This window comes from Ranitomeya imitator, chromosome 3 (assembly GCF_032444005.1).
Source record: "Ranitomeya imitator isolate aRanImi1 chromosome 3, aRanImi1.pri, whole genome shotgun sequence".
Taxonomy (NCBI): Eukaryota; Metazoa; Chordata; class Amphibia; order Anura; family Dendrobatidae; genus Ranitomeya; species Ranitomeya imitator.
Genome location: NC_091284.1, coordinates 43,935,227 through 44,062,046, shown reverse-complemented (window position 1 = coordinate 44,062,046; position 126,820 = coordinate 43,935,227). Strand labels below are relative to the sequence as shown.

Below are 126,820 nucleotides of genomic sequence, written 5' to 3'. Positions count from 1 at the left end.
TCTTCCATTTTCTTACTATTGCACCAACAGTTGTCTCCTTCTCACCCAGCGTCTTACTTATGGTTTGTAGCCCATTCCAGCTTTGTGCAGGTCTATGATCTTGTCCCTGAAGCTCTTTGGTCTTGCCCATGTTGTAGAGGTTAGAGTCTGACTGATTAATTGAGTCTGTGGACAGGAGTCTTTTATAAAGGCGACTATGTAACACAGCTGTCTTTAATGCAGGTAATGAGTTGATTAGAAGCGTCTGACTAGTCTGTAGGAGCCAGAACTCTTAATGGTTGGTAGGGGATCAAATACTTATTTCTCACTGCAAAATGTAAATAAATTTATATAATGTATACAATATGATTTTCTGGATTTTTTTTTTTTTTTATATTCTATCTCTCAATGTTAAAATTAACCTGCCCTTAAAATTATAGACTGTTCATGTCTTTGTCTGTGGGCAAACTTACAAAATCAGCAAGGGATCAAATAATTTTCACTGTACATAACCACTGTGGTACAGAGAAATCATAGGGCTCCAAAAAAGAAACCAAAACAAACTGCTTGACACCATTGAGATATTTGCCCAATGTACAATTTTATTTTACGTTTTTTTAATTAAAATGAATAGATTAAAGCGAATTTGCTCTCGTTCCAGATTAATTTTTGCAATAAACCAGAAGGATCTCGCCCTAGCTGCACTCTGTAGGCTGGCGCAGAAATGTGTTGCGAGGGACAATGCACCTTGAGGATTTTGCGCTGAAAATCTAAACAGGGTTGCTCTTAAGGGGGGTATCTGACGTTGAAAACTTTTTTTTTTTGTTTGGAGCAAATCTTTTCCAATTGCAGGTATCCTTGCCCTATGTCTCCCCCTTGGCTGTAGCGCACACCGCTCTGGCTGCAGATCTGGGGGTGACTGCACCATTGAAGCACGGTTTCTCCGATGTCACGCCATGATAGTCACTTGACCTCCGTAGCCAATCACAGGCTTCAGCGGTCCTGTGACATCTGGAGAGTGCAGTCATCATTTCCTAAGCCGCCTGCTCTGCATCCACAGAGATGACGGAAGGCGAGTATGCCGCCATTTGTTGATTTGAAAATGCCCGTACCTAAAAAGTTGTGGTGTAAGATGGCGTGATGCCTCCTGGAAGAGGCGCTATGTGTAGACTTGTGTGTGCAGGCAGCCTCCATGTCGCTCCCTTCATCACCCAATCTCTCTTCTGTACAATCTGATCACTCACATAGCAGCTCCAATTACTGTCCTGTTACAGTTGGTTTTCAGAATCTCTGCACTCACTGAAAGAAAAATGTTGTCTTTATTAAAAATGAAAAGTCTTTCTCTATGTATCTGCCAGTTTATTATCTTCTCATACACTATATATAGAAAAGAGACAAAATTGACTCTGACCTGAATCGGACGTCGACTCCAGCTTTACAGCTGGCCGCGATATTCAACCCACAGGAAAAATAGCCACGCTATGGGGCAACATGGGGCGATTTCTGACCAGGAGATTTCCATTGCAAGTGGATAAAGATTTTGCCTGATTTTTTTTTTTTTTTTTTTTAAAGCTTCTATGGAGGCTGCCATATTGAGGATAAACTGTTCCTTCCTATATGGACAATATGAAGTGGTGTGGGGATACAGCCAGCTGTTCGCAGAGCCTACAGAACACTGCTGTAGTGGGATAGGTTCTCATCCGCAGCACATTTCTGGACAGACCCTTTAAAGCAGTGTTTCTCAACCCCAGTCCTCAAGAGCCACCAACAGGTCATGTTTTCAGGATTTCCTTAGCATTGGGTAAGTGATGGAATTAATGCTTGAGCACCACTGCAATACTAAGAATATCTCAAAAACATGACCTGTTGGTGGCTCTTGAGGACTGGAGTTGAGAAGCACTGCTTTAACCCCTTAGTGACAGATCCAATTTGGTACTTGATGACCGGGCCAATTTTTACAATTCTGACCACTGTCACTTTATGAGGTTATAACTCTGGAACGCTTTCACAGATCCCGCTGATTCAGAGATTGTTTTTTTCGTGACATATTGTACTTCATGTTAGTGCTAACATTTCTTCAATATTACTTGCGATTATTTATGAAAAAAACTGAAATATGGCGAAAATGTTAAAAATGTTGCAATTTTCAAACTTTGTATTTTTATGCCCTTAAATCAGAGAGATACAGTACAGACCAAAAGGTTGGACACACCTTCTCATTTAAAGATTTTTCTGCATGTTCATGACTATGAAAATTGTACATTCACACTGAAGGCATCAAAACTATGAATTAACACATCTGGAATTATATACTTAACAAAAAAGTGTGAAACTACTGAAAATATGTCTTATATTCTAGGTTCTTCAAAGTAGCCACCTTTTGCTTTGATGACTGCTTTGCACACTCTTGACATTCTCTTGAGGTGGTCACCGGGAATGGTTTTCACTTCACAGCTGTGCCCTGACAGGTTTAATAAGTGGGATTTCTTGCCTTATAAATGGGGTTTGGACTATCAGTTGTGTTGAGCAGAAGTCTGGTGGATACACAGCTGATAGTCCTACTGAATAGACTGTTAGAATTTGTATTATGGCAAGAAAAAAGCAGCTAAGTAAAAAATAAACGAGTCAGTCCAAAAAATTGGGAAAACTTTGAAAGTGTCCCCAAGTGCAGTGGCAAAAACCACCAAACACTACAAAGAAACGGTCTCATATGAGGACCACCAAAGGAAAGGAAGACCAAGAGTCACCTCTGCTTCTGAGGATAAGTTTATCCGAGTCACCAGCCTCAGAAATCGCAGGTTAACAGCAGCTCAGATTAGAGATCAGGTCAATGCCACACAGAGTTCTAGCAGCAGACACATCTTTACAACTGTTAAGAGGAGACTTTGTGCAGCAAGCCTTCATGGTAAAATAGCTGCTAGGAAACCACTGCTAAGGACAGGCAACAAGCAGAAGAGACTTGTTTGGGCTAAAGAACACAAGGAATGGACATTAGACCAGTGGAAATCTGTGCTTTGGTCTGAGGAGTCCAAATTTGAGATCTTTGGTTCCAACCACCGTGTCTTTGTGCAATGCAGAAAAGGTGAACGGATGGACTCTACATGCCTGGTTCCCACCGTGAAGCATGGAGGAGGAGGTGTGATGGTGTGGGGGTGCTTTGCTGGTGACACTGTTGGGGATTTATTTAAAATTGAAGGCATACTGAACCAGCATGGCTACCACAGCATCTTGCAGTGGCATGCTATTCCATCCGGTTTGCGTTTAGTTGGACCATCAGTTATTTTTCAACAGGACAATGACCCTAAACACACTCCAGGCTGTGTAAGGGCTATTTGACCAAGAAGGAGAGTGATGGGGTGCTACACCAGATGATCTGGCCTCCACAGTCACCAGACCTGAACCCAATCGAGATGGTTTGGGGTGAGCTGGACCGCAGAGTGACGGCAAAAGGGCCAACAAGTGCTAAGCATCTCTGGGAACTCCTTCAAGATTGTTAGAAAACCATTTCCGGTGACTACCTCTTGAAGCTCATCAAGAGAATGCCAAGCGTGCAAAGCAGTCATCAAAGCAAAAGGTGGCTACTTTGAAGAACCTAGAATATAAGACATAATTTCAGTTGTTTCACACTTTTTTGTTAAGTATATAATTCCACATGTGTTAATTCATAGTTTTGATGCCTTCAGTGTGAATGTACAATTTTCATAGTCATGAAAAAACAGAAAAATCTTTAAATTAGGTGTGTCCAAACTTTTGGTCTGTACTGTATGTTACAAAAAATAGTTAATAAATAATATTTCCCACATGTCTACTTTACATCAGCACAATTTTGGAAACAATTTTTTTTTGTTAGGGAGTTATAAGGGTTAAAAGTTGACCAGCAATTTCTCATTTTTACAACACCATTTTTTTAGGGACCACATCACATTTGAGGGGTCTGTATGATAGAAAATAACCAAGTTTGACACCATTCTAAAAACTGCACCCCTCAAGGTGCTCAAAACCACATTCAAGAAGTTTATTAACCCTTTACGTGCTTCACAGGAACTGAAACAATGTGGAAGGAAAAAATGAACATTTAACTTTTTTTTGCAAACATTTTACTTCAGAACCATTTTTTTTTCTTTCACAAGTGTAAAAACAGAAATGTAACCGTACATGTTGTGCAATTTCTCCTGAGTACGCCGATACCTCATATGTGGGGGTAAACCACTGTTTGGGCGCACTGCAGAGCTTGGAAGAGGAGTGCCGCTTTAATTTTTCAATTTAGAATTGGCTGGAATTGAGATGGGACGCCATGTCGCGTTTGGAGAGCCACTGATGTGCCTAAACAGTGGAAACCCCCCACAAGTGACCCCATTTTGGAAACTAGACCCCTTAAGGAACTTATCTAGATGTGTGGTGAGCCCTTTAAACCCCCAAGTGCTTCACATAAATTTATAAAGTAGAGCCGTGAAAATAAAAAATACTTTTTTTTTTCCCTCAAAAATGATTTTTTAGCCTGCAATTTTTTATTTTCTCAAGGATAACAGGAGACATTGGACCCCAAAATCTGTTGACCAGTTTGTCCTGAGTATGCTGATACCCCATATGTGGGGGAGCACTGTTTGGGCACCCATCCGGGCTCGGAAGGGAAGGAGCGCCGCTTGGAATGCAGACTTTGATGGGATGGTCTGCGGGCGTCATGTTGCATTTGCAGAGCCCCTGATGTACCTAAACAGTAGAAACCCCCCACAAGTGACCCCATTTTGCAGACTAGACCTCCCAAAGAGCTTATCTAGATGTATGGTTTAGTACAGTAAAATTGAGTGCAGCCATTGATCTATTTGCTATTTAAGTCTTTTTTTCTTATGCACCAGTTCAGACTAGATTGCTGTTCAGTCAGTTTTCCTATATTTACTATGTACAATTTTTTCTGACTTGAACGCCCCGCCCTTCACTGTGCTGTGATTTTAATTACATCCAAACACAGTTGGTTCCGACCTTCCTATAAATGCAGGCTTTACCATGTTATTAGTCATAGGTAAGTGTTCACACTAGGCAGACAGGTCAGGGACCCATCCGATCTGAGATTACCTTGACGTTTGGTGGATGGGCTCACAATTTTTGGCCAAATCTAGTGCTAAGCATCTCATGTGTTTTTTCATAGATTTCACAAGCCATTATGCTATTCACATTTCATGTATCGCACATTTCCTTGCTTTAGTACAGTAAAATTGAGTGCAGCCATTGATCTATTTGCTATGTCTTTTTTGGTTATGCACCAGTTCAGACTAGATTGCTGTTCAGTCAGTTTTCCTATATTTACTGTGAGCATTATGAACCCCCAACTGCTTCACAGAAGTTTATAATGTAGAGCCATGAAAATAAAAAAAATCATATTTTTTCCACAAAAATGATCTTTTCACTCCCAAATTTTTACTTTCACAAGGATAATAGGAGAAATTGGACCCCAAAATTTATTGTGCAATTTATGCTGAGTAGACGGATACCCCATATGTGGGAGGTAACCACTGTTTGGGCGCATGGCAGAGCTCGGAAGGGAAGGAGCACCGTTTTGGAATGCAGACTTTGATAGAATGGTCTACGGGCGTTATGTTACGTTTGCAGAGCCCCTGATGTACCTAAACAGTAGAAACCCCCCACAAGTGACCCCATTTTGGAAACTAGACCCCCCCATGGAACTTATCTAGTTATGTGGTGAGAACTTTGAATGCCCAAGTGCTTCACAGAAGTTTATAATGTAATGCAGAGTCGTGAAAATAAAATATTTTTTTTTCCACAAAAAAGTTTTTTTTAGCCCCCAAGTTTTTATTTTCACAAGGGTAACAGGAGAAAATGGACCCCAATAGTTGTTGTCCAATTTATCCCCAGTACGCTGATGCCCCATATGTGGGGGTAAACCACTGATTAGGCGCACGGCAGAGCTCAGAAGGGAGGGAGCACCATTTGACTTTTTGAGCACAAAATTGGCTGTCGTGTTTGGAGACCCCCTGATGTACCTAAACAGTGGAAACCCCCCAATTCTAACTCCAACCCTAACCCCAGCACACCCCTAACCCTAATCACAACCCGATCCATAATCCTAATCACAACCCTAACGATAATCACAACCCTAACCCCAAAACAACCCTAATCATAACCCTAATCAAAACCCTAAATCCCACACACCCCTAATCCTAATCTCAACCCTAACCTCAAACCTAACCCTAATCCCAATACACCCCTAATCCCAACCCTAACTTTAACCCTAATGCCAACCCCAACCCTAATCCAAACCATAACCCTAATCCCAACTCTAACCCTAACTTTAGCTGCAATCCTAGCCCTAACTTTAGCCCCAACCAAATTAGGTATAGTGAAATGTTTGGCCACCCCTAGGGTGCCCAAAACGCCTGTACTTCAACAGTTATTCTGTGCTGACACACTCTATTTAATTAATAAAAGCCTGGCTGTCAGAAAGTGCCACTAGGGGGAGCTCACTGCATACAGATTGTTCCAGCTCACATTGTGCAGGGGAAAAGGATGTGCTACCTCTAGTGATGGCTGCCGCTGCCTAGTACTTTGTGTCATTTGGTTTGTCTGGAATTTTGAATCTGATAAAAGTGGGGGGAAAAAAAACACATTTTAATTTGAGGCCCTCCGGCTGTCTAAATTCATCCCTGCAGGGAAATACTTCCCATAATGTAATTTATAAAATATATATATATGTTCACGATTTGTGATTACTTACATTCTAGCTTGGGCAGGGACAGTGATGTGGATTTTCTTCTGTGGCTTCTGGGTTTCCATTAAGATGTAACAATTGGTTTCTCCTGGCTGTGAAACTGTCAGTAACATGAATGTCAGAATTAGGGACCGGATAGAGATGATGGATAGGTTCAAAATCAACGGGTCTTTATGGAAAGTTTTATTCCCAGACTGTTCTGTGGGTCCACACAATGTTTTGTTAATGTTTTGTCAATCAACGTATTGTGTCCTGTGCGTAATATCACTGATTGTTCATTGCCATGTGTCCGATATGATGCTTTATTGCTGAGGGCAAGGAGCCATACCCAAGGAGGACCACGGAGCCACTAGTGTGGACTTTCTTCTTCAAAGTCAGATGCAGCCTATACAGAGGTTTTCCTAAAAGCCAGATGCCCATCAGACCCATATTTCTAAAAAGGCACTGGGGGTTCATTGCCACAGGAGACAGCGCCAGGTACCAAGAAGCCTCTACCACCACTCCCCCTTTCCTATGCTGCACCCTTTCCTATGCTGCACCCTTTCCTATGCTGCACCATACTTTCTAAATTATATGACCAGCTTTAGTCTTGCTAATAGAAGGCAAGAGCTTGAAATATTGACCCAATACCCTTATCATTGTCTGTTGATCGAATGAGACTGTTTAGGAGAAGGTGTCTTTTCTTTTTTCTAATTATGGGCAACCCCACCTTTTAAAGGGAATTTGTCACCAGGTTTTTGCTACTACATTTGAGAGCAACAATAAGGTAGGGGAAGAGACCTTCATCCCAGCGATGTGTCACTTACTGGGCTGCTTGCTGTAGTTCTGATAAAATCACTGTTTTATCTGCTGCAGCTCTCTGAATGCTGAGCTCTGTATAACTCCGCCCACACCACTGATTGGTAGATTTCTGCCTATGCACAGGGTATACAGAAAACTGCCAATCAGTGAAGGGGGCGTGGTCGGACTAGATGGCTGCTGCTGATTAAAACAGTGATTTTTATCAAAACTACAGCAAGCAGCACAGTAAGTAACAAACCGCTAGACTCATGATATCCTGGAAAAATAACCAGACTGCTACAAACAAGATAATGTTATAAAGCTGAATTATCCTCGATGATCCAGTAGAAGAGAACAGACTGCAATCTGCTCTCCAGTAACTGCTATTATTACAGATGACACTACCATCCGCCGGGCACCTGTGCCCCTGAAGTCTGTTCTAAAATAGTGCCAGGCTCAATCTATAATGAGCGCTAAATAAAGACCCTGATTGAAATGTGAACGAGCAGCCTGACGGCACTAATGTCATTTCCTTTGGCTTGTCTCAAGCTGTTGTCTGGAATAATATCGATGAGAAAAGTGAAAAACTAAATCTAAGAAAAGAATTATAAATATACTAAATGGAGAATGGTTGCCATTAAAGCCAATGGGAAGGATGCGAGTCAAGAAATGTATAAAATGGGCCCTTATTAGTGATGAGCGTATGTGCACGGATAAGGTGTTATCTAAGCATGCTCGAGTGCTAACAGTGTCTTCGGCGTGGTTGAATAATTTGGCTCTCCGCCGCTGCATATCCCGCCACTGTTCATCAGGAACAACACATGCAGGGGTTGTCTAACAAACAGGCAACCCCTGCATGTGTTGCGGCTGTCAAACAGCTAAGGGGACTTTATCATATTTTTTGCGCACGCCAAAGACGCTGTTAGCACATGAGCATGCTCTGATAAACCCTATCCGAACACGGTCGCTCATCACTAGCCCTTATTTATTCTAATTTTTCATGGAACGGTCACTTTTTAGCTTCTTCACGGTTTTTAAATTCTCAAGTTCTTAAAAGAAACTCGCAAGATGGAATGTAAGCATTTTTGTGCTTTTTCAGGCGGGTTATGGCGAGTACCTGACTGTAAAAGACAGAGTGTGCACACACTTAAAGCGTCTAAACTGAATGACCTGATTTTTTTGCTTGGGGAAGTTGCTCGTTTGCCTGCAGTGCCTCTAAAGGGGAAATATAGTATTACACTCAACGGTGAAGTAAATGATTGTCTATGTAATACATCAACGATCCGGGTCCTCCAGAGCATAACGACTTGTTACTAGACTTCCACTCTGGCTCATTATAGACCAAGATCCTGAGTTGTTAACCCTGTTTATGACGTCTATGCACCCCAATATGTCATGGTCAATGTCTGTTAAGATTATCCATAATCCCTTTTAAAAAGAAAATTAATATAAATGTTACCCATCGACATAAAACAGCCTTTGTAACATATTGGACAACTGTGTCTAATCACGCCGGGTTATGTCTGTACATTCAGTCCACTTACTTGGCTTCGGGGGAGTCTGTCCTAGACATATACAATAGAATGAGGAACAGAAACACTGAAAAGGCAGCGAGACCAATCCATACAGCAATAACAATTGAATCTGCAGATACAAGAAAACACAGAATTGAATTAGTTACATAATGCCATCCGGCTGGATTCAATTATAAGGCAGCTTCTATTGTTAATATTTCCAGAATTTTCGGTCTATACAGATGACATCCAGTGGGATTTGTGGATCCCCGAATGGAAAGAACCAGGTAAAGGGTTATTCTGGTGCAAAATAAGCAAAAAAGGAATAGCCACACAGTTTTAAATTAAAAAGTCACGTCTTTCCATATTATATTTACAGTTTGTATTTTTACTAGTGATGAGTGAATATACTCGTTACTCGAGATTTCCCGAGCACGCTCTGGTGTCCTTTGTGTATTTTTTAGTGCTCGGAGATTTAGTTTTTATTGCTGTAGCTGAATGATTTAGATCTGTTAGCCAGCATAAGTACAGGTCCTTCTCAAAAAATTAGCATATAGTGTTAAATTTCATTATTTACCATAATGTAATGATTACAATTAAACTTTCATATATTATAGATTCATTATCCACCAACTGAAATTTGTCAGGTCTTTTATTGTTTTAATACTGATGATTTTGGCATACAACTCCTGATAACCCAAAAAACCTGTCTCAATAAATTAGCATATCAAGAAAAGGTTCTCTAAACGACCTATTACCCTAATCTTCTGAATCAACTAATTAACTCTAAACACATTCAAAAGATACCTGAGGCTTTTATAAACTCCCTGCCTGGTTCATTACTCAAAACCCCCATCATGGGTAAGACTAGCGACCTGACAGATGTCAAGAAGGCCATCATTGACACCCTCAAGCAAGAGGGTAAGACCCAGAAAGAAATTTCTCAACAAATAGGCTGTTCCCAGAGTGCTGTATCAAGGCACCTCAATGGTAAGCCTGTTGAAAGGAAACAATGTGGCAGAAAACGCTGTACAACGAGAAGAGGAGACCGGACCCTGAGGAAGATGGTGGAGAAGGACCGATTCCAGACCTTGGGGAACCTGAGGAAGCAGTGGACTGAGTCTGGTGTGGAAACATCCAGAGCCACCGTGCACAGGCGTGTGCAGGAAATGGGCTACAGGTGCCGCATTCCCCAGGTAAAGCCACTTTTGAACCATAAACAGCGGCACAGGCGCCTGACCTGGGCTACAGAGAAGCAGCACTGGACTGTTGCTAAGTGGTCCCAAGTACTTTTTTCTGATGAAAGCAAATTTTGCATGTCATTCGGAAATCAAGGTGCCAGAGTCTGGAGGAAGACTGGGGAGAAGGAAATGCCAAAATGCCTGAAGTCCAGTGTCAAGTACCCACAGTCAGTGATGGTGTGGGGTGCCATGTCAGCTGCTGGTGTTGGTCCACTGTGTTTCATCAAGGGCAGGGTCAATGCAGCTAGCTATCAGGAGATTTTGGAGCACTTCATGCTTCCATCGGCTGAAATGCTTTATGGAGATGAAGATTTCATTTTTCAGCACGACCTGGCACCTGCTCACAGTGCCAAAACCACTGGTAAATGGTTTACTGACCATGGTATTACTGTGCTCAATTGGCCTGCCAACTCTCCTGACCTGAACCCCATAGAGAATCTGGGGGATATTGTGAAGAGAAAGTTGAGAGACGCAAGACCCAACACTCTGGATGAGCTTAAGGCCGCTATTGAAGCATCCTGGGCCTCCATAACATCTCAGCAGTGTCACAGGCTGATTGCCTCCATGCCACGCCGCATTGAAGCAGTCATTTCTGCCAAAGGATTCCCGACCAAGTATTGAGTGCATAACTGAACATTATTATTTGTTGGTTTTTTTGTTTGTTATTAAAAAACACTTTTATTTGATTGGATGGGTGAAATATGCTAATTTATTGAGACAGGTTTTTTGGGTTATCAGGAGTTGTATGCCAAAATCATCAGTATTAAAACAATAAAAGACCTGACAAATTTCAGTTGGTGGATAATGAATCTATAATATATGAAAGTTTAATTGTAATCATTACATTATGGTAAATAATGAAATTTAACACTATATGCTAATTTTTTGAGAAGGACCTGTACATGTGGGGATTCCCTAGCAACCCCCACATGTACTTATGCTGGCTAACTGATGTAAATCATTCAGCTGCGGCAATAAAAACTAAATTTCCAATCACTAAAAACTACTCGGAGGACACCTGAGCGTGCTCGGGAAATCTCGAGTAACGAGTATATTCGCTCATCACTAGTGTTGAGCATTCCGATACCGCAAGTATCGGAATTCCGATACCGAATTCCGATACTTCCCGCGTATCGGATACCGGAATCGGAAGTTCCCAGAATTCAAACTGCACGCAGCAGCCAATGAGGAATGAATGGAAGTGTGGGCACATCCTGCTTAGCATGGTGGGCATGTAAGTACTGGCAAGGCTGTGATTGGCTGCTGAAATGATGTCACTCTGCACTATAAAAAACGCTGCCGCCATTTTGCACTCACTCTGCTGTGATTTCAGTTAGGGACAGGACGCTGTGTTCTAACTGAGGGCCAGTTGAGATAGCTAATTGCTTTATTTTGCTTTCCCAAGGCTAATTTAGCAAAACGCTGTGTGTTGTTCACTGTTCACCTTGCTCTTGCCTTGCAGCGCTGTTTTAACAGCGTTCTGCAAGGTCTCTGTGTGTGTGTGTGTGTGTGTGTAGCTCACTCTGTAGTCTGTGTGCAGCCATATACCCGGTTGTATTCAGCTCAGGGGGGGTTCACACTGCCTCATACAGTTCTATCCATTGTCCTTTTTTGCTCATAGTGCAGCCTGCTGCACATTTTTTCTAAAATTTCCTATTAGTGTTTTTCCACCCGTCTCCAGCTAAATTGTGGAAAAACACTACATAGGATAACCTAGAGGGGGGGTTTTGGGCCTTGCAGCGCCGTTTACGGCTGTCTGCACGGTCTCCGTGTGAGCGCAGCTCGCCCTGTAGTCTGTGTGCAGCCACAGCCGGTTGTATTCAGCTCAGGGTAAGTCACTGCCTCATACCATGAAAAAACTTTTCCTTTTTTTCAAATAGTGCAGCCTGCTGAAAATTTTTCCAAAAATTTCCTATTAGTGTCTTTCCACCCGTCTCCAGCTAAATAGTGGAAAAACACTACATAGGATAACCTAGAGGAGGGTTTTTGGGCCTTGCAGCGCCATTTACGGCTGTCTGCACGGTCTCCGTGTGAGTTAAACTCGCTCTGTAGTCCGATCTGCAGAAAAAAAAAAAGTAAAGTTCACCAAACACCACTTAACACTTGTGTAGGCCGCATTTTATAAATAATAAAGTCTAGTCCACACTTTACAACATTAGTGTTTCTTACACCTGTTAGGAGGAGCATTTCAGGAATAAGCACACTAAGGCCTTAGTACTTTTCTGCTTATCTTTATATGTCAACCAAGATGAAGAGGGCAGGGAGTAAGGCACGTGGGCGCAGAGCAGGGAGAGGAGCAGGGAGAGGACGTGGTGATTCTGTGCCTGCTGCGGGCACCGGTGACTCATCATCACTCAGTTTCAGCAGGGAACAGTCCTTCATGCGCAGCTTTGTCGGAGAGCGCCGTGCACCTCTGCTGCGTGAAGATCAAATTGAAGCCGTTGTCGGATGGATGGCAGCTAACGCATCAGCATTGACTTCAATTAGTGCCACATCCTCTCAGGCACAGACCACTGGAGAGCAGCCATCTGTCTCTTCACCACCTGCCAAATTGGCCAGGCAGAGAGCCCAGGACAGGAGCCGTCTCTACTTCTGTTTTCTGAATCTCTTGGCTTGGAAACGGGGCCAGCCAAGCAGCATTGGAGAAATGGAAGAAGAGGCAGTGTGCAGTGATGCCCAACAGCTTTGTCTCTCTGACTCTGAAGAGGCGGGTGGGCCAGTGCCTGCGGTGACCACAGCGCAGTACGCATCTGATGATGAAACTCAGGTGCCGCTTTCTGGTGTGTACTGTGCTGCCGAGACTACCCAGGAGGAGCAGTTTGTGGCAGAGGGTAGTGGAGATGATGAGGTCGTTGACCCATCGTGGCGTGAGGAACAGGAAGGTGGTGGGAGCAGCTCTGAGGAAGAGATTCCCCTTACGGGCCAAAATGGGAGAGGGAGGGGGAAGACTGCGGAGCCTGTAGCCTCCACTTTGGCACCCGTTAGGAGCCTGTCTCTTTCAAAAGCCAAAAAGGGCGCTCCCAAGACTTGCAGTGCCTGGTCCTTTTTTGACACAGTTACAGATGACATTTGTTTTGTCAAATGCAAGCTGTGTCATCAGAAAGTCAAAAGAGGTAAAAGTGTCAGCAACCTCAATACCACAAATATGTGGAAATATGTGCGGACCAGGCACGCGGTGGAGTTACAAAAACACACTGAAGACGTAGGCCAACCAACAGCGGCAGCTACCACCTCTTCAGCTCGTGTTGCCTCTTCCTCCAGCTCACGCACAGCTGGTTTGGCTTCCTCCCAGGATCACCATGGAAGAACCTCTGGCACTGTTGTCCAGAGACCTAGTGTAATTCCACCCACAGCACCACATTCCCAGTCATCCTCACACTCCCAGTCTACTCTACAGCCATCGGTAGTACAGGCATGGGAGAAAAGGCAGGCATTCTCGGCAAACCACCCCCGAGCACAGGCTCTGAATGCAGGCATTGCCAAACTTCTGTCCCTGGAAATGCTCTCATTCAGGCTGGTGGAGACTGACAGCTTCCGTGACTTGATGGCATTGGCAGTCCCACAGTACAAGGTGCCCAGCCGCTTTTACTTCAGCAGGCAGGCTGTCCCTGCCCTGCACAAGCATGTGGAGGGACGCATAAAACACGCGCTACTGAACGCCGTCAGTAGCAAGGTCCACCTCACCACCGATGCGTGGACCAGTCAACATGGACAGGGGCAATACATTTCCCTCACTGCCCATTGGGTTAATGTTGTTGAGCCAGGTACAGATCGTGCGAGTGGCGCAGGACGTGTCCTGCCCACTCCAAGGATTGCAGGAATCCAGTCTGTACGCATTGACTCCTCATATACAAGTTCCTCAGAATCATCGCTGCAGGAGCCGTCACAGTCCACCTCCACATGGACCCATGAACGTTTACCTATGACCGACATGAGCACAGCCGTGGCCAAACGTCAACAGGCCGTCTTGAAACTAGTTTCATTGGGGAATCGAACCCACACAGCGCAGGAGCTCTGGAATGCCATCAAGCAGGAGAGCGATGTGTGGTTAGTGCCAGCGAATCTCCAGCCAGGCATGGTAGTGTGTGACAATGGCCGAAATCTGGTGGCAGCTTTGGCCATTGGCAACCTCACTCACATCCCATGTCTGGCACATGTGCTCAATTTGGTTGTGCAGAGTTTTCTGAGGGACTATCCGGATCTTGATGCACTGCTGCACAAGGTCCGCCTAGAGTGTGCTCACTTGCGGCGTTCCAGCTTGGCAAGATCCCGCATTGCTGCTCTGCAGCGCCGATTCCGCCTTCCGGAACACTGCATCATATGTGACCTACCTACCAGGTGGAATTCCACGTTACATATGTTGGAGCGGTTGTGTGAGCAGCAGCAAGCAGTAATGGAGTACCAGCTGCATCAGGCGCAAAAAAGTCGCAGTCAGCGCCGATCAGACTTCACAACCACAGAGTTGGCCACTATGAAGGACGTCTGCCAGGTTTTGCGTCCTTTCGATTATTCCACGCGGATGGCAAGTGCAGATGATGCACTAGTCAGCATGACTGTCCCCCTTATCTGCCTGCTTCAACAAACTTTGCAAGCGTTAAGGGATGATGTGGAAGAGGTGGAGGATGAGGAGTCACCTTTTCCATCAGCTTCTGGAGAGTCAGCGCCACGTGGTTCCTCACAAAGGGGTACGCAGGGGCCACTTTGTGAGGAGGACTGCGTACCCCTTTGTGAGGAGGAGGATGAGGAGGAGTCAATGGAGGAGGAAGAGCTCCGTCCAGAGGAGGGAGTGAGACAATTGTCCAGTGGTCAGTGTGTACAGCAAGGGTGGGGTGATGACGAGCGGGCAGAGATCATGTCTCAAGCAGGGGACAGCGTTTCTGGGCCAGTTGGCAGTCTGCAGCACATGGTGGATTTCATGCTGCAGTGCCTGAGAAACGACCGCCGCATCGACCACATTCTCAACATGCCTGATTATTGGGTGTTCACCCTCCTCGATCCTCGCTACCGTGACAATGTCCAAAACCTCATCCCGGCGTTGACACGGGAGCGTAAAATGCGGGAGTACCACGACACACTGGTGAATTCCATCATCTTCTCCAGTCCATCTGAGAGGAGTGCTGCTAGTGCTTTACAAAGCAGCTCAGTGCGTCGAGGCAGTGGGGGAGGCTCTGCACAAAGAGGGAGCAGAAGCAGTGCCTCTGCCCAAGGCAAGCCCAGTATGGCACAACTGTGGCAAACTTTTGTGTGCCCGCCCCAAATGTCTACACCATCACCGGCGGCTCCAGTCAGCAGGAGGCAACGGTCCCGTCAGATGGTGACAGACTACATGGCTTGCCCTCTTAGTGTACTCCCAGACGGCTCTTCCCCATTCAAGTTTTGGGTCTCTAAGCTGGATACATGGCCAGAGCTAAGCCAGTATGCATTGGAGGTGCTGGCTTGCCCTGCGGCTAGTGTCTTATCGGAACGTGTCTTTAGTGCCGCAGGTGGTGTACTAACAGACCGTCGCATGCGACTATCCTCCGATAACGTTGACCGGCTTACTTTCCTGAAAATGAACCAGGCCTGGATCTCGCAGGAATTTGCCACTCCTCTGCCTGATTAAGTAATTGGGTGTCATCCAGGTCTCCTGATGTGTTCATCTTTCTACCACCTGAACTGCTATTCCTGGGCTCCAACACCGCCAGTTGCAGCTCAGAAGTGCAGGCTGCACAGTCAAAACATACGACCCAGTGTTATTGGGTTTCAGTAACGTCAGCTGATCCCCAGCTGTGTAGCCGGCAATGTGTCCTGCGACCGCCACGCTGGCACAACAACCTAAATGTAAGGGAACCTGTCCCCCCCCTGGCGTTTGTTACTGAAAGAGCCATCTTGTGCAGCAGTAATGTTGCACAAGGAAAAGGTAGCACTTTTAGTTTAGCTCCTTGCACACGCAGAACTTAACACTTATAAAATGTGTTCACTGATACCGTTATACCGTCCCGGAGCTGGGACTTTCCTTCATAATGTGACACAGCACAGCCGTCATTCCTACCCCCTTGGTGCCATGCGCTGCCTCCTCAGTGGTGTTTTAAGCTGTCACGGAGCCTGCGCTGTTCTGTTATCCCTTGGCCATGGCCAATTTGCGCTGCCTGTCTTCTGACATAATTTGGTGTCAGGCTGGCTGCGCCTGTGCGCCCGCGCTGCCCGAGAACCCGCCTCGCAGTGTCTTCTGATTGAATCACACTGCGAGCCTGGGATCCATGGGCATGCGCAGTGCATATCTTCACCTCGGGCTCTCGCTCATCTCCCTCCGCCTTCTTTAGACTGTGCGCCGTCAGCTGATCCCTAATAGCATGCCACGGCCGTGACGCCGCACAGTCTGAAGAAGAGGGAAGGAGGGGAGTGAGAGGCGAAGATATGCACTGTGCATGCCCATGGATCCAAGGCCCGCAGTGGGATTACATTAGACGACACTGCGAGGTGAGATCTGGAGCAGCGTGGATGCACAGGCACTGACAGCCTGACACCAAATTATGTCAGAAGACAGGCAGCGCAAATTGGGCATGGCCAAGGGATAACAGACCAGCGCAGGCTCCGTGACAGCTTAAAACAACGCTGAGGAGGCAGCGCACGGCACCAAGGGGATAGGAATGACAGCTGTGCTGCGTCCCATTACGAAGGAAATTCCCACTTCCGGGACGGTTTTACGGTATAAGGGGACACATTTTTAGTGTTTACTTCTGTGTTTGCAAGGAGCATAATTAAAAGAGCAACCTTTTCCTTTTGCATCCTTAGTGCTGCACAAGATGGCTCTTTCAGCTACAAACGTCTTGGGGGGGGGGGGGGTTAAAGGTTCCCTTTCAACTTGCTCCAATCAGGCTTCGGCCTACACTCTGTTCCTCTGCTCCTCCTGCTGTCCCTGGGCTCTAACACCGCCAGTTGGTGCCTGGAAGTGCTGTCTGCACAGTCAACAGTCGCTCCTCTGTTATTGGGGTTCAGTAACGTCAGCTGATCCCCAGCTGTGTGTGCTGCAATACCTCCAATCTGCTCCTCCTTCTGTCCCTGGGCTCTAACACCGCCAGTTGGTGCCTGGAAGTGCTGTCTGCACAGTCAACAGTCGCTCCTCTGTTATTGGGGTTAAGTAACGTCAGCTGATCCCCAGCTGTGTGTGCGGCAATACCTCCAATCTGCTCCTCCTGCTGTCCCTGGGCTCTAACACCGCCAGTTTGTGCCTGGAAGTGCTGTCTGCACAGTCAACAGTCGCTCCTCTGTTATTGGGGTTCAGTAACGTCAGCTGATCCCCAGCTGTGTATCCGGCAACATGTCATGCGACCGCCATGCTGGCACAACAAAAATGTAAGGGAACCTGTCCCTCCCCCCCTAGACGTTTGTTACTGAAAGAGCCACCTTGTGCAGCACTAATACTGCACAAGGAAAAGGTCGCTCTTGAAATTATGCTCCTTGAAAGCGCTGAACTACACACTCATGTAATGTGTCCCCTCACACCGTCCAACCGTCCCGGAGGTGGAACTTTCCTTTGTAAAGTGACGCAGCACAGCCGTCATTCCTACCCCCTTGGCTCCGTGCGCTGCCTCCTTAGCGTTGTTTGATTCCGTCATGGACCCTGCACTGTTATGTTATTCCTTGGCCATGCACAATTTGCGCTGCCCGTCCTCTGACATCATTTGTTGTCGTCCTGGCTGCGCCTGTGCGTCCACGCTGCCCGAAATGCCACCTCGCAGTGTCGTCTAATGTGATCCCACAGTGGGCCTGGTATCCATGGCCATGCGCAGTGCATATACTAGCCTCTCACTCCCCTTCTTCACGCTTCTTCAGACTAGGCGGCGTCAGCTGATCCCTAATAGCATGCCACGGCCGTGACGCCGCACAGTCTGAAGAAGCAGGAAGGAGGTGAGTGAGAGGCGATGATATGCACTGCGCATGCCCGTGGATCCCTGGCCCGCAGTGGGATTACATTAGATGACACTGCGAGGTTGGATCTCGGGCAGCTTTGAAGCACAGGCACTGCCAGCCTGACACCTAAATGATGTCAGAAGACGGGCACCGCTAACTGTGCATGGCCAAGGGATAACATTACAGCGCGGGCTCCGTGACAGAACCAAACAACGTTGAGGAGGTGGCGCACGGCACCAAGGGGGTTGGAATGACGGCTGTGCTGTGTCACATTACAAAGGAAAGTCCCACTTCCGGGACGGTTTAACGGTGTGAGGGGACACATTATATGAGTGTGTACTTCAGCGTTTGCAAGGAGCATAATTTTCGGAGCCACCATTTTCCATGTGCAGTATTACTGCTGTACAAGATGGCTCTTTCAGCAACAAATGCCTGGGGGGGGGGTTAAAGGTTCCCTTTCAACTTGCTCCACTGCAGGCTTCGGCCTACACTCTGCTCCTCTTTGATTCCCTGGGTTTCAACACTGTCAGTTGCCAAAACACTAGCTGATGTGTCAGTGGGGTTCGGCACCGCCAGCTGTTCCCCTGCTGTGTAGTCGGCAACGTGTCCAGCACAAGTCACGCTGGCACAACAGAACAAAAGCTGCCACCAGTGCAGGCTTCGGCCTACACTCTGCTCCTCTCCTCCTCCTGCTGACCCTGGGCTCTAGCACCGCCAGTTTTTGCCCGGACGTGCTAGCTGCACAGAGAAAAACACCAGTCAATGTGTCAGTGGGGTTCAGCACCGCCAGCTGTTCCCTTGCTGTGTAGCTGGCAACGTGTCCTGCAAACGCCATGCAGGCACCTGAACTGAAATTAAAGGGAACCTGCCCCCACCCGCCCAGGTGTTTCTATGTATAACAGCCACCTTGTACAGCAGTACTACTGCATTTGTACAAGGTGGCTGACTTTTTCTCCTTGCCCACGTTGAATTTAACACGTACAAAATGTGTCTCATTACAGACCATTACAATGTCCCTGAGGTGTGACTTTCCTTTTTAATGACATGCAGCACCCCCCTTGGTAGCGCTGCCCGTCTTCTGACATCATTGGTTGGCTGCTTGTGCCTGTGCGTCCGCCCTGCCCGACACAACGCCCCTCGTTGTCTCATATATTTTGACTGCGAGGGTGTGATTGATGGGCACGAGCAGTGCATATCTTCGCCTGTCTTCACTCCCCTCCTTCCGCCTTCTTCAGACTGTGCGGCCTCATGGCTGTGGCAGGTGATAAGGGATCAGCTGAGGCCGCCCAGTCTGAAGCAGGTGTAAGGACATGTGTGAGCGGCGAACATATTTACTGCACAAGGCCATGAATCCCAGCCCCGCACTGTGACTTTATGAAAAGACACTGCGGGTCTGGGATTCATGGCCATCGTTAACCGTACCAGCCAACATGAAATGAGGTCATAAGACGGGCAGCGCTAACTGCCCATGGCCAAGGGCTAACAAGAGCGCAGACTCCTGTACAGCAAATAACAACGCTCCGGAGGCTGCGCCCAGCACCAAGGCGCTATTTTTGGATACCTGTGCTGCGTCTCCTTAAAAAGACAAGTCATGCCTCCAATACAGTTCTACTGTACAATCGGCAAAATTGTGTACGTCTTTAATTCTGCGTGTGCAATGAGCAAAATTTAAAGAGCAACCTTTCACTTGTGGAGCATTCTGCTGCACAAGGTGTGGCTCTTCAACATTGTAACACCTGAGGGTGGGTTAAAGGTTACCTTTGAAATTGGTTCAATTAGGCTTCGGCCTACACTCTGCTCCTCCTGCAGACCCTGGGCTCTAACTACGCCAGTTTTTGCCCGGACGTGCTAGCTGCACAGAGAAAAACACCAGCCAATGTGTTAGTGGGGTTCAGCACCGCCAGCTGTTCCCCTGCTGTGTAGTCGGCAACGTGTCCAGCACAAGCCACGCTGGCACAACAGACCAAAAGCTGCCACCAGTGCAGGCTTCGGCCTACACTCTGCTCCTCTCCTCCTCCTGCTGTCCCTGGGCTCTAACACCGCCAGTTTTTGCCCGGATGTGCTAGCTGCACAGAGAAAAACACCAGTCAATGTGTCAGTGGGGTTCAGCACAGCCAGCTGTTCCCCTGCTGTGTAGCCGGCAACGTGTCCTGCAAACGCCATGCAGGCACCTGAACTGAAATTAAAGGGAACCTGCCCCCCCCCAGGTGTTTCTATGTATAACAGCCACCTTGTACAGCAGTACTGCTGCATTTGTACAAGGTGGCTGACTTTTTCTCCTTGCCCACGTGGAACTCAACACGTACAAAATGTGTCTCATTAGAGACCATTACAGTGTCCCTGAGGTGTGACTTTCCTTTTTAATGACACGCAGCACCCCCCTTGGTAGCGCTGCCCGTCTTCTGACATCATTGGTTGGCTGCTTGTGCCTGTGCGTCCGCCCTGCCCGATACAACCCCCCTCGTTGTCTCATATATTTTGACTGCGAGGGTGTGATTGATGGGCATATGCAGTGCATATGTTCGCCTGTCTTCACTCATCTCCTTCCGCCTTCTTCAGACTGTGCGGCCTCATGGCCGTGGCATGCGATAAGGGATCAGCTGAGGCCACCCTGTCTGAAGCAGGTGTAAGGACATTTGTGAGCGGCGAACATATTTACTGCACAAGGCCATGAATCCCAGCCCCGCAGTGTGAATTATTGAAAACACACTGGGGGTCTGGGATTCATGGCCATCGATAACCGCACCGGCCAACATGAAATGAGGTCATAAGACAGGCAGCGCTAACTGGCCATGGCCAAGGGTAACAAGAGCGCAGACTCCTGTACAGCAAATAACAACGCTCAGGAGGCTGCGCCCAGCAACAAGGCGTTATATTTGGATACCTGTGCTGCGTCTCCTTAAAAAGACAAGTCACGCCTCCAATACAGTTCTACTGTACAATGGGCAAAATTGTGTACGTCTTTCATTCTGCGTGTGCAATGAGCAAAATTCAAAGAGCAACCTTTCACTTGTGGAGCATTACTGCTGCACACGGTGTGGCTCTTCTACTTTGTAACACCTGAGGGAGGGTTAAAGGTTACCTTTGAAATTGGTTCAATTAGGCATCGGCCTACACTCTGCTCCTCTCCTCCTCCTGCTGACCCTGGGCTCAAACACCGCCAGTTTCTGCCCGGACGTGCTAGCTGCACAGAGAAGAACACCAGCCAATGTGTTAGTGGGGTTCAGCACCGCCAGCTGTTCCCCTGCTGTGTAGCATCGTGTCCAGCACAAGCCACGCTGGCACAACAGACCAAAAGCTGCCACCAGTGTAGGCTTCGGCCTACACTCTGCTCCTCTCCTCCTTCTGCTGACCCTGGGCTCTAACACCGCCAGTTGGGGCCCGGAAGTGCTAGCTGCACAGAGAAAAACACCAGCCAATGTGTTAGTGGGGTTCAGCACCGCCAGCTGTTCCCTTGCTGTGTAGCCGGCAACGTGACCTGCAAACGCCACGCAGGCACCTGAACTGAAATTAAAGGGACCCTGGCCCCCCCCCCCCAGGTGTTTCTATGTATAACAGCCACCTTGTACAGCAGTACTGCTGCATTTGTACAAGGTGGCTGACTTTTTCTCCTTGCCCACGTTGAATTTAACACGTACAAAATGTGTCTCATTACAGACCATTACAATGTCCCTGAGGTGTGACTTTCCTTTTTAATGACATGCAGCACCCCCCTTGGTAGCGCTGCCCGTCTTCTCACATCATTGGTTGGCTGCTTGTGCCTGTGCGTCCGCCCTGCCCGACACAACGCCCATCGTTGTCTCATATATTTTGACTGCGAGGGTGTGATTGATGGGCACGAGCAGTGCATATCTTCGCCTGTCTTCACTCATCTCCTTCCGCCTTCAGACTGTGCGGCCTCATGGCCGCGGCATGCGATAAGGGATCAGCTGATGCCGCCCAGTCTGAAGCAGGTGTAAGGACATGAGTGAGCGGCGAATATATTTACTGCGCAAGGCCATGAATCCTAGCCCTGCAGTGTGACTTTATGAAAAGACACTGCGGGTCAGGGATTCATGGCCATCGCTAACCGCAGCGGCCAACATGAAATGAGGTCATAAGACGGGCAGCGCTAACTGGCCATGGCCAAGGGCTAAAAAGAGCGCAGACTCCTGTACAGCAAATAACAATGCTCAGGAGGCTGCGCCCAGCACCAAGGCGTTATTTTTGGACACCTGTGCTGCGTCACCTTAAAAAGACAAGTCACGCCTCCAATACAGTTCTACTGTACAATGGGCAAAATTGTGTACGTCTTTCATTCTGCGTGTGCAATGAGCAAAATTCAAAGAGAAACCTTTCACTTGTGGAGCATTACTGCTGCACAAGGTGTGGCTCTTCTACTTTGTAACACCTGAGGGTGGGTTAAAGTTTAACTTTGAAATTGGTTCAATTAGGCTTCGGCCTACACTCTGCTCCTCTCCTCCTCCTGCTTACCCTTTGCTCCAACACCGCTAGTTGGGGCTCTATGAAGACAATCTTGAATAGGCAACGCATCCGGGTTCCAGCACCGCCAGCTGGTTCCGGGCAGAGCCTTTGGCTTAGGTGCCTCCTCCTGGGTATCCAAGTTCCGCCAACGCCAGGTGGTCCTTGGTAGTGCTTTTAAGCGCGGGCACCTACAGCTTAGTAGCCGGGTTCCAGCACTGTCAGCTGGTCCTCGGTGCCATTGGCTCTTGCACACTGGGGCAACGCATCCGGGTTCCAGCACCGCCAGCTGGTTCTCGGCAGTGTTTTTGTCACGGGTACTCCCTCGTGCCCAGCCTGGTTCCAGCACCGTCAGCTGTTTCCGGGTAGTGTCAAGCTCACTGAGACGCCTATGCGTTGACCCGTCGTGTTGCGGTCGGGTTAGCCAACTCCAGGGTGCCTCCAGTTTAGGAGCTTCCTATGTGGGCTGCGTGAATTGGCAGTCAAGGCTGGTTCTGTAGTGCCAGTAGGCCAAGCTCCCCCTGTAGGACTGTTGGGGTTCGGTAACTGCGGCTGCCTCGCGGCCTAGCTGTTCTCTCCTCTCCTGTGGACCTTCTGGTCCACCACCTGGTTCCAGCACCGTCAGCTGGTTCTCGGCAGTGTCTTTTGCTCTTGTACCTTCTGCTCCCCATCCTGGTTCCATTAACGTCAGCTGGTTCCGGGCAGAGCCTTTGGCTTAGGTGCCTCCTTCTGGGTATCCAAGTTCCACCAACGTCAGGTGGTCCTTGGTAGTGCTTTCAGGCACGGGTACCTCCTGCTTAGTAACCGGGTTCCAGTAACGTCAGCTGGTCCTCGGTAGTTCCATTGGCTCTTGGACCTTCGGCTACCCATCCGGGTTCCAGTACCGTCAGCTGGTTCTCGGCAGTGTCTTTTGCTCTTGTACCTTCTGCTCCCCATCCTGGTTCCAGTAACGTCAGCTGGTTCCGGGCAGAGCCTTTGGCTTAGGTGCCTCCTTCTGGGTATCCGAGTTCTGCCAACGTCAGGCGGTCCTTGGTAGTGCTTTTTAGCACGGGTACCTCCTGCTTAGTAACCGGGTTCCAGTAACGTCAGCTGGTCCTCGGTAGTTCCATAGGCTCTTGATTCTTGAACCTTCGGGTAGCCATCCGAGTTCCAGTTCCATCAGCTGGTTCTTGGCATTTTCTCAGCCTTCTTGTACCTTCTGCTACATTTCCAAGTTGAAGACCCTAAAGACGACGACCCGGAAGACCACCCCTAAGATGACGACGACACCAGAGCCGACAACCAGTGAGATGACGACGACCCTGGAGATGACGACCCTGAAGACCACCCCGATGACGCCGACGACACCGGAGACAACGACAGCGGAGACGACGACGGCGGAGACGACGACCCTGGAGACGACTACCTTGGAGACGACGACATGGAAGACCGAGAAGCAGAAGAACAAGAGGCTGCAGAACAAAGAGCAGAAGAACATTAAGCATAACACTTAATATCAGAGCAAAAGATATTATCTAAATTATATGCAGAAGAAGACTAAGCAGTGTATGGGGGTGAGTCCGTTCCTCCTCGTGGTGCCCCTGGATAAAGCCTGATGCTGCAGGCCAAACTGAACGTGGACAAATGTTACTTTTGTGACAGGCAGAACGGAAGGTGTAATCTTCAAACTTCTATAGATAACAACTACGGCAATGCCTGTCACAAATGAGAATATGATGAAGAAGCAGAATAGGAAGAATAATAGTTGAATAAAATGAATATGAAAAATGTAATCCAAAAAAATTATAGGTAGAAGATGAAGAAGAAGATGAATAAGGTGAAGAAGAAGTTGATGTCAAAGATGCTGATGATGATGAAGATGAAAGTGTGGGAAAAGTAAAAAAAAAGAAGGGGAAGGGCGTGGAATAGTGAAACATCAATATCTGACAAAATTAAAAAAAATTTACATAGTCAATATCTTTGTCACTCCGAACGTCTTTAAAAAAAAAAAAATCATGCTATTCTATTTGATTGGGCTAAACCTCTATGCCTTTAATGTCTCCGCCACCTCCCCAAATACATCCTGCATTATTCGTAGTTGTTTTTCTTCATGTAGAATGAACCTACAAGGAAAGAAAGGGTTTATTTTAATTCCGATATTTTGGTCCCATTGACTTGCATTGGGATCGGGTATCGGTATCGGCGATATCCGATATTTTTTGAATATCGGCCGATCCAATCCGATACCGATATTTTCCGATATCGGAAGGTATCGCTCAACACTACTCATCACTAATTTTTACCTCTTAAATTGTATTTCCTGGATTTAGATATTGATGATTTGTCCTTAGGATAAGTCATCAATATGAAATTGCTGGGGTTCTGATAAGCTGTTTGAATGTCCCATGACGGCAGGAAATAAACCATGTATGGAACCACGACCCCCCACAGCGCCATATACTGTGTAGTGGTCGTACTGTTAGCGAATATTACATTACCTTCTATGGGATCTTAGCTGCAATGCCTGAGAAGGGCCATTGCACAGTGTATGGAGTTGTGATGTATAGATGTCATACTTTTTTTTTTTTGCCACTGTGGAATTCACAGCTGATTAATGAGGTTGCTGAGAGTAAGACAACTAAAATCTTATATCTATTACTTAAGTCGTGGAAACTCCTTTAATACATGTATGCTGTCGTGATTATATTGCCTTCATAATCATAAATGTAAAATGGTCTTGTGGTTAGGGAGAATCTGAATGTTCGGATGCAGTAGGAATAATATGACTTAATTGAACATTACTCTTGTAATAACTTAATAATCTGCAAAAATGCAAATTGAAAAAAAAGGGAACCGTCATGGGATGAAATATTAGGCCTTGTTATTGCTTTAATTTTTTTTTATTAGCCATTCATTATCAGTAGTGATGAGCGAGTGTACTCGTTGCTTGGATGGTCTCTGAGTATTTGTTAGTGTTCGGAGATTTAGTTTTCATCTCGGCAGCTGAATCTAATTAATTCATTAGATTCAGCTAATTTTTGCAGTAAGACTCTCTAGGTAAAAAAAAAACTACACAAAATAGCTTTTCCCAGGGTTATAGCAAGGATGCTTTTACAGTTTTTGCCTCCACATAAAAGTTCATCCAAAGCCCACTAAAGGCCCCGTCACACATAGCGACGCTGCAGCGATACCGACAACGATCCGGATCGCTGCAGCGTCGCTGTTTGGTCGCTGGAGAGCTGTCACACAGACAGCTCTCCAGCGACCAACGATCCCGAGGTCCCCGGTAACCAGGGTAAACATCAGGTTACTAAGCGCAGGGCCGCGCTTAGTAACCCGATGTTTACCCTGGTTACCATACTAAAAGTAAAAAAACAAACACTACATACTTACCTACCGCTGTCTGTCCTCCAGCGCTGTGCTCTGCACTCCTCCTGCACTGGCTGTGAGCGTCGGTCGGCCAGAAAGCAGAGCGGTGACGTCACCGCTCTGCTTTCCGGCCGCTGTGCTCACACAGACAGTACAGGAGGAGTGCAGAGCACAGCGCCGGGGGACAGACAGCGGTAGGTAAGTATGTACTGTTTGTTTTTTTTACTTTTAGGATGGTAACCAGGGTAAACATCGGGTTACTAAGCGCGGCCCTGCGCTTAGTAACCCGATGTTTACCCTGGTTACCAGCGAAGACATCGCTGAATCGGCGTCACACACGCCGATTCAGCGATGTCAGCGGGACCTCAACGATCAAAAAATGGCCCAGGCCATTCCGACACGACCAGCGATCTCACAGCAGGGGCCTGATCGCTGGTACGTGTCACACATAGCGAGATCGCTAATGAGATCGCTGTTGCGTCACAAAACTTGTGACTCAGCAGCGATCTCGCTAGCGATCTCGCTATGTGTGACGGGGCCTTTATCCACAGGGCACACAATGTAATCAATCTGAGTAGCTTTTCCACATGCATATGGTTGACAAAAACGGATCACTAAATTATTGGGGTTCAACAGCAAAAATTAAAGCAGCCAAGACCAGGTCAGTAGTGTCCTATATAGAATAAATGGCACAAATTATATGCAACCTATTGTGACCCCAAACCCCAGAGATACTAAAAAGGTTCCACTATAGCACTTTGCGGACCCTTGGCTGAGGCAACAATAGTGGAACTTTTATGACCTAGTCTGCATCGCAGATAAGTGCAGGCACTATTTGCCATTAAAACTAGCTCTGACTCATCTGCTAAACAGACAAGGCTCGTGCATGCCTAGATTTTTTAAACTTGGACCATCGGTACAGTAGTACGTTGACTTTTATTGCTGTCTGAAGCTGCAGATCTTCATTAGGAGTAGTGTGCCACACCTAGATATTATGCATCTGTCCAGGCAGGCATGGGCTAGTGCATCGCGGTCATTGCCACTCACCTCCTAATACGGAAGTGAGTAAATAAAGTTAATAAACCTTTTAAGACAAGTGCTGTACAGATCTGAAAGAGAATAAGGCTTCTGTGCACATGGAGGTTTTTGAGGCGGTTAAAAACGACAAATATTCTAGTCTAAATGGGTAGACAGTAGTGATCAGAGCCAGCTCCAGTTGCACCTGTTGGAACCAGCGGCCAGCCATGTAAACCCGCTCTATGGACCTGCGCCTTACCTAAGACTTATGGAGTTAAAGAAAATTACAGGATTAGAAAAATATGGCTGCTTTCTTTTAAAAACAGTGCTACGCGTCCATGGGATGTATGAGATCCGGCCACACATGGGCAGATGTATAACGGTTTTTCGCACGGCCCCTTTAACACCCCCCTAACCGACAAATGTAGGCAGTCTTGGGGAATAGTTTTCCTTTAGGATAATTCTGCCGGTTTCCTTGTAGTCCTCTATAAAAATAGAATTGTCATATCTCCATAAATTCCGCTCCGTTATACTCACATTTGTTGGCCTTCAGTTCACTTTCATCAAATGAAACGGGATCCAAGTAATCGTAGTAATATTCATATTCTGTGTGATTAGCCGCGTCGCCCACCCGACCGTCCATCACTGCATCGTTCCTATAGCCCCGTCTTTATTATAGACTGTCGTCCTGATCTCCGGTGGATGAGACTGGATTTGTCTTCGGTTTATGTCATCCCTATAAAAACTGTATTTTTTTAATAACTTCTGCCTTTTTTTTTGTTGCTCTTGACCGGTTGTTTGCTTCGCCTATTCCCTTACGCCAACCCTCCCCCCATTACTGATAAAAATCTTACGCAAACACACAGGGAACGGGTCAATGTTATATGGGAAATGAGAGAGTACACAGTGAACTCCGAGCAAGTACGTGCACGGGAATATGCCGATATCCACATGCTGCCGTCGTGTGGATGAAGGAAGTGGGCAGCAGATATTTTAATCCTGAAAGCGACAGATCGTCTGTGGTTTAAAAAAGATAATTTATGCAGAAGAGACAGGAATATTCAATAAGGGCAATATGGATACAGAGAATCTGCTGTTCTTGGAAATCCTAATCTCAGTCGCATCACAAACTCTTGAAAATTTTGAATGGGTACAATCCATGCAAATTAGCCACTAACTTCCCCCGCATATCCCCCATATATATATAATTGTCTAAGGGGTACTTCCGTCTATCTGCAACTTCAGTCACGGAAATTCCGCATCGCTGATTGGTCTCGCCAGCTGCCTGTCCTGGCTGCCGCAACCAATCAGCGACGGGCACAGTCCGGCCGAGAATTAGTCCCTCTCTACTTCCGTCCAGTCAGTTCCCGCCGCCCGCTCCATACTCCCCGCAGTTAGCGCTCACACAGGGTTAATGACAGCGTTAATGGACCGCGTTATGCCCCAGGTAACTCACTCCGTTAACGCTGCTATTAACCCTGTGTGACCAACTTTTTACTATTGATGCTGCCTATGCGGCATCAATAGTAAAAAGATCTAATGTTAAAAATAATTAAAAAAACAAAAAAACTGCTATTCTCACCTTCCATCGTCCGCCGAGGCGCGCGCGCGGCTGCCGCAAGCTTCTGTTCCCAGGGATACATTGCGAAATTACCCAGAAGACTTAGCGGTCTCGTGAGACCGCTAAGTCATCTGGGTAGAGACCGCCAAGTCATCTGGGTAATTTCGCAATGCATCCTATTTTTTATTTTAATTATTTTTTTAACAGGGATATGGTGCCCACACTGCTATATACTACGTGGGCTGTGTTATATACTGCGTGGCTGCTATATACTACATGGCCAGTGTTAGATACTGCGTGGGCTGTGCTATATATTATGTGGGCAGTGTTATATACTGCGTGGCTGCTATATACTACATGGCCAGTGTTAGATACTGCGTGGGCTGTGCTATATATTATGTGGGCAGTGTTATATACTGCGTGGCTGCTATATACTACATGGCCAGTGTTAGATACTGCGTGGGCTGTGCTATATATTATGTGGGCAGTGTTATATACTGCGTGGCTGCTATATACTACATGGCCAGTGTTAGATACTGCGTGGGCTGTGCTATATATTACGTGGGCAGTGTTATATACTGCGTGGCCTGTGTTATATAGTACGTGCCTGCTATATACTACGTGGGCAGTGTTATATACTACGTGGCCAATGTTATATGCTGCGTGGGCTGTGTTATATACTGTTTGGTACATGGCCTGTGCTGTATACTATGTAGCTGCTATATACATCTACTATATAATTGTCTAAGGGTCACTTCCGTCTGTCTTTCTGTCTGTCACGGATATTCATTGGCCGTGGCCTCTGTCTGTCATGGAATCCAAGTCGCTGATTGGTCTTGCCAGCTGCCTGTCATGGCTGCCGTGACCAATCAGCGACGGCCGATTAGTCCCTCCCTACTCCCCTGCCATCAGTGCCCGCTCCATACTCCCCGCAGTCACCGCTCACACAGGGTTAATGCCAGCGGTAACGGACTGCATTATGCCGTGGGTAACTCACTCCGTTACCGCCACTATTAACCCTGTGTGACCAAGTTTTTACTACTGATGCTGCCTATGCAGCGTCAATAGTAAAAACATCTAATGTAAAAAATAATTTAAAAAAATAAAAAATCATTATATACTCACCTTCCGCCGCCTTTCCCGCTCCTGGCTACGCTCCGGTGACCGCTCCATGCAAGCGGCAGGTTCCGGTGGTATGGGAGAAGGACCTGCCATGACGTCACGGTCATGTGACAGCGATGTCATCACAGGCCCTGCACGAGAAGGACTTGCCATGACGTCACAGTCGTGACCGCGACATCATCACAGGCCCTGCGCGAGAATGACCTGCCATGACATCACGGTCATGTGACTGCGACGTCATCACAGGGCCTGTGCGAGAAGGACCTGCCATGACGTCACGGTCATGTGACCGCGACGTCATCACAGGTCCTGCGCGAGAAAGACCTGCCATGACGTCACGGTCATGTGATCGAACTACAAGTGGCCCTCGGAAGGTGAGTATACGTTTATTTTTATTTTAACCTGTGACATACGAGGATGGGCAATATACTACGTGGCTCTGTGCTGTATACTACGTGACTGGGCAATATACTACGTGGCTGGGCAATATACTACGTGGCTCTGTGCTGTATACTACGTGACTGGGCAATATACTACGTCGCTGTGCAATATACTACGTGGCACTGTGCTGTATACTACGTCACTGGGCAATATACTACGTCACTGGGCAATATACTACGTCACTGGGCAATATACTATGTCACTGGGCAATATACTATGTGATTGCAATATACTACGTGGTTGGGCAATATACTACGTGGCTGGGCAATATACTACGTGGCTGTGCAATATACTACGTGGCACTGCAGTATACTACGTCACTGGGCAATACACTACGTCACTGGGCAATATACTACGTGTCTGGGCAATATACTACGTGGCTGGGCAATATACTACGTGACTTTGCAATATACTACATGACTTTGCAATATACTACGTGACTGGGCAATATACTACGTCGCTGGGCAATATACTACGTGGCTGGGCAATACACTACGTGGCTGGGCAATACACTACGTGGCTGGGCAATACACTACGTGGCTGGGCAATATACTACGTGGCTGGGCAATATACTACATGGCTGGGCAATACACTATGTGGCTGGGCAATATACTACGTGGACATACATATTCTAGAATACTCGATGCGTTAGAATCGGGCCACCATCTAGTACCTGTTATAAACCTCCCATGTAATACTCACACTCGGCAGTTCCCTCCTCATCCCCACTCCATAGACTTCAATAGGCAGCTATGATCTGATCCCCCATTGACCTTGCAGTCCTCTTGTTTTTCAGCAAGATAGATTTTAGTATTTCTGAATGTAAAGTTCGAGTGGCACCAGGGAAAAGAAGTGGTGGCTCCTAAGTGGAGGAAGAAGCAGATTTCTCTGATGAGATCTATTGCAAAGGGTTTTTTTTTCTAGCTGCTTGTACTATTGATTTATGCAAGGTTTGTTGAAATGACAGTGACCAGTTAAAGAAAAAAGTTTTAAGAGAACCTAACACCAGTTTTTCAGATTATAAACTAAAGCCACCGCTTTTGTAATTGATTCATCAATCTGTATATTTTGCTGAAAAACAAGAAGATTGATAGGTCAGTAAGGGATCAAATTATAGCTGAGGGAATGAGGAGGAAACTGCAGAGTGTGTGAGTGAGGCAGACACACACAGGCCATGCTGGTGCTTTCTATTAATTTATTTCACTGCAGTGATAGATTCACAGATACACTGCTCAGTACTGCTGTAAAATTTCCTTGCTGCTGCTTCAGAAAATGTGCTACATAGTCAGGGGAGCAGGAATCCCTCATGTCTGTGTGTGCTGGGTATGAGAAACATCATAACAGCTAGTCTCCATCTGAGAGCTCAAAGTCAAATGAAAATTAAAGAGAGAACCTGCAGAGGGGAAAACTTATGAAGTACAGAATAAAAGTTATATAAAGGCCAGAAAGTGTTATTTCTCATATATAAACAACCTCCCTGCCTAATTCTTTCAAACACTGTGTGCATGTGTACCTAGAAGTGATGCTGTTAGGAAGGCAAAGGGCGGTCACACCAAATATAGATGTCAGTAAGATCTTTAAATGAGAAGGTGTCCAAACTTTTGGTCTGTACTTATATACAGTACAGACCAAAAGTTTGGACACACCTCATTTAAAGATTTTTCTGTATTTTCATGACTATGAAAATTGTACATTCACACTGAAGGCATCAAAACTATGAATTAACACATGTGGAATTATATACTTAACAAAAAAGTGTGAAACAACTGAAATTATGTCTTATATTCTAGATTCTTCAAAGTAGCCACCTTTTGCTTTGATGACTGTTTTGCACACTAACCTTGTGTCAAAAAACAGCAGCTATGGGTTTTTAAGCAGCTGGCTAGCGCTCTGAAAATGGTGGAGGTGCACAAAGCAGGAGAAGACTATTAGAAGATAGCAAAGCATTTTCAAGTTGCCCTTTCCTCAGTTTGAAATTTAATTAAGAAATGGCAGTTAACAGGAACAGTGGAGGTCAAGATAAGGTCTAGCAGACCAAACAAAATTTCAGTGACAGCTGCTTGTAGGTTTACTAGATAAAATAGAACACCCGCTTGACTGCAAAAGACCTACAGAAAGATTTAGCAGACTCTGGAGTTGTACATTGTTCTACTGTTCAGAGACACCTGCAAAAATATCTCTTTCATGGAACAGTTTTGAGAAGAAATCCTCTCCTGCATCCTCACCATAAAATTCAGCATTAGAAGTATGCAAAGGAACATCAAAACAAGCTGTGGAATCACGAGCGTCAGTGTATGCTCTGTTTCACTAGCTGAAACCGCATGGACCATGGATCATCCCACCGAATATCCATTCTCCTTTCCTGACTCGCTGGGATGAGAGCAGCTGTTACTTGTTACCCTGTTTCCAGGGCTGACTACTCCACCTGTGACATGCACACAGAGAGGAGGTAACGACAAGCTTAGGAAGATGACAGTCCATTGATGTACAGGGCCAGTTGACCAGAGGGTCACAACCTGGCTTCCACAAACATATCCAGGGGGTTCAGGCAACCTGTGAGTCCAAATCCTGACTACCCCAAACATCCATGGATTTACGATAGTTAATGGAGCAGATCTGTATTCTTCCAGCCTGGGCTGTGGTCCCCTAAGCTGGCATCCTGTAGAATGACAAATCGGTATCCCTCATGATGGAGCCATGATTTCTTGGCTGCTGTCCTGTGGAGAGTCTCTGGTTCTTTGGATGTCTGAATGTCGTGGCTGAATATCTCTGTTTCATGTAAGAGGCATATAACCTCTTTTTATATGACTGTTCTTCATCCAGTATTCACAGGTAAAGGAGAAGAATGGTGATAAGACAAAATTGCATTGTTTAATTATGTAATCTATTTGCATAGTTTTCCTCTATTCTGCATGTTAATAAACTGGTTAACGTGGACAATGTGTAATCAACATATAATAATAATCTTTATTTTATACAGCGCTAACATATTCTGCAGCTCTTTATAGTTTTGCACACATTATCATCGTGGTCCCCGATGGGGCTCACAATCTAAATTCCCTATCAGTATGTCTTTTGAATGTGGGAGGAAACCGGAGAACCCGGAGGAAACCCACACAAACACGGGGAGAACATACAAACTCCTTGCAGATGTTGTCCTGGGTGGGATTAGAACCCAGGACTCCAGTGCTGCAATGCTAACCACTGAGCCACCGTGCTGCCCCATACATATCAGCAAACATCATTGTTCCATGACCCTATATCACTAGTCATCCAGGATAAGAGCACAATATGTTAAAACAAATTGTCAACTTACAAGTCAATATTACAGGTTTACATTAACAAAAGTCATTTTTCTTGACCAACCAGAAAGAAAAATAAATTTCTCTGCAGCTTGAAATATGCACTTGGTTTTCTTAAGCGTGGCATAAACCAAGGGTCAAGCACAAAATAAACACAGCCATCTGGGCAAAACAGCAAAGTAAAAGAAAACAGTAACTCTAGGTACAGTTTTTGTAGTAGCGGGGCAGCCCACTCAAGGTTCAGGCATAAATCACAGCACAAAACCACTTCTCTGGAGTGTTCCTTTCCAGACCCACAACACAACTGCCTTGGGAAGCCAAGTACTTAAGCCCCAGACCATGTGACTCTTCCATCATGTGACTGATCACATGATTGTGACATCACAGGTCCTGTCAGGACTCTGCAGGTGGAGATAAGGTGGACATTCTCCCACCCGCTCTATGAGTGTCCACATAAAACCAGCCTATAAATGCAACTTTAACTTAACCATCACAACTACTGTGCTGGAGGAAAATTCTCTGGTTTCACATCACTGACGCCATTAAGCGCAGTGACACATTTCTCCTTTCCATTACTTTACCAAGGACTTTGTCACAATATTTTTTTTTTTTGCCTAAAATAAAAATTTGTTAATTTTAGTCCTATTGGAGATCATTTAATCTTCAACTTGCTTATATATTCACAATAACCGTAATTTTGACCAGGGGGTGCCCAAACTTGTACATGCCACTCTCTATATATGTACATGTGTAATATATATATACAGCTCTGACAAAAATCTGATCACTGCAAAATTTTAAGTTTGTCTGATTTTTCTCTGTATAGGTATATTTTTGAGTAAAACGTAAATTGTTCTTTTATTCTATAAACTACTGACAACATGTCTCCGAAGTTCCAAGCAATAAATTTTGTATTTATTTTCTGAAAATGAGAAATGGTCAAAATAACAAAAATATGCATTGTTTTTTTCTAGCTTTACATGACTTGAGTCCTGCCTCTAGGAGCCTGCTACAAACTGTTCTTGCCGTGCACTTCACCCCAGCTGCCATTCCTTTTGTAGGTCAGTTGATGTCATTCTGCGGTTGCTGAGTGACATTCGAATTAGATGACGGCCATCCCAGTCAGTGGAGAGTCGTTTTCGCCCTCTGCCGGTCTATAACTTCGTTGTCCCCAATATCTGCAGCTTGAACTTGTTGTAATGGACTGCCGTCTTAGAAATGTTAAGGATGGAGGCAACATGACGCTCACTGTGTCCCTCTGCTAGTAAAGCCAGAATTGAGACTTTCTTTTCCTCACTCAAGACTTTTCTTTTTAACTCCTTTGGCATAGTTAAAAGTTATTTTTTCATTCCTATTACTTTTGGGATAATACTAGCACTTGTTTTGCCATCCAGCTTGTCCTATTGCAAGAGGATTGTGAACACCACAGCAGTGTTTTTATACTTTCCTTCGTTAAATAAGATTTGGTTCAGGTGATCACCTAATCAGAAGCACATTAAGTAGAATGAGGTGTAGTCTGGTTGGAATTCAACTGACCCTGGAATGGAAAGGCTGTCAGACGTGTAAAGATGGTGATTTTTATAAAACTCTGCAGTGGTCTCTTAATTTTTGCCAGAGCTGTATATCTTAATATATACTTACCTTCTAATGTCTTCACATCATGTTCCGTCCAGATGTGTCCGGATCCCAGAATTCCAAGCGGCGGAAGTTCACCGACTTCCATATTGGAACATCCAAGTGATGGGTGTCTCAATATGGAAACTGCCGGTGGTACCAGCCTCTTGCGCGGTACCACCAGCAGAACACCGTCGCCGTACGCACCACACACAAACACTATACGCCGTACGCACCACACACACTGTATACACCATATGGAGCCTCTTGCGCGGTACCATCAGCAGAACACCGTCGCCAGGATGAGCCGAACGATTCACTGAACGCTGCCATCTTTGTACAGGAGGAGCACATGCGCAGTTTTATTGTGACTGCCGCTATCTATCTGCACAAGGATGGCAGCGGTCTGAATTCCGCGCAGACGCAGTAACATAGTAACATAGTTAGTAAGGCCAAAAAAATACATTTGTCCATCCAGTTCAGCCTATATTCCATCATAATAAATACCCAGATTTGCGTCCTTCTACAGAACCTAATAATTGTATGATACAATATTGTTCTGCTCCAGGAAGACATCCAGGCCTCTCTTGAACCCCTCGACTGAGTTCGCCATCACCACCTCCTCAGGCAAGCAATTCCAGATTCTCACTGCCCTAACAGTAAAGAATCCTCTTCTATGTTGGTGGAAAAACCTTCTCTCCTCCAGACGCAAAGAATGCCCCCTTGTGCCCGTCACCTTCCTTGGTATAAACAGATCCTCAGCGAGATATTTGTATTGTCCCCTTATATACTTATACATGGTTATTAGATCGCCCCTCAGTCGTCTTTTTTCTAGACTAAATAATCCTAATTTCGCTAATCTATCTGGGTATTGTAGTTCTCCCATCCCCTTTATTAATTTTGTTGCCCTCCTTTGTACTCTCTCTAGTTCCATTATATCCTTCCTGAGCACCGGTGCCCAAAACTGGACACAGTACTCCATGTGCGGTCTAACTAGGGATTTGTACAGAGGCAGTATAATGCTCTCATCATGTGTATCCAGACCTCTTTTAATGCACCCCATGATCCTGTTTGCCTTGGCAGCTGCTGCCTGGCACTGGCTGCTCCAGGTAAGTTTATCATTAACTAGGATCCCCAAGTCCTTCTCCCTGTCAGATTTACCCAGTGGTTTCCCATTCAGTGTGTAATGGTGATATTGATTCCTTCTTCCCATGTGTATAACCTTACATTTATCATTGTTAAACCTCATCTGCCACCTTTCAGCCCAAGTTTCCAACTTATCCAGATCCATCTGTAGCAGAATACTATCTTCTCTTGTATTAACTGCTTTACATAGTTTTGTATCATCTGCAAATATCGATATTTTACTGTGTAAACCTTCTACCAGATCATTAATGAATATGTTGAAGAGAACAGGTCCCAATACTGACCCCTGCGGTACCCCACTGGTCACAGCGACCCAGTTAGAGACTATACCATTTATAACCACCCTCTGCTTTCTATCACTAAGCCAGTTACTAACCCATTTACACACATTTTCCCCCAGACCAAGCATTCTCATTTTGTGTACCAACCTCTTGTGCGGCACGGTATCAAACGCTTTGGAAAAATCGAGATATACCACGTCCAATGACTCACCGTGGTCCAGCCTATAGCTTACCTCTTCATAAAAACTGATTAGATTGGTTTGACAGGAGCGATTTCTCATAAACCCATGCTGATATGGAGTTAAACAGTTATTCTCATTGAGATAATCCAGAATAACATCCCTCAGAAACCCTTCAAATATTTTACCAACAATAGAGGTTAGACTTACTGGCCTATAATTTCCAGGTTCACTTTTAGAGCCCTTTTTGAATATTGGCACCACATTTGCTATGCGCCAGTCCTGCGGAACAGATCCTGTCGCTATAGAGTCCCTAAAAATAAGAAATAATGGTTTATCTATTACATTACTTAGTTCCCTTAGTACTCGTGGGTGTATGCCATCCGGACCCGGAGATTTATCTATTTTAATCTTATTTAGCCGATTTCGCACCTCTTCTTGGGTTAGATTGGTGACCCTTAATATAGGGTTTTCATTGTTTCTTGGGATTTCACCTAGCATTTCATTTTCCACCGTGAATACCGTGGAGAAGAAGGTGTTTAATATGTTAGCTTTTTCCTCGTCATCTACAACCATTCTTTCCTCACTATTTTTTAAGGGGCCTACATTTTCAGTTTTTATTCTTTTACTATTGATATAGTTGAAGAACAGTTTGGGATTAGTTTTACTCTCCTTAGCAATGTGCTTCTCTGTTTCCTTTTTGGCAGCTTTAATTAGTTTTTTAGATAAAGTATTTTTCTCCCTATAGTTTTTTAGAGCTTCAATGGTGCCATCCTGCTTTAGTAGTGCAAATGCTTTCTTTTTACTGTTAATTGCCTGTCTTACTTCTTTGTTTAGCCACATTGGGTTTTTCCTATTTCTAGGAAACTGTACAATATTGTGGTCGCTATTTCCTAGATGCCCGACCACCTGCAGATTTGTTATTCTGTCAGGTCTATTGGATAGTATTAGGTCTAAAAGTGCTGCTCCTCTGGTTGGATTCTGCACCAATTGTGAAAGATAATTTTTCTTGGTTATTAGCAGAAACCTGTTGCCTTTATGGGTTTCACAGGTTTCACTTTCCCAGTTAATATCCGGGTAGTTAAAGTCCCCCATAACCAGGACCTCATTATGGGTTGCAGCTTCATCTATCTGCTTTAGAAGTAGACTTTCCATGGTTTCTGTTATATTTGGGGGTTTGTAACAGACCCCAATGAGAATTTTGTTACCATTTTTCCCTCCATGAATTTCGACCCATATGGACTCGACATCCTCATTTCCTTCGCTAATATCCTCCCTTAAAGTGGACTTTAGACAAGACTTTACATAGAGACAAACCCCTCCTCCTCTCCGATTTTTACAATCCTTTCTAAACAGACTGTAACCCTGTAAGTTAACTGCCCAGTCATAGCTTTCATCTAACCATGTCTCGGTTATTCCCACTATGTCAAAGTTACCTGTAGATATTTCTGCTTCTAGTTCTTCCATCTTGTTTGTCAGGCTTCTGGCGTTTGCGAGCATGCAGTTTAGAGGATTTTGTTTTGTTCCAATCTCCTCGCTGTGGATTGTTTTAAAAATGTTCTTACCTCCCATCTGAGTATGTTTTCCTGAGTCTTCTTTGTTCAAGTCTAATGTTTTTCTTCCCGTCCCCTCTTCTTCTAGTTTAACGCCCTCCTGATGAGTGTAGCGAGTCTTCTGGCGAATGTGTGTTTCCCAGGTTTGTTGAGGTGTAGTCCGTCTCTGGCGAGGAGTCCATCGTACCAGTAATTCACACCGTGGTCCAGGAATCCGAATCCTTGTTGTCTGCACCATCGTCTTAGCCAGTTGTTTGCATCAAGGATCCTGTTCCATCTCCTGGTGCCATGCCCGTCTACTGGAAGGATAGAAGAAAAAACTACCTGTGCATCCAGTTCCTTTACTTTCTTCCCCAACTCTTCAAAGTCTTTGCAGATTGTTGGTAGGTCTTTCCTTGCCGTGTCATTGGTGCCAACATGTATCAGAAGAAATGGGTGGACGTCCTTGGAGCTGAAGAGCTTTGGTATCCTATCGGTCACATCCTTGATCATCGCACCTGGAAGGCAGCATACTTCTCTTGCAGTTATGTCCGGTCTGCAGATGGCTGCTTCTGTGCCTCTCAGTAGTGCGTCTCCCACCACCACCACTCTTCGTTGCTTCTTGGCTGTACTTTTTGCTGTCACTTGTTGCTGTGTGCCCTTTTCTTTTTTGCTTGCTGGTATTGCTTCATCCTTAGTGAATCATTCGGCTGATCACGGTGGCAGATGCGTGACGTGTCTACAGGCAGAGGAAGCCGGTCACATTAAAAGGGTTTTCCCACGAACGAAAGTTCATTTTAAAAATTGTCTGTGTCTGACCGTGTATGGAGCATACCACATCTCCTGGGCAGGGGAGGAAGCAAAAGACAATACTGACATTACAGCAGGGGATCACAGAGGATTCATTTTGTGAGGTAAAATATTTCACTGACTTTTTAAACAATATTTTACCTCACAAAATGTATCCTCTGCGATCTCCTGCTGTTATGTCAGTATTGTCTTTTGCTTCCTCCCCTGCCCAGAAGATGTGGTATGTTCTGTACACGGTCAAACACCGCCAATTTTTAAAACTAACTTTCGTTCGTGGGAAAACCCCTTTAAAAAGCAAATATCAACGCCAACATGGCTCCTCTTAAAAAAGTACGCCAATGACAATGAAAGGAAAGCAGCAAAGGCACAATGTCAAAGACAACAACGGGCAAATGAGACTCTTGAAGAGCAACAGCATCGCTGGGACAGAAACAATGCATATAAGCATAGGCGTCAAGCACATGAGTCCCCTGATGCAAAAGTCATTAGATTATCACAGGATGCCATTAGGCAACAACTGCGCCGCAAACAGAAATCTGCAGTCTTAACAGCATTACCATGCTCACAAGATGACCCATTGGAATCAGCACACCACACAACCAAGTCTACAACTTCAAAGTGTATGAGGTTAACTAAGAAGGCATTTTCCTAATGCAAGCTATGCAAAAAACGTGTGTATTCTACCCAGCGGTTTTTCTTGTCAACACATCGGGATTTGCAGCAGAATTTTCTGAACGTGCGGATATATCCAACATGGAAAATCTTGGTAACTTAGTTCTCTCACTTGGCACAAGCCTATTTTTTCTAGACAAATTTATATGTAGCAAAAATGTGGGGGGCTTCATAAATGTCGTGTTCGGCCAGGCATAATTATATCTGCCCCAATGGTGCATGGTGTCCACATGTGGATGAGTTTTTCCCATTTTTGTCAACAGTTGATTGTAAATGTGCCAGGACTGCCTACAAAAATTGGGACAGTCCCAACAAATTGGGGACTGCATACAAAAGACCTGATTGGGCTCACAACTCACTGCTTGGGCGCATTCAGATGTCTGTACAAATCGGTCTGAGATCAGGCCGTAATGCACAGGCTTGCCGCGGGTCTCCCGACTCGAGTGTGACAGTCTTATAGAAATATATAAAGCTGCCGCTCTCTGGTTGGGAGACCCATGGCCAGTCCATGCATTGCAGCCCGCTCTCAGACTGACGTCTGTACGGACGTCTGAATCCGCCCTTTGGGACATACTGGCAAGGACTGGTCATTAGTCCATATTAGGATGTGATATCTGTTGTCACCTTGCGGTGATTTTTTTTTTTTCATCCGATCATTGCTGAAGCGATGCAGCTTCCTGTGTTACGCTTCTTCAGCGTGATCCGGTTTGATGCCAGATCGAATTGGCTGGGAAAAGCCACAGACAGCTGCCTCATGGCCGCTCCAATCCTTCTGCTATGTTGGGTAGGAACCAAATGATGAATGAATATTTGTTTCTAAAATCCATTTCGTGTTAGAAACATTTTTTTTTTGGGATGCTTGAAAATGATGGACTACATAAAATCTGTCTGTTTCTACCAGGAACAGCACCACACTTGCACTCAGGTTGTGTGTGGTATTGCAGCTCTGTCCTATTTCATTCAATGGAGTTGAGCTGGTGTCTTCTTATGTGGTCGAGCAGCCAAGGGCCCAGTTGTGACCGCCATCTCTGCACCCCATTATAGCAACACCCATATGTGTCCTTATAGACCAGACTGAACTTCTTAACGTGGTCTCTTACTCTGTGACTTTACCACTTAGTGTTTTGATAGTATCAAATCATCCAACTTGGACCTTCCTTCAATAGCCAGAGTCTCTGGAGGACCCAGCATTTCCAAGGATGAATTTATCCTACACTGTGTAATGCGCCATTTCATCCGTGGTGGCGCTATAGGGAAATTAAACACTTGTTGGCAAACTCTTCTCCAGCTGATCGTCGAAACTCCAAGAAAAGTGATACCTTATGATGAGTTATTACCCATGGACCTGTCTGACAAATAGAGATTGTGTAACCTGGAAGACCCCTTTCAGTCTGAAAGACTCCCTAATAAATATTTAGAATAAAAACATCATGAATATATTTTCCCTGGATTCATTAGCACCATTGCTTTTTACATAAGTTTTACTCTTGTAACCCCTTTAATAAGAGCATAAGAAAAAAAAAATCAAGATTCCCACCAGCACAATTTCTGCAGTTACAGTTATGTGCAGCAGGGGGCGCTGGTGTGTTAAATGAATACTGTGCATTCTAATATGGAGGATTTTTGCGTTTGCTGGTGGATAACATTATGCAATTTGATGTTTTTTTTCCACCCCTTGTGACTAAATGCACAAAATGAATAGTCTGATTTTTTTTTTCTTTAAAAAAAAAAAAAAATCAATTTAGTGACAGTATATATAGGGGCATAGATAGAAATCATGGGGTCTAAGGCTCCCCTTAAGCAAAGGAATAGCGGAGAAGGCAGCGTCATGGTGCATAGGCACAGTCACAGAAGGACGAAACTCCCAACTTTGAAATACAGTTTAGAAGATGTATTGCAGCACTTACACAGTGATCGTGCCTCTACTGAAGCCCTTTAGTATTCTCACCCACTGCGATCCCCATTTCATGGCTCCCATAGCATATGATGGCCACAAAAATGTCACCCCCCCCCCTGCACACACACACAATATAATTCCATTTCCACCACCCTGCACAATTTACCTCAATGTTGCTCCTCACACACACACCGTATGATAGCACCCACAGCTCCCTATTTTCAGTATAATGGGCCCTACACAGTATGGTTCTCCCACACCTCTTGACACACAGTATGATGCCCCCCACAGCACCCCTCACAGTATGATGCCCTTGCACAGTTTAATGCCACCACAGCACCCTACACAGTGTGGTGCGCCCACATCCCCCCACTCAGTATGATGGTTACCGCAGTCTTAAAGTAGGATGTCCCCACAGCCACCCACACAGTGTGATCGACCCCCAGCATGTTATGATGGCCCCACATCCTATTAACACAGTATAATGGACCCAACACCTCTCCACACAGTATAATGACCCCACAGCCCCTTACACAGTATGATATCTCCACAGCCACCTACACACTATGGTGTCCCCACAGATACCCACAAAGTATGATGGTCCCCACACAGTATGATGTCCTCACAGCTCCCCAAACAGTATGATGTCTTCACATCCCTCCATACAGTATGATGTCCCCCGACTCACTACACAGTATGATGTCCCCACATATGATATCCTCACAGCTCCTGGGGTACTCGTATCGGGTCCGGTACTCAAAGGGGATGTCACAGTGGCTGTGACCCGGTCTGTGGGAAGGTCTTTTAAGGATTTAATAAAGTTTGTATTTGTGACGCCACCTGTGGTATTCGGTCAGTGGCGACCGATGCTGCTTAAAGGGGTCCTCTGGGGTGATGTTATGGCAGCTAGATGGTATAACTTCCCACAGGTGAAGTTGAATCTCAAGGGCTTCCAAGGTGTATGGCAAGGGTGGTGAATGCTGATAAGAAATGGAGGACACAAGGTTGTAACGTCTTTACCTGGTTTACTGATGGTAGCAGGCCACAGTCCTGGGTACCAGGAACAGGTGATGATTTGGTCCGACCGGCCTGAAAGCAAAGGTAGATCCCTCTCCCAGGTGAGGTTTGTAAGCCTTTCCTACTCACGCTTGTTTGCGAGGTCCCTGCTGCCTGTAGCTTACTGGCAAAGTCCTCTCTCTCCTGTCCTGAGACAGTTACCTGTATGATGGACAGTGTGAGCCTCTTTATAGGGTCTCTATCATGACCCGGGCTCATAGAGTACTGCTTCACCTCCAGGTGTGGTGTGGGCAAATCACATACAGTTCTATGCCCTCCGGTTCTGCTGTGTGACCTGGAGTACAACACAACCTCAGGTTCCCGGTTCCTGTGCTTTGGCTCTGAGGGCGCCCGGTCACAGTTCCCCTCTGAGCCCATTTCCTCCTTCTGTGCTCCTTTCCTCTAATGCTTCACTATCATTCAACCCCTCGGGTTATATTCCTTTCCCAGAGCTGCAGCTCAGACCTGGCTGCACGGCTCCGTGCTCTCTCTGCTCTCCCTCCTCTCTGTCTGCTCCAGACTAAACTAACTCCTCCTCCAGATCAGAATACTTAAAGCTAGGGAAGCTCCCCTGAATCCGGGTTCAGAGCTCCCCCTTCTGGCCTGGATTCAGAATGTGTTGAATGTAGGTGCTTACCTGGTAAAGAAAAGCATGATATCGCCCTTCCCGAAAGGAATGCAACATGACTGTAACAACCGGTTACCTGGGGTGTTACACTCCCTACACAGTACGATGTCCCCCACATACTATGATACCCACACAGCTGCAGACACAATATGATATCCCTACAGTTACCCACAGTGTTTGATGTCCCCTCAGCTCCACATATTATGATTCGTTCACAGCCCTCTATACAATATGATTCCCCCACAATGTTCCACATAGCTTGATGCCACCATAGCTCACCCCTCACAGTATGATGGCATAAAAAAATACTCCTCTAACCCCATTCCCCTGATGTGATGTTCATCTGTGCAATGTGTGTTCTCAGGCTTCGAGTAGCAGGAGCAATCAAATGATGTCTTCAGGCCTGCTGTACTGAGACACAAAGGCTGAATGGTGCATCCTTATGATAGAGATACAGTTGAAATCCAGGTGCGGAGTGGGGCAGTGCCACTAGGGCCCATGGCCACCAGGCAGCCATAGCCACTAGGCATCAGGGCCCGATAGCACTAGGCATCAGGGCCCCATAGCAGCAGCGTTGTCTGCCACTATTAGTAGTACACCATTTAGTATAAAGGTTGGTAGGAGGATTCCAGGTGTAGTCTCAGGGCATCTAGAGAATCGATTGTTAGGCTTAAAGGACAAGTAAAACACATTTTCTGGCATCACCTAGACATCATTTAGGTGGTCTGATCTATGGTTTGTATTTATTTAGGCGTCTCAGCAGAGGACTATATTTCTATAGATGGCCCAGGGTCTATATTTTTATTTGGAGGGAAAGGTTTGATATTTATTTAGGGGTCCTGATCCAAGGACTAACGATTTGTTTAGGGAGGGTCTTGTCTGGGGTCTATATTCATTTTGGGGAGCCTAGGATGGGGTCTGTATTTGTGTAGAGGATCTGGTCTTAGGTCAGCGGCAGATTATATTGAGACTTTGGAGGGGCCCAAGAACTGATTGCCCCCATTATGATCAAATTTGTCTTCATTAGCTCAGTGATGGGCAGGTAGCTGCTGCCTGCACTTCCTCTACTGCACTGATGGTGGCGCAATGATGTCATCATGCCACCTACAACAATCAGAAGATGTCGACTATAAGAAGGGAAGCAGGATCAGAGGTGTATCTAGGGGTCTGGCACCCGGGGCAAGAATTCATTTTGGCGCCCCTCCCAACAAGAATATATGCGATTTTCACACTTAGTCATGTACCGATGAGCTCCTCTCCCTAATGCTCTCAATAATCAGTGAAAAACTGAGAGAAGCTGAAGAGAAACTCGTTGTCACAGGACCATAAGTATGGAAGTTGCATATGAGTGAAGTGTCCATGTGACGACTACCAGAACCTGCAGAGCTAAATCCTGACATTGCAGGCTTCTGAATTCTCACAACTAATGCATTGCACACTTTTAGGATTCTCCCATGCCGGTGGACAGTCATGTCAGCACAAGCATGCGATTTGTATACCTCTGGCCACATACCGACTAGACGTGCCCGGCCTCGCTCAGTTCATTTTCATTGAGTGAGGCCACACATGTCACCTGACAGCGTGCAGGGCGCACTGTGAGAATTCGGAAGTCTGCAGTCACAAAGAATAACTGCAGACTCATTACAAACCTGGATATCCCCTTTAAAGCTCCTAACATAAATAAAAACATGAGAGTTAGTTAGTATCACACATAACATTTACATCCAGGTACCTTATAGATGACGTCGTCTCTGGAGTCATTCTCTTCACACTGACCTCTCCTTTCCATACCGGCCCCCTCTTCACACTGTCCTCTCACACTGTGTCCCCCCTATAGGGCCAAGTATTTATACTGTACTCTTTCATCACACACCCCCTCCTTGGTATACTGTCCCCTCCTGGCTGTGCCCTCACACTGTCCCTCCATGCTACACCCCCACTATTCAGTTTCTATTCTGTGCCCACTCACTTTTGTCCCCCCATACTGTCTCCTCACACTATTCCCCTCTCTCCTCATACTGTCTCCTCTCACATCCCCCTGTTCACCATACTGTCTCCTCACCTATTTACCACCTCACTTTCTAGACTACCTGCTCACCTAACTCCCCATACTTTTTTTTACATTTTTTACATTTTTTGCATCACTCCTCATACTGTGCCCTCATTCTCCCATATTGTTTCCTCATACATGCCCCCATTCCCTCATACTGTTTCCTCATACATGCCCCCCATTCCCCCATACTGTTTCCTCATACATGCCCCCATTCCCCTATTGTTTCCTCGTACATGCCCCCCATTCCCCCTTTTCCTCATACATGCCCCTAATTCCCCCATACTGTTTCCTCAAACATGCCCCCAATTCCCCCATACTGTTTCCTCATACATGCCCCCCATTCCCCCATACTGTTTCCTCATACATGCCCCCATTCCCCAATTATGTTTCTTTGTACATGCCCTCATTCCCCAATACTGTTTCCTCATACATGCCCCCAATTCCCCCATATTGTTTCCTCATACATGCCCCCCATTCCCCTGTACTGTTTCCTCATATATGCCCCCATCTCCCCTTTTGCTCTTCATTTTGTGTCCTAAAATCTCCCCCACACATTATATCCCCCATCCCCATTCCAAATCTCACCCCACACATAATAAATTCCCCATCCCCAAATTCTCCCCACACATAATAAATCCCCCTATCCCCACTCAAATTGTCCACACACATATTATTGTCCTCTACCCCACCCCATCATTGCTCTCTTCACCACCTCCATCATTGCCTTCTCCATCATGCCTATCATTGCCCATTTCACCACCTCCAGCATTTCCTCCCCCCAATCCCATCATTGCCCTTTCCACCACATCCATCGTTTCCTCCTCCCCCACCATCCCCATCCGTGCCCATTCCACCACTTCCATCATTTCCTCCTCCACCACCATCGCCATCATTGCTCTCTCCCCGTCAGCCCCATCATTGCCCTCTCCTCCCCCACATCCACATCATTGCCCTCTCCCCGTCAGCCCCATCATTGCCCTCTCCTCCCCCACCATCCCCATCATTGCCCTCTGCCCGTCAGCCCCATAATTGCCCTCACCTCCCTCTATACACACACACACACACACACACACACACCATTTACTTCTCTGCACATTCCCCTGCAGCGCGCCACACACAAACACACACACAGCACCTCTATATATATAGACACACACCCCTCTCACCTCTCCTCATGCTCTGCCGCAGCATTTCCATCGCCTTCCTCTTCCGGCCGCTGAATGATGATGTCATCCAGTGGCGCGTCTGTGTGAGAGGAAGCGCGGGCAGGAAGACAGATCGCTGCAGCTCCGCTGCTATTTTCTCTTGTAGGCAGTGGAGCTGCAGGGATTTCTCCCTGCCTGCCACAGCCACCCTGCAGGGGCCCCCTCCAAAGCCGGGCCCCGGTGCGGTATGTCCGCACATGTTGGGAGCCGACGTGCTGCATCTTCTTTGTGCCGGCTGTCAGCTTGACATTCGGCACAGAGAACAGCTGACTCCCAGACCGGGGGCGACAGAATGTAGCCGCTGGGGGAGACACTGCGGTCCACCACATTAGGCGACCCAACAGCGCCCCCCTGCCAGCACCGCCCGGGGCACATGCCCCGGCTGCCCCCCCTAGATACGCCACTGCCTTTACTTACATGCAAAAGTCTGCTGCTAGCTTCAGAAGCGGAAGCTGTTCAGGGGGGGAACAGAGGGAAAGTGGGTAGAATAATTTTTTTAATGCATTAAGGAACAGTGGCAGAACTGGGGACATACCGTATTTTTCGCTTTCTAAGATGCACTTTTTTCCCCTAAACTTGGGGGGAAAATGGGGGTGCATCTTAGAAAGCGAACATGCCTTACCGTCACGTGGGTGTAGGCTGCAGGCTGGGATGAGGCGGTGTCCGGGTATCTGGCAGTTTGCTGAGATCTCATCTCTCGAGATCTTGATCCCGAGATCACCATTTGCGCACGTGCCGCCCCCTGCAGTGGCCATATTCCCGGAGACCAGCGCACATGGAGCTGTGGAACTGCCGGGGCTCTGATCTGTCGCAAAATGTCGGCTGAGCCCTGGCAGCTCCAGATAACCACCAGCACCGCTGGGCACTGGAGACACCCGCAGCACTGGCCAGCAACCACCGGGCACCCAGAGACACTAGACCTCTGCAGCAGCACAAGACCCCAGCAGCAGCGTGCCGCACATCGGAGCCCCCTCTCATCCCTGCCTGCGGCCTGCAGCATCACCCCACTCCTGCCTTCTCCAGAAGCGACCCTGGGACCCCGCTTCACTGCAGCCACCACCCCCAGTAAGCAATAAGATGCAAGGATTATAAGAAGCACCACCATTTTATTAAAAAATATTTTTTCATATTTTTCTCCTCAAAATAATCCGAAAAATACGGTATATACCAGAATTCGAGTCATATATACCAATATGGGCTCAGATGGGGGACTTACAGTACAGACCAAAAGTTTGGACACACCTTCTCATTTAAAGATTTTTCTGTATTTTCATGACTATTAAAATTGTACATTCACACTGAAGGCATCAAAACTATGAATTAACACATGTGGAATTATATACTTAACAAAAAAGTGTGAAACAATTAAAATAATGTCATATATTCTAGGTTCTTCAAAGTAGCCTTTTGCTTTGATGACTGCTTTGCACACTCTTGGCATTCTCTTGATGAGCTTCAAGAGGTAGTCACCGGGAATGGTTTTCACTTCACACGTGTGCCCTGTCAAGTTTAATAAGTGGGATTTCTTGCCTTACAAATTGAGTTGGGACCATCAGTTGTGTTGTGCAGAAGTCTGGTGGATACACAGTAGATAGTCCTACTGAATAGACTGTTAGAATTTGTATTATAGCAAGAAAAAAGCAGCTAAGTAAAGAAAATCGAGTGGCCATCATTACTTTAAGAAATGAAGGTCAGTCAGTCTGAAAAATTGGGAAAACTTTGAAAGTGTCTCCAAGTGCAGTGGCAAAAACCATCAGACAACCCCAGGAAAGGAAGACCAAGAGTCACCTCTGCTTCTGAGGATACGTTTATCCGAGTCACCAGCCTCAGAAATCGCAGATTAACAGCAGCTCAGATTAGAGACCAGGTCAATGCCACAAAGAGTTCTAGCAGCAGACACATCTCTACAACAACTGTTAAGAGGAGACTTTGTGCAGCAGGCCTTCCTGGTAAAATAGCTGCTAGGAAACCACTGCTATGGACAGAAGAGACTTGTTTGGGCTAAGGAACCCAAGGACTAGACATTAGACCAGTGGAAATCTGTGCTTTGGTCTGATGAGTCCAAATTTGAGATCTTTGGTTCCAACCACCGTGTCTTTGTGCGACGCAGAAAAGATGAACGGATGGACTCTACATACCTGGTTCCCACCGTGAAGCATGGAGAGGAGGTGTGATGTGTGGGGGTGCTTTGCTGGTGACACTGTTGGGGATTTATTCAAAATTGAAGGCATACTTAACCAGCATGGCTACCACAGGATCTTGCAGCGGCATGCTATTCCATCTGTTTGGCGTTTAGTTGGACCATCATTTATTTTTCAACAGGACAGAGACCCCAAACACACCTACAGGATGTTTAAGGGCTATTTGACCAAGACTGTCATGATCCCAATGGCAGGGGATCACTAAAGGACAAGCACAGATACAAACAAGCTCTAGGGCGATGGAACCTGAGCTGACCGCGACCCTGAACCTAACACACAAATAAAAGTAGCCGGGGAACGTGCCTACGATGATCCTAGACGTCTCGCTCCAGCCGAAGATCTAACTTCCCCTATTAGAAGAAACACAGACCTCTCTTGCCTCCAGAGAAATACCCCACAGAAATAGCAGCCCCCCACATATAATGACGGTGAAATGAGAGGAAAGCACATACGCAGTATGAAAACAGTTTCAGCAAAATGAGGCCCGCTAAAGCTAGATAGCAGAGGATACAAAAGTGAACTGCGCGGTCAGCGAAAAACCCTTCAAAAAACCATCCTGAAATTACTTGAACTCGTGCCAACTCATGGTACATGAGGAGCAATTTCAGCCCACTAGAGCAACCAGCAGCAATAATCACATATCTGCAGGCTGGACTAAAAAACCAAATAAAGCAAAACACCAAAACAGGAAAATCCAAACTTAGCTTGACCAGAAGGTTCTAGGAGCAGGGAGCAGAGGTAACAAGACACACTGGATACATTGCTAACCGGCGAGGAAATGCCAGCAAAGCCAGGTTAAATAGGAAACTCCCATATCCTGATGGAACAGGTGGAACCCAGAGACCCAGGAAAGACAAGTCACCCAGTACCATCAGTAACCACCAGAGGGAGCCCAAAAACAGAACTCACAACAGTACCCCCCCCTTGAGGAGGGGTCACCGAACCCTCACGAGAACCATCAGGGCGACCAGGATGAGCCCTATGAAAAGCGCGAACCAAATCATCAGCATGAACATCCGAGGCAACCACCCAAGAATTATCCTCCTGACCATAACCCTTCCACTTGACCAAATACTGGAGTTTCCATCTGGAAACACGAGAATCCAAGATCTTCTCCACAACATACTCCAATTCTCCCTCCACCAGCACTGGAGCAGGAGGCTCAAGCGAAGGAATAACAGGTACCTCATACTTCCGCAACAACGACCGATGGAACACATTATGAATAGCAAACGATGCCGGGAGATCCAAACGAAACGACACAGGGTTAAGAATTTCCAAGATCCTATAGGGACCGATGAACCGAGGCTTGAACTTAGGAGAAGAGACCTTCATAGGAACAAAACGAGAAGACAACCACACCAAGTCCCCAACAAGAAGTCGAGGACCCACGCGGCGATGGCGATTAGCAAACTGCTGAGCCTTCTCCTGGGACAACTTCAAATTGTCCACCACATGACTCCAAATCCGATGCAACCTATCCACCACCATGTCCACTCCAGGACAATCAGAAGGTTCCACCTGACCAGAGGAAAAACGAGGATGAAACCCCGAATTACAAAAGAAAGGAGAAACCAAGGTAGCAGAACTAGCCCGATTATTAAGGGCAAATTCGGCCAGCGGCAAAAAGGTAACCCAGTCATCCTGATCAGCAGAAACAAAACACCTTAAATAAGTTTCCAAGGTCTGATTAGTTCGTTCAGTCTGGCCATTCGTCTGAGGATGGAATGCAGACGAAAAGGACAAATCAATGCTCATCTTAGCACAGAACGTCCGCCAAAATCTAGACACAAACTGGGATCCCCTGTCAGAAACGATGTTCTCAGGAATCCCATGCAAACGAACCACATTCTGAAAAAACAGAGGGACCAACTCAGAGGAGGAAGGTAACTTAGGCAAGGGTACCAGATGAACCATTTTAGAAAAGCGATCACACACAACCCAGATGACGGACATTTTTTGAGAGACAGGGAGATCCGAAATAAAGTCCATGGAAATGTGCGTCCAAGGCCTCTTCGGGATAGGCAAAGGTGACAACAATCCACTGGCCCGAGAACAGCAAGGCTTAGCCCGAGCACAAACCTCACAAGACTGCACGAAAGAACGCACATCCCTCGACAAGGAAGGCCACCAAAAAGACCTGGCCACCAAGTCTCTAGTACCAAATATTCCAGGATGACCTGCCAACGCAGAAGAATGGACCTCGGAGATGACTCTACTGGTCCAATTATCCGGAACAAACAGTCTCTCAGGCGGACAACGATCAGGTTTACCCGCCTGAAACTCCTGCAAAGCACGTCGCAAGTCTGGGGAGACAGCAGACAAAATCACCCCATCCCTAAGGATACCAGAGGGCTCAGAATTTCCAAGGGAGTCAGGCACAAAACTCCTAGAAAGAGCATCCGCCTTCACATTCTTTGAACCTGGCAGGTATGAAACCACAAAATTGAAACGAGAGAAAAACAGTGACCAACGCGCCTGTCTAGGATTCAGACGCCTGGCAGACTCAAGGTAAATCAAATTTTTGTGATCAGTCAAGACCACCACACGATGTCTAGCACCCTCTAGCCAATGACGCCACTCCTCAAATGCCCACTTCATGGCCAAAAGTTCCCGATTACCAACATCATAATTCCGCTCAGCCGGCGAAAACTTTCTAGAAAAAAACGCGCATGGCTTCATCACTGAGCCATCGGAGCTTCTCTGTGACAAAACCGCCCCCGCTCCAATCTCGGAAGCATCAACCTCAACCTGAAAAGGGAGCGAAACATCTGGCTGACGCAACACAGGAGCAGAAGAAAACCGGCGCTTAAGTTCCTGAAAGGCCTCCACAGCCGCAGGAGACCAATTAGCAACATCAGCACCCTTCTTAGTCAAATCCGTCAAAGGCTTAACAACACTAGAAAAATTAGTTATAAAACGACGATAGAAATTAGCAAAGCCCAAGAATTTCTGTAGACTCTTAAGAGATGTAGGCTGCGTCCAGTCACAAATAGCCTGAACCTTGACGGTATCCATCTCAATAGTAGAAGGGGAAAAAATATACCCCAAGAAAGAAATCTTCTGGACTCCAAAGAGACACTTTGAGCCTTTTACAAACAAGGAATTGGCCCGCAGGACCTGAAACACCTTCCTGACCTGCTGAACATGAGACTCCCAGTCATCAGAAAAAAACAAAATATCATCCAAATACACAATCATAAATTTATCCAGATATTCACGGAAAATATCGTGCATAAAGGACTGGAAGACTGAAGGAGCATTAGAAAGTCTGAAAGGCATTACCAAATACTCAAAATGGCCCTCAGGCGTATTAAATGCGGTTTTCCACTCCTCACCTTGCTTTATTCGTATAAGATTATACGCACCCCGAAGATCAATCTTAGTGAACCATTTAGCCCCCTTAATGCGAGCAAACAAATCAGTCAACAATGGCAAAGGATACTGATATTTTACGGTAATCTTATTCAAAAGACGATAATCTATACAAGGCCTCAAGGAACCATCTTTTTTGGCCACGAAAAAAAAACCTGCTCCCAAAGGGGACAAAGATGGACGGATATGTCCCTTTTCCAAGGACTCCTTAACATAATCCCGCATAGCAGTATGCTCTGGCACTGACAGATTGAACAAACGACCTTTAGGAAATTTACTGCCTGGAATTAAATTTATAGCACAATCGCAATCCCTGTGAGGAGGAAGCGAACTGAGCTTAGGCTCCTCAAAAACATCCCGATAGTCAGACAAAAACACAGGAATCTCAGAAGGAGTAGATGAAGCGATAGAAATCGGAGGTGCATCATCATGAACCCCCTGACAACCCCAGCTTAACACAGACATCGATTTCCAGTCAAGGACTGGATTATGAGTTTGTAACCATGGCAGACCAAGCACTAGGACATCATGCAAATTATACAGTACCAGGAAGCGAATCACCTCCTGATGAACAGGAGTCATACGCATGGTCACTTGTGTCCAGTACTGAGGTTTATTCATAGCCAAAGGTGTAGAGTCAATTCCCTTCAAAGGAATAGGGACTTCCAGAGGCTCCAGACTAAACCCACAGCGATTGGCAAATGACCAATCCATAAGACTCAGGGCAGCGCCTGAATCCACATAGGCATCGACGGAAATGGATGATAATGAACAAATCAGAGTCACAGACAGAATGAACTTAGACTGTAAAGTACTAATGGCAACAGACTTATCAACCTTTTTTGTGCGTTTAGAGCATGCTGATATAACATGAGCTGAATCACCACAATAAAAGCACAACCTTTTTTTCCGCCTATAATTTTACCGTTCACTTCTGGACTGAATTTTATCACATTGCATTATCTCAGGTGACGGTTCAGAAGACACCGCCAAATGGTGCACAGGTTTGCGCTCCCGTAAACGCCGATCAATCTGAATAGCCATAGTCATAGACTCATTCAGACCAGTAGGCGCAGGGAACCCCACCATAACATCTTTAGTGGCCTCAGAAAGGCCATCTCTGAACCTTGCAGCCAGGGCGCACTCATTCCACTGAGTAAGCACCGACCACTTCCGAAATTTTTGACAATAAATTTCTGCTTCATCTTGCCCCTGAGAGAGGGCCAACAAAGCTTTTTCAGCCTGAATCTCTTGGTTAGGTTCCTCATAGAGCAAACCCAATGCCAGAAAAAACGCATCCGCATTAAGCAACGCAGGGTCCCCTGGTGCCAATGCAAATGCCCAATCCTGAGGGTCACCCCGCAGGAAAGATATAATAATCTTGACTTGCTGAGCAGGGTCTCCAGAGGAGCGAGATTTCAAAGAAAGAAACAACTTGCAATTGTTCCTAAAATTCAGAAAACGAGATCTATCTCCAGAAAAAAACTCTGGGACAGGAATTCTAGGTTCAGACATAGGAGCATGTACAACAAAATCCTGTATATTTTGAACCTTAGCGGCAAGATTATTCAGGCTGGAAGCCAAACTCTGGACGTCCATGATAAACAGCTGGGATCAGAGCCATGCAAAGATTAAGAGGAGGAGGAAGTAGCCACGCTGCAATAAGGCTAAGCAGCAAACTCTGAGGGAAAGAGAAAAAAAAAAAAAACCTTCCTCAGACTACTTATCCTCCTACTTCAGCCAATACAATTAACACTTTGTGGGCCGGTTATACTGTCATGATCCCAATGGCAGGGGATCACTAAAGGACAAGCACAGATACAAACAAGCTCTAGGGCGATGGAACCTGAGCTGACCGCGACCCTGAACCTAACACACAAATAAAAGTAGCCGGGGAACGTGCCTACAATGATCCTAGACGTCTCGCTCCAGCCGAAGATCTAACTTCCCCTATTAGAAGAAACACAGACCTCTCTTGCCTCCAGAGAAATACCCCACAGAAATAGCAGCCCCCCACATATAATGACGGTGAAATGAGAGGAAAGCACATACGCAGTATGAAAACAGTTTCAGCAAAATGAGGCCCGCTAAAGCTAGATAGCAGAGGATACAAAAGTGAACTGCGCGGTCAGCGAAAAACCCTTCAAAAAACCATCCTGAAATTACTTGAACTCATGTGCCAACTCATGGTACATGAGGAGCAATTTCAGCCCACTAGAGCAACCAGCAGCAATAATCACATATCTGCAGGCTGGACTAAAAAACCAAATAAAGCAAAACACCAAAACAGGAAAATCCAAACTTAGCTTGACCAGAAGGTTCTAGGAGCAGGGAGCAGAGGTAACAAGACACACTGGATACATTGCTAACCGGCGAGGAAATGCCAGCAAAGCCAGGTTAAATAGGAAACTCCCATATCCTGATGGAACAGGTGGAACCCAGAGACCCAGGAAAGACAAGTCACCCAGTACCATCAGTAACCACCAGAGGGAGCCCAAAAACAGAACTCACAACACAAGACAGAGTGATGGGGTGCTACGCCAGACCTGAACCCAATCGAGATGGTTTGGGGTGAGTTGGACTGCAGACTGAAGGCAAAAGGGCCAACAAGTGCTAAGCATCTCTGGGAACTCCTTCAAGATTGTTGGAAGACCATTCCCGGTGACTACCTCTTGAAGCTCATCAAGAGAATGCCGAGAGTGTGCAAAGCAGTCATCAAAGCAAAAGGTGGCTACTTTGAAGAATGTACAATATAAGACATAATTTCAGTTGTTTCACACTTTTTTGTTAAGTATATAATTCCACATGTGTCACTTCATAGTTTTGATGCCTTCAGTGTGAATGTACAATTTTCATAGTCATAAAAATACAGAAAAATCTTTAAATGAGAAGGTGTGTCCAAACTTTTGGTCTGTACTGTATATAGCAGGATGGGGGCCATATACAGTATACTAGGATGGGATGGACCCAGATGGGGTACATTCATATATACCAGGATGGGAACATATTTACTGGGATGGGCGCAGATGGGGGACATACAGTATATACCAGAATGGGCCCAGATGGGAGTCATATATACCAGGATAGGGGAAATATATGCCAGGATGGGAGCCATATATACCAGTATAAGTTCCATATATGCCAGGATGGCAGACATAAATACTAGGATGGGCCCAGGATAGAAGACATATATACAAAGATTGGAGTCATATATACAAGGATAAGGGACATGTATACCAGGATGGGTCCAGGATGAGGGATACCAGGATGGGGGCATGTATACCAGGAAGGGACCCAGGGTAAGGGGCATATATACCAGGATGGGGGACATTTACTATGGTAAGCCTGGGACGAGGGGCATATATACCAGGAAGGGGTCCAGGATAAGGGACAGATATTTCAGCATGGGCCCAAGATGGAGAACATTCCGTTTATGAAAAAAAGGGCCCAGGATAAGGGGCAAATATATCAGGATGGGCCCATGATGGGGGACATACATATATATCACAAAGGGGCCCAGGATGGGGGACATACATACCTAGAAAGGGGACATTAATAAGGGACGGGGGTGGTGCAACACTTATGTCCTTATAGAATGTAGAACACTAAAAGCGCCCAAACATCTGACCAACATGTGAAGGGGATCGAGGTCCCAATTTTACACCGTGGCCCATGGAACTGTAGTTAGTATAGAAAGGTAGGAGACAAAAAAAGTGCAAAAAAGGCGAGGCAATAGTACCATGTGTCATATCTTTCTGTGGAAACTTCCTGAAGAAGAAGCCATGAGCTTCGAAACACGTTGAATAAACCACCCAAACATCCTATAACTATATCTGGATCCATCATTTGTCGCAGCAGCGGGGATTTTATCCACATTCATCTATTATAATGGAACTGTAGTTGCACCACTGAAAAGGGCAATACACAGACAGAGCTCTAAGGAAGGGAAGCATTATGAATGTGTAGGACATTCAGTGTCTGTGGAGATCCGGGTGACAACTCCAGTGGGCAGGGGTGTAATGTGGGTTCAAAGCAACTGTAAGAAGACAAATGTTCTTTGTTTTTTTACCGCTAACCCAGTAATAATGCCCTCTGAGTGCGCTTTTTATAAAGTATTATTAGTGCCCTCTCTAAAAATAATAATAATGTCACCTTTGTAACAACATCCACAAAAAACCGAGTAATCGAGTCCTCTTCTCTCATGCACAAAGAGTAGACAAGAATTGACGCCATTGTGCCGTCTGAGCTACGGCGCTGATGTCTTGTAGTCTCGAGTTCTACAGGAAGTCGTGGCCACAGAATTGCGAGGGGTGAGGTATCCTATGTTCCCCTGTTTAACCACAAGCTCCAACTGTATCGACATTTTGTTGACACCGACACAGTTTAAAGCGTTACTTGCTCGTAGATCTGGGACCTTGACCAAAAGTCGGGATTATGTGCACTGCCCAAAATCTTTAATTGTTTTCTTTTTCTTTTTTCCAAAATGTGCACCCTTGAGAATTTTTCATCCAGGGCACCTGCCCCTGTGCCCCTTGTCTCCCTAATGCCATGCCATTAGTAACTTTTTGGATCTCAATTGCACCGTACCGACCCTATGCTGGGTGAAGGGGGTCATCCATCTCACAGGACAGGACAGGTTTATCTGGCATCACTAATACCCAAGGCTTGGGTCCCTGTACTAATGCCGCAAGCCTTATTTGCGTTACTGTGCAGACGTCTGTCCTGGAAGTCATGGCGATGACCCTGGAGTAGAAATAGATGAAAGGCCTGAGGCTACAGGCGGGCAGCCGCATCACTGGGCTATTAATAGGAGACAAGCGGAGGTCACATCATTGACGTCACAGCAGAGAAAGAGCCGACAACCAACGTTTTCACACAAACACTATTTCTTTTCTTCTGGATTTATAGAAAAATCAATTGGAAAAGAAAAAGGATCCAAAAATAAAACAAATCCAGCGCTTGAGTGTGTTAGATTATCGAGAGGGACAGAAATCAGGCGTCTTAAGCGAAAGTCCACTGAAAACCAAGTCTATTGAGTATTTATTATTTTCTGACCCCTGAGTCCCTAAGCCCATGTGTAATGACCGGGGTTCTCATGCAGCAAATATTTTCTTTACTTTTACTCTCATCCAGAATATTTCTGTGCTCACCAGCCACGACAAGGTTTATTTGCCCTTTAAGACAATTCTGTTTTGCCTAGCGCTGTAGAACCCAGACACGACCCCATAATTCAGGGGTGCATTAAGGGTTACAAGGGCCCCCCCGGCGCAGCCGGCAGGTGGGCGCAGTCGGGCCGCCTAATGTGGCGGTCCGCAGTGTCTCCCCCGGCGGCTGCATTCTGCCACCCCTGGTCTGGGAGTCAGCTGTTCTCTGTGCCGAATGTCAAGCTGACAGCCGGCACAGAGAAGCTGCAGCACGCCGTCTCCCAACATGTGCGGACATACTGCACTGGGGCCCGGCGGTGGAGGGGGCCCCTGCAGGGTGGCTGCGGCGGGCAGGGAGAAATCCCTGCAGCTCCGCTGCCTACAAGGGAAAATAGCGTAGCTGCAGCGATCTGTCTTCCTGCCCGCGCTTCCTCTCACACAGACGCACCGCTGGATGATTTCATCATTCAGCAGCCAGCTCTGTCAGAGGAAGGCAAAGGAGATGCTGCGGCAGAGCACGAGGAGAGGTGAGAGGGGTGTGTGTGTATAGTGTGTGTGTGTATATATATATATATATATATATATATATATATATATATATATATAGGTGCTGTGTGTGTGTGTGTGGCGCGCTGCAGGGGAATATGCAGAGAGGTAAATGGTGTGTGTAGGGGGGGGAGGAGAGGGCAATGATGTGGCTGACGGGGAGAGGGCAATGATGGGGATGGTGGGGGAGGAGAGGGCAATGATGGGGATGGAGGGGGGAGAGGGCAATGATGGGGATGGTGGGGGAGGCGAGGGCAATGATGTGGCTGACGGGAGAGAGCAATGATGGGGATGGTGGTGGAGGAGGAAATGATGGAAGTGGTGGAATGGGCAAGGATGGGGATGGTGGTGGAGGAGGAAATGATGGAAGTGGTGGAATGGGCAAGGATGGGGATGGTGGGGGAGGAGGAAATGATGGAAGTTGTGGAATGGGCAAGGATGGGGATGGTGGGGGAGGAGAAAATGATGGATGTGGTGGAAAAGGCAATGATGGGATTGGGGGGAGGAAATGCTGGAGGTGGTAAAATGGGCAATAATGGGCGTGATGGAGAAGGCAATGATGGAGGTGGTGAAGAGAGCAATGATGGGGTGGAGTAGAGGACAATAATATGTGTGTGGACAATTTGAATGGGGATAGGGGGATTTATTATGTGTGGGGAGAATTTGGGATGGGGAATTTATTATGTGTGGGGTGAGATTTGGAGTGGGAATGGGGGATTTAATGTGTGGGGGAGATTTGAGGACACATAATGAAGAGCAAAAGGGGAGATAGGGGGCATATATGAGGAAACAGTACAGGGGAATGGGGGGCATGTATGAGGAAACAGTATTGGGGAATGGGGGCCATGTATGAGGAAACAGTACAGGGGAATGGGGGGCATGTATGAGGAAACAAAATGGGGGAATTGGAGGCATGTATGAGGAAACAGTATTGGGGAATGAGGGCATGTACGAGGAAACAGTATGGGGGAATTGGGGGCATGTATGAGGAAACAGTATGGGGGAATTGGGGGCATGTATGAGGAAACAATATTGGGGAATGAGGGCATGTACGAGGAAACAGTATTGGGGAATGGGGGGCATGTATGAGGAAACAGTATGGGGGAATGGGGGGCATGTATGAGGAAACAGTATGGGGGAATGGGGGGCATGTATGACAAAACAGTATGGGGAATTGGGGGCATGTTTGAGGAAACAGTATGGGGGAATTGGGGGCATGTATGAGGAAACAGTATTGGGGAATGGGGGCCATGTATGAGGAAACAGTACGGGGGAATGAGGGCATGTATGAGGAAACAGTATGGGGGAATGGGGGGCATGTATGACGAAACAGTATGGGGGAATTGGGGGCATGTTTGAGGAAACATTATGGGGGAATTGGGGGCATGTATGAGGAAACCGTATTGGGGAATGAGGGCATGTACGATGAAACAGTATTGGGGAATGGGGGCCATGTATGAGGAAACCGTACGGGGGAATGGGGGGCATGTATGACGAAACAGTATGGGGGAATTGGGGGCATGTTTGAGGAAACAGTATGGGGGAATTGGGGGCATGTATGAGGAAACAGTATTGGGGAATGGGGGCCATGTATGAGGAAACAGTACGGGGGAATGAGGGCATGTATGAGGAAACAGTATGGGGGAATGGGGGGCATGTATGACGATACAGTATGGGGGAATTGGGGGCATGTTTGAGGAAACAGTATGGGGGAATTGGGGGCATGTATGAGGAAACCGTATTGGGGAATGAGGGCATGTACGAGGAAACAGTATTGGGGAATGGGGGCCATGTATGAGGAAACCGTACGGGGGAATGGGGGGCATGTATGAGGAAACAGTATGGGGGAATTGGGGGCATGTTTGAGGAAACAGTATGGGGAATTGGGGGCATGTATGAGGAAACAGTATGGGGGAATTGGAGGCATGTATGAGGAAAAAGTACAGGGGAATGGGGGGCATGTATGAGGAAACAGTACGGGGAATGGGGGGCATGTATGAGGAAACAGTATGGGGGAATGGGGGGCATGTATGAGGAAACAGTATGAGGGAATGGGGGCATGTATGAGGAAACAATATGGAAGAATTAGGGCACAGTATGAAGAGCGATGTGAAAAATGTATGTGTACAGAGTACGGGGAGTGAGGGTGATGGGATGTGTGCAGACACAGTATGGGGAGTTAGGTGAGCAGGTAGTCTAGAAAGTGAGGTGGTAAATAGGTGAGGAGACAGTATGGTGAACAGAGGGATGTGAGAGGAGACAGTATGAGGAGAGAGGGGAATAGTGTGAGGAGACAGTATGGGGGGACAAAAGTGAGTGGGCACAGAATAGAAACTGAATAGTGGGGATGTAGCATGGAGGGACAGTGTGAGGGCACAGCCAGGAGGGGACAGTATACCAAGGAGGGGGTGTGTGATGAGAGAGTACAGTATAAATACTTGGCCCTATAGGGGGACACAGTGTGAGAGGACAGTGTGAAGAGGGGGCCGGTATGGAAAGGAAAGGTCAGTGTGAAGAGAATGACTCCAGAGACGACATCATCTATAAGGTACCTGGATGTAAATGTTATGTGTGATATAATAATAATAATAATAATTTTTATTTATATAGCGCCGTGATACTAACTAACTCTCATGTTTTTATTTATGTTAGGAGCTTTAAAGGGGATATCCAGGTTTGTAATGAGTCTGCAGTTATTCTTTGTGACTGCAGACTTCTGAATTCTCACCGTGCGCCCTGCACGCTGTCAGGTGACATGTGTGGCCTCACTCAATGAAAATGAACTGAGCGAGGCCGGGCACGTCTAGTCGGTATGTGGCCAGAGGTATACAAATCGCATGCTTGTGCTGACATGACTGTCCACAGGAAAGGGAGAATCCTAAAAGTGTGCAGTGCATTAGTTGTGAGAATTCAGAAGTCTGCAATGTCAAGATTCAGCTCTGCAGGTTCCAGTAGTCGTCACATGGACACTTCACTTATATGCGACTTCAATGCGACTTATGGTCCTGTGACAATGAACTTCTCTTCTTGCTTCTCTCAGTTTTTCACTGAACATTGAGAGCATTAGGGAGAGGAGCTTGTCGGTACATGACGAAGTGTGAAAAACCCATATGTCCCTGGTGTTCTGGGGCGCCAAAATGAATTATTGCCCCGGGTGCCAGAAACCCTAGATACACCTCTAAGTAAAGGGCAGTGCATAACATCATTGCCATGCTCAGCCTGTGACTGGCTCGCTGACATCCGCTACAGGCCTCAGATGGACTGGTGGCGTGTATTGCAGAGAAGGGACCCAGTGGGTCTCTGCGCCACAATTCACTTCAACTGAATGTACGTTCTCGGACAGAGGAACTGCACCCAGAAATGGTACTAGGCGTTAGGCACACAGTATCCTCGTGCAAAAGCCAAAATCAGGACCTGCACATACTAAAACCCTTTTTGTACAAAAAGGGGGGCTATTTCTACCCATTGTAAGATTTCACTCTTTCAGATAGGCATTGGGTAGGGTTCCCGCAGGCAATGCGGTTTGGTCCAAACACTTGCAGATTCATTGCTTTCATAAAACTGCAAGAGGTTCAAAACCAAAAACAGCCTCTTCTGGGTACAATGATATCTCAGCAAATAAGCAGTTCATTTAGCAGGGCATTTATATGCTCACTCAAACAGATTACAGACCTTTCTCCTGGAGCGAACTTTATACAAGAGGAACGATCCCACTAGTCTGGGTATCACCTTCAGCCTGAGCTCCAGCAGCTTCCAGCACTTAACAGAAGTGTTCAACTCTGGGCACAGTTCACACTGAACAGGCTGCAGTTTTCACTCAGTTCTCTGCAACTCCAACACACATCCACCCTGGTCAGCTTCCTCCAGCCGACTGACTGAGATGAACACCTAGAGAGGTTATATGCCTAGCCAACCAGGTGCACTAATCAGAGCCTACATAGCTAGGATTTATCCCTAGCCTACCTTGCTTTGCTAAACCTTTTATTATCTGATGGTGTCCAGAACTTCACATCTAAAAAGAAGTAATTCTACTCTATGCTTATCAGTCAGGGAGGGATCCTTCTTATACAGATGGGTGGCCTACACACAAGCATAAAGCATCCAAATGATGAGGACCACTCTTAGTACACACCTGTACTTTGTATCTCCCCCACCTCATTGTAGATTGTAAGCTCTCACGAGCAGGGTCGTCTTATTTTGCTTTAATTATTGTATTGTTAACGTTGTTACTTATGACTTTTGTGTTTGAAACTGTTAAACTGTAAAGCGCTGCGGAATATGTTGGCGCTATATAAATAAAGATTATTATTATTATTATTAGTAATATCTGTAGATATAAATGCAAATTGTGAAATGCCATTTGTAATTTCCTTGACATTACACGCCTTTTCGTAAACTGAGCACGAACCAATAATTTTGGCCCTATTGGTAGGCGGGGGTGTTAGATCCTTGACTTCAGATGAATTATATATAACTGATGTATTATTATTAGGAATGACCAGCTACAGAATATGGGGCCAGCAGAAGAGATAATGCTCTTACGTCGGCTCCGCTCTGAGGATTCATTTCTCTACTGAGCATCTTACAGAATAAGTATATACGCTGTCATCCGGAATAAAGAGCTACGGATGATTTCTCCTACACAGAGCCACGTGAATCACGACAGCCGCGGTACAGAATGCCTGTGAGTGCCTACAATTAGTGTCTGTAATCAGTAACTTTCTGTACCGCGTGTAATCCAAGCTAGGAGAAAACTTTCTAAGGTTCCTGTTATTGTTACTGTTTATACAGCACAAATTTTATGCCTCTCCCTCTCCTGTGAAATGGCTAAAACAATATATTCAGATATTAAATATTACAGCACCCATCAGATTTATCCCAGAATCCTCAATGGCAAATATTATATATACAGTTACAATCAAAATTATTTACCTGCCCCATGTTGCAAATGTACTTTTTTTTTTAGCAAAATTGACAAATTTTCTCCTCTTTGTAATAATCAAACAAGAACAATTAAAACACTTAAATATAAATAATATATCAAATGTTTTTTTCCAAATTCATCACAAAATGCCATTTTTACTGACTACTACAGTCTCCTAATTATTCACTCCCTTCATAGCAAGCATATTTAGGACTTAGCAGAGCCCCTCTGGCTGTTATGACCTGCTGCCCTTCTAGCTGTTATGGCCTTCCTGCAAAGGTGATGCATAGCCAGGTAGCAGCTTCTGGCAGTGTCCCTGAGGAATCTTAACCCTTTCCTCATGGATAATGGCCTTCAAGTCACTATTATTCTTGTGTTGTCAACATAGCGGTCCTATGGGTTAAGGGAAGAGATCATTGCCTACGCAAACAAGGAAGAAGAGACAAAAATACACAAAGATATTGAATGTTCCTAGAGATACAGGGGAAAGGAGAGTTCACAAGTAAGGCTACATTCACATTTGCGTTGTTGGGCGCAGCGTCGGCGACGCATACCGACGCATGCGTCATGCGCCCCTATCTTTAACATGGGGGGCGCATGGACATGCGCCGGTATGCATTGTACTGCATTTTACGACGCATGCGTCATATAGACGCACAAGACAGGGCACAGGGGACGCTACTTGTAGCGTTTTCCCTGCGCCGAAATTCCCGATCTGTAGGATCTTATGACAACGCATGCGTCGCAAAACGCTGCGTTGTATACATGCGTTGTTGGTTGCGTCGCGTCGCCAATGCTGCGCCCAACAACGCAAATGTGAACATAGCCTTACAAGAATGCTCACTACACCACCTGGATGTGGCACAAAAAAGAGGCTGTCACAGATACCGGGGCGGTACTCAAAAGTCGGCATTGGATCCAAAATAGTTAGTAATGCTCAGTTTATTTCTTTTTTTACAAGAAACTCAGTGTATGGCATAAAGACTTCTGAAAGGGGACAATCCCAGGTGCCTTAACTTACAACTCTGTGAAAGGGACTAATACAAAACCTCTAGTAGTGATAGAAGCAGCATTTTATACAAGTAGGACAGTGTATTTCAGGAGAAAAGTTTGCTGATGTCACATTATTGCCAGGGACAATGGGCACCTACCCTGTTCCTCGAGCTAGGAGAACCATAGGCTATCCCTGTCCCCCGGATTACTCCTGATGGTGGAGACGCCAGGGTCTTGTACCTTGCTATGCTCCTATACTAACACTTACCTGTTCCTTCCCCCACCCAGGGAGGTATGGGGCAGAAGTGTATAGGATATAACAAACCAGACAGACAAGGGTAAACAGACAGGGATAAAAGAAAACTACAATCATACAAATAGACTGGCAAAACAACCGAGTGGGAAACATGAGAGATGTAGGTGGGAAAAACCAAATGGGAGAGGATAGAGAGGAAAACGCACAAGCCAACTCCACTCAAAGATCTCCTGAAAATCATTCCAAACTCCTATTACTAACACTGAACTTCTCCTTCAACTCCAAACCAGGGAGTGGAAATCTCTCACTGGCAAAGAAGGAAGTCAGGAGGAGAGTTCTTAAACCTGCAGGGAGTAACAAACTCAGAACAGCTGATGCAGCAAAGACAGAGAACTCCAGGAGTCCAGCAGTTTAAACCTTGCAGCAACAAAACAATGAAAGCCATAATTACTAATAGGACCGTGAAGCCGTTCTAACTACTGCACGTGTCAAGCTGCGATCGTCTGACCCCACTCTGTTGCAGTATTCCTGTGACACTGATCTTGTAGTAGGTAGCACCTTTTTCACTCATAATGACAGTGATGATACAGGACAGACATATACATTTTAGGATATCTAGAGTGTGAATGTGAGGGTGAGAGGTACTGGCAGAGAAGTGATCATGGGGTGCATTGCGCTTTTATGGACGCTGCTACGTGTCAACACCGTTCATTCCTTTGTACTAATTAACCTTATTGTATTGCTTTTACAACCTTTACGATGCTAAGAAGCCAAATGTGTGGTTAATCCCACAAGTCCTGAAAACTGTCTTTGAAAAGGATTAGAGATGTACCAGGGATTCAAGCTTCAGGAGGCTAATTTGCATATTCCAGGTGCCTTCTGGGAGAAGCAAAGTCTCCCTAAGCTAGAAGATCGTTGGGTACAGCCGGGACCAGCTGCTTCGAAAGCATCACCAAACCAGGGATTCAAGCTTCAGGAGGCTAATTTGCATATTCCAGGTGCCTTCTGGGAGAAGCGAAGTCTCCCTAAGCTAGAAGATCGTTGGGTACAGCCGGGACCAGCTGCTTCGAAAGCATCACCAAACCAGGGATTCAAGCTTCAGGAGGCTAATTTGCATATTCCAGGTGCCTTCTGGGAGAAGCGAAGTCTCCCTAAGCTAGAAGATCGTTGGGTACAGCCGGGACCAGCTGCTTCGAAAGCATCACCAAACCAGGGATTCAAGCTTCAGGAGGCTAATTTGCATATTCCAGGTGCCTTCTGGGAGAAGCAAAGTCTCCCTAAGCTAGAAGATCGTTGGGTACAGCCGGGACCAGCTGCTTCGAAAGCATCACCAAACCGCGCGCCTTACGGCGCGCGAATTTTTGCCTGTAGGACATTATTGCAAGAGAGCTTGGCTGAGTAGATTACACAAGAAGGAAAACACACAGCAAGTCAGCAGGATCTAGGAGCAACATGGCAGATGTGACAACCTACATGGTGAGCTGCAGCATGTGCTACATGTTCACAGATCGACCAGAAGAAGAATCCAATTTCACCTGTCAGAAGTGTAGACTAGTGGCCCTTTTAGAAGAAAAGGTGCGGGGTCTGGAAGAAAGAATAGCAACTTTGAAACTCATCAAAGAGAATGAAGACTTTCTAGACAGAACAGAAGCATCTCTACTGGTCACAGAAGGTGCAAAAAGTGTCAGAGAACCTCCAAAAGCAGATGAGTGGAAGCATGTGACCAAAAGAAGCAAGAAGACCATGGAGAAATCACCAACCACACAACTGAAGAACCGATATCAAATCTTTGTAGAGGATGAAGATGGCACACCTAAGAATGAAGCAATACCAGCAAGCAAAAAAGAAAAGGGCACACAGCAACAAGTGACAGCAAAAAGTACAGCCAAGAAGCAACGAAGAGTGGTGGTGGTGGGAGACTCACTACTGAGAGGCACCGAAGCAGCCATCTGCAGACCGGACATAACTGCAAGAGAAGTATGCTGCCTTCCAGGTGCGATGATCAAGGATGTGACCGATAGGATACCAAAGCTCTTCAGCTCCAAGGACGTCCACCCATTTCTTCTGATACATGTTGGCACCAATGACACGGCAAGGAAGGACCTACCGACAATCTGCAAGGACTTTGAAGAGTTGGGGAAGAAAGTAAAGGAACTGGATGCACAGGTAGTTTTTTCTTCTATCCTTCCAGTAGACGGGCATGGCACCAGGAGATGGAACAGGATCCTTGATGCAAACAACTGGCTAAGACGATGGTGCAGACAACAAGGATTTGGATTCCTGGACCACGGTGTGAATTACTGGTATGATGGACTCCTCGCCAGAGACGGACTACACCTCAACAGACCTGGGAAACACACATTCGCCAGAAGACTCGCTACACTCATCAGGAGGGCGTTAAACTAGAAGAAGAGGGGACGGGAAGAAAAACATTAGACTCGAACAAAGACGACCCAGGAAAACATACTCAGAAGGGAGGTAAGAACATTTCTAAAACAATCCACAGTGAGGAGATTGGAACAAAACAAAATCCTCTAAACTGCATGCTCGCAAACGCCAGAAGCCTGACAAACAAGATGGAAGAACTAGAAGCAGAAATATCTACAGGTAACTTTGACATAGTGGGAATAACCGAGACATGGTTAGATGAAAGCTATGACTGGGCAGTTAACTTACAGGGTTACAGTCTGTTTAGAAAGGATCGTAAAAATCGGAGAGGAGGAGGGGTTTGTCTCTATGTAAAGTCTTGTCTAAAGTCCACTTTAAGGGAGGATATTAGCGAAGGGAATGAGGATGTCGAGTCCATATGGGTTGAAATTCATGGAGGGAAAAATGGTAACAAAATTCTCATTGGGGTCTGTTACAAACCCCCAAATATAACAGAAAGCATGGAAAGTCTACTTCTAAAGCAGATAGATGAAGCTGCAACCCATAATGAGGTCCTGGTTATGGGGGACTTTAACTACCCGGATATTAACTGGGAAACAGAAACCTGTGAAACGCATAAAGGCAACAGGTTTCTGCTAATAACTAAGAAAAATTATCTTTCACAATTGGTGCAGAATCCAACCAGAGGAGCAGCACTTTTAGACCTAATACTATCTAATAGACCTGACAGAATAACAAATCTGCAGGTGGTTGGGCATTTAGGAAATAGCGACCACAATATTGTGCAGTTTCACCTGTCTTTCACTAGGGGGACTTGTCAGGGAGTCACAAAAACATTGAACTTTAGGAAGGCAAAGTTTGAACAGCTTAGAGATGCCCTTAATCTGGTAGACTGGGACAATATCCTCAGAAATGAGAATACAGATAATAAATGGGAAATGTTTAAGAACATCCTAAATAGGCAGTGTAAGCGGTTTATACCTTGTGGGAATAAAAGGACTAGAAATAGGAAAAACCCAATGTGGCTAAACAAAGAAGTAAGACAGGCAATTAACAGTAAAAAGAAAGCATTTGCACTACTAAAGCAGGATGGCACCATTGAAGCTCTAAAAAACTATAGGGAGAAAAATACTTTATCTAAAAAACTAATTAAAGCTGCCAAAAAGGAAACAGAGAAGCACATTGCTAAGGAGAGTAAAACTAATCCCAAACTGTTCTTCAACTATATCAATAGTAAAAGAATAAAAACTGAAAATGTAGGCCCCTTAAAAAATAGTGAGGAAAGAATGGTTGTAGATGACGAGGAAAAAGCTAACATATTAAACACCTTCTTCTCCACGGTATTCACGGTGGAAAATAAAATGCTAGGTGAAATCCCAAGAAACAATGAAAACCCTATATTAAGGGTCACCAATCTAACCCAAGAAGAGGTGCGAAACCGGCTAAATAAGATTAAAATAGATAAATCTCCGGGTCCGGATGGCATACACCCACGAGTACTAAGAGAACTAAGTAATGTAATAGATAAACCATTATTTCTTATTTTTAGTGACTCTATAGCGACAGGGTCTGTTCCGCAGGACTGGCGCATAGCAAATGTGGTGCCAATATTCAAAAAGGGCTCTAAAAGTGAACCTGGAAATTATAGGCCAGTAAGTCTAACCTCTATTGTTGGTAAAATATTTGAAGGGTTTCTGAGGGATGTTATTCTGGATTATCTCAATGAGAATAACTGTTTAACTCCATATCAGCATGGGTTTATGAGAAATCGCTCCTGTCAAACCAATCTAATCAGTTTTTATGAAGAGGTAAGCTACAGGCTGGACCACGGTGAGTCATTGGACGTGGTATATCTCGATTTTTCCAAAGCGTTTGATACCGTGCCGCACAAGAGGTTGGTACACAAAATGAGAATGCTTGGTCTGGGGGAAAATGTGTGTAAATGGGTTAGTAACTGGCTTAGTGATAGAAAGCAGAGGGTGGTTATAAATGGTATAGTCTCTAACTGGGTCGCTGTGACCAGTGGGGTACCGCAGGGGTCAGTATTGGGACCTGTTCTCTTCAACATATTCATTAATGATCTGGTAGAAGGTTTACACAGTAAAATATCGATATTTGCAGATGATACAAAACTATGTAAAGCAGTTAATACAAGAGAAGATAGTATTCTGCTACAGATGGATCTGGATAAGTTGGAAACTTGGGCTGAAAGGTGGCAGATGAGGTTTAACAATGATAAATGTAAGGTTATACACATGGGAAGAGGGAATCAATATCACCATTACACACTGAACGGGAAACCACTGGGTAAATCTGACAGGGAGAAGGACTTGGGGATCCTAGTTAATGATAAACTTACCTGGAGCAGCCAGTGCCAGGCAGCAGCTGCCAAGGCAAACAGGATCATGGGGTGCATTAAAAGAGGTCTGGATACACATGATGAGAGCATTATACTGCCTCTGTACAAATCCCTAGTTAGACCGCACATGGAGTACTGTGTCCAGTTTTGGGCACCGGTGCTCAGGAAGGATATAATGGAACTAGAGAGAGTACAAAGGAGGGCAACAAAATTAATAAAGGGGATGGGAGAACTACAATACCCAGATAGATTAGCGAAATTAGGATTATTTAGTCTAGAAAAAAGACGACTGAGGGGCGATCTAATAACCATGTATAAGTATATAAGGGGACAATACAAATATCTCGCTGAGGATCTGTTTATACCAAGGAAGGTGACGGGCACAAGGGGGCATTCTTTGCGTCTGGAGGAGAGAAGGTTTTTCCACCAACATAGAAGAGGATTCTTTACTGTTAGGGCAGTGAGAATCTGGAATTGCTTGCCTGAGGAGGTGGTGATGGCGAACTCAGTCGAGGGGTTCAAGAGAGGCCTGGATGTCTTCCTGGAGCAGAACAATATTGTATCATACAATTATTAGGTTCTGTAGAAGGACGTTGATCTGGGTATTTATTATGATGGAATATAGGCTGAACTGGATGGACAAATGTCTTTTTTCGGTCTTACTAACTATGTTACTATGTACAAAATTTGCAAAGCTGAAAAGTAATTTTCCAGTGTTGTAGTTTTCAATCTTTTAAACAATGGGACTATTTAAAGAGATACTCTCATCTACAGTAAAGGTACCGTCACACTAGACGATATCGCTAGCGATCCGTGACGTTGCAGCGTCCTCGCTAGCGATATCGTCCAGTGTGACAGGCAGCAGCGATCAGGCCCCTGCTGTGCTGTCGCTGGTCGGGGAAGAAAGTCCAGAACTTTATTTGGTCGCTGGACTCCCCGCAGACATCGCTGAATCGGCGTGTGTGACACCGATTCAGCGATGTCTTCACTGGTAACCAGGGTAAACATCGGGTAACTAAGCGCAGGGCCGCGCTTAGTAACCCGATGTTTACCCTGGTTACCATCCTAAAAGTAAAAAAAAACAAACACTACATACTTACCTACAGCTGTCTGTCCTCCAGCGCTGTGATCTGCTCTCCTCCTGTACTGGCTGTGAGCGTCGGTCAGCCGGAAAGCAGAGCGGTGACGTCACCGCTCTGCTTTCCGGCCGCTGTGCTCACAGCCAGTACAGGAGGAGTGCAGAGCACAGCGCTGGAGGACAGACGGCTGTAGGTAAGTATGTAGTGTTTGTTTTTTTTACTTTTAGGATGGTAACCAGGGTAAACATCGGGTTACTAAGCACGGCCCTGCGCTTAGTTACCCGATGTTTACCCTGGTTACCAGCATCGTTGGTCGCTGGAGAGCTGTCTGTGTGACAGCTCTCCAGCGACCAAACAGCGACGCTGCAGCGATCCGGATCGTTGTCGGTATCGCTGCAGCGTCGCTTAATGTGACGGTACCTTAAGAGTGGTCTGGCATTGTGCAATCTGGATTCGACTTCTGGGATCTACTCCAATACCAAGAATGAAGCTATAACTCCTCCTTGTCTATATTCCTATAGTGGTTAGTGCTGCTAGAATAAAGACATAAATATCTACATAGAAATAATAGAATTAGATAACAAAGTAATTTCCCTGATGAAGCTTGATGCGAAACACCCGTCGGGTGCATTTTTTTGATAGGTAAAGTGTTCTCCGTGCTACTGTGCACTACTATCATTATGTGTATTTCATTATATGTACTTTTGTTTCTCCATGTTTATCTTGATCTACTTTAAAGAGCTTTGGTCTACTTTAAAGAGCCTTAATTTATACAGCACTGGCTGTTTTTGGCTTGTACAGTACCTTTTGAGTATTCGTCCTCAATACTGTGATTGTACAGTACACACTATAACTCTGTATTGATTTGTATTATTCACCCAAGGTGGTCTTTTTATTATCACTTCCCTACCTTTAGTATTTTGTATGTCTGACTTTTGTATGTCTATTTTTAAGCTTTTAATTATTTTGTTATCTAATAAAGAACATTTTTTATTGATTTTGAGCCTGTCACATTTCTATATAAGTATTTTTGAATTAATTGGTGCATTTTGGCCACTTACATATTGCTCCTTATACTCATGTAAGTCTTTTAAAATAAAGACATGTCACATAGTTGAAAAGATTTCCCGGGACTCCAGGGTTGAAAGTGGCGGACTTTAAACTTCACTTAAAAGTGAGTGGTTTTTAAGGAGATGGCCAGACCCCTTGAAGACATGAGTACTGTATGATGTACTGTAATGTGTATTGTTGTAGTGTGTAATATGTACAGGGACATGCGTTATTAGTGGTAGCATTGTGGTTTGACCGACAGTAGGCAGAGTTAGGGTTAATGGTTGAGACTAGCCAACAGTGGGAGGGGCTAAAATGCAGGGACAGAGATAGTTTCCTGCCATGAACTCAGATAGGGTCGAGCGTGCACCAGAAGCAGACCTATGGTCTAACTAGACAGCAGAGCCGCTTGATGTGGGTGTTCCTGATGTGAGCGAAGACTAAGACAGTGGATAGCGAGACCTGGAGTAGAAGAAGGAAAGTGACCGAAGGACAGAGTGATGGCCCGGAGACAGGTCCTGGGACAGGAGGCCCCACAGTTCGACCGCAAGTTTACAACTCAGACAGGTAAAGGGCCAGGACGGAACAAGGAAACGTGGGATAAAGAGAGTGTCGTGGGCGGAAATAAAAGACTATATTTTTGAGTGGTCTCCCTCTTTGAATTGTTTAACATCTAGTCCTGGCCAGCTAAAGACACCGGCATCAAGCGGCCTGCAAAGCTTTTGCGCCCCCATGTATGAAGCGCACACACCCAGCCAAGACCCCCATCTTCATGTAACATGCTGTGGCATGAAAGACTAATACCTTGCCAATGGCTATCAACCCGCGTCACGGTACAGGTCAAGGATGGGCTGGGGGCATTTCCAGGATGGTTAGGGATAGGACTTTAACTTACCCAGAAATGTTTACAACTCTGTAGGTTTTCAAAACAACTCCATCTTCCTTCTCTATGATTTTGGCCCACTGATAGCACTTAAGGTAGCTACTGCAAAGAGGAATCCCCCGAACAGACCTCACCTGAACCTCAGCAGTTATACCTGCTTGCAACCTTCTCTGTAAGGCTGCTTTCACATATCAGTTTTTTGCCATCAGTCACAATCCGTCTAATTTTGAAAAAAAACAGATCCGGCGAATTATGCCGCCGGATCCGTTTTTTCTCATAGACTTGTATTAGTGACGGATTGCGACGGTTGGCCTCAGGTTTCATCCATTTTTCGCCAGATCCGTCGAAGATTGTTTATCCGGCGGCCAGAGAAAACAGACATAGCAACGTTTTTTGTGTCCATCGCCATCCGTCATTTGCTAGAATGGAAGCCTATGGCGCCGGATCCGTCAAATGACGGAATCTGGCGACGGATTCGTTTTTTTTTAACTGAGCATGCTCCGATTATTTTTTTAGGATCCAATTGGCTGGATCAGCTAGTTGGGTCCGGTAAAAAATGGATCCGTCGCATCAGTTTTTCACAATCTGCGACAGGTCCGTTTTTTTCAAAATTCGACGGACTGTGTCTGATGGCAAAAAAACGAATGTGTGACAGCAGCCTTAGACCTCAACCTTTTGGTAAATCTCAAATCATTGTCAATAGTACTTCTTCCAGGGTGTTAAGACTAAAACGTTCCCATTTAGGGACCTTCAAGTTTGTCGATGTGGTTAGTGGCAGACCAGTGGGGGGGGGAACCACTAGGTTCTTGGCCCCCCAAAATGGAATATATTAACACTAGGACTACTGGACTCGTGAACCCTGACTAGAACTACTGCAAGTAAGTAGTTAAAATGACTATACCAGTAGTCCTAGTGATAAGTAGTGGCAGGTAGTGGAACCCCTGTGTTAAGGGTAGTTTGTAGTGTACTATGCTAAGAAAGCCAAGTTTGTTAACAGCTGCCTCTGATCTGGTGCGAACCATTTAGAAGTAAAACATTCAGCCTGAACAGTTGGTTATATATACAGTCGTGGACAAAAATTTTGAGAATGAGGCAAATATTCATTTTTCCAAAGTCTACTGCTTCATTTTTTCTAATGGCAATTTGCATATACTCCTGAATGTCAGAGTGATCAGCTTAACAGCAATTACTGTACTTGCAAAGTCAATATTTGCCCAGAAAATGAACTTTAATCCCCAAAACACATTTCAACATCATTGCAGTCCTGCCTTAAAAGGAGCAGCTAACATCGTTTTAGTGATTGATCCATTAACACAGGTGTGGGTGTTGATGAGGACAGGGCTGGCGATCAATCAGTCATGATTAAGTAAGAATGACATCACTGGACACTTTAAAAGGAGGCTGGTGCTTGGTATCATTGTTTCTCTTCAGTTAACCATGGTTATCTCTAAAGAAACACATGCAGCCATCATTGCACTGCACAAAAATGGCCTAACAGGGAAGAGTATCGCAGCTACAAAGATTGCACCTCAGTCAACAATCTATCGCATCATCAAGAACTTCAAGGAGAGAGCTTCCATTGTTGTCAAAATGGCTCCAGGGCGCCCAAGAAAGACCAGCAAGCGCCAGGACCGTATCTTAAAACTGTTTCAGCTGTGGGATCGGACTACCGGCAGTGCCGAGCTTGCTCAGGAATGGCAGCAGGCTGGTGTGAGTGCTTCTGCACGCACTGTGAGGCGGAGACTCTTTGAGCAAGTTCTGGTTTCAAGGAGGGCAGCAAAGAAGCCACTTCTCTACAGAAAAAACATCAGGGACCGACTGATATTCTGCAAAAGGTACAGGGAGTGGACTGCTGAGGACTGGGGCAAAGTCATTTTCTCTGATGAATCCCCTTTTCGATTGTTTGGGACATCTGTAAAACAGCTTATTCGGAGAAGAAGAGGTGAGCGCTACCACCAGTCTTGTCTCATGCCAACTGTAAGGCATCCTGAAACCAGTCATGTGTGGGGTTGCTTCTCAGCCAAGGGAATCGGCTCACTCACAGTCTTGCCTAAAAGCACAGCCATGAATAAAGAATGGTACCAGAATGTCCTTCAAGAGCAACTTCTCCCAACCGTCCAAGAGCAGTTTGGCGCCCAACAATGCCTTTTCCAGCATGATGGAGCACCTTGCCATAAAGCAAAGGTGATAACTAAATGGCTCATGGAACAAAACATAGAGATTTTGGGTCCATGGCCTGGAAACTCCCCAGATCTTAATCCCATTGAGAACTTGTGGTCAATCATCAAGAGACGGGTGGACAAACAAAAACCAACAAATTCTGGCAAAATGCAAGCATTGATTATGCAAGAATGGACTGCTATCAGTCAGGATTTGGTCCAGACGTTGATTGAGAGCATGCCAGGGAGAATTGCAGAGGTCTTGAAGAAGAAGGGTCAACACTGCAAATATTGACTTGCTGCATTAACTCATTCTAACTGTCAATATAACCTATTGGTACTCATAATATGATTGCAATTATATTTCTGTATGTGATATAAACATCAGACAAACACTAATAAAAACCAGAGGGCAGCAGATCATGTGAAAATATAATTTTGGTGTCATTCTCAAAAATTTTGGCCAAGACTGTATACTGCCTGTCACAGGTCAGGCGCTTTGAGGACCATCCCCCAAGTTTCATCTGTGATGCTTGTTGTTTGCTATAATAAAGGCTGCTATTTCTATTTAAATCCATCCTGGTCTGTAGTTTGTTTATTTAGAAGAAATGGGTTGGAAGGGGGTGAAAATATGTTTAGAGGTGACATCACGCATGACTCGCCAATACCCTTTGTCAAGTGAGGTTGTACTGGGCCCTGCCATGAAAGGGAGGCCGACATGACAGGGTTGGGGTGGGAAATTAAGTGAGAGAGGTGGATGAGGTGTACAAAGGGGTTAATGTAAGAGGAGATGCTATTGTGAGGCACCAGTATTGGAGGAGGGACTTTTGGGGGAGGCAATAGCAGGGAGAGAGAGGGTATATAATGGGATGTCCGGGATGAAAGCAGCCATCTTAGTCGCATTCCTGACATCCCCAAGTAACCACGCTTTACTGTAGACATCATCAAGTCACCGCGACTTCACTGTAGGCATCCCCGAACCACTGCCATTCTTCCCTGTAGACATCACTGAGTGACTGTCATGCTTTACTGTAGACATCGACAAGCCACAACCATGTTTCACTGTAGGCACCACTTAGCCACCACTGTGATTGACTGTAGACATCAACAAGCCACCACCATACTTCACTGTAGGCATTAGCAAGCCACCGTCATGCTTTGCTTCATTGTACAAATCAACAAGCCACCATGCTTCACTGTAGACATTACTGAGTGACTGCCATGTTTCACTGTAGACATTAATAAGCCACCCCTATGGTTCATTGTGGGCATCACCGAGCCACCACCTGCTCTTACCTCTGACCAGGAAATGAGGAGTGTGAGCAACGAACATCCGCTTATAAACTGAGCATAAAATATGTGAAAAGTTTTTCTTAAGAATTATACATCAATTTTAAGTAATTACATTTTCATGTAAAATAAAGGTACACCATATTTATCGATGTTTGTGCATCCATACAACAATGTGCCCAATAGTAGGTAAGCCACCCTTGCGTGTTCTGCAGATGAATGCGTCGCCTTCTGTGGACATTCATTATTATAAGCTGAGTATATTATAAAGGGGAAGACGTTATGAATTGTTCATGAACTGGGAGATTCATTGGTTGTAAGGGACCAGTGACCCAGTTTAACAAAACTTCTCTGTCTAGACATCACTATTAAATTATAATGTGCAGTGTATTACATTGCGATGAGACAGTACAACCCTAGCAACTCTATAAAAACTAGCTCCTACTTGTACTATACCATTTTTTTCTATCACTGTAGACTCCAGTCTGACATCTGGCAGTCTTCACTACATTAAAAAAAAAGATTTTAGGAAAGGTTATTTATTTTCAATGTCTACATAAAATTTTATATAAAAGCTGGCTAATCATGTTAGAAATGGGTGACATTCATGGGCCAGAATTTTAGCATTCAGATGTAAAACTAAGGAGACACAAAAGGACCAGCTCCATACAATTAATGTACAATGCAAAAATCTAACAAATAATGGAAATCAACAGCTCTCTATGGACCCCATTAACTATTTGGGTATGTCATGTTCTTACATGGTGTTTTTGTTACATCCATGTGTGTGCTTACTCCCTCTGCTTCATTGCAGGCGTGACTGTGAGCCAGGGCTCACACTATACAAACTAGCTCGCTACCTCCAGTTGCCAGTTATAGGTTATACCTTACCCTGGTTCTTTACTTATACTTCAACTGCTTGATCATGCATCTTATTTAGTTGCTGACTTTGGACTGTTTAAACCTTTTCCTGATTATTTTGACTTTGTTTTCTGACTTGTTTAGTATTGATCTGTTTTTTCCGACCCTCCTCTAAGGGTATGTTCCCATGGTCAGTAAACGCTGCGGGTTGGACGCTGCGTACATCCCCAGTGTCCAACCCGCAGCAGACAGATGTTACAGCATAGTGAGTCTGATTTCAAGAAATCCCATGTCCACTATGCATTTTGAGATGCCTACGGCATCCCTGCGTAAACCGACATGCGGTGCGTCTTTCCAGACGGCAGCATAATGCCACTGTTTGGCCAAAGGCATCCAGATGTAGCAGAGCTGAACTCGTGGGACACTATGTATATTTTCGCAGTGGACAGGTAAGGATATTGTTGCTTTTTTATTTTAATTCTCTTACAGGAGATCGAGGGCTTCGGTGGAATAGGCGATGCAATAAGTATGGTTTAATTAAGATCTATTAAAGGAGTCTGTGTCATTATTTCAATTAAAAGACTTTATTCTGGCTGTGTCTTTATTCACCATATAACTATAAGATTAGCAATGGATAGGTGTCTTATAGACACTTCTCCATTACTAATCCATGGGCTTGATGTCACCTGACAATACAAAGGTGACATCAACCCCACAAATATTACCCCATTTGCCACCGCTACAGGGCAATTGGGATGACCTTGGTAAAGTGACACAATTGGCACATCTTTGGATGTGCCAATTGTGGGGCAGCTGTGGGCTGCTATTTTTAGGCTTGTGAGGGCTAAAATCCATTGCCCTTATCAGCCTGAGAACACCAGGCTGCAGCTGTCTGCTTTTTCCTTGGTTGGCTAACAAAAATAGGGGGACCCGATGCTATTTTTTTTGGAGGGGAACCCACTATTTTTGCTAACCATCCCAGGTAAGCCTGGTGTTATCAAGCTGGTAAGGTTCATAGATATTGGATCCTTATTAGCCTGAAATACCAGTCCCAGTAGTTTGCTTAACCCTGGCTGGTTAACATATATAGGGGGACCCCACGCTATTTTTAAAAAAAAATATTTATTAAAAAGGATAGGACCTCTCTCTGTGCTTTCCTCTACTTCTTGTGTCATGTACTTCTGGCTGTGTCACAAGATTCACCATTATTTAAATTAGTACACATTCGCAGTAAGCTGTGTTCCCACACTTAATATGCATGTGATTAAGAAGATAATGCAGTTTTACCGTATCTAATGAAAGTATATGGATAATTTACGCAGTGGAGACTGAGCATCTCCTCTACATAAATAGACATGCTGTGGTCTGGAAAGACGCGCCACATGTGCAACTCTGCAGGTGAGCCGCGGGCATTGGTGCACACATAGTGGGCAGAAATCCCATCCACTTTGCTGTAACGCTGGACGCTGCAGCCTTTACTGACCATGGGAACATACCCCAATATATCTGCAAACAGGAAATTACTTTTTTTTTGCCTTCCCAGAAGCCAACTTTCAATTAGCTTTATTTCAAGAGACAATAAAACCCTGCATGAAATGAAAAAACGCATCAAAAATGCATGCGGAAAAAAACATGTCAAATACTGAGCCATTCCTGATCGTGTGCACATACCATAACAGCCCGCTTCACCGGCCAGCAGCCCCTCCGTGGACCTAATCTATGGGTCCTTGTGAAAATCCAGATACCTGTACAAGAATTAAAGGGTAAAGGCTAGTGATGAGCAAATATACTCGTTGCTCGGGTTTTCCCGAGCACGCTCGGGTGATCTCTGAGTATTTGTTAGTGTTCGGAGATTTAGTTTTCATCGCCTCAGCTGAATGATTTACAGCTACTAGCCAGGCTGAATACATGTGAGGGTTGCCTAATTGCTAGAGAATCCCCACATGTAATCAAGCTGTCTAGTAGCTGTAAATCATTCAGCTGAGGCGATGAAAACTAAATCTCCGAACACTAACAAATACCCGAGCAACGAGTATATTCGCTGATCACTAGTAAAGGCCATGGTTCTTCTGGGACCTACTATATAAAATGGATTGTGCAAAACTTGTCCACACCCTGTTAAGATTTGCCAGGCTAACAGTGGCATAACTTGAAGCTCATGGGCCCCAATGTAAAAGCACAAGCAGGACCCCCAATTATCACAGGTCTGTAATAATAATAGGCATTTCATATGGACCAAAGGGACCTTTTTGGCCTCCTTAAGCTCCAGGGCCTGCGTGCAACCAATGGAGATCTATGAGCCTCCATGGTAACAGACTACTAACAAACCTTGTGTAGTCTGATGCTGCAATCTTAACTCAATCTGTTTCCAACTTCCTGCTAATATGCCAGTTTTATGTTAGGACAAAGTAGGGGGCAAATATACAGTACGGGAATATTACTACAAGACAAGACTACACAGGTTTGTTTGTTGTCTGTATCCATGACAACAGAACAGTCGAAACTTTGAACATTTTTAATGAAGACTTTCAACAGTTGTTTTATTTTTCATCTTAAATACATTAGTTCAATGGGAAAATAATGGCCATAGCTTTTCTTTCTCCGCCTGAGTTTCGTCATACAAGTGTTAGCCAAGGTTTTCATGGATAGCATTCATACCCAATGCTATTCTATAGTGTTTCTGCACAAGTCCAATTTTTTTCCTCGTACTGAGCGGTCAGTAGAAAATATGGGGGACCTGTCCAATTTTGATCAGCGTGCCAGATCAAAATCAGCAATGGAGTCTATGGGTCCGTAAAAAAATTGGAATGCACGAGGTTGACATCCGAGAGCAGTCCGATTTTCACTGAACAAAGAATTTGAAGAAACTTGTTTTTGCTCTCCATGTCAGAGAAAAACTCAGATCAAACTCTGATCAGAATAATTGGACCGCTATTCTTGGATGTGGAGAAAAAGGTCGTGTGACCCTACCTTAAGGCCGTGTTCACACGCTCAGTGTTTGGTCAGTATTTTACATCAGTATTTGTAAACCAAAATCAGTAGAGGAACCATCGGAGGAAAAGTATAATAGAAACACGTCACAACTTCTGTATTTATTACCCACTTCTGGTTTTGGCTTACGAATACGGATGTAGAATACTGACTGTTACGTGTTACGGAACCACTCAGCACCCAGAATATGTTGTGCAGTTATATGTATGTATAATAGGTTCCATGTGAGATGCATGTCCCTAATGCATCAGCCCACAGGCTGCGCCCCTGGGCAGAGGGGACACGATATTCCCCTTTTGTCCTCCCCCACCTTTGTAATTCCCACAGTAAATATCGGCAGGCTCCGGCCACCTGCGGCTATTGTAATGTATGTCTGGCCTGCCGCTTTTCTATTGGCCTGCCCTCTGTATCTGTGTGATATATTCTGTGTCCTGTGAGTAAAGTGTTGTCAGACTGGAAATACGTGGAGAAGCAGTGATCTTTTATATGCGCCCATGTAACCAAGGAATTCCAGCCAGCGTCCTTCATTCAGACTCCAGCCAAAGCAGAGTGGACCTCCTGAAACACGGGGTGGTACTGAAAGAGGTACCCCAGCTTGGTAGTCCCCGTTACACTGTCTAAATACTGAACATGGCCTTATTGTGAATTTTTTTTTTTTTTTAGAAATTACTCAGCACAGAATGAAGAACCTGTGGTAAAAAGTGGACATTTACTTTCCAAGTCATATATTTGAAGAGCTGCGGAACATGTTAGCGCTATATAAAAATAAAGATTATTATTATTATATATTTGATGGCCATGACAGAGTTCGTTTTTTTTAATATATTCCAATCATTGACGCATTTTCCAATGACGCTTTTGACATGTGATTTATGTTACGGCCCGCCGCTCGTAGTATAGAACTGATGAAACGTAAAAGTTAAACTTTCTTCAGAAGTCCTGGGAATCCGTCTCCACTTTTTCATGTTGAGCAATAATTAAACAGGTGCCAAAAATCCGTGCTGTGCCAAAGCTCGTAAAACATTCCCAGAACCTATGCTTTTTCTTTTTTAAGGTGTAAGCGATTTTCTCAGCTCGGTTACCTTGTAATCATTTTGCAAACGGTGACACCATAAAGCCTCAAAGCTTTGAGACCCAAAACCTCACAGATCATAATTTATTTTCCTCTGCCCGGTTATGTCGCTTACTTCCGGCCTGAAGAAAGGAAAATAATTTCTGAGCAGAAAAACATCTGCAGAAGGTTTAAAGCCGCTACTTACTGAGTACAAGAAGAAGTTAATATCAGATGTTGTGTTGTGTAATTAAAGGGATCTGAACTTTTCGAAGTCCATTATAATGAATCCCAGGTAAGGTCTGATGTGGATTATTTGTCACCAGGTTTTTGCTGCCTAATCTGAGAGCAGCATAATGTAGAGACATCGCTGTGTCACTTACTAGGTTGCTTCCTGTAGTTTTGTTAAAATCACAGTGCTCTGTATAACCCCGCCCCCACCACTGATTGGTAGCTTTTTGCCTAAGCATAGTGTACACAGAAAGCCACCAATCAGTGGTGTGGGCGGGGTTATACAGAGCTCAGCATTCAGAAAACTAGTAGCTCTGCAGCAGAAAAAAACAGGGATTTTATCCAAACTACAGCAAGCAGCCCAGTAAGTAATACATCCATAGAATTAGGGCTTTTGCCCTTACATTATGTTCCTCTCAGATGGGGTACAAAAAACCTGGTGACACATTCCCTTGAATGGGCAACTCGAACTTGAAACAAAACTTTGCATCCCGTACCAGCTCAGAAAGTCTTGTTATTTTCAATATAATTTTCAATATAAATGTGTATTTATAAAATACAAACTCCCTTCTTTTGATTCGCTCTTGAGATTATATATTATTTTTCAGCATGGTCTGATGACTCTGCTAGGACTTTTCTTATTACAGATCTTTGCTTTTCTCTTTTTGGTTTGGTAATTTGTCACATGCCATTCGCAGTTGCAAGCTTCTACTGACCAGCAAAAGAAAATCCAAAGTACTTGGAAACATTTTTGACTCTTGAGTCAATTTCAAGGTGGGTCTCAGGTTGCAATGAATCACCAATGGAAATGATTAGACATGATGCCGCAGTGCGACAACGCAATCTTAGCACCATACAACGTATGTCGCCTGCAGAAACGAACAAGTCAACCTATGATCTTCCCATAGCTGAACTGTAAAAGGCCAGAACTAGAGATGAGCAAAAATATACAAACTACCATGGTCTGGCTTCCAGTTCAGTCATCCATGGCATTTCTACGCTGTCCGGCCCCCTGCAATATCATCGTGTGCGTCTCGCGGTACTGGTGGTAAAGGCAGGATGCCAGGTAGAGGATTTCTGGCACATAAATGAACACTAGCCTAGTCATTCGATGGCCTTGTTGATGTTGGTAGTCAACAACGGCCCTCTTCTGCTCACAAATCCTTTCCAAAATATTTTGAGTAGAGTTCCAGCACGTGGGGACATCACACAACAGCCGGTGAGCTGGAAGCTGAAACCGCTGCTGAAGCACGGCAAGGGCGGCTGAAGCTGTAGCTGATTTTCTAAAATGGGGAGACAGATAGCGTACTTTCACTAGCAGATCTGGCAGCTCTGGGTAGCTTTTCAGAAAACGTTGAACTGTCCAACTGCCTCTGAAAACTGAACTGGACTCAGGACCAAGGGCCCTTCAATTTAATCGTGTGTATCTCATGGCATACACCGTTGAGGCACCCAAGATGTCAGGCAGAAGATTTCTGGCACAGAAATGAGCACTACCCTGGTCCAGCTGCCCCGAAAACCAAACTGGATACAGGACCAAGGACCAACTACCCAACAATTTCATCATATGTATCTCACGGCATAAATGGTAGAGTCGCCCAGGATGCTGGGAAGAGGATTGTTGGCACAGAAGCTCTGCTACAGAGGTCTAAACTGGACGCAGAACCAAGGACCAACTACCCTGGTCCGGCTTCCAGTGTAAAGGTGGAGACGTTGTCCAAACACCTTCTCTGAAGACTTCTCTAATGGTTACTGTATGAATCTGCTGTGCTATGTGACATGGTTATGTGATTTTATATGTACCGTGCTCTGAAGCAGTTGTTAGGCTGTGACAGGGCTTACAGTTAGTGCCAACCTAGGTGGGGAGGAGATACTGGGACATTTTCTACAGTTCCTGTTAGTCGGTGAGATTGTGAAGGAGATAAGAAGTATTGCGGAATAGTTAGGTTCAAGTGGGGAGTGTGCAGAGACTGAGAGGCAAAAACAGAGATCAGAACAGTGTAAAAGGACCTACTACCATCTATAGGGCCGGAGTACAGATAAATGCCAACGCTGGAACCGGGCATCCCTGACACACAGGTCCCATAGCGTGCCGGTGTCCCCGACGGTGAGTGCCCCCCATCTGTCCAGGGCTAGGCACTTTCCCCGGTGTGCCACTTGGTGACGCCGGCCCCGTGTGATTCCCATAGGCAGCTAGTGTGGAGTGGGCTAGTGACAACATGTGAAACTGGCTCTGTAGGTGTAGAGATAGCATCCTATTCTGGCCAGAGAGGAGTGTAACACCCCAGGTAACCGGTTGGTACAGTGATGTTGTATTTCTTCCAGGGAGGGTGATATCATGCTTGGAGGCAAGGAGGATTTCATTTACCAGGTAAGCACCTACATGCAACACATTCTGAACCCAGTCCAGAACTGGAGGACAAAGGTCTTTATGTAATTTGTCCGCACCCATACCTGAAGGTGCAGCAGTACACTAAAAGCCCGGGTCGTGATAGAGACCCTATAAAAAGGCTCGCACTGCCCACCATATGGGTATCTGTCCCAGGGCAGGAGAGAGAGGACTTTGCCAGCAAGCCACAGGCAGTAAAGACCTCGCATATGAGCTTGAGCAGGAAGGCTTACGGACCTCACCTGAGAGAGGGATCTACCTTTGCCTCCAAGCCGGCCGGACCTTATCACCACCTGTTGCTGGTACCCTGGACTGTGGCCTGATTCAACCAGTAAACCAGGTAAAGACATTACAACCCTGTGTCCTCCATTTATTCACTGGCATCCACCACACCATCCTTGACATGCACCTTGGGAGCCCTGGGGACCCCGCTTCACCTGTGAGAAGTGTCACCATCTTGCTGCAGTAACATCATCCTAGAGGACCCCTTTGAGCAGCGTCGGTCACCTCTGACCGAGAACCACAGGTGGCGTCACAAACACAAACTTTATTAAACCCTTTAAAGACCTTTCCCCTTTTACTTGGGCGCCCAGGGCCACAGACCGGGTCGCAGCCACCGTGACCTCCCCTCTAATTGCGACCGGACCTGGTACTGAGTACCCCACTGCTCTGGCGTGTGACTAAGGAGCATGGGGTGCTGCACTGTAGTGATGTTCACCAACTCCCTCCCTTACACCAGTTCAGTCCTCCATAGTATCCTATGCGCCTCTGCTGCTTACTAGGCCCCCACGTATCATCATGTGTGTGGCGTGGCAGAAGTGCTGGCGGCATCCAGGATGCTGGGGAGAGGATTGCCAAAACATAAGTGAACACTGCCTAATCCGGCTACAACTGGAACTGGACCGAAATAGTTCTTGCCAGTACCATTTAAAGTCTAATTTTTCTGCAGTACAACCTTTTAAATTCTGATCTAAACAGCGGCTCTGTAAAAACTCTGCAAGAAAAAAAATTAGGATGGTCTATATTGCAAAGTGTGATCACCAAACATGAGAGCACTGAGCTGGCTTATGATGTGAAGCTTCTTTAAGAAAACTTTCTTCTAAGTATTTTGCTTCACAGTTTTACAGATTCTCCCGTAAATCAGAAAGTAGCTCAGAACCTACAAGATAATTCCCCGTAGCAATATTAAACAGCTCTCACGCTTTAATAGAAAAGTGAGACTTTTCTATGCAGGGTGTGAGATCATTTACTTCTTACCATCCAACGCTCACACTGTAGTACAGAATACTCACAGCTCTTCACATTTCTTTACACTGAATGTTCAGACAATTTGTAGATTGTGTTTTCAAGAATCACCTTACTATTACCTATAGGGTGGCCTTGAACCCCTTCGCGATCTTGGGTTTTTCCGTTTTTGAGTTTCCATTTTTTCCTCCTCTTCTTCCCAGAGCCATGACTTTTTTATTTTTGCGTCAATATGGTCATGTTGTGGCTTGTTTTCCATGGGACGATTTGTACTTTTGAACGACACCATTGGTTTTACCATATCGTGTACTGGAAAATGGGAAAAAATTCAAAGTGGGGTGAAATTGAAAAAAGTGCAATTTCACAATAGTTTTTTTTTTTTACCATGTTCACTAAATGCTAAGACTGACCTGCCATTATGATTCTCCAGGTCATTACGAGTTCGTACATACCAAACATGCCATTTTATGAGATCTATAGCTTCTCTATTTTTTGTGATCTGGGGCTAGTGAAGGCTTACTTTTTGCGTCCGATCTGACGTTTTTATTGATACCATTTTGGTATAGCTATGATCTTTTGACCGGGCGTTATTGCATTGCAACCAAAAAAAAACATAATTCTGGCGTTTTGACTTTTTTTCTTGCTACTCCGTTTATTGATTGGACTAATTCTTTTTATATATTGATAGACTGGTCGATTCTGAACGCAGCAATACCAAATATATGCATATTTGATTTTTTATATTGTTTTATTTTGAATGGGGCAAATGGGGGGTGATATGAACTTTTATATTTTTATTTTTTTTATATCTTTTTAAACTTTTTTTTTTACTTTTTAATTGTTTCAATAGCCTCCATGGGAGACTAGAAGCTGCCGTAATCCGATCAGCTCTGCTACATACAGATGATGCTTAGATTGCCTGTATGTAGCAGAAATGCTCACTTGCTATGAGCCCCAACCACTGGGTGGCGCTCATAGCAATCCAGCAGTGACAACCATTGATGTTTGCTGGAGACCTCTGGTTGTAATGCCCACCCATCGGTGACCCGCGATCACATGACAGGGTCATTGATGGGAGGGATTTCGGGCGCACTTTCCGGAAGCGCAAGTTAACAGCCGTAGGTGGATTGCAATTCCACCCGCGACTGTTGCGGGCACATGTCAGCTGTATAGATTAGCTGTCATGTGCCTGGAAAGGTGTCCAGGTACATGAGGGGGAGTCAGACATCGGCGTACTATTACGCCTGATGTCGGAAAGGGGTTAAAGGGCATCTGTCGTCAAGTTTTTGCTATCCCATCTAAGAGTAGCATGAGGTAGGGACAGAGAACCTGATTCCAGCGATATGTCACTTACTGGGCTGTCTGCTGTTATTTTGATAAAATCATAGTTTTCTCTGCTATAGCTCTAGCAGAGCTCTGAAAGCTGAGCTCTGTATAACCCCGCCCACATCACTGGTTGTCAGCTTCCTGTATGCACTGTGTAAAGGCAGAAAGCTGCCAATCAGTGATTGGGGCGGGGTTATACAGAGCTCATAAATACGGAGGACTACTTGGCAGCAGGTTTACTAGTCCTTTAGTGATAATCTCCTGCTAATAAAACAATGCCCAGAAAGTGACATCGCTGGAATCAGAATCTGTTTCTACATTATGCTGCTCTCCTATTAGGTGTGAAAAACCTGGTGATAGATTCCATTTAAGTAAAACTTCACTTTCAGGATAATTTAATGAATAATCAGTGATTCCCAAAAATGTATTACCTGATTCATCTTTCTGACTGCGGACACTCTGATAGTTCGCCTGCTAAGGCATAGAGGGCCATCAGTGATGTAATTTGTACTAATAAAAAATAAAGGGGGTCAATATCCCCACGGGCTGTCACCCATATGCTGTCCACCAGTTGCCAAATTGGAGGTGCAAAGTAATGTATATAAATGGAATAGACTGATTTTATAGGTAATGATGAGCAAACCTGGTTCCCAACATAGTGTGTTGTGAATTCAGCTTTTGGGCTCCCTCCGGTGGTTGTAGAGGGTAATGCAGTTGTGCCTGGACTGCAGGAGTGGACAGGTGTATCTACTAATTGCAAAACGGGGTATATAGCTTTGCAGGATCCTTTAGTCAGTGCCAGTTGTCCATTGTTCTTGTAGGATTCACTTCCCTGCTGGTCTCTCCAGTTTGCTGTGTTTTTCTACAAAGATAAGTCCTGGCTTTGTTTTTGCTGTCCACCTGCTGTGGACCTTATAGTTCTGTGCATTTTCATGTTTTTGTTTTATCCAGCTTAGTCTGTGAAGGATTTTTTTGCAGCCCAGCTATTTTTCTGGAGATGCAGATATACCCCCCATGTCTTTAGTCAGATGTGGTGATCCGTATTTTCTGCGGTGGATATTTTCTAGTGTTTTTATACTGACCGCATAGTACTCTGTTCTATTCTTTCTTTTTAGCTAGTATGGCCTCCTATGCTAAAATCTGATTTCATATCTGCGTATGTTATTTCCCTCTCCACTCACAGTCAATATTTGTGGGGGGCTATCTATCCTTTGGGGATTTTCTCTGAGGCAAGATAGGTTTCCTGTTTCTGTCTTTAGGGGTAGTTAGATCTTAGGCTGTGCCGAGGGGTCTAGGGAGTGTTAGGTACCCCCCACGGCTACTTCTAGTTGCGCTGCTAGGTTCAGGGTTTGTGGTCAGTACAGGGACCACCTTCTCCAGAGTCCGTCTCATGCTGCTCCTAGGCCACCAGATCATAACAATAGTGCCCTTTACTTCACTCAGGGTGAATGTACATTTTCTCCTTCCTAATGGACCCAGTAAATACATGTTATGGCCATAAAGGAGGCATAAAAATCACTATTCATGAAGAGAAATATAACATTTCCTAGGTGTTAAGAGAAAAACCCAACATGGCACTATATGGTGAAGTATGATGGACATAATGGGGCGACTTATCGGAAACCAATGGACAACTCGTGCAACTTTCCTGGAATGTCTGTAAGGCTCCCGGAAAATAAGGGAAACCTCTCTGACTCGGGGACAATTTGGCAGATCTTCTGGATACCACAGAAAATTCCCAGAAACCTTTTGGAACCAACCTCTTCTGTAAGGTTACGGGAGGGAGAAGGGGGGTTCACATGCCCTCCAGAAAGGGGCATGACTGGGGAAAAACCTTTCATCGAGGCCCTCTAACCGGGCTCTAATGCCTGAAAATCTCCTCACTTCTCTGTTATCCAACTGATAAAATAATATGTAAGAATCAGATGACAGATGATTTCCTTCCATTCTGGAGACGAAGCTGAAACAGATGGGTCTAGATTTGATATTAGGTTTATGGATGGGATTGGCAGATGTGGATTTATAGAAATGTCTGTTTTCCCACTTCCAACATGTTCAATGCGCCTCAGAGTAAATTATTCAAAATGACTCAATCTGACAAATACATGCATAATGATAAGAATCAATAATCGGCTAAAAACGTGAAGTGTTCCTGATGCATTACGTACAGAATGTTTTTAGAGGCTTGTATTCAATCATTTTGTATCTGTATCTCCTGTGCAGATCTTTGTGTCTCCATGGTGACAGACTACAAACAAACCTTGTGTAGTCTGACCAGCCTCTCCTCTATTTGTCTCTTACTTCTTGCTGCCGATAGGCTAAATAGGGGCAATCCTGACTCTGCGCCTTCTCTAAATCTACCATTTGATTTCAGAAATATGACCTTTTTATTTAGTGCTAATTTTTATGGTCTTTACCAAGAGAATAGAAAAAAGGAAAAAAAACAGCTCACCCCTCCATGTAGCTCGACCTGCACAGAAGCCCCCGATCCACTCCACGCACATCGTTAATGAGACACAGGGAAGGAAAAAGTTGATCCAGCTTCTGATCCACAGTTCATGGAGACGTGATTAAAATCATGAAGTTTCTATTCCAGAAAAATTAAAAATCAGTAGAAAATGTAAAAAATACAGGAAAGAAACATCCTCAATGATGGAGGAGTAGAAGGGGGACACAAAAAAATGATACCAAGGAACGCAAGTGCGCTCTTAGGTCAAGTCTAAGAACGCACTTGTGTTCGAAACGCGTCTGGAATCCTCATTTTTTTGTGTCACCCCCCACTACTCCTCCATCATTGAGGATGTTTGCTTCCTGTGTTTTGTATCTTTCTAAATTTTTCTACTGATTTTTAATTCTTCTGGAACGGAAACTTCATGATTTTTAACCACGTGTCCATGAACTGTGGATCAGAAGCTAGAGACACGCCCCTGAGGATCCTGGGAGTTAAATCCCCTTAAAAAGGCCATAACAAATTAGCACTGAATAAAAAGGCGCATATCTCTGCAACCGTATGGTGGATTTAAAAAGTAAAAACCAAACAAATAGAAAACATGGAGCAGAACACTCAGGGGAGCAGTGGGAATAACATAAAAGCAAATAATGGACATTTTTTGACCTGGCGACAGGTCCTCGTTAATACTCTTCAACAAATGAACACATATTGTAAAACAACAAACCTCTTGGAGATCACAGCACATACAGATCTGAAACAGTAGGGGGCGCCATCGAACCAAACAAGCACTGAAATCTTTACCGTTTGCTCATTTGCCTTAATGTGCAGTTGGATGGGTTTTTTTTCCCTGTATTAATTATTTACCTTTGCTCAGCTCGGAGCTCTGGGAAAATTAAAACTTGTTATGCTTGTCCGTATGTGAAAGCTGCATATATTTTATAGACAAGTTCCACATTATAGTGAGCTTGTTGCATCTTGTGTCCTGCCTTGTGCATACTGTATGACTTCCAAATTCTATTTAAAGGGGCAGCGCAGAATTAGAAACACATTGCTACAATGCGAGACACAACCCACTGGCAGCTGAATCTCCGGCGCTGCTTGCCGTTTCTGTGTCAGTGTCGACAGCGCTGCAGTCAATCAGTGAGGGACTGCATTGCTCTTCCATGCAATTTGCTACTTCAATTTCCAACAGTCTTGATAATCCATACATTAAAGAATATAGGCTACTTTGGTCCCTCCAGAGAAAATGAAACCCCCCATTTACATTCTAGGGGGTTTTCAACCTCTGGGGACAATTAATGCAAATTAGGTTCATTCAACATTTTGCACCGCTTTGGTTTCTAGGCTTTTTGATTCCCTGCACAATTACCTTTGATGCGGTATGTAGTCATACATTGGCTGAGAGGCGCTAAAAAAAGGAGACGGAAAAAAGAGTTACAAACTCTGAAGGATCTCACAGACAGATTCTCCGTTAACTCATTCTGCAGCCAGTAACAGACAGTGCAACTACAAGTCTACAGAAGCTAAATGGTGAAAACTTTTTACCGTAAATGAAATCCAATTACAAAAAAAAAAAATTTAGCCAAATATTTTAAGGACACACACCCATCATCTCTACAACTTTCTGTAAAAAAAAAAAAAAAATTCTGGAAGGTTTCAGGGAGTTGGCACTGCTTTTCCTTTTTCCAGGAGAATCCTGTAAGTTTCAAAAAGTTGATAACTATCCATTGATGTCAGTATAAAACCATGCAAAACATTGTATCAAAGAGGCTAAATCTGGGAAACCGGTTTAGCATAAGAAAAAAGTCACATGATGCTTTGTAGGTTCGAGGTTTTTTTTTTAAAGAGTTTCTTGGAGCCAATCTACTCCAGAATCCTCCTAAAAAAAATCCTCCAAAAATTCTTGGAAAATTCTCCCTATTTATTTCTACAGTAAATCCACTTTGCAGTTCATATTTGCAGTTCAAATGAGAAGTTTTTTTCAGTATTTTTTTTTACCTGAAGAGGTATTGAAAAAATGCCAGGTGTTAAAAAAAAATCACTTTTTTGAAGCAAATCCTGAAGGATTCCACACCAACATAAGTCATCAAAAGTATGCAAAAAAGACTTCAGAAAAAAAAAAACTTTTCTAAACTCCTTCAAAACCAGGAAAAGAAAAACTAATCCAAAAACTCACAAAAAAAGTGAAAATATGGATTTAAATCTAAATGGAAGACTCACCTGTAGGAAAGGCTTTATTGTGCAATTTCGACCAAACTTGCATGGGGATTGAGGTCACAGGGTTTTGCCAGGAGAATGCGCCTCTGCTGAGCTCAGCACATTAATGTAGGCGAGCATTGACGCTACAAGGAGCCATTTATTTGTATTGTCATACAAGGGTCTGCTAGACAAGGGATCCAGGAAAGGTGGTGAAGAAGACAAAGAGAAATAACCTAGTCCTTTGCTGACTGGGAGTGTGGTGGTGTCAGGCAGCAGCTGAAAGGCCCTACATTTTTGTCGTGTCCACATTCCCTTAAATTAGTGATCTCTTCCCGTGTAAACTGCTATTCCATTTTATTTGTCAGATCTAGTAGAAATATAACCACAAATAGTTCCTAAACCATCCAAGTGGAAAATCTGAAGTTCCTGTTATATGTAACATCTAGGTCAGAAGAAAGTAGGCATGAAAGGGAGAGATCATATGGAAAGTGTTAGGCATTCCATCAAGTGGATGAGGTTGAATGGCTTGTTGCTATGTTTGCGTGGTGCTACAATGTGCAGAGACGTAGAGAAGGAAGAGTTCCTTGACCCCATGTGTCAGAGGAGATGGAAGGAGCTCCTGTTGTTTGTCTTTTCTTGTGCCTTTTCCAGCCGCTTCCAATCAGCCTCTCTCTTCTCTTTCTCATGCACCAGGAGTTTTATGTGCTCCAACTTGACTCTTCTCCAGAAATGTTGTTTAGACTGTAGATAGGAATCGCACGGTAAATCAGCTGTGGTTTATCTGCATCCCAGGATGTATGTTCTCCATCAACCTGCTGCTCCATCGTGATGTCCGATCTTGTTTTCCTAGAGAAAATATCACAACGGTAAATCCGCCAATGGACGCACGGTGGAACATATTTTCCAACATGCATCACATAAAAGAGAAACAACAAAAATGTTAGTGATTTTTTTTTTATTGTTTACTGGTCCGTGATAGATAATAATAATAATAATAATTTTATTTCTATAGCGCCGCCATATTCCGCAGCACTTTACTTTTTAGAGTTGACTTGTACATACAAGTGACATTACAGCATAACAATAAACACAGATCAAAACAGATACCAAGAGGAGTGAGGGCCCTGCTCACAAGCTTACAATCTATGAAGAAAAGGGGGGACATGAGAGGTGGATGGTAACAATTGCTTTCGTTGTTCGGACCAGCTATAGTGTAAGGATCGGGTGTTCATGTAAAGCTGCATGAACCGGTTATCATCAGCCTAAGTATGTAGCAGTACAGACACCGAGAGCTATTAAATGCATAAACCATGTGAGAACATGAGGCGAGGAACCTGGTTATGGTAAAAATTTGAATGGGCCACACAGGGATAGTTTGGTAAATGCATTGAGACAGTAGGCCAGTCTGAACAAATGTGTTTTTAGTGCACAGTTAACTGTGTGGATTGGGCGTTAGTCGTATTAACCTGGGTAGTGCATTCCAAACAATTGGTGCAGCACGTGAAAAGTCTTGGAAACGGGAGTGGGAGCTTCTGATTATTGAGGATGCTAACCGTAGGTCATTAGCGGAGCAGAGGGAACGGGTAGGGTGGTAGACTGAGACCAGAGAGGAGATGTAGGGTGGTGCTGAGCCATGGAGAGCTTTGTGGGTGAGGGTAATGCGTTTGTACTGGATTCTGGAGTGGATGGGTAGCCAGTGTAATGACTGGCACAAGGTAGAGGCATCGGTGTAACGGTTGGTGAGGAATATGATCCTGGCTGCAGCATTCAGGACAGATTGGAGCGGGGAGAGTTTGGTAAGAGGGAGGACGATTAGTAGAGACTTACAATAGTCCAGACAAGAATGAATAAGAGAAACAGTGAGTTTTTGCAGAGTCGAAAGTAAGAAAGGGTCGAATTCTAGATATGTTTTTGAGGTGCAGATAACAAGAGCGAGCCAATGATCGGATGTAGGGGGGTGAATGAAAGCTCGGAATCAAGTATAACCACAAGACATAGGCATGTTGCTTGGGAGTAATGGTGGAACCACACACGGAGATGGCAATGTCGGGCATAAGTAGGTTAGTAGAGGGAGAGAACATGAGGAGTTCAGTTTTTGACAGGTTTAGTTTCAGATAGAGGGAGGACATGATGTTAGAGACAGCGGTAAGACAATCACTGGTGTTATCTAAAAAGGCAGGCGTATTATCAGGAGAAAAAGTGTATAATTGGGTGTCATCAGCATAGAGATGGTACTGGAAACCAAATCTACTGATTGTTTGACCAATAGGGGCAGTATACAAAGAGAAGAGGAGGGGGCCTAGGACTGATCCTTGAGGAACCCCTACAGTAAGGGGAAGGTGAGAGGAGGAGGAACCAGCAAAAGATACAGTGAAGGAGCGGTCAGGATAAGAGGAGAACCAGGAGAGAACGGTGTCCTTGAGGCCGATGGAGTGGAGCATGGTGAGGGGGAGCTGATGATCCACAGTGTCGAATGCAGAGAGATCCAAGAGAATTAGCAGGGATCAGTGACCATTAGATTTAGCTGTTAGCAGATCATTAGAGACTTTAGTAAGTGCAGTTTCAGTAGAGTATAAAGAACGGAAACTGGATTGTAGAGGGTCGAGGAGAGAGTTATCTGAGAGACAGCGGACAATACGTGAGTGGACCAGGCGTTCGAGGAGTTTAGAGATGAAGGGAATATTAGCGACAGGTCTATAATTAGTTGCACAGTATTGGTCGAGGGATGGTTTTTTAAGTAATGAATGTATGATGGCATGCTTACACATGAGAGAAAGTGTGGAAGCCAGGTAGCAAAGTGATCCGGGAACTGATAGGAGAGGCCCGGAGGACGATACACCACTGCCACTCGCATGGAGAAGGGGATGTAGAGTCTGACAGCATGGACCTCAAAAGAAGGGAAGACAAGTGAGGGTACTTGAGGGATAAAATGAAAGGTACATTTGGGTGATAGGAGCAGACCAATGTCTCCTCCTGGTCTATTGTCCGATCTTGGGGTATGAGAGAAGTGTAGTCCACCATATGATATAGCAGCAGCAGTGGTGGTGTCTGACTGCTGGATCCAGGTTTCAGTAAGAGCCAGGAGGTTAAGAGAATTAGAAAGGAAGATTCATGGATAAAGGAGAGTTTTTTTACACACTGAGTGAGAATTCCAAAGGGCACAATTAAAAGAGACAGAAAGCATGCAAGGAATATTAATAAGGTTAGAGGGGTTTCTGAGAGTAGCAGTTGGGGGGTTTGACTTGCTATAACATGGGGACCAGGATTGGGAGAGACATCTCCTGCGACAAGGAGGAGGAGGAAAGAAAGAGTGAGCAGATGGTTAAGTGATTTGTGAGAGCATCTCTGGTGTTGAATGGTGGGACTGAATGGATCTGTGCAATTTAGCAATGTGAAAAGAGCGTGAGTGCTATACATAGGAGAGAAGAGGAGTGAAGGGCCAATATGGATGGAGCGTAAAGAGTTACTGCAAGGACGGTGGATATGAGTGAATGCAGCAGCCAGGATATAAATTATACAAATGCATATGGTAAATATTTGTTGTAATCCAAATGTACTCAGAATAGGTTTGTTTGAATGTCTTACCTGTCTCCTGCCCTGTCTAACTGCCATGGTATAAGTGCCTGTACTTTGATAAATGTACTTAGATTAAATGTACATAAATGCTAACCCCTGTATGGTAGGGAGACATTGCTCTTGGAGGAGGTTTAGATCCCATCCTTTATTCATGGCAGTGTCTTAGGCAAAATTGTGAGTGATCCTCTCCGTGGATGAGAAGCTCCCTCATATGATGATTTACTGTTAGATTAACTCAGGACTCATAGTAGTGTGGCGCCCCAGGGTCCTGGTCGTCACAGTAACATTGCTTTCCTCACTGGGAGAGTGATGTTACGCTTGAAGACATGAAGGGATAACTGTAACCAGGTACCATAAACATGCAACACATTCACAGTCCAGGCCACCAGGGGGCCTATTTTACTAGGTGACTCCCCATATATATATAACTGGTAGTCTGTAGGGAAATGGGAGAACAGTTCTTGCCAGGAGACAGACTGGATCAGTCTGAGCCAGCAGAGGGTTTACGGAGCTGTGTAGCCGCAGTGCAGCAGTTCCCGGAAAGAGACATTCAGAAAGCCGAATTGGTTGCAGTGAACGTGCAGAGCACAGGAGAGGATATCAGGGGGAGACCAGCCCCGAGCAGGCTGCCTCCTTCTGAGGCGCAGAGACCGGTAGCCGGAACACCGAGGTTGTAAGGACCTCTATGACTTACATCAGAGACCGGCAGGACAGCTGAACTTCAAATTACCTGTCCGACCTAATACCCAGGAGGCACTGTGACACCCTTAGAGGCTGGGGCATGCTAGAGTCCCAATAAACCGCCTCAAGTCACCAGTCATACTGGTTATGTCCTATCCGGGGGACAGAGAGAGAGAAAACATCCGGGAGGACCTTATGTGAAGCCATAGGCAGTAAGGGACTACACAACTGTGGTGCTAGAGGAAGGCTTTGATTTCCACCAGGATAAGGGGACTCCTAACTTGCCTCCAAGCCGGCCAGACCCTGTCTGCCCTGTGATCCGTTGCTCTGGACTGTGGCTGCCTGAAGTCTTCAGTAGACCAAGGTAAAGAGACTGCAACCTTGTGTCCTCCTCCTTTACTGCACTCCTCACCATCTTCCATCTACACACTGGGAGCCCTGGGGACATACTTCAGCTGTGGGAAGTTACACCATCTAGCTGCCATAAGATTACCCCAGTGGACCCCTTAAAGCAGCATCGGTCCCCACTGACCGAATACCACAAGTGGCGTCACGAACATATACTTTATTCCCTTTAAAGACTTTTCCCTTTAACGTTGATGCCCAGGGCCACGGACCGGGTCACAGCCACCGTGACATCTCCCTGTGAACGCAGGACCCGGTACCGAGTACCCCACTGCCTTGTTGGTGCGTCAGTAGCGTCACAAACAGTCTGAGGGGGCTTCATCAGAGAACATAACTTTACTCCAGAAGAAAAGGTGAGTGATTTGGGGGGTTTTAGAACATCGTAAAAATTTTGACTAGAAACTAAGTGGTAAGGTTTCTGCTTGTGGAGAGTGACAAGCCAAGTCTTGCATTTCAGAGTGAGGAGACTTAAAAGTCATGCATGCTCCTCTGGGAAATTAAATATGCAAATTACCTCTTCAGAGAGGAAGAAGATTTGAACTCCTACAGTTCCAGTCCTCTTCCTCTCTGAAGAGCCCATTTGCATACTTACCGTATTTTCCGGCGTATAAGATGACTTTTTGACCCCTAAAAATTGTCCCAAAAGTCGGGGGTCGTCTTATATGCCGGGTACGGCGTGTGCAGTGAGTGATCCTGCATTTCGGCGTGTGGTTCCCAGGGTCTGGAGGAGAGGAGACTCTCCTTCAGGCCCTGGGATCCATATTCATGTAAAAAATAAAGATAAATAAAAATAAAAAACATGGATATACTCACCCTCGGACGGGCCCTGGCTCACAGCGCTGCTAGTGTCTCCCTCCGTTCCTGAGAATGCGGTGAGTGAAGGTCCTTCACTCACCGCATTCTAAAGGTACCGTCACATTTAGCGACGCTGCAGCGATATAGACAACGATGCCGATCGCTGCAGCGTCGCTGTTTAGGTCGTTGTGTGGTCGCTGGAGAGCTGTCACACAGACAGCTCTCCAGCGACCAACGATGCCGAAGTCCCCGGGAACCCGGGTAAACATCGGGTTACTAAGCGCAGGGCCGCACTTAGTAACCCGATGTTTACCCTGGTTACCATTGTAAAAGTTAAAAAAAACAAACCGTACATACTTACATTCCGATGTCTGTCACGTCCCCCGGCGTCAGCTTCCCTGCACTGTGTCAGCGCCGGCCGTAAAGCAGAGCACAGTGGTGACGTCACGGCTGTGCTCTGCTTTACGGCCGTCCGGCGCTGACACAGTCAGTGCGGGAAGCTGACGCCGGGGGACGTGACAGACATTGGAATGTGAGTATGTACTGTTTGTTTTTTTTTACTTTTATAATGGTAACCAGGGTAAATATCGGGTTACTAAGCATGGCCCTGCGCTTAGTAACCCGATATTTACCCTGGTTACCAGTGAACACATCGCTGGATCGGCGTCACACACGCTGATCCAGCGATGACAGCGGGTGATCAGCGACCAAAAAAAGGTCCTGATCATTCTCAGCGACCAACGATCTCCCAGCAGGGGCCTGATCGTTGGTCGCTGTCACGCATAACGATTTCGTTAACGATATCGTTGCTACGTCACAAAAAGCAACGATATCGTTAACGAAATCGTTATGTGTGAAGGTACCTTTAGGAACGGAGGGAGACGCTAGCAGCGCTGTGAGCCAGGGTCCGTCCAAGGGTGAGTATATCCATGTTTTTTATTTTTATTCTTTATTTTTTACATGAATATAGGCCTGAAGGAGTGTTTCCTCTCCTCCAGACCCTGGGAACCACACGCCGTATAAGATGACTGGGCGTATAAGATGACCCCCGTCTTATACAGCGGGCATATCCCAAATTCCATATTTTATATGGAAAAGTTGGTGGTCGTCTTATATGCCCAGTCGTCTTATACGCCAGAAAATACAGTAATTTTCCCTAAGAAGACTGCCAGTGTGCGCGCTCACCCGACGCGCGTTTCGGAAACGATCCTTCTTTCCTTCGTCAGGAGTCAGGGGACGAAGGAAATAAGGATCGTTTCCGAAACGCGCGTCGGGTGAGCGCGCACACTGGCCTAAACACCGCAGGTATACATTTGGCACCAATTTGTTAGCACTTTTTGATCGATGGGTAGGATTTAGGCTGATTATCTGCACTTGTGCACTTTATTTTAAACCATTTCTGATGGTCACGATGCATTTGGAGCTTTTTTAATTCAGAATTATTCCCGTATGTTTCAGTCCCTGGAGTGGACACGGATAAACAGTAGGATAGGGTATATATCTATTTATCTCTCATTTTTTTCCGTTTTCCCCCCCTTTTTTTTATATTTTGCACCCTGTCACTTTAATTAGCACATTTTGCACATTTAAATGTTGTGGCATATGAAGTGGATTGTTTTGATAATCAATTTTCAAGTGTAATTACACCTTTGTTTATTCACACTTTCTCTTTTCTGGGCGATACAAAAGAGTTTTAATAGAAATCAGGATATTCCATTCCCCTCCTCCTGCTGTTTATTTGCACTAGTCACTTTGATTTGGCACAATATACCCAATTTCAATTAATTTTTATATTATTTTTACTCTTTGGTGCAGTCATATAATTATATATAGATATAAATTATATCCTGGTGGTTAGTTCTGCTACAATTTTTCATATTTATATATTATCAGTGTGCGCAAGCTTTTATTATAATTTTTTTGAGACTTTTACTTAAATTAATGTATTGATTTTGATTTTATGTAATCATAGGCATCCGATCAATAAAGCCTTATTTTCCCTATCTCAGCCTTGGTTGCTTCTTTTCGGACTCTGTCCCATGTCACTTTACGTTGGTTGTTAGGTCTTCCTCACAGTGGGTTTTCACTGTACTTCTGCACAGCACCATATATATATATATATATATATATATATATATATATATATATATATATATATTATATTATTGTATTTAATCTCCATTATTAATCTTATTTGGTTATAATCTTGGGTACTGTGTTATATATTTAACTGCTGGGAGAATGAAAGATAGAACTGCATCATTTATTATTTTGGCCCAAAGCTATACTTTTCTTTTGTTTTATAAGGAAGGGGCAGTTTTAATGTTTATATATATATATATACACTGCTCGAAAAAATAAAGAGAACACTAAAATACCACATCTTAGATATCTCTGAATGAAATATTCCAGTTACAAATTTGTATTCATTGCATAGTGGAATGTGTTCATAACAATAAAACATAACAATTATCAATGTAAATCAAAATGAATATCCCATGGAGGTCTGGATTTAGAATGATACTCAAAATCAAAGTGGAAAATCAAATTACAGGCTGATCCACCTTCAGTGGACATGCCTCATGACAAGGAAAAAATGCTCAGTATTGTTTGTGGCCTCCACGTGCCTGTATGACCTCCCTACAATGCCTGGGCATGGTCCTGATGAGGCGGCGGATGGTGTCCTGAGGGATCTCCTCCCAGACCTGGACTAAAGCATCCGCCAACTCCTAGACAGTCTGGTGCAACGTGACGTTGGTGGATTGAACGAGACATGATGTCCCAGATGTGCTCAATCGGATTTAGGTCTGGGGAATGGGCGGGCCAGTCCATAGCTTCAATGCCTTCATCTTGCAGGAACTGCTGACACACTCCAGCCACATGAGGTCTGGCATTGTCTTGCATTAGGAGGAACCCAGGGCCAACCACACCAGCAAATGGTCTCACAAGGGGTCTGAGGATCTCATCTCAGTACCTAATGGCAGTCAGGCTGCCTCTGGCGAGCACATGGAGGGCTGTGCGGCCCTCCAAAGAAATACCACCCCACATCATTACTGATCCATTGCCAAATCGGTCATGCTGAAGGATGTTGCAGACAGCAGATCGCTCTCCACAGCATCTCCAGACTCTGTCACATCTGTTACATGTGCTCAGTGTGAACCTGTGCTCAGTGTGACCTTTATCTGTAAAGAGCACAGGGCGCCAGTGGCGAATTTGCCAATCCTGGTGTTCTGTAGCAAATGCCAAGCGTCCTGCATGGTGTTGGGCTGTGAGCACAACACCCATCTATGGGAGTCGGGCCATCAGACCATCTTCATGGAGTCGGTTTCTAACCGTTTGTGCAGACACATGCACATTTGTGGCCTCCTGGAGGTCATTTTGCAGGGCTCTGGCAGTGCTCCTCCTGTTCCTCCTTGCACAAAGGCGAGGGTTGCGGTCCTGCTTCTGGGTTGTTGCCCTCCTACAGCCCCCTCCACGTCTCCTAGTGTACTGGCCTGTTGTGAATTCCGTTCTTGGGCTCCCTCTTGTGGTTTCAAGTGGTATGGCTGCTCCTTGGATTTAGCTGTCTTCAGCTGCTTCCACTGATTGTCTTTTCTGCTCGGCTATTTATGCCTGGCTCTTTCTTCAGCCAGTGGCACTTGTAAATGGTTCCTGGTTGGATTCACATCTCTTTGGATTTCCCTGTTATCCTGACCAGTTCAGCAAAGCTAAGTCCTTGCTTGCTCTTTTCTGTCCACAGGTTGTGGACTTATCCGTTCTGTGCTTGCTATGTTTGTCCAGCTTGTCAGTATGATTTAATTCTGTTGCTGGAAGCTCTGGGAAGCAGATTTACCCTCCACACCTTTAGTCAGGTGTGGAGATTTTTGTAATCTCTGCTTGGATTTTTGTAGTGTTTTATACTAACCGCACAGTATTCCATCCTGTCCTATCTATCTAGCTAGACTGGCCTCCTGTGCTCATCCTGGTTTCATTCTGTGTATGTCTTTTTCCCTCTCCTCTCATAGTCATTATTTGTGGGGGGCTAATCTATCCTTTGGGGATTTTCTCTGAGGCAAGATAGCTTTCCTGTTTCTATCTTTAGGGGTAGTTAGCTCTTAGGCTGTGACGAGGTGCCTAGGGAGAGTTAGGAGCATCCCACGGCTACTTCTAGTGTTGTGTTGAGCTTAGGGACTGCGGTCAGTACAGATACCACTTCCTTTAGAGCTTGTTCCATGTTGCTCCTAAACCACCAGATCATAACAGTACAAGTGGCCAAAAATGAATTAAATGCATCTCAAAAGAAGGAAAAAATTCTGAGCCATTTTTTTTCTGTGCACTCTTTTGTCTTTTTTTTCCTCTTGACATTTGGGTGGTGCAGGATTTGTGCTCTGGCATGGATGTTCAGGGTTTGTTTTCTCATGTGGATCAACTTGCTGCAAGAGTACAGAGTATCCAAGATTATGTTGTCCAGACTCCGGTTTTGGAGCCTAAAATTCCTACTCCTGATTTGTTTTTTGGAGACAGATCCAAGTTTTTGATCTTTAAAAATAACTGCAAATTGTTTTTTGCTTTGAAACCCCGTTCTTCTGGTGATCCCATTCAGCAAGTTAAAATCATCATATCCTTGCTGCGTGGTGACCCTCAGGACTGGGCATTCTCCCTTGAATCAGGGGATCCGGCATTGCTGAATGTAGACACATTTTTTCAAGCGCTCGGATTATTGTATGATGAACCTAACTCTGTGGATCATGCAGAAAAAACCCTGTTGGCCTTGTGTCAGGGTCAGGAAGCGGCAGACTTATACTGCCAGAAATTTAGGAAATGGTCTGTGCTCACTAAATGGAAAGAGGATGCTCTGGCTGCTATTTTCAGAAAGGGTCTTTCTGAAGACCTTAAAGATGTTATGGTGGGCTTCCCTACACCTACTGGTTTGAGCGAATCTATGTCTCTAGCCATTCAGATTGATCGACGTTTGCGCGAGCGCAAAGCTGTGCACCAAATGGCAGTGTCCTCTGAGCAGAGTCCTGAACCTATGCAATGTGATAGGATTTTGACTAAAACAGGACGGCAGGAATTCAGACGTCAGAATGGGCTGTGTTTTTACTGTGGTGATTCTGCTCATGTTATTTCTGATTGCCCTAAACGTACTAGAAGGGTCGCTAGGTCTGTTACCATTAGTACTGTACAGCCTAAATGTCTTTTATCTGTGACCCTGATTTGCTCATTGTCGTCCTTTTCTGTCATGGCATTTGTGGATTCAGGCGCTGCCCTGAACCTAATGGACTTAGAATTCGCCAGGCGCTGTGGTTTTTCCTTGCAGCCTTTACAGAGCCCTATTCCTTTGAAGGGCATTGATGCTACTCCATTGGCCAAGGATAAACCTCAGTACTGGACGCAGATGACCATGTACATGGCTCCTGCACATCAGGAAAATTGCCGTTTTCTGGTGTTGCATAACCTGCATGATGTTGTTGTACTGGGTTTTCCATGGTTACAGGAACATAATCCGGTGCTGGATTGGAAAACTATGTCTGTGACTAGTTGGGGTTGTCAAGGGGTACATAGTGACGTTCCTTTGATGTCAATTTCCTCTTCCCCCTCTTCTGAGGTCCCTGAGTTTTTGTAGGATTTCCAGAATGTATTTGAGGAGCCCAAGTCCAGTTCCCTTCCTCCACATAGGGACTGTGATTGTGCTATTAACTTGATGCCAGGTTGTAAGTTCCCTAAGGGCCGACTTTTCAATCTGTCTGTGCCAGAGCATGCCGCCATGCGGAGCTATGTTAAGGAATCTTTGGAGAAAATTGTGTCTAGGTCCTTTTGGTGGCCTTCCTTGTCGCGCGATGTCCGTGCTTTTGTGCAGTCCTATGGGACTTGCGCCCGAGCCAAGCCTTGCTGTTCCCGCGCCAGTGGGTTGCTTTTACCTTTGCCGGTCCCTGAGAGGCCCTGGACACATATTTCCATGGATTTTGTTTTGGATCTTCCTGTTTCCCAGAAGATGTCTGTTATCTGGGTTGTTTGTGACCGGTTCTCTAAAATGGTCCATCTGGTACCTTTGCCTAAGTTGCCTTCCTCCTCAGATCTGGTTCCGTTGTTTTTTCAGCATGTGGTTCGTTTGCATGGCATTCCGGAGAATATTGTGTCTGACAGAGGTTCTCAGTTTGTCTCTAGGTTTTGGCGGGCCTTTTGTGCTAGGATGGGCATTGATTTGTCTTTTTCTTCGGCGTTTCATCCTCAGACTAATGGCCAAACTGAGCATACTAATCAGACCTTGGAGACCTATTTGAGATGCTTTGTGTCTGCTGATCAGGATGATTGGGTGTCTTTCTTGCCATTGGCCGAGTTTGCCCTTAATAATCGGGCTAGTTCGGCTACTTTGGTTTCACCTTTCTTTTGTAATTTTGGTTTTCATCCTCGTTTTTCTTCTGGGCAGGTTGAGCCTTCTGATTGTCCTGGTGTTGATTCTGTGGTGGACAGGCTGCAGCAGATTTGGACTCATGTGGTGGACAATTTGACGTTGTCTCAGGAAAGGGCTCAACGTTTTGCTAACCGCCGTCGGTGTGTTGGTCCCCGGCTTCGTGTGGGGGATTTGGTTTGGTTGTCTTCTCATCATGTTCCTATGAAGGTTTCTTCCCCTAAGTTTAAGCCTCGGTTATTGGTCCTTATAAAGTTTCTGAAATTTTTAATCCGGTGTCTTTTCGTTTGGCTCTTCCAGCCTCTTTTGCTATTCATAATGTTTTCCATAAATCTTTGTTGCGGAGATATGTGGTGCCCGTTGTTCCCACGGTTGACCCTCCTACCCCGGTGTTGGTTGAGGGAGAGTTGGAATATGAGGTTGAGGAGATTTTGGATTCTCGTTTTTCGAGGCGGAGGCTTCAGTATCTTGTCAAGTGGAAGGGTTATGGCCAGGAGGATAATTCTTGGGTTGTTGCCTCCGATGTCCATGCCACCGATTTGGTTCGTGCTTTTCACTTGGCTCGTCCTGATCGGCCTGGGGGCTCTGGTGAGGGTTCGGTGACCCCTCCTCAAGGGGGGGTACTGTTGTGAATTCCGTTCTTGGGCTCCCTCTTGTGGTTTCAAGTGGTATGGCTGCTCCTTGGATTTAGCTGTCTTCAGCTGCTTCCACTGATTGTCCTTTCTGCTCGGCTATTTATGCCTGGCTCTTTCTTCAGCCAGTGCCACTTGTAAATGGTTCCTGGTTGGATTCACATCTCTTTGGATTTCCCTGTTATCCTGACCAGTTCAGCAAAGCTAAGTCCTTGCTTGCTCTTTTCTGTCCACAGGTTGTGGACTTATCCGTTCTGTGCTTGCTATGTTTGTCCAGCTTGTCAGTATGATTTAATTCTGTTGCTGGAAGCTCTGGGAAGCAGATTTACCCTCCACACCTTTAGTCAGGTGTGGAGATTTTTGTAATCTCTGCGTGGATTTTTGTAGTGTTTTATACTGACCGCACAGTATTCCATTCTGTCCTATCTATCTAGCTAGACTGGCCTCCTGTGCTCATCCTGGTTTCATTCTGTGTATGTCTTTTTCTCTCTCCTCTCACAGTCATTATTTGTGGGGGCTAATCTATCCTTTGGGGATTTTCTCTGAGGCAAGATAGCTTTCCTGATTCTATCTTTAGGGGTAGTTAGCTCTTAGGCTGTGACGAGGTGCCTAGGGAGAGTTAGGAGCATCCCACGGCTACTTCTAGTGTTGTGTTGAGCTTAGGGACTGCGGTCAGTACAGATACCACTTCCTTTAGAGCTTGTTCCATGTTGCTCCTAAACCACCAGATCATAACACTGGCCTGTCTCCTGGCAGCACCTTCAGCCTCTGGACACTACGCTGACAGACATAGCAAACCTTCTTGCCACAGCTCACATTGATGTGCCAACCTGGATGAGCTGCACTACCTAAGCCACTTTTCTGGGTTGTAGAGTCCGTCTCATGCTACCACAAGTGTGAAAGCACAACCAACATTCAAAAGTGACCAAAACATCAGCCAGAAAGCATTGGTACGGAGATATGGTCTGTAGTCCCCACCTGCAGAACCTCTCCTCTATTGAGAGTGTCTTGATAATTGCCAATAATTTCCATCTGTTGTCTATTCCATTTGCACAACAGCATGTGAAATTTATTGTCAATCAGTGTTGCTTCCTAAGTGGACAGTTTGATTTCACAGAAGTTTGATTTACTTGGAGTTAGATTCTGTTGTTTAAGTGTTCCCTTTATTTTTTGAGCAGTGTGTGAATATATATATATATATATATATATATATATATATATATATATATATAAAATGTACATATATATATATATATTTTAGATTTGCTTCACCATGTAGCAGACTGTTTAATAGTCTAAGGACATGAATCCACCATAACTATTGGTACATATCAAATTGCCAATTAAGATATAATGGCAAAATATGTTCAATTTCACCTTTGTAGGTTAGGCATTGAACCATGACCCGTGAAATGCTTGGGAATTCCTGTGGAAGCACAAGATCCTGGTTTTCACTGTTCATACACATCAGGCATTAATCAATGACGTGGCTGGGTTACACACGTGCTGCACCACTGTTTATGTAAGTTGGACTGATACATGTTTAATAAGTCATGCAGGTTTGCCCAATTTAGTGTAATGTTTATGGAATGAGCGTTGTGGACACTCCTGCTCTCCGAAGACAAGGAGGACTGTGAATGTTTAGCGCTCAGACACTGCTGCTTATGCTGACCGACACAACATGTAACAGATCACAAGTGCAAAACAAAATGTAAACTCAACGGAAGAATAAGCCAAAACACACATTCCAAATGACCCAGCAGGCCTTTATCCCTCTCATATTTAGTTCAATTTTTAAAATGGTTTTTCCTGAAAAGTTTTAAAACAAAATTGGACCCAAGACGTAAATATAACAAACGTTCCAGTGTACTTAAGGTTATGTTCACACATTACCATAAGTATTTGCTGCATCTATCAGACATTGCTGCATCGGACACATGTCTCACGGCAGAAAAAACGCTGCCTAATAACGTGCATTTTTACCCCAATTTTTGCATGTTTTTGATGCTTTTTTTATGCATTTTTTACATTTATTAGAATGGGTGACAAATGCTGAAAAAATTGACATCCTGGTTCATATTCGCAATAAAAAGAAATAAGCAACATGTGTATGAAATTTCAGAAATGTCATTAATTTCCTGGGAGGGTAAAACACAATGGGTGAACAGACTCTAACCTGAAAAGTGCAGTTTTGTTGAAATTTTCCAAACTAGTGGTAAAAGCGTTGTTGTTTTGCTGCAATTTTGAATATTTTAGACAACTTTCAGTAATTTGGGGAAAAATCTGCATTTTTGCTGACGTGAGCATAATTGCTATGCACTATCCATTTTTGTGTGTAAACTGTAAAGCGCTGTGGAATGTTAGCGCTATATAAAAATAAAGATTATTATAACTCCACTTAGTGCCCCACGCACAATAAGAGTTCCCTCTTTAGGATCCATAAAGTACTACTTTCCCCTTTTTGCCCCACACAGATTAGTATGGAGCAAAAAAAAATAATAAGGTTTCTAGACTCTGAACTCTACAAGGTCCCTAATAATCTACTAATTGCTAAATCAAATAGCAACTGCTCTATTCTGATTCTTCTGGATCACCAACACCTTCCTCTATATTGGCCTGAAGGAATCCTTTCCCTCTTGGTACTTTTCCTATCTCTCTGACCGTTCTTTCAGTGTCTCATTTTCTGGCTCTTTTGCTCGCCTGAGGCCTCATTCAGATGAGTGTATTACATGGACGTGTGCTGTCGTAGCGTGCACTATTCTCTTTCCGATTCTTGGATGAGACTTGCCTATACAAGTCTATAGGTGCACACAAAATCTAATTCCATACGGATCATCCATCTGGCATCCAATTTTTACAGATACACTGAAACTGACTACAAATTAAAATGTGTCTATACTAATGCACAGAGCATGAAAAATAAACAAGGAGAATTGCAGCTGATAATATAGAAAGAGAGATATAATGTCATAGGCATCACTGAAGCTTGGTAGGATGATGCACATGAATGGAATACAAACCTTGAAGGCTACAACTTATTTATTAGAAAAAGAATTAACAAGAGGGGAGGAGGTGTTGCATGTTAGGAAAGCGTATATCTCCACAGATCCAAGCTTCAGAGACTGGTAGCTCTGCAGAAACAGATTGGGTAAGAATTCAAGAAGAGAAGAAAAGAAAGGGCACTAATAAAGTTGTTTACTATAGGCCATCTGTACAGACTGAAGATATTGATGAACTCTTTTTGCATCTGATGTCTCTGTTCTCAAAAATGTAGTGACCATGGGAGATTTTAACTATATATATATTTGTTAGGAATCTCTCTCAGGCAAAAGTAATGAGTCCAGAAAATTCTTATCTTCTCTTGCTGACAACATTATCTTTCAAAAGTAGAAGAGAGAACAAGAGTATCGGCAATCTCGGACCTAATTCTTACCAACAAGGAGGATATGGTTGAGGAAGTTAAGGTGGCTGGGAATTTAGGAGGCAATGATCATGATATCCTTGAATTTTGAATTACAAGAGAAGGAAGACCAGATAGGATGCAGACTTTAAGGTTTCACTTCAGAAAAGCAGATGTTAATGGAGTCAGAAAGAAGGTAGGAAAGTTTCAATGGCTGGATATTCTAAAGGACATAAATGTGCAAGAAGGATGGGAGATTTTGCTAAATAAAATTCTCACTGCACAATCGGTAACAAACTAGAAAAGAAGGAAGAATTGGAAGAATTTAAAGAGAACTTAAACACTTCTAAAAAAGGAAAAAAGAAATGTATATTAAATGGAAAGAGAAGCATATCTAAAAAAGAAAATAATGTTGTTTGCAGTGAATGAATGGCAAAAATTAGAAGAGCTAAAGCCAGTAATGAAGTAAGGCTTGCAAGGGAGGCCAAAAGCAATAAAAAGGATTTTTGGGGTATGTCAAAAGCAAAAGAAAACTCAAAGATGCTATAGGATTTTTACAGGATGAAAAAGGTGAAGTGGTCAAAAATGATGTTGAGAAGCCCGAACTTTTAAATTCCTATTTTGCATCTGTGTTCTCTAAGAAAGCAATTGTAACATCAAATAATCTTCATGATGCCATCAAAGGAATAAAATAATCCACACAATCAATAAACAGAGAGATAGTGAGGGATTGAATACAATGACGACCTGCAGGTCCCTTCCAACTCTAACATTCTATGATAAATTCGGATATCACAAGGATGGAAAATGGTTAACAATTTGGATGAAAACCGTCTAAGTTTTCTGTATGAAATAGATGATTTTTCATACGCTACTCTGACCCCAGCCTTACTGTCGGAGTTCCTCAGGATTCTGTCTTAGGTTCCCTCCACCTTTGTCTGCACACAACATCTATCAGTCTCTGTGCTGAGGACAACTGCTATTCACCTGTTCCAGTTTCTGGTTCGGGCTCTGCTTCTTCCCACGCCCTTTGCTGTGGTTCGCGTTAGATTAAGATGATAACACATTGCACACCTCTGATATCACTCTCTAAAGCCATTTAGGCTGGCTCAAGCTACATCTCACTGTACAGTATTCAGAAAGTGCAGTGTCCATGCGGACTACCTCGTTGCTTGGACTCAGTGACTCAGCTCTGCTATTCCAAGGTGACTATCCACACACTTGTCTACATATTTGGCGCTGGTGTACGACGGTCCCTGTCTGAACACTCGGCTTTGCCATACCAAGGTCCCTATCTGCATATTGGGCTCCAATGTTCCACTTGCCATATATAAAGCATATTCAGCTGGGCTCATTGTTCCACGCTCTTACACGTGGTACCCGTCTTATCCAACTCAACAGAATCCCACTGCACCAATGCCTCCATGCATCTTTCCAAAAGATAATTTGTATTTATTTTTGGAGCTAATCTTGTGGCTTCCAGTATTGTTTTTACAGGGTGCATTTAAGGAACCTTTTTGTATTATCCTCTTGGGATCTGTCCATGTGTATGTTGTGCAGCACCCCAGGTTACAGGTTGCTGCAGTGATGTTGCTTTTCCTTCGGGGAAGGTGATGTCATGCTTAGAGGCAAAAGGAGTTCTCTTCACCAGGTAAGGCACACACATGCAACACATTCTGAATCCAGGCCAGGAGGGGGAGCTCAATACCCGGATTCAGGGGAGCTTCCATGTATAAAGATCCTGACCTGGAGGAGGAGCTAATGATTTGGTCCTGGGAGACCAAGCAGAGCAGACATCTAGGAGAGACGCAGTGCAGACAGAGAGGCCTGGCAGCCACTAAGGAGTTGCAGCCTCTAGAAGGAGGAAGACCTGAAGTGTTGAATGTGGAGTAGCTGGAAGGGATGGAGCACAGGAGAGGAACAGAGCTCAGAGGGGAACTGTGGGGGGCACCCTCAGAGCTGAAGCGCAGTAGCCGGGAACCGGGAGCCTGAGGCTTTTGTGGGACTCTAGGACACGGAGCAGAACCGGAGGGCACGACACTACATGTTACCTGCCTGCACCAGGCCTGAGACGCAGCAGCACCTGAGTTGCCCGGGGCATGTTAGAGTCCCTGTAAAAAGGCTCAAGCTGCCCATCCTGCAGGTACCTGTCCCAAGACAGGGAGAAACTGGAGGACCGTATAGGAAGCTTCAGGCAGCAGGGACCTCACCTAGAAAGGCGCTTGTTGGAAAGGCTCACAAGCCTCTACTAGTACAGGTGAACTCTCACTTGCCTCTGAGTCGGGCGGACCACCATCATCCGTGTCTGGTACCCTGGACTGTAGTCTGCCACCCGCAAGTAAATCAGGTAAAGACTTACAACTTGTCTCCTCCATTTATTCACCGGTTTTACCATCTACGCCACACACATAGGAACCAAGGGGACCCCGCTTCACCTGTGGGAAGTGTAACATCTGGGCTGTCGCAACATCCCCCAGGGGGCCGCTCTAATGCAGTGTCGGTCCCCCCTATTGATCAAACTCCACAGGTGGCATCACGATAAACTTTGAACATTTAATTCCCCTTTAACTTTGATGCCCAGGGCCATGGACTGGGTCGCAGCCACAGTGACATCCCCCTTTGCGACTGGACCCGGTACCGAGTATCCCACTGCCCTGTGGGCGTATCATATGATTATGATATATTGAAATTAACATTATTTTGCATTTGTGATTTTGTATATATTTAAATAAAAAGTGAATATTTTTTCATACTTTGTGTATATTTAGGGGGAGGGGTTGATTTGTAGGCTTTACTCCAACACCTTCCATCTGTACTATGGATTCAGACTTATGGCTAAGCAAACCCACCTCACCAGGTGAGCGATAACATTATCCTATTATATAAATTTTCCAGTTGTTATTACAGAATACCACTGCATGTCTGCTATCTCTAATATTGTGTCTTTTCTCTATCTAATACTGACTCTTTGCAAAACAGAGGTTCTTGCGTCTCCAATCTTTACATACCTAGCTACACCTTGTATTTCCATTTCTGTGCTTATATCTCTTATAATGTCTGATATTTTGGGGTTATATTTGGCTCTGATCTTTCATTCACTTCCTCCTATAGCCAATCACTTGCACAATCATGTCAACTAGATCTCTACCTCATGTTAAACATCTCCCTTTTCTCATCTTCACTACTGCAACTCACTACTAATTGGTCTTCCCTTTGCTCAACCTGTCTCCAATGTTTCCCAAATGCAGCAGCCAGGCTCAAATTTCTGTCCAGCTGGTACACCGATACCTCCTCCCTGTGGCAGATACTGCACTAGTTGCCCATCCTTAATACAATTAACCTTATCATACTCATCCAATATTCTACCCACAGTGCTGTCCCACCCTGTATCCCCTCTCTCATCTCTATCTACCACCCTACCCGTGGTCTCCATTTTGCTAATAATCTAAGATTAATATCCTCTATAACACGAATCTCAAAATCTCGTCTCTCTTGCTGCACCAGTTCTCTGGAATGCACCATTACAAAAAATTTGGTTAATTCTCAGTGTCCACCACTTTAAAGCAAGCTCTAGAAACCCATCTAGTCCTATTATATCCATCTCTGTCTACCACCCTACCCATGCTCTTTACTCTGCTAATGATCTAAGACTAACATCCTCTATAATCTGAATCTCCCACTCTCATCCCCAAGACTTCTCTTGTGCTGCACCAGTTCTCTGGAATGCGCTACCCCGAACAATTTGGTTAATTCCCAGTGTCCACAGTTTTAAGCGAGCCTTAAGAACACATCTATTCAGGCAGTCCTATCATATCACTTCACCAATCAAACTTTTCAGTTCCCCCTACCTACATTTTTACTCAGAATCTGGTCTCTTCTATCATCAGTGACCTGACGATTTAGATGCAATTTAAGGTTGCAGCCAGAGATCTGGGACACTGGCTCAAAAATCTCAGAATTCATTTCTTTCTGGTAAAGATAAGTGGTCACGTACATACTTTCTGTTCTAAGAAGGTCTTGTGTTTCTACTTACTCAGTTTGGGTAAGTCAAATGTCAGGTAGTAATTCTAATCACCGCCAGGGTGACACGTCCTTGCAAGGTTTACATAGTCAGATGTCAGCTATTGCAAACAATTCTAAGGAGAAATTCTTCTATAGGTTTTATCAGTAACAGGCCATTCTTAGCAATGTGAGTTCCATCTGTGGATGTGACATTAAAAGGAAATTCCATCTGAGACACTTTTAAGAAAACCGTTCACTAGGGCAGGACTTATCTGTACTGTGCCCATGGGGAGACAACAAGATTAATGGACATAATGGCATAAACTCAGTGACATCATTGGGCACTGCCACTCTGCAATGTATAAAGTCAGTCAGCATTTTAGAAATTAATTAGTAATTAATGGTTGTAGGTAAATGTGGAAAATCACCTCCTGCCAGTTATATGGTTGAACATCAAAGCTTTGATTGGCACTTTGTTTATATGGAAAATGTCTGTACCACATGGAACTAACACACAGAATTCCTGCATTATTCCAGATCCACATTTACAAAGTTATTTTTAGTGGATCTGTCACCAGAATTCGCAATACAAATTGCATATATTATTACATATTTCTCTTAGACCACATGAAGCTAATGTACTTACTTTGAAAATTCATAGCAGGATGGCTGTAAAATTCTGAGAGTGAAAGAGCTCATGAGACCAGCCTGACTGACAGCTGCTGCGGCTTGTACTGAATGGTGTGAGATCTCAGCAATGAGGGGGGTCACTGAGGAGCTGTCAATCTAACTCGGTAGATGGAAATTCAGCAACAGCGGGGAGGAGGGACTTTGAGGAGCGGTAAATCAAGCTAGTTGAATGGAAACTCAGCAGGTTCAGGGAGGAGAGACTCAGGAGCTGTCAATCAAGGTCGTGGATATTTAGCAGCAGGGAGGAGGGACTCAGGACCTGTCAATCAAGGTTGATGGATGTTTAGCAGCAGCAAGGAGGAAGGACTCAGGACCTGTCAGTCAAGATTGAAGGATGTTTAGCAGCAGCAGGGAGGAAGGACCCAGGACATGTCAACCAAGGTTGGTGGTTATTTAGCAGCAGCAGGGAGGAAGGACTCAGGACCTGTCAATCAAGGTTGATGGATGTTTAGCAGCAGCAAGGAGGAAGGACTCAGATGCTGTTAATCAAGGTTGGTGGATATTTAGCAGCAGCAGGGAGGAGGGACTCAGGAGCTGTCAATCAAGGTTGGTGGATATTCAGCAGCAGCAAGGAGAATGGAATCAGGAGCTGTCAATCAAGGTTGGTGGATATTTAGCAGCATCAGGGAGGAAGGACCCAGGAGATCCAGGTAGCAAAAGAAAAAAGCAGGATGCACTCACCAATCTTCAAAGTAGCAAATTTTATTGAGTCTTCACAATTAAAACTTCATGGCCGGGGGAGAAGAAAAGGAGCAGACCCGTTGAAGCGCAAGGACCGCGCGAAACGGCCGTCGTCTCCCCTGCTCGCACGAGCTCCTTTTCTTCTCCCCCAGCCATGAAGTTTTAATTGTGAAGACTCAATAAAATTTGCTACTTTGAAGATTGGTGAGTGCATCCTGCTTTTTTCTTTTGCTACCTGGGACACATATGTTATTTCATGGTTTTGCACCCGATATCTTTTTTGCCATGGCTGTTGCTGACATGATATAGCTTTTTAGTACCGGTTTTTCTGAAGATTATGGATTTAGCTGGGGCAGTGCCGTCCATATGCTATTTTCTCTCTTTTGTTCGTTAAGGACCCAGGAGATGTTAATCAAGGTTGGTGGATATTTAGCAGCAGCAGGGAAAAAGGACTCAGGAGCTGTCAATCAAGGTTGGTGGATATTTAGCAGCGGCAGGGAGGAGGGACTCAGAAGCTGTCAATCAAGGTTGGTGGATATTTAGCAGCAGCAGGAAGGAGGGACTCAGGAGCTGTCAATCAAGGTTGGTGGTTATTCAGTAGCAGGTAGGAAGGACTCAGGACCTGTCAATCAAGGTTGGTGGATATTTAGCAGCAGCAGGTAGGAAGGACTCAGGACCTGTCAATCAAGGTTGGTGGATATTTAGCAGCAGCAGGTAGGAAGGACTCAGGACCTGTCAATCAAGGTTGGTGGATATTTAGCAGCAGCAGATAGGAAGGACTCAGGACCTGTCAATCAAGGTTGGTGGATATTTAGCAGCAGCAGGGAGGAGGGACTCAGGAGCTGTCAATCAAGGCTGGTTTGTTATTCAGTAGCAGGTAGGAAGGACTCAGGACCTGTCAATCAAGGTTGGTGGATATTTAGCAGCTTCCAAAAAGTATGAAACAGTCTTTCTGACATGGATTTCCAAAGTGAGTATACCAGCCTCATCAGATCTAAGAGATCTTTTTCTGCAAAGTATACTGTTGTTATTGTAGAATCTGGCTGCAGATCTGCTCTAATTTTTCATGTAAAATACATATTTTTTTTAAGTATAATAAAAAAGGCAATGTTCACTCTTGAACTACATTTTCTAATTGCATTATTCACACGAGGGACTACAAGAATGTAAGTTTAACTTCAGAGAACTCGTTACATTCCTGAGGTTTGTTGTCGGGTGTATTGAAAGAGTTGCGTGGTTCCCTAGTTGTCAAATGTTCCGAATCACTCAGTGGAACCATTCCAGACATTCCAGTCTAGCGCTAATCCCTGATGTTCCTGCATGGGAAACAGTGATGTGAATTCGCCCATAGAAAACACAATGCTATAAAGCCTTTATGTATCTTAATGCTCATCGGTCACACATGATAGGACGTTTAAATTAAAATACACCAACCAACCATTGCAGAAATAACCAGGAAAATGGAAAATACAAGAGTAAGTAACGTAATGGACCGTTGTGATCCAGTATCACTGCTTGATTAAAGATACAACGTAAAAGCAAAAGCAACAACAACAAATAACCATACCCTGTATTATCTGATTTCCACCCAGAGAACGACAGTGCCTTCATGGATAGCAGTCATAGCTTAATCTTGGAGCCAAGGGGCACCCAAAAGTCTCTTTGGCCCACATGAGACCCTTGACTGTTGGTGCCCTGGTGGAGATTTTGCATTGGGCTTACTAGCTTCAAGTTTCGCCACATTTTAAACCATATACCGTAGATTTAAAAAAAATTAATCTATCAGAATAAAACTTCATACAAAGACTGGGGTGGAAAAGTTGCACATATAGACAGTCATTCTACCTGGAAAATGAATGCATGATCAGCCGAATATTTACCAGGAACTGGAGACACCCTTGTTCAATATTCTGGCGAGTGACAACTGTGAAATCCCTCACAAATAGTGGGAAAAGCTCGAGAAGTAGTTGTGCCATTGTAAGAAGACCTATTGGTTAAATCAGGCTTCAAGTGTTTGATCATTTTTTTTTAAATTTTATACTACTTATGTTACTTACTAGGCCTAATATTATACTCATATGTCCTGCTCTACACAGATGACTTCAGCAGTTACAGTACATGAACTTAGGAAGCAGTAGGCTGGGTTTTGACCAAGATAGGCATAATCTGATCATAATCGGGCAAAGGTCACTGTACAAGGAGGAGGTGAGCTGTGACATCACCTATTGTGAATGGTGGATCCTGTGTTATCTACTGTATATAGAGGTGTTATCAGTCATTGTACAGGAGGAGGAGGTGAGCTGTGACATCACCTATTGTGAATGGTGGATCCTGTGTTATCTACTGTATATAGAGGTGTTATCAGTCATTGTACAGGAGGAGGAGGTGAGCTGTGACATCACCTGTTGTGAATGGTGGATGCTGTGTTAGCTACTGTATATGGAGATGTTATCACTCATTGAATAGGAGGAGGAGGTGAGCTGTGATATCACCTGTTGTGAATGCTGGATCCTGTGTTAGCTACTGTATGTGGAGGTGTTATCAGTCATTGTACAGGAGGAGGAGGAGGTGAGCTGTGACATCACGTACTGTGAATGGTGGATCCTGTGTTATCTACTGTATATAGAGGGATTTTCAGTCATTGTACAGGAGGAGGAGGTGAGCTGTGACCTCACCTATTGTGAATGGTGGATCATGTGTTATCTACTGTATATAGAGGTGTTATTAGTCATTTTACAGGAGGTGAGCTGTGACATCACCTATTGTGAATGGTGGATCCTGTGTTACCTACTGTATATAGAGTTATCATTCATTGTATAGGAGGAGGAGGTGAGCTGTGACATCACCTATTGTGAATGGTGGATCCTGTGTTATCTACTGCATATAGATCTGTTATCAGGCATTTTACAGGAGGTGAGCTGTGACATCACCTATTGTGATTGGTGGATTCTGTGTTATCTACTGTATACAGAGGTGTTATCAGTCATTGTACAGGAGGAGGAGGAGGTGAGCTGTGACATCACCTATTGTGAATGGTGGATCCTGTGTTAGCTACTGTATATAGAGGTGTTATCACTCATTGTACAGGAGGAGGTGAGCTGTGACATCACCTATTGTGAATTGTGGATCCTGTGTTAGCTACTGTATATGGAGGTGTTATCAGTCATTGTACAGGAGGAGGTGAGCTGTGATATCACCTGTTGTGAATGGTGGATCCTGTGTTAACTACTGTATATGGAAGTGTTATCAGCCATTGTACAGGAGGAGGAGGAGGTGAGTTGTGACATCACCTATTGTGAATGGTAGATCCTGTGTTATCTACTGTATATGGAGATGTTATCAGTCATTGTATAGGAGGAGGAAGTGAGCTGTGACATCACCTATTGTGAATGGTGGATCCTGTGTTATCTACTGTATATAGTGTTATCAGTCACTGTACAGGAGGAGGAGGTGAGCTGTGATATCACCTGTTGTGAATGGTGGATCCTGTGTTAGCTACTGTATATGGAGGTGTTATCACTCATTGTATAGGAGGAGGAGGTGAGCTGTGATATCACCTGTTGTGAATGGTGGATCCTGTGTTATCTACTGTATATAGAGGTGTTATCAGTCATTGTAAAGGAGGAGGAGGTGGAGTGTGATATCATCTATTGTGAATGGTGACTGCTTGGTTACCTATTGTATATAGAGGTATTAACAGTCATTGTACAGGAGATGGAGGTGAGCTGTGACATCACCTATTGTAAATGGTGGATCCTGTGCTATCTACTGTATATAGAGGTGTTATCATTCATTGTACAGGAAGAGGAGGTGAGCTGTGACATCACCTATTGTGACTGATGGATTATATGTTATCTACTGTAAATAGAGGTTTTATCTTTCATTGTACAGGAGGGGGAGGGGAGCTGTGACATCACCTATTGTAAATAGCATTTTCTGTGTTATCTACTGTAAAATAGAGGTCTTATCTTTCATTGTAATCCTGTCTGTAATGATCTGACTGCTGAAGAGTGGTCTGTACAAAATAGAAAGTATGAGTATAGTTTCAGGCCAAGTGGCCAGCGTGAACATTGTCATTGTACAATTAAATAAAATACATTTAACATTGTTTTTGCGCAAGAATGTATGTCACATCTAGAATTGGCAATCTTTGCCTATTCTTCCTTGCAGTAACCCTCTACACCTGTCTTTTTCATATTCCCTACATATATTTATAACACCACACCCACATTGAAGCATGGTGGAGGCAACAGAGAGGAGGGAGAACACTGCAGTGTCTGATTTCTCCTACTCCTGCCCTGATTAGAAGCAATTCACCTTCATATTAAACTATGCAGGTTTCTTTTAGCAATGCAGGGGTTAATCTGCTTAGTTGAGAACTCTTGGAAGTTTTCCTGCATTAAGGCGCTCAGCTGTTCACTGTTTGCCACTCTCCTATATATTCTGGGTCCTGGCAAGCACTCATTGCCGCAGCTAGTTTCTTGCTGCATGGTTAGGAGATGGTGTTTTGTGGTTCTTGTTTGAGAATGCGATTGGTTGATTTATCTGAGACTGTTGCTAGGTTTTCTCCTTCTCTACTTTGGTTTTACCCATAGTCTCCACTCCCTGGTATTTACCTCTGTTGTTTGTGTGTGTATATTTGTATATTTGGCATTTTTCATTAACCCTGTTTGCATAAGCTTGTTAGTTAGATTGGTGTATTACAGTACACTACTACTCCCCTCTGCCCTGAGTAATAGAAGGGTATAGACTGAGGGCGGATTCAGGAGCCTTGCTGCAAAACTCCCACCCAAAATGACTAAATGCTGTCATACATTCAAACGGAATTTCAACTATAAGTATTAGTGTAAGGGTGTGCATTTTTATGCAACTACATTACTGTAGTTCTTCATTTTTTTTTTCACATGACAAAAACAGGAATTCTAAAAGGTGGTGTGTAGATATATATGCACATATATATATATATACACAGTATATATATATATATATATATATATATATATATACTGCTCAAAAAAATAAGGGGAACACTTAAACAACAGAATCTAACTCCAAGTAAATCAAACTTCTGTGAAATCAAACTATCCACTTAGGAAGCAACACTGATTGGCAATCAACTTCACATTCTGTTGTGCAAATGGAATAGACAACAGATGGAAATTATTGGCAATTATCAAGACAAGTGCAGCTCATCCAGGATGGCACATCAATGCGAGCTGTGGCAAGAAGGTTTGCTGTATCTGTCAATGTAGTGTCCAGAGGCTGGAGGTGCTACCAGGAAACACCGGAGATGTGGAGGGGGCTGTAGAAGGGCAACAACCCAGCAGCAGGACCGCTACCTAAGCCTTCGTGCAAGGAGGAACACTGCCAGAGCCCTGCAAAATGACCTCCAGCAGGCCACAAATGTGCCTGTGCCTGCACAAACGGTTAGAAACAGACTCCATGAGGATGGTCTGAGTGCCCGACGTCCACAGAAGGGGGTCGTGCTCACAGCCCAACACCGTGCAGGATGCTTGGCATTTGCCACAGAACAGCAGAGCCCTCCATGTGCTCGCCAGAGGCAGCCTGATTGCCATTAGGTACCGAGATGAGATCCGCAGACCCCTTGTGAGACTATATGCTGGTGAGGTTGGCCCTGGGTTCCTCCTAATGCAGGACAATGCCAGACCTCATGTGGCTGGAGTGTGTCAGCAGTTCCTGCAAGATGAAGGCATTGAAGCTATGGACTGGCCCGCCCGTTCCCCAGACCTGAATCCGATTGAGCACATCTGGGACATCATGTCTTGCACTATCCACCAACGTCACGTTGCATCACAGACTGTCCAGGAGTTGACGGATGCTTTAGTCCAGGTCTGGGAGGAGATCCTTCAGGAGACCATCCGCCGCCTCATCCGAAGCATGCCCAGGCGTTGTAGGGCTGTCATACAGGCACGTGGAGGCCACACACAATAATGAGCATCTTTTCCTTGTCATGAGGCATTTCCACTGAAGTTGGATCAGCCTGTAATTTGATTTTCCACTTTGATTTTGAGCATCATTCCAAATCCAGACCTCCATGGGTTATTCATTTAGATTTTCATTGATAATTCTTATGTTTTATTGTTCTGAACACATTCCACTATGAAATGAATAAAAATTTGCAACTGGAATATTTCATTCAGAGATATCTAGGATGTGATATTTTAGTGTACCCTTTATTTTTTTGAGCAGTGTATATATGCATATATATCCACACACCCACACACCACCTTTAGAATTTTATATATATATATATATATATATATATATATATATATATATATATACTGTATATATAACAAAACACAGAAACCGACACTGGTAAACCCTTTTAAGTCTGTGTACCTTTTGAGAAGACTTTTTTTTGGCTTTGGTGGAATCCTACCCCCCCACCACCACCACCACCACCACCACCACCACCACCACCACCACCACCACCACCACCATCACCACCACCCCTTTGTTATTTGCGCTAAACATCTGATTACTTATTGAGAAGAGTATTTATGGCAGGGAAAGCATAAGTGAACTTGATTTACTCCCCCATTAATCAGTCAGTGGAATGTACACACAAGAAGGACCCTGAACTGACAGCCTAATAGTGTGGGGGGAAAACCAAGAAGAAACTGGAGCCAGAACAGAAAATCTGAGAGTCTTCTACTGAGCTACAATATGATGTGTTCTGCTGGAAGCCATCCAACCAGAACATTGATCAGGTGGTAATCCTTTCACAAGACAATTGCTGAATCTTGAGTTGTCCCTGGAGATTCCGACTGGCAATTAAAAGAGAATTAAAGACATCCATTCCCTTTCCCATACAAACAAATGGCTTATTGGCGAGAACAATTGTGTCCTCAAAGCCATAGAAGGAGAAAGAGCTGCACTTATTTAAGCATTAAGGCCATGTGCACACCTTCTGTATTTTTCACGTTTTTTTCGCTATAAAAACGTGATAAAAACGCGAAAAAACGCTTATATATTCCTCCTATTAATTACAGTGTATTCCGCATTTCTAGTGCAAATGTTGCTTTTTTTCCGCGAAAAAATCGCATTGCGGAAAAAAAAGCAACATGTTCATTAAAAATGCAGAATTGCGGGGATTCCGCACACCTAGGAGTCCATTGATCTGCTTACTTTCCGCATGGGGCTGTGCACACCATGCGGGAAGTAAGCAGATTATGTGCGGTTGGTACCCAGGGTGGAGGAGAGGAGACTCTCCTCCACGGACTGGGCACCATATAATTGTTTAAAAAAAAAAAAAAGAATTAAAAGAAAAAATAGTCATATACTTACGCTCTGATGGCCCCGGTGTCTTCCCGCCTCTCAGCGGTGCACGCTGCCGCTTCTGTTCCTATAGATGGTGTCTGTGTGAAGGACCTGCGATGACGTCGCCGTCCTGTGATTGGTCACGTGACCGCGACGTCATCGAAGGTCCTTCACACAGACACCATCTATAGGAACGGACGCCGCTGAGGAGATCGGCTGTCTGCGGGTGAGTATAACCATTTTTTTATTATTTTTAAACATTCTATCTTTTACTATAGATGCGGCATAGGCAGCATCTATAGTAAAAAGTTGGTCACACTTGTCAAACACTATGTTTGACAAGTGTGACCAACCTGTCAGTCAGTTTTCCAAGCGATGCTACAGATCGCTTGGAAAACTTTAGCATTCTGCAAGCTAATTACGCTTGCAAAATGCTAAAAAAAACGCAAAAAAAATGCGTTCCGGTTTTCTTCAGGAAATTTTTGCAAGAAATCCTGACGTGTGCACATACCCTAAAGGCTATTTTAGAAATTGCTTATTTGGATACCATCAGCTAGTGTTTTTTTATATTTTTAGGTCTATTTATTTGTTTATTTTTAATTTATTTTTATTCCATTCACTGTCCACATTGATACATGACATAACTTTGTTGTATGGAACATATATTAGAGCGGGCACCGTCCAGTAAAAACGTATGGGATCTCCTAATGCATACTCATATGAAATGAACCAAAAAGAGAAAAAGGTATGCAAAAAAGCGGGATCACCAGCACAATAGGATACTGATTAATGATAAGTTTATTACATGGAGAACACACAACAGACTTTTAAAAACATTTAAAAGGCCTCCACCACATAGGTAGAGGTGGCGGGTCCACACTTACAATGTAAACAAGAACACAATATTGCACAAAAGGTACACTGATGGGTCATACACATTAACAGTAAACAATAGTACCAGTTACAATAAGCAACCTAGAAATCTAGTGGGTACACAGGCCACACAATAATTCAATATGCACAAATATAGCGGCCAAAAGGACTCTAATGCCAGGGAGTAACCTGAATTAGCAGGGCTCAGCAATTTGAAAAAAGAGCCTATATAAATGTGGTATGATCTCCTATCAGCTAGATCAAAAATGGCCCGTCACTCATTATCGGACATAGACCACCACTAATATATAAAGTATAACTATAGCAACCTACAAACGCTTGAGCGTCCAGGACACTGATGGGACCTAGGGATACATTATGCCCGGCACAACAAAAAAGCCTATAGGCCTATGGGTGAGATACCTTGAGGGACTTATAGCCTGAACTTTTCTATTTGAGAGTACCAAGCCTGCTCAAGCGTTTGTAGGTTGCTATAGTTATACTTTATATATTAGTGGTGGTCTATGTCCGATAATGAGTGACGGGCCATTTTTGATCTAGCTGATAGGAATGTTAGCGCTATAAAATAATAAAGATTATTATTATAAGGGGCAAAAATAAAGGAAAAAAAATACTGTAATAGCCTAAAAGGGACTAATTTTTGAAAAAAATTCACCAGTGCAAGAGCCTAAAGACGGGTGGCAGAGAAAGTGAAGGGAATTAGAGCCGTTCACATATGATGACGTTATGCAGTACAAGATCAGCAGACCCATTTATTGGACAAATCTCTTATTCGATAATAATAATGGTCCACTAGTGATGAGCGAATATACTTGTTACTTGAGATTTCCCGAGCATGCTCAGGTGTCCTCCGAGTATTTTTTAGTGCTCGGAGATTTAGTGTCTAAGACTAACATCCTCTAAAATCTGAATCTCCCACTCTCATCCCCAAGACTTCTCTCGTGCTGCACCAGTTCTCTGGAATGTGCTACCTCTAACAATTTGGTTAATTCCCAGTGTCCACAGTTTTAAGTGAGCCTTGAGAACACATCTATTCAGGCAGTCCTATCATATCACTTCACCAATTAAACTTTTCAGTTCCCCCTACCTACATTTTTACTCAGAATCTGGTGTCTTCTATCACCAGTGACCTGACGATTTAGATGCAATTTAAGGTTGCAGCCAGAGATCCGGGACACTGGCTCAAAAATCTCAGAATTAATTTCTTTCTGGTAAAGATAAGTGGACACGTACATACTTTCTGTTTTAAGAAGATCTTGTGTTTCTAATTACTCAGTTTGGGTAAGTCAAATGTCAGGTATTAATTCTAATCACCCCCAGGGTGACACGTCCTTGCAAGGTTTACATAGTCAGATGTCAGCTATTGCAAACAATTCTTAGGAAAAATTCTTCTATAGGTTTTATCAGTAACAGGCCATTCTTAGCAATGTGTGAGTTCCATCTGCGGATGTTACGTTAAAAGGAAATTCCATCTGAGTCACTTTTAAGAAAACCGTTCACTAGGGCAGGACTTATCTGCACTGTGCCCATGGGGAGACAACAAGACTAGTGGACATAATGGCATAAACTATGACGCTATCCTAAAATGCCAACTCTAGAGTCCACAATAACCACTCCGCAGAAATAGGACTCCAGTATTATTATTCTTTGCTTATATAGTGCCATCATATTCCACAGGACTTTACAGATCTATTGTCATCGCTGTCCCCATTGGGGCTCACAATCTAATTTCCCTATCAGAATGTCTTTGGAATGTGGGAGGAAACCAGAAAAACCGAAGGGAACCCACACAAGCACAGGGAGAACATACAAACTCCTTGCAAATGTTGTCCTTGGTGGGATTTGATCCCAGGACCCCAGTGCTGTTGAGGAACAGTGCTAAGCACTGAGCCACCGTGTTACTCACAATAGAAGGTTTACCTTCATTCATTTCCTTTCTTCAGCCTATAATTTTTTTATTTTTGCATTTTTCTGTTTTCAAAGAGCCATAACTTTTTTGTTACATTACATTTCCCATCTACGTTTGTTGCACCAGAAATGAGTCACTTTTCAACATTTCCTATATGAATCCACGTGTTGCACTGGGACTTCACAGGACACCATTGGGTGATGATATCTAACTATCTCGACTGCTATAGACCCTAGCAGCGTCGGACTGGGGCACCTTGGGCCCACCAGAGAAAATCATTCTTGGGGCCCACTATGTAGCTACATAGAAATAGATACAAGACTACCAATTGTGCAGTAAAAAAGTGCTAATATCAGGGTATAATATAAGGTAGTTCACATCTTAATTATGTAGCAGGGGTTGGGGTAGCCCCCTCATAGAATATAATTTAGTCCCCTCATAAAATATAACGCAGTCCCCTCTCATAGAATATAATGCAGTACCCCACAAAATATAATGCAACCCCCTCAGGTATAATGCAGTCCCCACCATAGAATATAATGTAGCTCCCTCATAGGGTATAATGCAGCCCCCCTCATATAGTTTAATGCAGCCACCACAGAATATAATGTAGTCAACTGAGAGAATGCAGCCCCACCACAGAATATAATGCAGCCCCCCATAGAGTATACAGTAGCCCCCTCACACAGTATGATGTAGCCCCCATAATATAATGTAGTCCCCTGAGAATAATGCAGTCCCCCCACAGAATATAATGTAGCCCCCTCATAAAGTATAATGCAGCCCCTCTCCACCCCATCATTGTCCTCATCACCACCTCCATCATTGCCTTCTCCCCCACCACCTCCATCACTGCCCATTCCACCACCTGCATCATTGCCTCCTCCCCCACCATCATTGTCCATTTCATCACCTCCATCATCACTTCCATCATTGCCCATCACCTCCTACATTGCCTCCCCCACCACCATTGCCTCCCACCTCCACCATTGCCCATTACCTCCATCATTGCCTCCCCCATCACCATCATTGCCCATCACCTCCATCATTGCCTCCCCTCACCTCCATCATTGCTTCCCCACCACCACCATCATTGCCCATCACCTCCATCATTGTCTTCCCCCCACCATCATTGCCCATCACCTCCATCATTGTCTCCTCCACCTAGTATCTAAGAGTTTAGTACAGCAGTGTTCTCTTGTGGGGTCCTACCAGTGACCGCTGCAGGGGAGTACAGCAGCAATCACAGGGCTCAGTGACATCATTGGGCACTGCCACTCTGCAATGTATAAAGTCAGTCAGCATTATAGAAATTAATTAGTAAGGAATGGTTGTAGGTAAATGTGGAAAATCACCTCCTGCCAGTTATATGGTTGAACATCAAAGCTTTGATTGGCACTTTGTTTATATGGAAAATGTCTGTACCACATGGCACTAACACACAGAATTCCTGCATTATTCCAGATCCACATTTACAAAGTTATTTTTAGTGGATCTGTCACCAGAATTCGCAATACAAATTGCATATATTATTACATATTTCTCTTGAAGTACATGAAGCTAATGTACTTACGGTACTTTGAAAATTCATAGCAGGATGGCTGTAAAATCCTGAGAGTGAAAGAGCTAATGAGACCAAGTCTCTGCCCAAGCAGCCTGACTGACAGCTGCGGCTTGTACTGAATGGTGTGAGATCTCAGCAATGAGGGGGGTCACTGAGGAGCTGTCAATCTAACTAGGTAAATGGAAATTCAGCAACAGCGTGGAGGAGGGACTTTGAGGAGCTGTAAATCAGGCTAGGTGAATGGAAACTCAGCAGGTTCAGGGAGAAGAGATCCAGGAGCTGTCAATCAAGGTCAGTGGATATTTAGCAGCAGGGAGGAGGGAGGGACTCAGGTGCTGTTAATCAAGGTTGATGGATGTTTAGCAGCAGCAGGGAGGAAGGACCCAGGAGCTGTCAACCAAGGTTGGTGGATATTTAGCAGCAGTGAGGAGAAAGGACCCAGGACATGTCAATCAAGGTTGGTGGATATTCAGCAGCAGTAGGAGTAGCGAAAAATACGGTATAGGTTTTTAACATAAATGTGAAGTTTATGAATGGACCCCATTTTTTCCCACATCTATTCTATAAAGATTAATTTATGTACAACCCCTGGCAAAAATTATGGAATCACCGGCCTTGGAGGATGTTCATTCAGTTGTTTAATTTTGCAGAAAAAGCAAATCACAGACATGGCACAAAACTAAAGTAATTTCAAATGGCAACTTTCTGGCTTTAAGAAACACTAAAAGAAATCAAGAACAAAAAATGTGGTAGTCAGTAATGGTTACATTTTTTAACCAAGCATAGAGAAAAAATTATGGAATCACTCAATTCTGAGGAAAAAATTATGGAATCACCCTGTAAATTTTCATTCCCAAAAATAACATCTGCATCAAATTAGATCTGTTCATTAGTCTGCATCTAAAAAGGAGTGATCACACCTTGGAGAGCTGTTGCACCAAGTGGACTGACATGAATCTTGGCTCCAACACGAGAGATGTCAATTGAAACAAAGGAGAGGATTATCAAACTCTTAAAAGAGGGTAAATCATCACGCAATGCTGCGAAAGATGCTGGTTGCCCACAGTTAGGCTACTTTCACACTGGCGTCGGCCTCGGCCCATCGCAGTGTGTCGGGCCGAGGTACCGATGCATACTGTGAAATAAAATCATAACGGGGCAGCGGATGCAGTTTTTCCATGCATTCCTGACCCATTGTGAGTTGCGGGAAGGAGGGGGTGGAGCTTCGGCCGCGCATGCGCGGTCGAAAATGGCGGACACAACGCACAAAAAAACGTTACATGGAACGTTTTTTTGTGCCGGCGATCCACCAAAACACGACGCATCCGTCGCGAGACCGATGCGACGTGTGGCAATCCATCGCAATGCATCGCTAATGAAATCTATGGAGGAAAAACGCATCCTGCAGGCAACTTTGCAGGATGCGGTTTTTTCTGCAAAACGACACATTGTGACATGCGTCGTACGACACTAGTGTGAAAGTAGCCCAAGCTGTGTCTAAAATCTGGACCAAATACAAACAACATGGGAAGGTTGTTAAAGACAAACATACTGGTAGACCAAGGAAGACATCAAAGCGTCAAGACCGGAAACTTAAAGCAATATGTCTCCAAAACAGGAAATGCACAGCAAAACTAATGAGGAATGAATAGGTGGAAACTGGAGTCAACGTCTGTGACCGAACTGTAAGAAACTGCCTAAAGGAAATGGGATTTACATACAGAAAAGCTAAATGAAAGCCATCATTAACACCTAAACAGAAAAAAACAAGGTTACAATGGGCTAAGGAAAACAATCGTGGACTGTGGATGACTGGATGAAAGTCATATTCAGTGATGAATCGCGAATCTGCATTGGGCAAGGTGATAATGCTGGAACTTTTGTTTGGTGCCGTTCCAATGAGATTTCTAAAGATGACTGCCTGAAGAGAACATGCAAATTTCCACAGTCATTGATGATATGGGGCTGCATGTCAGGTAAAGGCACTGGGGAGATGGCTGTCATTACATTTTCAATAAATGCACAAGTTTATGTTGATATTTTGGACACTTTTCTTATCCGATCAATTGAAAGGATGTTTGGAGATGATGAAATCATTTTTCAAGATGATAATGCATCCTGCCATAGAGCAAAAACTGTGCAAACATTCCTTGAAAAAAGACACATAAGGTTAATGTCATGGCCTGCAAATAGTCCGGATCTCAATCCAATTGAAAATCTTTGGTGGAAGTTGAAGAAAAAGGTCCTTGACAAGGCTCCAACCTGCAAAGCATCTCTGGCAACAGCAATCCGAGAAAGTTGGAGCCAGATTGATGAAGAGTCCTGTGTGACCCTCATTAAGTCCAGGCCTCAGAGACTGCAAACTGTTATAAAAGCCAGAGGTGGTGCAACAAAATACTAGTGATGTTTTGGAGTGTTTTTTTGTTTGTTTGTTTTTCATGATTCCATAATTTTTTCCTCATAATTGAGTGATTCCATATTTTTTTCCCCTATGCTTGGTTAAAACAAAAGTAACCGTTACTGACTACCACAACTTGTGTTCTTGATTTCTTTTAGTGTTTCTTAAAGCCAGAAATTTGCCATTTGAAATGACTTTAGTTTTGTGCCATGTCTGTGATCTGCTTTTTTTCTAAAAAATTAAACTGAATGAACATCCTCCAAGGCCAGTGATTCCATAATTTTTGCCAGGGGTTGTATAACTGTATGTTACATTGGAAAAAAAATGTTTTTCATTTAACCACCAGTTCCCATCTGATCAGAGTATCCTTTGGACTGGAGACAACTTGATTTTTTGGGGTGGAACAACCCATTAGTTACACTAGCGAGAATGCACTTTCAGAGTCAAAGAATTTCGGTTCTTCATGGAGTTTGCACATCTGAGTGGCAGGATCTAAATCCTTTGTAGAAAAAGCAAACGACACTAGCAAACATAAGGCTTCCCACGTGGAGATGATAGGTCCTGTGCATTGAGGTATAGCAGTTAATCGAATGGTGTGCAGTGCTCAGCACGGAATTAAACATGTAAATGAAGAATTGAAGAAATATGCGTCACTTACCGATTTGAAAAAGTGCAACAGTCCTTTATTCCAAACTTTGGGACATGGACATAAAAGCAGACATGCAGGTTACAGAGGCATGCGGGAAGAGACAGAGTGGACTACGGCCGTTTCGCGTAACAACGCTTCATCTGGACCCATTGAAGCGTTGCTATGCGAAACGGCCGCAGTCCACTCTGTCTCTCCCCGCATGCCTCTGTAACCTGCATGTCTGATTTTATGTCAATGTCCCAAAGATTGTAATAAAGGATTGTTGCACTTTTTCGATTCAGTGAGAGACGCAAATTTCAATTCTTCTAAATCTTTGTGTCTGTCTACCCCTATTGACATTAGAAGCCCCATATATAAAGAAAAGAATCAGTATAATTACAATGAGATTTTCCGGTACATCAGTAACTCTCATGTTACTTTGCTCTCAGGCTGCAAATGATCATATTTTCGCAAAAAAGTAAAAATTTCAGATCATTAGTTCAATTTGTTTAAATTCCTGCGTTCTATAACCAACTAGGCTTCCATTACAACTGATTTAAATCCAACACAAAACCACCAAAATGTATTAGGTTTCATGCACATGACTGTACTATAGATCTGTGGAAATCTAGGGTCCTTGTACCTTTGGAAGAAAATAATCTATAAAAAAATTGGTCAATTTTCCATTGGAGGCTTTGAAGTGTTTTACGGGAGAACACGGCACCATATAACATCATAGCTGTTAAATACTTTTTGACAAATTATTATTGTTATTATTTATTATAGCACCATTTATTCCATGGCGCTTTACATGTGAGGAGGGGTATACATAATAAAAACAAGTACAATAATCTTAAACAATACAAGTCACGACTGGTACAGTAGGAGAGAGGATCCTGCCCGCTAGGGCTCACAATCTACAAGGGATGGGTGAGGATACAATCAGGGGCGGATTATCAGAGGGTCAATATGGGCGGTAGCCCAGGGCCCAGTGGTCTGGGGGGGCCCTGGGCTACCGCACAGATTGACCCTCCGCTAATCG

At 44.6% G+C, this 126,820-nt stretch overlaps 2 protein-coding genes across 4 annotated transcripts in view; one reads left to right on the top strand and one right to left on the bottom strand.

Annotated features, from left to right (window-relative positions):
- URB1 (URB1 ribosome biogenesis homolog) overlaps positions 1-624 on the top strand; it is a 158,766-nt gene extending 158,142 nt beyond the window's left edge. For both annotated transcript variants that reach the window (XM_069760845.1, XM_069760844.1), the window contains exon 39: positions 1-624. This exon is cut by the window's left edge and continues 1,171 nt beyond it. The gene's annotated coding sequence lies outside the window, so the exon portion shown is untranslated.
- A 5,979-nt stretch (positions 625-6,603) lies between these two features.
- On the bottom strand, positions 6,604-84,098 carry MRAP (melanocortin 2 receptor accessory protein). 2 transcript variants are annotated; one of them, XR_011319760.1, is made up of 3 exons: positions 83,994-84,098; positions 9,028-9,127; positions 6,604-6,803 (listed from the first exon to the last, which is right to left on the bottom strand). XR_011319760.1 is itself a non-coding variant. In XM_069760843.1 (3 exons), the coding sequence occupies exons 1-3, from the start codon at positions 27,598-27,600 to the stop codon at positions 6,713-6,715; spliced, it is 297 nt and encodes a 98-aa protein (XP_069616944.1). In that variant the 5' UTR covers positions 27,601-27,797; the 3' UTR covers positions 6,604-6,712. The 2 variants fall into 2 exon arrangements, 1 of the variants encoding a protein (XP_069616944.1); XM_069760843.1 differs by lacking the exon at positions 83,994-84,098 and adding an exon at positions 27,495-27,797.
- Positions 84,099-126,820: the final 42,722 nt, after the last annotated feature.

What these genes read in the sequence shown, in the direction of transcription:
- MRAP (XM_069760843.1), bottom strand. Translation starts at nt 27,600, where the DNA reads ATGGACGGTCGGGTGGGCGACGCGGCTAATCACACAGAATATGAATAT. An exon ending in TGAACTGAAGGCCAACAAAT is followed by an intron (nt 9,128 to 27,494) that starts GTGAGTATAACG and finishes TTGTATCTGCAG; the next exon opens with ATTCAATTGTTATTGCTGTA. An exon ending in ACAGACTCCCCCGAAGCCAA is followed by an intron (nt 6,804 to 9,027) that starts GTAAGTGGACTG and finishes TGTTACTGACAG; the next exon opens with TTTCACAGCCAGGAGAAACC.